Source organism: Bubalus kerabau, chromosome 13, assembly GCF_029407905.1.
Source record: "Bubalus kerabau isolate K-KA32 ecotype Philippines breed swamp buffalo chromosome 13, PCC_UOA_SB_1v2, whole genome shotgun sequence".
Classification (NCBI taxonomy): Eukaryota; Metazoa; Chordata; class Mammalia; order Artiodactyla; family Bovidae; genus Bubalus; species Bubalus kerabau.
Window position 1 is genome coordinate 55,145,755 of NC_073636.1, and position 142,036 is coordinate 55,287,790.

General features: G+C 54.4%; 2 protein-coding genes across 2 annotated transcripts; both read right to left on the reverse strand.

Moving 5' to 3' along the window:
* Nucleotides 1–6,564: 6,564 nt before the first annotated feature.
* Nucleotides 6,565–56,335, reverse strand: NTSR1 (neurotensin receptor 1). Its single transcript, XM_055543179.1, has 4 exons — nucleotides 55,622–56,335; nucleotides 11,722–11,923; nucleotides 7,818–7,908; nucleotides 6,565–6,814 (listed from the first exon to the last, which is right to left on the reverse strand). The coding sequence occupies exons 1-4, from the start codon at nucleotides 56,333–56,335 to the stop codon at nucleotides 6,565–6,567; spliced, it is 1,257 nt and encodes a 418-aa protein (XP_055399154.1).
* A 14,471-nt stretch (nucleotides 56,336–70,806) lies between these two features.
* On the reverse strand, nucleotides 70,807–93,691 carry SLCO4A1 (solute carrier organic anion transporter family member 4A1). The gene is given in 13 exon segments (XM_055543319.1): nucleotides 70,807–70,858; nucleotides 70,860–70,969; nucleotides 72,965–73,113; nucleotides 73,732–73,796; nucleotides 74,058–74,230; nucleotides 74,333–74,498; nucleotides 75,040–75,235; nucleotides 76,573–76,727; nucleotides 79,459–79,570; nucleotides 79,948–80,069; nucleotides 80,675–80,765; nucleotides 81,702–82,531; nucleotides 93,629–93,691. Coding segments are annotated over 12 exon segments (2,154 nt in total). The 5' UTR covers nucleotides 82,465–82,531; nucleotides 93,629–93,691.
* Nucleotides 93,692–142,036: the final 48,345 nt, after the last annotated feature.

Here is a 142,036-nt window from a genome sequence, read left to right on the forward strand (position 1 = left end):
GGACTCACAATCCCAGGGACCCCACGGTAGAAAGCGGGCCTTAAAATTCACCCCCTTATACACTGAGACTGGATTCCCATACCTGATGGTGTCTGGGGGACCCCAGGCCCCTCCCCCACCAGTCAACTAGGGCCAGTGAGGGGGCATCTCCTGGCCCTACTGGGACATTCAGCAGTGGCTAGTCCATGCCAGGCAGGCCCCAGAAATGCTGGGTAAGTGCTGCATCCCAGGCCCCCTCCTGGAGCCCTAATGCAGGGGGTTGGAGGACCAGAGAGACAGCTTGTTGGTGGTGTTGGGGCTGCACAGGTGGGGCATGGGCTGAGGACAAGCCGGCCCCCACCCTGAGCCCCTGACCAGAAGCTCCCTCCAGCCTGGGTGCACACAGTAGGTGCTTATTAAATGTGTTGAGTGATGGAAACAGGTGCAGACTGGCATCTGAGCCATGAGGACAATTGTCAGCTGTGGGGGGGTCTGTGTGGGTGGCACTGGGCCTCTTCGGCCCCAGAGTCACCTAGGGTCAGGGGTCTAGGTCATCAGGCAGGAGTCATGGTGCTGCCCCCCCGCCCTGCAGGAGCACCCCTTTCTAATGTAGACAGATGGCCAGGCTGCTCAGAGGAGTCTGGCTGCCGGGAGGAGGGATCAGTGATGAAGGGTAATGGGGACCGAGAAAAGTGACTGATGAGGATGGACAGTCTGCAGTGCTTGCCACCTTGCTGGCCCAGCTCTCTGCTGGCCTCCCATATCAGCCCTGCAGGACACCCCTGAAGGGCCGTCCCATCTCTGGGCTCCCAAGGGATCAGTTGAACTCTGTTGAGATATAGCATGTCCTCTGCTTGGGCTCTTGGGGACTTTTTACCTGCACAGGAGAGTTGCTTTTGGAAACATCTGAATGTCAGAAATTTATTTTAACTTCGTGTCTAAAAAACCTAGAGGTAACAACCTAGAGGGGTGGGATGGAGAGGGAGGTGAGAGGGATGTTCAAGTAGGAGGGGACATGGGTAAACCTATGATTGATTCATGTTGATGACTGGTAGAAACCAATGTAATACTGTAAAGCAATTATCCTTCAATTAAAAATAAATAAATTTAATAAAAAAGAAAAGAAAATTGATAACCAACAAGGACCTGCTATATAGTACAGGAAACCCTGCTCAATGTTATGTGGCAGCTTGAATGGGAGGGGAGTTTGGGGGAGAATGGATACGTGTGTATATATGGCAGAGTCCTTTTGCTATGCACCTGAAATATTGCAACACTGTTAACTAGCTATACTCCAATATAAAATAAAAAGTTTACAAAAATTTTTTAAAAAGATTAAATAGAAAAGAAAGAGAAAAAAAAAAAGAAAGAGGGAGTGCTGTGTGCACTGACATGGCTGCAGTCATGCGTATATGTATGTGCATGTGTATGTACGCATGTGCATAGACATGCACATGTGTGTATGAGCATGTGCATGCACATGTGTTTGCATGCATGCACACATGCACACGTGTATATGTGTATTTATGTGCAAGTGTGCACATGTAAGGATGTGTGCATGTATGTGTATATGTGTGTATGAGGGTGTGCATGAGTGTACACTTGCATACATATATGTATGCACATGTATATATGTGTGTGAGTGCGCACATGTGTGCAAGCATGTGCAACTATGTGTGCATGAGTACCTCCATGTGTGCACAGTATGTATGCACATGTCTATGTGTGTGTATATATGTGTGTATGAGAGTGTGTGCATGCATATATGTTGGCATGAGTGTATATATGCACATGTGTATATATGTGTGAGTATACACACATGTATGTGTGGTGTGTAGGTATGTGTGTATATGAGCACATGCATATGAGCATACATGCACATACAGCATGTATGGGCATGTGTGTACGTGTGTATGTATGTGTATATGTGAGGGCATGCATATGTTTGCATGTGTGTATGTGCGTGTATGTCTGTATATGTGTGTTATGTGAGGGTGTGTATATGCATATATTTGAATGTGTATATGTATATGCATGTGTGTGCATGTGTGTGCCTGTATGTATATATATATGTATATGTGAGGGTGTGTATGTGCTTATGTTCGCATGTGTGTATGTAAGTGCATGTGTGTGTGTCTTGTGAGTGGAGATGTGTGTTCTCTTCAAGCACCAGTGTGTTTGTGTGGTAGCACATGGTGGTGCCCTGGGTGGTGTTCTCACCCATCTGCCAGCCGCGGTCACCTCCAGGTGGGACAAAGCTGAGACTTCACCCTATACTTTGTATTTTTTTCATATTATTTCAATTTTTCATGAAAGAGGGAATCGCTTTTATAATGAAAGATAAAGGTTTTGCATCTTGAAAGTTAATGTGTACACAGCAAGCTAGATGGAGTGGGGAGGGCTCTGGGTGGGGATCAGGTTCAGACGCCCTCTACAGCCCTCCCTCCTACTCCATCCAGGGTCCACTTCTCTCCCCAGAGAGCTGAGCTCACATTTCTTGAGGAGTGAAGGGTGTTAGGGTGGGGGACATCTAGAGTTATGGCCCAGCTGGACCCCGTGCAGCTGCCCGCACACTCCCACCCCACCCCCATCCCCACCCCCACCTGGAGCATCCTTGGCTGTGGCGGGTAGTTCCCTTTAAGTTTCTTTGTAGCTTTGCTGGGGATCCCTGAGGGTGATGAGAGCAGAACGAGGGCCCCCATGTCTCTTTTCACTCCAAAGAGGGGAGGGGAGGTGGGACTGAGGGGCCCAGGTGGTCAGGAAGGCAGTGTCCAGGTGCTGGCCCCCACCCCCAGCCAGAGCCAGACCGCAGGCTGAGAACTGGCAACCTCAGCCGACGAATGAGGCCCGGGAGGTGGAGGCTGATGCTGGCTGGGCACATGTGCGAGCACATGCATGTGCATGGTGGGAGTGCACATGTGTGGTGGGGGGCCCTCCCAGGTGGAGTGCAGTCCCTTCTCAGCCCCTCACTCTGCCTCTCCTCCTTCCCTGACCAGCCCCCCGCCTTCCCCTTCTCCCATTCTCTCCTTCATCAATTCAGCCTGGACATGGTTTCCATGGTGTTCTGATAGAAATTGGAATTCAAATCATAATTGTGGGAAGCAGTGGGGGACATGTGGGAGGAGGGAGGGGATGGGAGGAGGGAGAAGGTGGGAGGAGGGAGAAGGTGGGAGGAGGAAGAGGATGGGGAGGAGTCAGGGGGGTGGAGAAGAGCTTCCCCTGTGCTCTGACAGCGACCGGATGCTTTTTTCTTTCTTCAAACGTATTTCAAAATGTATGGAATTCTCTCCTAGGCCCTCCTCCTGTTGCCTAGAGACAGCGATGGGGCCAGAGGTGCCTTCCTGTAGGAGAGTGGATTCCTCCCCCTTCCTTGTGCTGGAACAGGGACTGCAGCTCAGAAAACCTGCAGGAGGCAGGGAGGGCCTTGACCAGAGCTCTGGCCCTGTGGGACAGTGGCATTGAGGGTTTGGGACTGCTGCCGCTGACCCCAAATTTCTCTCCTCATGACTGGCCTGAAATTCCACTATTAGAGTTTTATTCCTTTGGCTATTCTTGTAAAACGTCAGCATACTTATTGGAGCTTGCCAGTGAGAGTGGGCATCCTGAGACTTCCCTGCTGATGGCGTGGATGGCTTATAAGCACAGAGGACTTGAAGCTCACACTCAGCCCCGTGTCCATTAGGATGGGGAGGCTTTGAGGAAGCCAGGCTCAGAGGGGCACTTGGCAAGTGAATGAATGAATGAAGGGGAGTGTGGGGAAGACTGCTGGCCAAGGAGACAGAAGGGAAAGACAGAGGCTGGCAATCTGGAACGATGCTTTCCATGTTGCCCCTCCCCTCCCCAGGTTGGGGTCCCCAGGGACTCTGCTGCTGCTATGAGATGAAGGCAGAGCAGGGGAAGAGGAGAGGGCAGGAGGGGATACCCTGCTGCAGGAGCCCTTCTGTTGGAGGATGGCTCTGGCTGTGTCAAAGGACAGGTGAGTGTCCCTCCCTGGCCCGGCCACCACCTGCTGGCCCCCAGGGAGGAGCCAGGCTGGTTAGAGGGGCCATGGAGACCAGGGTCAAACAGTCACAGGGCCCCGCATCCCCTTGGGTGGGCCTCACCTGTGCCCAGACCCCAGATCAGGACACTGGGTGGCAGGTGTCACTGCACAGCCAATGTGGACCCGGGTCCCCACATTCAGGCCCCATGGGACCTCATGCTCAGGAGAGGCCCCTCACAGGCTGCTGCTGAAAGCTCTGGGGGCAGGCGGGACCTGAGCTGGGGGTCCTGACCCCAGCCCCCCAGCTCTGGGAAACGGGACCAAAGCACATGTGTTTTTGGTAAAAGGGCCAGCAGAAGGCTGTCGCTGACACAGTCACTGTCTGATGAGTGAGTGAATGGCTGCTGGTAGGCCCATGGGGCCCCTCTCCCATGTAGGGGTGCATCACAGGCTCACAGGCTTCTTTACTTCTTTATTGAGGGGGTGTTCCAGTCCCTACGGGACATTAGGGTGGTTGGGCAGTGCACACCGTGGGGTTTCGCCATCACTGGTGACCAGGCTCATGGGCACTGGACCCTGAGACGGGACATAGACACCACTCAGAGCCGGCCTCTGGCATTCCACGGTGACCTGACCAGGAGCTGGGGTAGTTCAGGAGGGTGTCTGACAGGGCACAGACCCAGGTCCCCACTGATGTGAAGTGGGCAGACAGTAAGGTGGGTTTGGAGCTCAGTGGCAGGCCCTGGTCGTGTGCCCCCAGGAGGGTCTGGGAGGCGGGCATCTCATCTCATTCCATGTCCTCTCCGCCCCTACCTCAGGGAACCGTCCTTCCATCGTCCAAGCTTGGTCCTCCAGAGCCATCACACTCAGCTCTGGCTGAGTGGGTGAAGTCACCATGCCCACTACTCAGACAGGGAAACCGGGGCTTGGGGAATTGCAGTGTGTGCATGGTCCAGGGAGGCCAGAAGGGTCTGAGGGTCTGTCAGAAAGAGTTCAGGTCCTCCGCCAACCAGCACCTGGGACCAGACTCAGTCTTTGCTGAACTCCAATGCCCACTCGCTGAGCAGGGCAGGGGGCTCCCCTACCCCTGTCCAGAACCGACACCCGTGTGGGAGCTCTGGGCTGGCCTTGTCCTCTGTGCCGATGGCCACTGTATCACGGCAGGGCTGCCTGGCATGGGGACCAGCTGTGGACTGACTCTCCTGGCCTGGTTCTTGCTGAACAGCTTGGGGGAGGATTTGGGAGGGTCAAGTGACCCCCGATCCATAGCAGAGCCCAGATGTGACATGCCTGTGGACACTGTAGCGTCTGACTTGCCGTTTCTGTGGATGGAGGCTGAGACCAGACCAGGAGCAGCTCTCAGATCCTGAGTCAGTGCCACCCATGTGGTTGTCTGCCCATCTGACCATCGGTCTGACTGTCTCCCTTCTGGGCCAATGTGTTCCAGGCCCAGGGAAGACTTGTTTTAAAAGGTCTATGTTTCACTTCTGGTCTCTTGTCCACTCCTAGTCCGGCTGGTCCAGAGCAGCTCCCCCGGGGCTGCCTTCCTCTGGCTCAGGGCACCTTCCTGGGGCCGGGCTGTCCTGTCTGAGACTGGCTCCCAGAGACCAGGAGGCGCCTGCTGTCCTGGGCATCTGAGCTGGGGCCAGGCATGACGGACGAGTCTCGGTCTCTGCCTGGCTGCTGGCCAGCAGGCAGCCTGTACCCATGGCTCCTCCTCTTCACCTATGGCCCCAGGGCTGGCATTTCTTGGAGACCTGGTCGACCCTCCTCCACCTTGGGTGTCCACCCTGAAGCAGCTCGGAGCCAGGCTGCAGGACCTCAGCTGGACAGCAGAAATGAGAGTGCGTGGGGATGTCCCTGTCCTGGACTGGGCCACCAGGACCCCACGGACCTGGCCTTGTTTTTGCAGAGTCAGAATGGAGAACTGGGAGGCTGAGCTGCCCAAGGTGTCCCTGCAGGGCTTTGCTGCCTTGGCCAGGGGAGGACATGCGAGGATGGGGAGGCCCAGAGCTGGGCGATGGCAAGCTGACCCCAGACCTCTGGTGGCATCAAAGCTTCCTGTGACACCACCTTGGAGGGGGTGTCGAATGCCTGCTGCACAACGGGCTGACTTGGTCTTGAGCTGACCGGAGGTATGACAGAGGCCCTCGGCGGCACCAGGCCTGTGGTGGTCCTGCCTGCCGGGCTCTTCTCAGCACCAGCTCTTGGGGTCACTGCCCTCCAATGTCAACTGGGCTGCCCAGCGGCCTGCCTTGATCTGCCCCTTTCATTTTTTTCTCCCTAAACATCCATTAGTTTGAGAACAAAGAAGACTGCCTATCACCCAACACAAATTTCTCCTCATTAAAGGCCATTTTTAGATCTGGGAGGAGAGCAATTTCTCTTGCTTTCAAAGAGGAGAGGAGGGAGGTGGTGGGGAGAGAGGAGAAGCTGAAAAGAAATGGGGCCTCTGGGATATGGGTGCTGGGTCCTGGACCTTGGATGCCAGGGAGCAGGCCCTGGGATGACTCCCTCCAGCTCCCAGGTGCTGAGTGGATGGGGGTGGAGGCTGAGTGACCCCAAACTGGTCCCCTCCCAGCTCCCTCCCAGCCTGCCTGGTGCTAGTACAATGTCTCCCGGGTGACGTTGCTGGAGAAGGTGTGGTTGCTGGACACGCTGTTGGCCTTCCTCGAGAAGGCTGGCCCCCTCTTCCTGCGGCCCCCCAGGGGACAGAGACAGGCCAGGGTGGACAGGAAGATCTGGCGGAAGTTGGCAGAGACAAGGTTGTAGAGGATGGGGTTGATGGTGGAGCTGACGTAGAAGAGGGCGTTGGTCAGCATGTAGAAGTAGTGGTAGAAGTCATAGAGGAACCTGGGGAGAGAGAACACTCAGGTTGGTGGGCCCAGACACACAGGGCGGCCCTGGCCAATGTGGGGATATTTCATAATAACCTCCAGGACTCTGGTTTCTCTTGAGAGGTTGTTCTGTATACACTTCTGCCCAGCACCGGTCAGCTGAGCTGCTGAGCTGAGCTGTGGCCACCCTCCCAAGGCAGGGTGTGCAGCTTACCTTGGCCACAGTCTCCACTTTTCCCTGCTGCCCTGTGGGTGTGCCCTTCCTGTCCAAGATCCCAGTCACCCCAGGGCTGCCAGGCTCAGCTGGGGCCTGGCCTTAATGAAACAGCCAGGGTAGGAGTCCCTCCATACAGCTCAGACAGTTGTGCACCTCACCTCGACTTGCTTGCCTCCATGCACAGGGACCTCACGCCCTCACCTGGCAGCCCGGAATCTCAGAAACCCTGTGTTTGGGGCTATGCTCCACGCCCTGCACCTTCTCCTCATTCAGCCTAGCTGTGCCCTCCCCAGCGGCTCCCTGTCACTTGGAAGAGCCCATGACCCTTGACCTGGAGCCCTGCTGTGCAGAGGAGCTCACCCAGCAGGGTTCAGACTGCTGTCATGGGAAGGCCAGTGCCCGAACATCACAGCATGAGCATGATGTTCTTGGAGCCCCGGGTCCTCCTGGTGGATGATTCCTCCAGGCTGGGGGTGGGGGTGGTCCAGGGACCCTGACGGTTGCCATCTTTCCACCCACAGCCAGCAGGGCCAGCCCTTCCTTTCACTCTCCAGACTCCCCCAAACCTGCTGACCATCTTAGGACCTGCTTTCCTTTTCTGAAGCAGCTTCCAGGGGTGTCTGTCCCTCCACGGCCTTCTGTCCCCCCAACCCCATCACAGCCATGCCCGAGCGCCTGCTGGGGGACACTGACTCCCACCCCTACCCTGAGCAGCCCCTCTCAGTGCCCCAGCCCCACCTGTTTTGGGGAGCATGCCCCCGGCCTGAGCCTCACCCCCTCGGTCCCTGCCTCCTGTACTCACGGGGTCCACTGTTTGTCTGAAATGTAGCAGAACATGAGGCGTCGCACGTGGTAGGGCAGCCAGCAGACCACGAAGGCGATGACCACGGCACCTGAGACATGGAGACACTGGCCTCAGAGAGCTGGAGGGAGAGGCCCTGTGCCCACGGACTGGAAGACCCAATACTGTTGAGATGCCTGTGCTACAACAGATCTACAGGTTCAGTGCAACTTCTGTGTAAATCCTGATGACATTTTTTTGTAGAAGTAGAACTCATTGGGAATTTCAATGGATGCTGAATAGCCAAAACAGTCTTGAGAAAGAACAATGCTGGAGGACTCATCCTTCCTGACTGCAAACTCCCCCACCACCCACAAAGCTACAGTCATCCAAATGGAGTGGTAAGGGCATAAGGACAGACATGTAGACCCATGGGCCAGAATGGATGGTCCAGAAATAAGCCCTTCCAAAAACGCTCAAATGATTTTCTATTGGGTACCAAGATCAAGGGGGGAAGGACTCTTTTCAACAAACGCTCTGGGAAAACTGGATCCCCACATACAAAAAATGAAGCTGGACCCTAATCTCACACCATCCACAAAAATTAACTCACAGTGGATCAGAGATCTAAACATAAGAGATAAGAGTATAAAATTCCTAGAAGAAAAGATACAACAAAATTTTCACAACAATGGATTTGAAAATCATTTCTTGGTGATGGCACCAAAGACAACAAAGGAAAAAAATAATTTGGATAAAAATTTAAAAACTGTGTATTAAAGGATACAATTGACAAAGTGGAAAGACAACCTACAGATGGGAGAAAATGTTTGCTTCACATCTGATAAGGGATTAATATCCTGGATATATGGAAAACTCAACAACAAAACTCAAGCAACCCAATTCACAAGTGGACAGAGGACTTGAATAGACATTTATCCAAAGAAGAGATACAAATATGCAATAAGCACATGAAAAGATGCTCAACACCACTGATCACCCAGGAAAAGCAAATCAAAGCTACAATAAGATACTGCCTCATATTCCAATCGGAGAAGGCAATGGCACCCCACTCCAGTACTCTTGCCTAGAAAATCCCATGGATGGAGGAGCCTGGTGGGTTGCAGCCCATGGAGTCGCTAGACTCGGACATGACTGAGCAACTTCACTTTCACTTTTCACTTTCATGCATTGGAGAAGGAAATGGCAACCCACTCCAGTGTTCTTGCCTGGAGAATCCCAGGGACGGGAAGTCTGGTGGGCTGCCATCTATGGGGTTGCACAGAGTCAGACACAACTGAAGCGACTTAGCAGCAGCAGCAGCAGCATATTCCAATAGGATGACTATTATAAAAAATAGTAAAACCCCAGAAAATAGTAATTTGTGGGAGGATATGGAGAAACTAGAACTTTTTTGCAATGTTGGTGGGAATATAAAATGGTGCAGCCACTTGAGAAAATAGTATGGCTGTTTAAAAATCTTTTCTAATTCAAAAAATTAAACATGAGAAAGTACTGTGAAAGTGAAAGTCGCTCAGTTGTGTCCGACTCTTTGCAACCTGATGGACTATATGGTCCATGGAATTCTCCAGGCCAGAATACTGGAGTGGGAAGCTGTTCTCTCCTCCAAGGGGTCTTCCCAACCCAGGGATCCAACCCAGGTCTCCAGCATTGCAAGAGGATTCTTTACCAGCTGAGCCACAAGGGAAGCCCAAGAATAGTGGAGTGGGTAGCCTATCCCTTCTCCCGTGGATCTTCCCGACCCAGAAATGACCATGTGATTCAGCAATTCTACTCCAGGGCGTGTGTGTGTGTGTGTGTATGTATATACATGTATGGATGTGAGAATTGGACTGTGAAGAAGGCTGAGCGCCGAAGAATTGATGCTTTTGAACTGTGGTGTTGGAGAAGACTCTTGAGAGTCCCTTGGACTGCAAGGAGATCCAACCAGTCCATTCTGAAGGAGATCAGCCCTGGGATTTCTTTGGAAGGAATGATGCTAAAGCTGAAACTCCAGTACTTTGGCCACCTCATGCGAAGAGTTGACTCATTGGAAAAGACTGATGCTGGGAGGGATTGGGGGCAGGAGGAGAAGGGGATGACAGAGGATGAGATGGCTGAATGGCATCACCAACGTGATGGATGTGAGTTTGAGTGAACTCCGGGAGTTGGTGATGGGGGGGCCTGGTGTGCTGTGATTCATGGGGTCGCAAAGAGTCAGACACAACTGAGCGACTGAACTGAACTGAACTGATATATATATATAACTGAAAGCAGGAACTCAGATACCAGCATCTCATAGCTCTATTCACAGGAGCTGAAATCAATGGAGAATGGGTAAACATATGGTCCTTGCATACAGTGGGATATTATTCAGCCTTAAAAAGAAAGGAAATTCTGACACAGGCTACAAGGTGAATGAACCCTGAGGCTACTACATCACATGAATAAACCAGTCACAAAATCCACAAATACTGTATGATTCCACTTACATGAGCTCCCTAGAGGAGTCAAATTCATAGAGACTGAAAGTAGAAGGTGGTTGTCAGGGGCTGGGGGAGTGGTGAGAGCTTGTTACTAATGGGAAAAGTTGCAGTTTTACAAGGCGGAAAGGGATGGTGGTGATGGCCCCATAGTGATATGATTGTCTACACAGCTGCCAAACTGCACACTTAAAATGGTCAAAATGGTAAATTTTATGCTGGGCATATTTTACCAGAATGAAAAAGAGAGCAATAAAAAGCCAACTGCTTGGGAAAACTTGGGGCTGACTATGCTGTCTTGGGGAAGAGAGAAGCATGGTCCCTGAGATAATGTCATTGTCTTGGGGTTGTAGAAGGATCTGTGGAGGTCTTGGGTTTGGGGCCCACACCCTGGCTGCTGTCCTGATCCCACAGGCCCTGAGACCCACACTGGAGAGTCTCTGGAGACCGCAGGCCTGGGGTGGGGAGGCCCTGACAAGGGAGCTGCCTGCTGGAAGCAGCAGAAAACAGGGGTTGGAGACACCAGGAGTTCCAGAAAGCCTATCCACACACAGCAGATACAGATGCTGCAGCCTTGCCTGCTGGACACCGCCTGCTGGTCACTTGATACCAGGCTGCAGGGAGCCGAGCCAGGCCAAGGGCTAAACACGCCCAAAGTGACTCCCATCACTTACAGGATGCAGATGGAGGCAGAGATGATCGTATCTGGGAAATACTGGAGTAATAAATGAATAAAATGAATTTTACCTGTTTCTTTTTACTGTTTAAAAACATGGTTATTGGACCATTTAACATCTCATGTGGGGCTTGCAGGCATCATGTTCCTGTTGGGTAGAGCTGCTGGGACCTTTTCCTCTCAAGACCAGTGGCTGCAGATGGTGAGGGGCTGGCAGCTGGGGCAGGGAGGGAGATGGGAGGGGGGCTGCTGGGACCAATGGAAGTTGGGGGTGGGTGCTCTGGGGGGCTGAGTGAGCTGGGGCTGCCTCAAGATAGTGGGGAGGGGTAGGTAGTTTTGAGGACCCTACGTCATGATGCCTTCTGCAGGCCCAGACCAGGCCAGGGACAGAGGGATGGAGGCAGGACCCTCACAACTCACAGAAACAGAGGGTCCACTCCACCTGACCCTCCAGGATTTCAGGATGCCCTGTTAGAACCTGTGAGGGGGGACGGTACCTCTGGCCTTTCCAGCTGGCCTAGCATGCATGGGGACCCCAATTCTGCAGCCCTGGCTTTGTGAGCAAACTACCTGATTTAAAGCCACGCAGAGGCTTGCTAATCGGTGAATGGGTGGACGAGTAGTAAATGAAGAACAGCCCGATTCCTGGAGGAACTGGCACCCCAAGCCTTGGACTGGCACGCTCGGTTCCCCAGCTCTCTAGACCTCCCTGTTTGTGGTACCAAGCTCACCCCCACACCCACCCCAGGGCCCAGAAGTTACGTACGTAAGACCCGGACGCCGTGGCGCAGGGCCTGGACCCGGCCGGGCTCGATGGACATGCTGAAGGAGCTGTGCTGGTCCCCAACGGTGCACACCTGGCCCGGCTCAGCGGCCTGGCGGACCATCACGGTCAGTTTGTTGGCAATGACGGTGTTCAGGAAGGAGATGACCACCATGGGGAACACGAAGGACATGAAGGTGTTGATCTGCATGAGAGGGAGGAGGGTGGCTCTGAGACCTGGGTAGGGACGCGCCCTGGGGCCACCTGCCCCCTGGCCCTCAGAGAGACAGAGGAGGGTGTCCCTGAGCCCCAGGTGGGGATGTGCCCTGGTGCTCGCCCGTCCACCGGCCCAGGTTCAGGGGCTGGAGGTGGGAGTTGCTGGGTCTGCCCATCTCCAGGCCAGCTCTGCTGGCTGGCTTGAGGGTCTGTGGCCTCTCTGCCACCTCAAGGAACCCCCAGCACAGGGCCCAGCCTGGAGCATCCCGGCTGTGGTGAGGGTCTAGGCTCTGCATTTCCAGGTCTGGAAAAGGATGTGCCCCCACCTGACCTCTCTTCAGCACAGCCCACCCAGCGTCCCTCATCCTGCATGTGGACAGCTCACATTAGGACACACAGCAAGGACCCTGCCTACTGCCCCGTTGCCCACTGCCTCTCAGCTCATTGAAGAGCACTTCCTGTTGTCTCCTCTATCTTCCACCTCTCTTGGCCTCTGGGGAGACCGACTCTCCAGGTGCCAAGGGTCTTGATGAAATCACCGGCTCAGACCTGAACTTGAGCCAGAGCCTGGCCCTTTGGTGATACTAGGCTGACCCACCTTCGCAGGCACCTGCTCAGCCCGAGAGGCTCTGGCCTCTCTGAGAAAGTGCTGTTGTTCCCAATAGGGACACAAACCTCCAATGGATGTGTGTGACCCTGACCAGTGATGGGGACCGGGTCTCCCATGGTCCCAAATCACCTCCCAGTGGTGGTGGTGGTTTAGTCACCAAGTCATGTCCAACTCTTGTGATCCCATGGACTGCAGCCTGCCAGGCTCCTCTGTCCATGGGATTTTCCATGCAAGAATACTGGAAGGTGTTGCCATTTCTTTCTCCAGAGGATCTTCCCAACCCAGGGATCAAACTGGGGTCTCTTGTATTGCAGGCAGATTCTTTACCTTCTGAGCTATAAGGGAAGAGGGGAGTAACAACTTCTGGTGTAAAATTGCACTTGGCTCTGTCTTTTGAGTGCTCAGCCCCACCGAGCTTGGGGGAAAGGTCTGGAGACTTGGACAATGAGGGGCTGGTGAAGCCAAGGGGCAGCTCTGGCTGGGGACTAGGTAGGCGTGCAGGCCCAGGAGACAAATCAATTCCCAAGAGTCACCACAGCCAGGTATAATTTAACAAAACAAATGTATCCAACACAGATTTTAAATGTCAAAACATTTGAAATACCACACCTCACTGAGCACAGACAGTGAAACAGCCATATATGGGGGCTGCGAGCAGTGGACCAGGGCCCAGGCTGGTGGGTTGCAGGGTCTGGTCTGAGGCCCTGGCGGATCCCTGAGTTGGAAGAAGTCCAGGCACTGACCTTGAGGTTCCAGGGTGGGGCGAGGGCCCCAGCACTGAAGCCCCCCAGTAGAGGTTTGAGGATGAGGCTTGGCCAGCAGGGGCTTCCTCCTGGTGCAGGAAGAGGGGGTGCCTTCCCTAGGCTTCTCCTGCCCCTCCAGCCTGGACTGTGGGGTGTGCCAGGGGTCTGCTTCATTTTGCCAGGGTTCCCAGCATGGATGGGGGCTCAGGCTTCACCCAGTTCTGCACTCTACACCCCACTTCTGGGAACAGGGGAGCAGCCCACTCCCAGCTACAAGCAAAGAGGAGTGAGTCTGCTCAGCCCTGTGCAAGCCGTCCAGGAAACACCAGAAGTGCGGCCACAGGAGAGACAGAAGGGGGAGGAGGAGCAGCCGGGCCTTTCCTTCCAGACAGAGATGCCTGGGTGTGGAGGGCTCAGCTTTAGCCTCATCTGTACGTTTGTCCCAGTGACACACGAGACCATGTGGGGATAGAAAGGCAGACTCTAAAGTTCAACTGGAAAAAACAATGTAAGAATGGCCAGGACACTTCTGGAGGGAAGGATGGCAGGTCAGCAGGGAGGCCTTACTCATATGGGAGCTTACTAACAGAGACGGCACAAGATTTGTTTGCTGCAAATAACTCAGGGGAGCAAGAGAGGCCCAAAACGTTCCCAAGGAGGCAAACATGGTAGATGGTGGAGGTGGCGTCCAAGCAGCGGGGGAAGTTGGTGACAGGCTGCAGAGCTAGGGGTGGACGCTCAGGGCCTGCTGCATCCACTGTCCCTTCCTGGGACCTCCTTCTGCTGCCCAGGAACCGCCCACCCCTCCTGGATTCCTGAACAATGGGCACATTCCATAAGGCCCAGGTGGGTACTCTGGACAAATGCAGGGTGCATGCTCGCCTCTGCACCAGTCACGCTTGTCCTCTGAGAACAGCCCCAGACCTGATGTTCAGGAGAGACCTCACCTCAGGTTGAGGGTTGGGAGGCTGCTGAGTAGGAAACTGCTTTTTGTGGCCATTGATACTCTTTTCTCACCTCTGAGGGAAGGACCTGCCTAACAGTGAAACTCCCACAACAGGGGAAAGGAAAGCACCCTGGGGACACTGAGCTCCTGGATCCAGCTCTGCCTGCAGTCATCCTTCCTGGACTTTCAGTCCTTCTTGTGCAAAATAAATATTCCTTTATTGCCCTTAAGACAATCTGAATGAGTTCCTGGAATGGGTACTCTGACTCACAGAGATCTCTCTCTCTCTCCCTCACACACACACACACACACACACATACACACAAATCAAGATCAAGCAAAGATTAGAATACAGAAATAAAAGCCACAAGTCTGCTAGAAGAAATTATGAAATTTTTACTATCGTGATGTACTATTGGAATTAAAAAAAATAAAGTAGTTTAGGCGCTGCTGGAAAATTCTGCTATAAAAGTTAAGTGGTGGGAAAAAATTCTCTCAGTCCCAGGAGAAATTCCTGCCCCACTGTACCCTGCAATCACTCCTACAACTATGGCCCTGCCCTCTTGCCTCTCACTTCAGGCGATAGGGTGTGGAGAATAGGACCAGACCCCCGCCCCAGGGAGCCAGGAGGGCACAGTCTGCAGAGCTGGAGGGCCCGGGTCCTGGTGCAGGGCAGCTGCCCATCTCCACCTCAGAGCCCATCTTTTCTGAGATGGTAGCCAGGCACACTCTGCCACAGCCTCGAATGACCACGGGGCAAGCTCCAACTACACCGGGCAGCCTTCTTGGGGGTGGATGGTCTTCTGAGTGACATGTTGAGATGATTCCCTGCCCCCCTCCTCCTCTGGGGTCTGCACCCCTGAGCTGAAAACTCCTGAGTTGGGCAGGACCACCAGGAAGTTGCAGGACCCCCGACCTGTCCACTGGTTAGCTTTGACCTCAGATGGTCCCAGAGGGGCATGTTGGCTTCAGCATTCTCATCACTAACAGGGAGACAATGACAGTGCCAGGCTCAGGGCCAGAAGCAGAATTCACGCTGGGTTACCCAGGACTAGGGCTGCAGCCTGGGGCGAGAGGGGTTGGCATGGGTGCTCTGAGTCACTGCCTGAGGACTCCAGGCCTGGTCTCTGCCCTCCAGCATTTGCAATTTTGTGAGGGACAGAGAGTGAAATGGTTAAACAATAATAAGATAGTGGAACAGGACACAAGTCTGTCTGGGAGGGGAGGCTGTCCCCGACCCGCCCACAAACAGGTACAAGGTGCCAATGGGAAACACATGGCCTGGCCCGGCCCCTGGCCCTCCACAGCCCAGGGTCCTCACGCCAATGCAACTCCTCTGCCACCCCCTTCAAGGCTGTTGTCCTGTGCACTCTTTCTCTGAGAAGCCATAGCTGGTTTTGTGCCACCTGTCTCCCCCTGATTGATCCCATTGTGTTTAGTAAAGAGCTGGCCTCTGGACTCCCAAGCTTCACAGCTCAGCAAGCAGCCCGTGGTGAGTGGGAAGGTGCAAAACACTGCTCAGGGTGTTGGCAAAACCCAGCAGCTTGTGCAGCAGCTTCTGAAGCTGTGGGGGACAGGGGAGGTGGAGAGAAGGGACTTCCTGTCTGAACTTCCACTGTGGAGCCACTGGGATGGCCTCTTTGACTGGGCAGAGGTCACTCCCAGCAGGCGGCCAGCCCAGTCAGGCCCAGGGTTTAGGGACCACCTCCTTCTAACCTCAGGGAACAAACCCTCCTCACCCAGCAAACACTGAAAGTCCCCTCCCCTTGTGCATGCATCCTTGTTAAGTTGCTTTAGTTGCATCCTACTTGTGCGACCCTATGGACCGCAGTCCACCAGGCTCCTCTGTCCATGGGATTCTCCAGGCAAGAATACTGGGGTGGGTTGCTTTGCCTTCCTTCAGGAAAAAGTGAAAGTGAAGTCGCTCAGTCGTGTGTCGACTCTTCGCGACCCCAAGGACTGTAGCCTACCAGGCTCCTGCGCCCATGGGATTTTCCAGGCAAAGGTACTAGAATGGGTTGCCATTTCCTTCTCCAGGGGGTCTTCCTGACCCAGGGATCAAACCTGGGTCTCCCACATTGTAGGCAAATGCTTTACCATCTGAGCCAAACTCACGGGTCAAACCCATGTCTTCTGCATTGCAGGCAGATTCTTTACCACTAGCACCTCCCCTAGTGGGAAGCCCTCCCCTCCCCTTGGCCACTGCAAAAGGCAGAACAGTGATGTAAGTCACTCCAGGGCCCCTGTCTGTCACCATCACTCAGCACAGCCTTGCTCAGAAAGCGAGAACCCAGAACATCTTCAACACCCACTGCCTGGGCTTCTTGATGAGTTATGATGTATCCGCACCACAGGGCACTGTCAAGACAGAGAATGACCGACAGGGAGGGTCAACGTCATGGTTTAGTGAGGAGAGCAGGAACAGAGCAGCTGGCTTCTCTGAGGAGTAAGAGGCCAGCTCAACACCAGGCGGCTCCCTGGAGAGAAGCCTAACAGAGGCCAACCCAGGGAGAGGGCTGGGAGCTGGGGGCTCCGGGCACATCCTCTTGACCTTAAATGAAATTAATGAATTGAATGAATGTGCATCCTGTGACAGCTGCCCAGGTCCTGTAGCCATGGTGACACGCCAACCACACACCCCTCTTGCCTCCCTGGGGTGGAGTGTTGTAGGTGGAGGGGACCAGATCTCAGAACATCCACTCTCACATCAGGGGCAGGACACTGGGTCTGGGATGGCAGAAAGGTCCTTCCAGGTGACACAACCCAGAATCTCCTGGGGCCGACACCATCTGGGGTGACTTCCCTCTATCATCCCTCATCTCAGTGGCCCCCAGATACTCCAGACATTGCTGGGACCCCTCCAAGAGGGTGCACAGTCCACAGCAGACAAAAGTCTGGGAGAGAAGACAGACCAACATCGAGGCCCACTGCTCTGTTGTCAGGTCAGTGCTGACCACAGAGCAGAGCGTCTGAGCCTCCCCCAGAATTGCCTGTGCTGCTCAGGCACCAAATTAGTCATGTTAGTGCCTGAAAGGGCACCTTGGAGAGGGGGCTCCATAGATTGGGTGCACCTTGGGCTTAGCTTGACTGCTCGGCCACTGGTCTTGTTCCTCACAGTGCAGTCCCTCAGCGTTAGATGGTTCCAGTACCAGAATCTGGCTCAGTATAAAAGAGGACATTCTAAGTCCCTCTAACTTCCACTTTCTAGATGATACACATCATAACCCTTGACAGATGTATTCCACCAGCCAGACCCACGCTTAGCGCTGTGCACGGGTCACCTTGTGGAGTATGCATGGAGAAGCTACTGCTACTCTCATTTTACAGAAGACAAAGCCCAGACCCAATCTGACCTGCATCCCGGCGCTCACCTCCATCGTGGGGCTGGTCTGTGAGCAGAGAGTAAGTGAACAGAGCACCCACTGGTTGTGGGCAAGTGGAGGGACCTCATCCTCATCTGTAAAGCCTCGGGGGGGGGCATGCCCCACCCCAGATTCCCAGAGGGGACACTTTGGGTAATTGCAGAAATTTGAGCACACTTTCTAGTGCAAAGGCCATGACTCCTTTCAGGACTGAACCTCCATCCATCACTCTCTCTTTCTTTGGTCTCCCCTCTGCTCCACTCTGGTTCTCATGCTCATCTTCTGGCTTGGAATTTCTGGGAGAGGGTGGACCAGGGTCACCAGCGACTCAGAGTGAACAGAATACTCGAGCCCCAGAGAGCCTCGGGGATCAGAACCATGGACAGTGCCCACTGGCCGCTGGCCTGGAGGGGAGAGAGACTGGAGAGATTGGGATGGGGAGGGCCTGGGTCGGGGGAGTAGGGCCAGCTTGGGGCAGGGGCCATCAGGAACACTCCACACTGTCCTCACTGCTCCTAGACTCTTTGTGACCTCTGATGAGGGGCAGGTGAGCAGCCTGTAACCTCTACAGGAGCCTCACCAAGTGCCCCACTGCCTATGCAGGCAGCAGCTCTGTCTGTGCAAGTCTTTGTCCTCTTGAGTGCTGGAGCCACAGAGATATGCTACCTCCTCCCGCACCCCCCGCCCCTCCTGGGTAGTCACATCCTGTCTGCTCCGGCCGTGCTGCACTGCTGGCACCAGCCCGGCTCCAGGAGACCCTCAATTGGATTAGGGAAATGGCCTCTCACCACCCCTGCCCCTCCACCCCTGCTGGGTCAGCCGTGCTCCTCCTCAAGGAGAGAGGAGGGCACTCCTGCCCTCAGCAGCACACAGGCCAGGTGCTGGGGCCTGGACTTGGCTGTGAGCTGGTGGGGGCTCATTCATCACTCTGGGTGTGGAAGCTGGGGTGGCAAGTCACATTCCAGTGATTCCAGCCCCTCTCAAAACGGCTTCAAAACCATCTGTGGGCTGGAGGCCTGTTTGCCATGTTTTCAAACACCTCTTGGCTAAAAAGCCCATGAGAATATTCAGACCAGTGGGATGTCTGCTGATTAGCCACCAACAGGGCTGGAAAAGTCCTTGACCAGGACAGGCACAGGGCAGGGGATGGAGGCCTAACCCCGGGCCTGGCCCCCACCTCTGTGCATGTGGGCAGGAAGGCACCTTGGTGGTCACCCGGGTACCTACATGGAATCATGGTCTTATCCGGACCCATTCTTCACACCACAATGGCAACAAAGTCTGCCTTGCAGGGCAGCTCCCAGACAGTAAAAACTGACTGCTGTTACCCCACTATCCAAACAAGAGCTCCTGTGGTCATTGCCAAGCCTCCTGTTTGTGTTTTCCTGCTGTGTGGGACCACAACTGGACTCAGGACCACCAGTGGTGCCAACTCGACACCTGTTTTGGAGGTTCCGTGTGCACCTTGAAGGAACTTATGCATCAGAGAATGCTCTCGGCTCCAAGCCAGGAAAACCTGGGGGCCTGGTCTTAATTGAGAGACTCTAGGGCCAGTGGCAGAGAAGGCAATGGCACCCCACTCCAGTACTTTTGCCTGGAAAATCCCATGGATGGAGGAGCCTGGTGGGCTGCAGTCCATGGGGTCACTAGAGTCAGACACGACTGAGCGACTTCACTTTCACTTTTCACTTTCATGCATTGGAGAAGGAAATGGCAACTCATTCCAGTGTTCTTGCCTGGAGAATCCCAGGGATGGGGAGCCTGGTGGGCTGCCGTCTATGGGGTCGCGCAGAGTCGGACACGACTGAAGCGACTTAGCAGCAGCAGCAGCAGCAGGGCCAGTGGATGTGGGGAGTGGATTTCTGGGGAATTGAGCAAACTCCCTAGCTGTGCTGGAGAGTGAGTCCTGTAGGACTGGGCACCACTGTGCTGTTGGGACCGGGGTCCAAGCTGGTGTCAGTGTATTCCAGAAAGGGATTACCAGGAAGGAGTGGTGTCCCCGCTGCAGTATGACTGTCCCTCACCCTGTCCTCCACCTCCAGGGCTGGTGGGAGTGGCCCTACCTTGAGTTCACTGGCAGCTGATTCTCCAGCCCCACAATTTTTAGTGTTTTCTGGCCATGTAATTGTGTGGGCAGCTCAGCAAATATCCTGTTCCTTCCCAATTTCAAATTACCGTCCACTGACGTGTGGTCACTGCTCTCCCCGTGGATATCAGGCCCTGAACTCTGAGTCTCGGCTCCTCTCAATAGAATTAGAGCTCTGTCCTTGCTTAGGGCAATCTGATTATGGTGGACTTGCAGCCGAGTGGCCGGTGTCAGGGAGGGGGCCTGAGAGCGGCCATCCACATCCCCCTAGACTCCACTCAACCAGCGTTTGGCTCTAGTTTTCTCCCAAGCTGACCAACCCCTGGGCATGGGGGGCACCCTGTGCTCTGGGCTTGACCCTAGGAAATGACACAGGGGTTCCCTCAGCCAGGCCTCCTGGGGCTTCCACCTGGATGGCTGTGATGAGGAGGGAGGGTGCCTTAGAAGTGACGGTGGGGTCCTGCACTCCCACTGTACTCAGCCTCTACCAGTGCGGGTGGGCCTGGCTGCCCTGCACTCTAGGATCACTTCACTTCCATCAGTGAAGTGAGAGGGAACAACTTGGGGGGCTGGCCGGCATCCTGAAGTTCCTTCTCCCACACCCGTATCTGATGAAGACCACTCTTCCTCCACCCCCAAGAGACTCCTAGCTGCGTGACCACATGGGGTCCACTGCACTATCCTCCTCATGGCCGTGTGGGGCCCTCTGCAACAGGGAACAGGCTTGGCTTTTGCGTGTTGTGGGTGGCCCAGGCATACGTGGCTCTCCACCCTTTGCATGTGTGTGTGGGGGTCCTGAAGGGTGATTTCTATTTCGAGAAGCAGAGCGAAGAGCAGAGCCACCCAGGCTGGGGCTGGGCCAGGCAAACCAAGCACGTGCCCTTCTCAGACTGGACCTGCCTCCTGCCTATAAACACAGGGTGGCTGGTCCACCTGGAGGACCAGGGGATGGAGGCAGCCCAGGCCGGTCCCCAGCTGCAGAAGGACCCTGCGTGACCCAGGCCCTGGGTGCCTGGAGCACTATTGACAGTCTGATCCTGAGGGCCGGGGTCAGAGTGGGTGCTGATTGGTGCCCAGGGGAGCTTCACTCTCTTGAGAGGCAGGCCAGCAGCTCACAGGGACTGTGAGAGGCTTACTGATGCCCCACTCAAGGCTCATCAGCCCTTTCTTTCCTCGCAGGAACTCGAGGTGGCTGTGACTCAGACTATTACCTGGAGATGCGCCTGGGCAGCCGGCTCCCTCCCAGTCCAGGGGCCATGGATGGAGGAGCAGGGACAGGCTCTGTGTCTCTTCTGGAATGTTCCAGCACCCTCCTTTGTTTATCTGAAGTTCCCTTCCTCAACCTTTCACAGGCCCTTACCCCCCAAGTACTAACAAGAAGTCCTGTGAAGACAGGGGGATGCGGTGGGAATGTTGGACAGGGATCATTTGTGTCATTTGACTGGACTGTCTGACCCCAGAACTTGGGGACTGTTTTTTAAATTTCTTTGTAGACTCTGGTCCTAGGGACAGGTTGCCAGCAGCTGGCTGGCCAGGAGGGGACTGGTTTCATAAAGGTAACTGGATACCACCTGTGATGTCCCACCCTTCCAATCACACTACACAGAAAGGGGGGTGGGCAGAAGGGTGGAGCTCTTTTGCCTGTATTTCCTATGAACCAGCAAATATAACCTGTGGGTCTGACTTGAAAAACCAGCAGCATGTAATTAAAGCTTGACAGAGGAGAGCTGGCTGCTGAATGAGCTTAAGTGACTGTGAAATTAACCGCGAGAGGGGATGGCAAGAGGGGCCCATGCAGGTGAGCTCAGGTCGAGTTGAGTGCCAGTTGTCCTCCCTCAAGCCCCCAGACACCAGTCACACTTCGGTGGGCGTATTGTGCATGTGTGTCTGTATCTCTATGCATGTCTATGTGGGTATATGTGTGTGTGAGCTGCACGTGTGCACAGCTGTCTTCCATGTCTGGTCCTGTTCAGCCCTTTGGTGCAACCAAGCAGGACACTCTGAGCTCTTCATGAAAGGGTTAGTTGCTCAGTCATGTCTGACTCTTTGTGACCCTATGGACTGCAGCCTGCCAGACTCCTCTTTCCATGGGATTCTCCAGGCAACAATATTGGAGTGGGTTGCCATTTCTTCTTCCAGGGGATCTTTCCTATTCTGTGATTGAACCCTTATCTCCTGCATTGGCAGGTGGATTCTTTACTGCTGAGCCACCAGGGAAGCCTTCTTGAGGCAACCCCCTCACATCCTCTGCTTTAGCTCATCTCTCAAGCACCAGATAATAGTATCTGATGCACATTCCCAAGTTATGGCACAGATGCTGAAAGCAGATGAAGATGGCAACTACTTGAGGACCTTGCGCTCGTAGCCCCCAAGCCTCCTGGAGCTGGAGGACTGATAACCTGAACCCCAGTGGCCCCACTCCAGCACCTCTGCACAACCAATCAGAGAACTGTACAGGAGTTGATCACACACCCTGTGATGCCCACCCCTCCTCTCAGCCAGCCTTTAAAATGCTCCCCTGAAACCCATCAGAGAGTTCAGGCTTTTTCAGCACCAGCTGCCCTGGACTCTGGGTTTGATGCCAACAGTAAACCGTACACTTTCCTTGTCACTGGACTGGCTTTACTGTGCGTGGGTGAGAGGACTGATGTGGTTTGGTGATGTTGGCTCAGGAAGACCCAGGTGGTGACTCCAGTGACAGAAATGCCTCATGACTGAGGCCTTGGCCTCCCCACAAGTGGTCTCTGAGAAGACCATCAGGTTCCAGGTGTCCAGCTGCTGCACCCCAGATCCTGAGCAGACCCCACACCCCCCAATCCATGTCACCGCCAAGGGGACATGTTTCTAAACAAACTTCCCCTCAGCCAACATGGGCCTCAACAGTCACCACTCTCTGGTTTCTGTGGAGGGAGAACAATCTGGGTGATATTCAGCAGGTTCTGAAAATTAGACTCTGATCAAGAGGGCAGTTGAACATGGAGTCCAAATTTGGTGTTTAGACCAGATGCCTTTGAAGAAAGCTCTGAGCCAGAAATGGGGTTTGACTAGAGCCTCGGCTCCCTGGACACGTGTCCCCTGACCCCCAGGGAGTAGCCTCAGCCTCATGGGCCACAATGGAGTAAACAGCCCTCTCTTGCCTGTGCATTGATTTATTTTACATCGTTTACCCTCAGTTCAGCCTCACATTAATTAATGGGGGAACGGGACAGCAGCCTTGAAGGGGACGGCAGAGGCATTGTCTTGGCTTGGCATGAGGACCCTGGGCTGCAGGAGGTCAGGGGCTGGGCCAGGCCATGTGCTTCCCATTGGCACCTTACACCTGTTTGTGGGCAGGTTGGGGACAGCCTCCTCTCCCAGACAGACTTGTATCCTGTTCCACTTTCTTGTCATTGTTTAACCATTTCACTCTCTGTCCCTCACAAAATTACAAATAGTGGAGAGCAGAGACCAGGCCTGGAGTCCTTGGGCAGTGCCTCAGAGCACCCACCCCACCTCCCACCCCCAGCTTGCAGCCCTACACAGAGGGTAACTGCTTTGGACTGAACGTGTGTCCCCCCAGTCTAACCGCTGAATCCCAACCCCCAAGGTGATGTGTTGGGAGGTGATGAGGTCATAAGTGTGGAGCCCCATGATGAGCTTAGAGGCCCCAGGGAGACCCTGCCCACCCACCCATGTGAGGACAGCAAAAGGACATGACCCTTTTTTCCTTTTCACTTTCTTCTTCTGCTTTTTTTTTTCTTTTCTCTATTTTATGATTTTAATTTTCTTAAACCTATTATATATTTTTATACATTTATTCCTTTGTTTGCCTTTCCTACTATTCTTTTCCCCTTCTAGTTAAACTTCAATGTATATAAATCTTCTTCATCTACCTCTATTTAACTTTGCATATCTATTCTTTCTTTCTTTTCTTTCTTTCCTTTCCTCTCAACATATTTGTTAGTTTTGTTTTCATTGCTTTATTCCCCACTTGGCACCTTGCTTTAGTTTTGTTTTCCAGTTTGTGCTTTAGTTCAGTTCAGTCGCTCAGTCATGTCCGACTCTGCGACCCCATGAATCACAGCACGCCAGGCCTCCCTGTCCATCACCAACTCCCGGAGTTCACCCAGACTCACGTGCATTGAGTCAGTGATGCCATCCAGCCATCTCATCCTCTGTCATCCCCTTCTCCTCCTGCCCCCAATCCCTCCCAGCATCAGAGTCTTTTCCAATGAGTCAACTCTTCGCATGAGGTGGCCAAAGTACTGGAGTTTCAGCTTTAGCATCATTCCTTCCAAAGAAATCCCAGGGCTGATCTCCTTCAGAATGGACTGGTTGGATCTCCTTGCAGTCCAAGGGACTCTCAAGAGTCTTCCCCAACACCACAGTTCAAAAGCATCAATTCTTCGGCGCTCAGCCTTCTTCACAGTCCAACTCTCACATCTATACATGACCACAGGAAAAACCATAGCCTTGACTAGACAGACGTTTGTTGGCAAAGTAATGTCTCTGCTTTTGAATATGCTATCTAGGTTGGTCATAACTTTCCTTCCAAGGAGTAAGCGTCTTTTAATTTCATGGCTGCAGTCACCATCTGCAGTGATTTTGGAGCCCAAAAAGATAAAGTCTGACACTGTTTCCCCATCTATTTCCCATGAAGTGATGGGACCAGATGCCATGATCTTCGTTTTCTGAATGTTGAGCTTTAAGCCAACTTTTTCACTCTCCACTTTCACTTTCATCGAGAGGCTTTTTAGTTCCTCTTCACTTTCTGCCATAAGGGTGGTGTCATCTGCATATCTGAGGTTATTGATATTTCTTCCGGCAATCTTGATTCCAGCTTGTGCTTCCTCCAGCCCAGCGTTTCCCATGGTGTACTCTGCATGTAAGTTAAATAAGCAGGGTGACAATATACAGCCTTGAGGTACTCCTTTTTCTATTTGGAACCAGTCTGTTGTTCCATGTCCAGTTCTAACGGTTGCTTCCTGACTTGCATACAAATTTCTCAAGAGGCAGATCAGGTGGCCTGGTATTCCCATCTCTTTCAGAATTTTCCACATTTTCCTGTGATCCACACAGTCAAAGGCTTTGGCATAGTCAATAAAGCAGAAATAGATGTTTTTCTGGAACTCTCTTGCTTTTTCCATGATCCAGAGGATGTTGGTAATTTGATCTCTGGTTCCTCTGCCTTTTCTAAAACCAGCTTGAACATCAGGAAGTTCACGGTTCACATATTGCTGAAGCCTGGCTTGGAGAATTTTGAGCATTACTTTACTAGCGTGTGAGATGAGTGCAACTGTGTGGTAGTTTGAGCATTCTTTGGCATTGCCTTTCTTTGGGATTGGAATGAAAACTGACCTTTTCCAGTCCTGTGGCCACTGCTGAGTTTTCCAAATTTGCTGGCATATTGAGTGCAGCACTTTCACAGCATCATCTTTCAGGATTTGAAATAGCTCAACTGGAATTCCATCACCTCCATTAGCTTTGCTCGTAGTGATGCTTTCTAAGGCCCACCTGGACTTCACATTCCAGGATGTCTGGCTCTAGGTGAGTGATCACACCATCGTGATTATCTGGATCATGAAGATCTTTTTTGTACAGTTCTTCTGTGTATTCTTGCCACCTCTTCTTAATATCTTCTGCTTCTGTTAGGTCCATACCATTTCTATCCTTTATTGTGCTCATTTTTGCATGAAATGTTCCCTTGGTATCTCTAATTTTCTTGAAGAGATCTCTAGTCTTTCCCATTCTGTTGTTTTCCTCTATTTCTTTGCATTGATTGCTGAGGAAGGTTTTCTTATATCTTCTTGCTATTCTTTGGAACTCTGCATTCAGATGCTTATATCTTTCCTTTTCTCCTTTGCTTTTTGCTTCTCTTCTTTTCACAGCTATTTGTAAGGCCTCCCCAGACAGCCATTTTGCTTTTTTGCATTTCTTTTCCACAGGGATGGTCTTGATCCCTGTCTCTTGTACAGTGTCACGAACCTCATTCCATAGTTCATCAGGCACTCTATCTATCAGATCTAGGCCCTTAAATCTATTTCTCACTTCCACTGTATAATCATAAGAGATTTGATTTAGGTCATACCTGTATGGTCTAGTGGTTTTCCCTACTTTCTTTAATTTCAGTCTGAATTTGGCAATAAGGAGTTCATGATCTGAGCCACAGTTGGCTCCTGGTCTTGTTTTTGCTGACTGTACAGAGCTTCTCCATCTTTGGCTGAAAAAAATATAATCAATCTGATTTCAGTGTTGACCATCTGGTGATGTCCATGTGTAGTTAGTTTTGTTCTTAACTGGTAAATGTAATTTTTGATTTCTTTTGTTCACCGGGTCAATCTATTGTACTTTATTTTTATTGGACTGTTTTGACTTTGCTCATGGGTGTATATGTATATGTGTATATTCCATTATTTTAATTATTATTTGCCTGATTTTGTAACTGCAATTTGTCTGGGGTTCATCTTTGGTTTCCTGTTTTTGCATATCTGTTTTAATCTCACTTAATGCCATAACAAACCACTTGTGGAATCTTTGTTCCTGACCAGGGATCAAGCCCTGAGCCTTTGGAGGGGGAGCACTGACTCCAAGACCCTAGACTACCAGAGAACTAACCCTAAGGGGTATCAAGTAGTGAGAACTCACACAAAGGAAATCACTGTAATATAAGACCAGGCATCACCCAACCACCAATAGCACCCTGTGTAGGACGCCTCATCAAAACAACAAGCAAAACAAAAATCCAAACCAATCATCAGCAGATAGGATTACCACCTCACTCAGCCTTGCCCATTAGAGGAAAAACAAACAAACAAACAAACAAAAACTCAGCACAAATCTCACCCTATATGAAGCTTACACAAACCACTGGACCAAACTTAGAGGGGAGAAACCAAATGGAAGAAAGAATTCAACCTTGAAGTCTGGGAAAAGGAGACCTCAAACACAATAAGTTAAAAAAGAAAAATGAAAAGGCAGAGAAATACTACACAAATGAAGGAACAAACTAGAAAAACATAAGTCCAAATAAATGAAGAGGAAATAGACAAACTACTTGAAAAAGAATTCAGAATAATGATAGCAAAGATGATCAAAAACCTTGAAAGCAAAATGGAGAAATGCAAGAATCAATTAACAAAGACCTAGAAGAATTTAAAAATAAACATGCAGAGAAAACACAATTACTGAAATTAAAAATACTCTAGAAGGAATCAATAGCAGAATATCTGAAGCACAAGGATGAATCAATGAGCTGGAAGACAAAATGGTGGAAATAACTTCTGAAGAGCAGAATAAAGTAAAAAGAATAAAAAAAAACCAACACAATAGTTTCAGAGATCTCTGGGACAATATCAAATGCACCAACTTTCCAATAACAGGGGTCCCAGAAGAAGAAGAGAAAAAGAAATGGTATGAGAAAATTTTTGAAGAGATTATAGTTGAAAATTTCCCCAACATGGAAAAGGAAATAGTCAATCAAGTCCAAGAGGCACAAAGAGCCCCATACAGGATAAACCCAAGGAGAAACACACCAAGACACATACTAATCAAACTAACAAAGAATAAACATAATGAAAGAATATTAAAAGCGGCAAGGGAGAAGCAACAAGTAACATACAAGGGAAGTCCCATACGCTTAATAGCTGATCTTTCAGCAGAAACTCTGCAGGCCAGAAGGGAATGGCAGGATATACTTAAAGTACTGAAAGGGAAAAATCTACAACCAAGATTACTGTACCTAGCAAGGATTTCATTCAAAATTGATGGAGAAATCAAAAGCTTTTCAGACAAGCAAAAGTTAAGAGAATTCAATACCACCAAACCAGCTTTACAACAAATGTTAAATAGACTTATGTAGTCAAGAAATACAAGACAGGAAAAAAGATCTACAAAATCAACCCCAAACAATTAAGAAAATGCAATAGGAACATATATATCAATAATTACTTTAAATGTAAATGGATTAAATGCTCCAACCAAAAGACACAGACTAGCTGAATGGATACAAAAACAAGACCCATATATATGCTGTCTGCAAGAAACCCACTTGAGACCTTAAGACACGTATAGACTGAAAGTGAGAGGATGGCAAAATATATTCCATGCAAATGGGAAATAAAAGAAAGCTGGAGTAGCAATCCTCATATCAGATAAAATAGACCTTAAAATAAAGAAGATTACAAGAGATAAGGAAGGAGACTACATAATGATCAAGGGATCAATCCAAGAGGATGATATAACAATTGTAAATATCTATGCACCCAACATAGGAGCACCTCAGTACATAAGACAAACACTAACAGGTGTAAAAGGAGAAATTGATAGTAACACAATAATAGTAGGAGACTTTAACACCCCACTCACACCAATGAACAGATCATTAAAACAGAAAATTAACAAGGAAGCACAAGTCTTAAATGATACATTAGATCAGATACATTAGATGATACATTAGATGAGATGGATCTCATTGAAATCTTCAGGACATTCCATCCAAATGCAGAAGAATACACCTTCTTCTCAAGTGCACATGGAACATTCTCCAGGATAGACCGCATCTAGGGTCACAAATCAAATCTCAGTAAATTTAAGAAAACTGACATCGTATCAAGCATCTTCTCTGACCACAACGCTATGAAACTAGATATCAATTACAAGAATAAAAAAAAAAAACCTGTAAGAAACACAAACACATGGAGATTAAACAACATGTTTCTAAATAACCAACAGGTTACTGAAGAAATCAAAAGGGAAATCAAAAAATTTCTAGAAACAAATGACAATGAAAACATGACAACTGAAAACCTATGGGATACAGCAAAAGCATTTCTAAGAGGGAAGTTTATAGCAATACAATCCTACCTCAAGAAACAAGAAAAACATCAAATAGACAACCTAACTTTACACCTAAAACAACTGGAAAAAGAAGAACAACAAAAAACCCCAAAATTAGTAGAAGGAAAGAAATCATAAAGATCTGAGCAGAAATAAATGAAAAATAAATGAAAGAAACAACAGTAAAGATTAATAAAACTAAAAGCTGGTTCTTTGAGAAGATAAACAAATTGACAAACTTTTAGCCAGACTCATCAAGGAAAAGAGAGAAGAATCAAATCAACAAAATTAGAAATGAAAAGAGGTGACAATAGACAATGCAGAAATACAAAAGATTACAAGAGATTATTATGAACAACTATATGGCAATAAAATGGATAACCTGGAAGAAATGGACAGATTCTTAAAAAGATCAATCTTCCAAGACTGAACCAGGAAGAAATAGAAATTATGAACAACCCAATTACAAGCACTGAAATTGAAGCTGTGATAAAAAATCTCCCAAAAAACAAAAGCCCAGGACCAGATGGCTTCACAGGAGAATTCTATCAAACATTTAGAGAAGAGCTAATGCCTATCCTTCTAAAACTCTTTCAAAAAATTGCAGAGGAGAACACTTCAAAACTCATTCTACAAGGCCACCATTACCCTGATACCAAGAATAGACAAAGACAACACAAAAAAAGAAAACTACAGGCCAATATCACTGATGAACATAGATTGCAAAATCCTCAACAAAATGTTAGCAAACAGAATTCAGCACCACATCAAAAAGCTCATACACGGTGATCAAGTTGGGTTTATTCCAGGAATGCAAGGATTCTTCAGTATACACAAATCAATCAATGTGATATACCATATTAACAAATTGAAAGATAAAAAACCATATGATAATCTCAATAGATGCAGTAAAGCCTTTGACAAAATTCAGCACCCATTTATAATTAAGATTCTTCAAAAAATTGGCATAGAAGGAATCTACCTCAACATAGTAAAGGCCATCTATGATAAGCCAACAGCAAACATTATTCTCAATGGTGAGAAACTGAAAGCATTGCCCCTAAGATTAGATCAGTCCTGGGTGTTCATTGGTAGGACTGATGTTGAAGCTGAAACTCCAATAATTTGGCCACCTGATGCGAAGAGCTGACTCATTGGAAAAGACCCTGATGCTGGGAAAGATTGAGGGCAGGAGGAGAAGGGGATGACAGAGGATGAGATGGTTGGATGGCATCATCGACTTGATGGACATGGGTTTGGGTGGACTCCAGGAGTTGGTGATGGACAGGGAGGCCTGGTATGCTGCGGTTCATGGGGTCGCAGAGAGTCGGACACAACTGAGTGACTGAACTGAACTGAAGGGTGTACACTTTCACCACTATTATTCAACATAGTTCTGGAAGTCCTAGTTACAGCAATCAGAAAAGAAAACAAAATAAAAGGAATCCAGATCAGAAAAGAAGAAGTAAATCTCTTACTGTTGCAGATGACATGATACTGTACACAGCAAACCCTAAAGATGGCATCAGAAAATTTCTAGAGCTAATCAGTGAATTTAGAAAAGCTTCAGGATACAAAATCAACACAGAAATCACTTGCATTTCTATATTCTAACAATGAAAAATCAGAAAGAGAAATTAAGGAATCAATCCCATTCACCATTGCAACAAAAAAATTAAATATCTAGGAATAAACTTACCTAAGGAGACAAAAGAACTGTACACAGAAAATCATAAGACATTGATGAAAGAAATCAAAGATAACATAAACAGATGGAGAGATATTCCATGTTCCTGGGTAGGAAGAATCAATACTGTGAAAATGACTATACTACCAAATGTAATCTACAGATTCAATGTGATCCCTATCAAATAACTGATGGCATTTTTCACAGAACTAGAACAAAAAATTTCACAATTCATATGGAAACACAAAAGACCCCAAAAACCAAAGCAGTCTTGACAAAGAAGAATGGAGCTGGAGGAATCAACCTTCCTAACTTCAGATTATACTACAAAGCTACAGTCATCAAGAGAGTATGGTACTGGCACAAAAACAGAAATATAGGCCAATGGTGCAAAAACAGAAATAATCCCATGCACCTATGGGTACCTTATTTTTGACAGAGGACCCAAGAATATGCAATGGGGCAAAGACAGCCTCTTCAATAAATGGTGCTGGATAAGAAAGCTGTGGTACATATACACAATGGAGTATTATTCAGCCATTAAAAAGAATACATTTGAATCAGTTCTAATGAGGTGGATGAAACTGGAGCCTATTATACAGAGTGCAGTAAGCCAGAAAGAAAAACACCAATACAGTATACTAACACATATATATGGAATTTAGAAAGATGGTAACAATAACCCTGTGTACGAGACAGCAAAAGAGACACTGATGTATAGAACAGTCTTATGGACTCTGTGGGAGAGGGAGAGGGTGGGAAGATTTGGGAGAATGGCATTGAAACATGTAAAATATCATGTATGAAATGAGTAGCCAGTCCAGGTTCGATGCACGATACTGGATGCTTGGGGCTGGTGCACTGGGACGACCCAGAGGGATGGAATGGGGAGGGAGGAGGGAGGAGGGTTCAGGATGGGGAACACATGTATACCTGTGGCGGATTCATTTTGATATTTGGCAAAACTAATACAGTTATGTAAAGTTTAAAAAAAAATGGTGCTGGGAAAACTGGACAGCTACATGTAAAAGAATAAAATTAGAACACTTCCTAACACAAAGATAAACTCAAAATGGATTAAAGACCTGAATGTAAGGCCAGAAACTATAAAACTTTTAGAGGAAAACATAGGTAGAACACTCGATGATATAAATCAAAGCAAGATCTTCTATGACCCACCTCCTACAGTAATGGAAATAAAAACAAAAGTAAACAAGTGGGACCTGATTAAACTTAAAGGCTTTTGCACAGCAAAGGAAACTATAAGCAAGGTGAAAAGACAAACCTTGAAATGGGAGAAAATATTAACAAATGAAACAACTGACAAAGGATTAATTTCCAAAATATATAAGCGGCTCATACAACCCAATGCCAAGATAACAAACAACCCAATCAAAAAGTGGAAAAAGACTTAAACAGATATTTCTGTAAAGAAGACATACAGATGGCTAACAAACAATGAAAAGATGCTCAACATTGCTCATTATTAGAGACATGCAAATCAAAACCTAAATGAGATATCACCTCACACTGGTCAGAATGCTGCTGCTGCTGCTAAGTCGCTTCAGTCGTGGCCATCATCAAAAAGTCTACAAACAATAAATCCTGGAGAGAGTGTGGAGAAGAGGGAACACTCTTGCGCTGTTGGTGAGAATGTAAATTGATACAGCCACTATGGAAGATGGTATGGAGATTCCTTAAAAAAAAAAACTAGGTATAAAACCACCATATGATCCAGCAATCCCACTCCTAGGCATATACCCTGAGGAAACCAGGGTTGAAAAAGACACATGTACCCCGCTGTTCACTGAAGCACTATTTACAATAGCTAGAACATGGAAGCAACCTAGATGCCCATCAACAGATGAGTGGATAAAGTTGTGGTACATATACACAATGGAACATTACTCAGCCATATAAAGGAACATATTTGAGTCAGTTCTGATGAGGTGAATGAACCTAGAACCTATTATACAGAGTGAAGTGAGTCAGAAAGAGAAAGATAAATATCATATTCTAACGCACATATACAGAATCTAAAAAAATGGTTCTGAGGAATTTATTTACAAGGCAGCAATGGAGAAACAGACATAGAGAATAGAATGGACATGGGGAGAGGGAAGGAGAGATTTCTGTAAGGAAAGAGTAACATGGAAACTTATATTACCATATGTAAAATAGATAGCCAATGGGAACTGGATGTATGGCTCAGGAAACTCAAATATGAGTTCTGTATCAACCTAGAGGGGTGGGATGGGGAGGGAGATTGGAGGGAGCTTCAAAAGGGAGGCGATATATGTATACCTATGGCTGATTCATGTTGAGGTTTGACAGAAAGCAACAAAATTTTGTAAAGCAATTATCTTTCAATGAAAAAAAAAAAGGACATGGTCAAGATCAGTACCTGGAATCTGGTAGAAGCCTCCAGCCTTGTCCATCAGAGCAAATGGAGACAGCTTCCTGGGGTGACCGCCCCAGGGAGCGATGGACAGGGTGGCTGCCACCTGGGGAGGCTCCAGGGGCATGGCCACCATCCCATCCTCGAACTGTGGAGGAGGGTGGGGCCAACAGCCCACGGGGTGCTTCTCCCTGCAGTGGGCATCTCTTCCTGGGGCCTCTTTGTCTGCATGTTTTCTCCACCCATGCAAGGAACTAAATTCCCCCTCCCAGCACTGCACTTGTCACAAAGGCACAGTCCGTTCATTTGTTAGACTGGGGGTGTGTCAAGCCGCTGACACTGGGTTCTGATGCAGAAGCGAGATCCAGCTGAACCGTGGCATCCTGGCACAGAGCAGACAGGCTTCCAGAGGCCCCACCTCCTGCCTGCAATTATGGCAATTTGCATAACTGTGAATGGGGCTGGCCCCAGTTGGCAGGGCCTGTGTGGAGCACCAAGCAGAGACAGGCCTCCCCATAGCTCCCAGCAGGCCAGGTGGGCAGTGGCACGGCCCCAGAGGACAGAGAGGTCAAGAGTGAGCCATTCCCTGGGGCATGGTGTGTGTCACTGAGTTGCTTCTCCCCCCACCCCACCCCCAGCTGGCTGCCCAGGAATTGAGCACAGCGCTCCCAGCCACTCACACACCGAACAGATGAATACACGCTCCCCCCACCCCTCCCCTGCCCTGGCCACCGTAACGGTGTGGCCTATACATGGTAGAATCAATCTCTCACAGCTCTGGGGGCCAGAGGGGGAGACCAGGTGCCAGTGTAGATGGGCTTGGGGGAGGCTGCCTTCTGTGTTCTCCTGCAGCAGAAAGAGGATGGGGGTCCTCTGGCCTCTTATAAGGGCACTAATCCCATCATGAGGGGCTGTACCCTCAAGACCCCATCACCCCACAAAGGCCCTACCCCTTAACCCATGACTAGGGCCAGTGATTCAACATAGGAATCTGGGGGGACACTTTCAGTCCAGAACAGCTGGCAAAGGGAGGGATGAACCATCTCCACATGGGGTGGGTGGGGGCCCTAGTGGCAGTGGGTTGGGGAGGCTTGGGCAGACTCTGGAGAATGGCCCCAAGTACACACAAGATTCCCACATGCATGGACAGGCCACTTCCTCCCCGCTGGGGGCAGTGTCTGTGGCTGAACAGCCCAGTGGAACAGCCTGGCTTGTGCCAGCCATAAATGATTTACAATTTTCCAATGGCTATATTAACAAAGTAGAAATGGGTGGAAATAATTTCATTAATGGATTTTTTATTTAACTTAATTTATTCAAAATATTACCATTTCAACAAGCAACCAGAATAAAAAGCACTAGTGAGGTGCTGATGTTTGTGCTTCCTATGAGCTCTCTGGAGTCACGAGTGTGTAGTTTTCACCAAAAGTTCCTGGGATTCAGACTGGACACTGCATTGCAAAGGGCAGCTCGAGGTTCTTATGAGAAGCCCTGAAGAGCAGTTTTCAGAAACGTCTGCCCCACAGCCCGTGATGCCTGCACCCCCTCCCTGGGTCCCACCTCTGGCCCACAGGGGAGAGAAAAGTGCAGCCTTCAAACCCCAGGGTCACCCCTAAAATGGGATGTGTCAGAACCTGCACAAGGTCAAGTTAGTCATTCATTTAAAGGGAGTCATGAGAAAATTGTGCTAAAAGATAAAGCCACCCAGCAGGAACAGTGGGCAGGCAGCCCCTCAGGGGGACACTGGAGGAGCAGCAGGGACCCCGGGGTAGCCTGAGTCTGGGGCCATGGCTTCCAGAAACAGACCTTGGCCTTCTCCACACCCCAGGAAGTGTCCAGATGCACCAAGATTTCCAAGGAGGGGGGAGGAGCCACAAGGTGCACCCCAGGAAATCTCGCTTTCCTGCCCCATCACCTGCCCAGCCCCAGAAATGAACCGGAGTTATGCCAAGGAGCTACCGAGGACAAGGTGCTGGGAAGGGTGGGAACACCCAGGAGAAGAGGCAGAAGTGAGTGGCTCCCCTCCCCCACCATCCCCAGCCTCAGTCTCCTTCTCCATAAATGGGGACAGTGGGGACAGCACTCAGCTCTGAGGGTGGCCATGGGGGTGGAGGGGTCAGAGTCAGCTCTCAGAACTTGATTAGTGATGCGGGGAGTGGGGGCAACCGTGTCTGGGCTGTCACAGGGCCTGACACACGCCAGTCACAGCTTTGTCACAGTCCTAATCCCTGTGCGAGGTCTGCTTACCCCGCTCAGAATCTTTGTCATTACCTGAGACCCGAGTCAAGAGCCTCCATCAGAGGGTGGTGGACCCGCCCTCTCAAGGCCCGGACCATCTGCCACATGATTGGGTAAGAGGCCCTGAGCTGGTCAACAGCAGTCACACTTTCTAGAACTTGTCCTCCCCACTCAGAATACTGGGATGGACACAGACTGACTCTAGTGGGGAGCCCAGGGGGGACCCTGCCCAAGACACAGTTCATGGCCCACAGAGAGGAGTGTGGGTCAGGGGCAGCTCACGAGGGAACCTACCGCCTCCTTCTCCCCAGATTTGTGCTAACATTTATCCCCAGAGCTGAGACTTTGAAGGGTGGTCGCACAAGGTGCCTCCCAGCAGCCTCGCGAGGACAAGGACTCAGACGTGGACATGGAGACTGTTTCCCTGTTACAACTGCTAATCAAGATTCATTTTCCCTGACAGATCTTATCCTGAAAAGACATCCACATTCTGTTTATGACATGTAAATTACTTGGGATTTGCAAGTCGATTACCTGCATGAATATTCATGCTGGATACCCAGGCGGGTCGTGGCTCCCAGGCCACAGCCCGCTTGGGGCCCCAGGCCTCTCGCAGCAACATGACAAGTCTGACAGATGCCCGCACAGTCACCAGAGGTCACTGTCACCTAGACATCAGCAGGGTCTGCAGGCCTGGGGCTGCCTCACTGTGACCCCGACAAGCAGGGGAAGAGAAGCTGCACCACGGAATGGGGTGGGGGCACCCTTGCCCTGTTGATTGACCTACTTTCCTAAATTAAAGGTCTCCGCGTGGGGCTCTGACCAAGACACAGGGCTCCCTTGGCCTTGGCCCAGTGGTGGGAGTGGGACAAGGCTGTGGCCCTCCCCCCGGATGTGTGCACTCCTGGCTCCTCGTCCATCTCTGACACGGGATGGGGAGCTCTGGGGTTCTCTCCCCTGTAGCCACAGGCACCGACAGATGGCTGGGGCAGCTGGTCTGTGAGCTGGACAGTCAGAGGGAGCCTGGGGTCCACACTCGGGCCTTCTTTGGCAGCTGCAGGGCCTGGCCAGCCCAAGGCTGACCAGCCCAGTGATGGGCCCCGTGCACCCTCCTGCTTGTGAGGTAAAAACAGGTGCATTTGCCCAGCAGGTCAAAGGCCCAGTAATGTGGACACTGAACCAAAGCAAAGTAGGTTTGGGTTGGGCTCAAGGTAGACTTCCTGTTTTAAACTGTCTTAACTGCTAAAGCTGGTTCAAGAAAATTTGGAAATTTGCTTGAAGAGCAGGGGGCCAGCAAGTGGCCTTTATCTCCAAACCCTGACACGGGGGCTCCCTGCCAGGCACCACTCAGTGACTCACAGATGCCAGTTCCCTGCATCCTCACCATGGTCCAGATGGGGAGCCATCCAAGGCAAAGAGAGGTCCTGTCACCCCGTGAGCAAGTGTGGGTGGAGATCTGCGTGCAGGCCATCCTGGCCAGCCCCTGCTTGCCAGTAGCACCCAAAATGAAATACTTTAGTTATAAATCTAATTGCATGTGTACAGGATATACAGAAGAAAAATTACAAATCAGAGAACACCTAAATCAATGGAGAGAGTCCATGTTCATGGACAAGAAGACAACACTGTTACTGTTTCAATTCTCTTCATCTACAGATTCAACTCAACACCATCAAAACCTCAAGAAGTTATTTTGTATATATCAATGAACTTATTCTAAGGTTTAAGTGGAGAGGAGGTGAAAGACCAGAACAGTGGACATAACATTGAAGAACAAAGTTGGAGGACTGACCACTGGCTTCAGGACTTCCTATGATATCATAGGTTCAACCTGGCACAATAAAAACATAGGAGAAAACCTCCATAATACAAAAGAACTCTCTTGACTCAACAACAGGAATTTAAAAATTGGCAAAAGCTCTGAACAGGCACCTCATCAAAAAAAAAAAAAAAAAAAAACCCACAGATGACAAAATAAGCATAAGAAATCAAGGTGCTTAACAACCTGTCTTTGATGGTAGTGGTGGTGGTTTAGTTGTTAAGTCATGTCTGGCTCTTGAGACCCCATGGGCTGTAGCCCACCAGGCTCCTCTGTCCATGGGATTCTCCATGCAAGAATACTGGAGTGGGTTGCCATTTCCTTCTCTAGGGGATCTTCCTGACTCAGGGTTGGAACCCTCCTCTCCTGCATTGGTAGGAGGATTCTTTCCTCTGAGCCACCAGGGAATCCGTGCTAAGTCATTATGGAAAGGCAAACCAAGACAAGGAGATACAATGTGAATGGAGATAGATACAATGTGAATGGAGATAGATACAATGTGAACTAGAGATATAATGCCAAGAGAGATACAATGCAAATGGAGATACAATGTGAATGGCTAAAATAAAAATGAGGACAACCACATGCTGGAGAGGATACAGAGCCCCAGGAACTCTCATTCTGTGCTGGTGGGGATGCCACATGGTATTACAGCCACTTTGGAAGAGTTTGTAGTTTCTTATATAACTAAACACACTCTCACCATACAATCCAGCAATTGTGCTCCTTGGTATTTATCCAAAGGAGCGGAAAATGTATATCTACACAAAAGCCTGCACACTGAGGTTCATAGCAGCTGTATTCACATTGCCAAAACTTGGAAGCAACCAAGATAACCTTCAGCAGGTGAATAAATAAAAACCAGGGTGCATCCAGACCATGGAATATTATTCAGCGCTAAAAACAAAGGCACTATTGAGCCATGAAAAGACATGGAATAAACTTAAGGGCATCTTTAAGTGGAAGAAGCTGATTTGAAAAGCCTACGGACTATGATTCCAACTCTTTGTATGACATTCTGGAAAAGGCAGAATTTTCCAGAGATTTATATGGAGATGGTAAGAAATTCACACTGCCTCTGGGCAGAATTTAGACATTTAGAAACAGTGACCAGGCTCCTTGGTCCTCAGTCCCCGCTGGGGGACCTTGGGTGCCCCCACTCCTGTGGTCACCTTCCTCAGGACACATCCAGTTGCATTTAAAGTGGGCACAAACTTAGAGGCTGAGAAAACCGAGGCATGAGGGCTCAACGTCCTGGCCGAGGCCCGGGGTGAGGTCTGAGGCCTTCAGGTGCCCGCTGGGGCAGCTTGTGTCCAGGGGGCCAGGGCACCTTGGGTCCAGGGGGCCAGGACACAGAGGTCTGGATGAGTGGGGGCTTTGGGTGGGGAAGCTGGGGTGCCTGGTCGTCTGGGCCATCATCTCTGCCCATCCCCAAACTCATCACCCTGAGCTCCACCCTGGCTGCTGAGGTGGGTCACAGACCCACTGAATGGTGCTGCCAGTGGCCGTGCCTGGGTGGGGACCTTGGACACAGTCCCAAACTCCAGGGGCAGAACATGTGTCCTCCGCGGGGCTGGAGCTGATGGTGCCACAGAGGCCACCTTTGAGGTGATTCGCTGCAGGTCCTGGCCATGACACAGGCCCCATGTGACCAGAGTCACCCCTGACTCAGAGATGTCCACTATGTGGGCCACAGCCCAGCCCCCACCTCCCAGCGGGACCAGCTCCAAATAGCTCAGATTCCAGTGAGAGGGGCTGAGGCTGGACTTCTCCTGAGCCCCTTGCCTTCCATGCCTGTGTCTCTAGGGACCTAACGCTTCCTGACTGGGCTGTCCTGGGGCGGTGGGCAGAACAGAGAAACTGGCCTGGAGGAGTCCATGGACTGCAGCCTGGGAAAGGCCACGGAGAGCTCCCTGCTGGCCAAGAGCTCCCAGGCATGGAAGGATGATGACCAGATAGCATCTCTCTTACTGCAGTTAGGAGAGAGGAGACAGGCCCCCTCTCCAATTCCAGTCCCCAGTGCCCTCAGAATAAAATCTACCCAAAGTTCTTCTCTGCTGAGAGGCATCTGCATCCTGAGCCCTGGGCCCTGCTGTGGGGACCGTGGGTGTAGCTGCCAGTATCCGGCCCAAGCATCTGCTGGCCTGTCCAGGTGGGCCTGGGGGACATGCCTCTGTTCTGAATGAGGAACAGGTGTTTGTCTCACAAACACGACTGCCTTGCAATCTGCTTGGCAGAGAAAGTCTAGCCTTCCAGTCAGCACGCTCGCCCTTCATGGATGGTTCTCTTCTTCTTTCTCTTTGTGAGCAAGACACGCACACAGAAATAAACTTTCACTGTGCACACCTATCTTCTGCAGAGCTCTGGTTCAGCCCGAGTGGAAACGGGTCCAGGGACTGGCCAGCAATTAAAACCACCAATGCATTCAATTTTCACTGAAATAGAAACAGCTTTGCAGAGGGGAAGTTGAGAAATGAGCCCTCTGCCGTTTTTAGAACCAAACGTAAAAACCCGCAGGAGCAAAGCTGGGGTTGAATGGAAGCTTTCCGTACTCCTGCCTTGAGCATCCGTCTGTCTGTCCACCCCCAGAGGAAAGCTGGCAGTTTTCCAACCAAGCCAGATGTTGGGGAGTCAGGGATGCCTTATTGGACTCTGCCTTCGTTACTCAGGGAGGAGTGGAGCCCGAGGTCGGCACAGGAGCTGTGAGGTTACGGGGTGGAGAGCTTCATGGACGAGACAGCCCTGGAGCCCTGCTGAACAGTGGCGGGAGGTGAGGACATCACAGTCAAGGAGCCCGAGACTCTGTCCTACTGGGTCAAAACTCAGATGCTCAGAAAATCTGGGGGGAGCAATCACCCACTTCCCCAGACCTGAAAGCCTCTTGGTCCTTCCTCCAGGAAGCCCTCCCTCCAGGAAGCCCTCCCTGCTTCGGGAAGCTGACATTGCTTGAAAGTCAATGTCACTCTTCCTTGTCCTCATAGGGAGTCCTGGGAGGGCTGTAAAGAGCCCAAATGGTGCTGTTTGGGGCCTGAATGAGCCATAGAGTTTGGGCAATCCTAGAACTCTGATTGGCCTGGCACTGTCTGCTCTGACAGAGGGTGAGAAGTGTAGGGCACTTGGGGCAGGGTTGGGCCCCGAGTTGGTCGCAGCACTGGAGGGCCAAGGGTGTGGCACCCAGCTACTCTGTCCTGTGGCCCGCTTTACCTGCTCTCAAGCAGGAGTGAAGCCTGGCCAGTGTGAGTCAACATTTCCCCCCAGACTCCAGGAAGGACCCAGGGAAACTCAGAGGAAACAGGGCAGGTCCCTGGGCAGTGCCTCAGTTCCCTGCTGGCCCTCAGGAAGCTCCTGCTGACCAAGGTCTGCCCAGGCTATTTGCCTGGATTCCTAACATCCAGGAGCCATTTGAGCTTTCAACCAGATACGATGACTGGTCCAGGGTCCACCTCTTCCAGCCGAGGTGCACCCTCCAGCTGCCTTGGACACATGTCCTTGTAGAAATTCTGTCCAGCTGCCCCATCTGTGCAGCCTGCTGGAGTCACCTGGTTGCTAGCCAGGGGCTTGGAGCCGCTGCCCAGAGCTGCTTTGCTGAGTGCCGGCAGGCTTGTGGAAAGAAGCTGGCTGCAACCTGCTTGCTGGATGGGCCCTATCACAGGGAAGGAAACTGTGTTCCAGGTGGTGACAGCCGTGTTTATGTTCAGGGGCAGAGACAAGCTGTTTGTGCCTTGCCGCACTCCGGAACTTGAACCCACCTGTTCCCGGCAAACTCCGGGCTGGGGTCCCTGTGATCCCCTTGCCCTCCCAGCCTTGCTGCTTCATACTCATGGCGATTCAGGGACTGTGCCCACAGGCTCAGGTGCCATGCTGGGTGCGGTAGAGGGCAGAGGGAGCTGGAGAGAGAGAGAGAGAGAGAGAGAGAGAGAGAGAGCCCTAGATGACAAGTCTTTGGGGAGATGGGGGCATGTGTGCACAGAGGCCCTCCGGGTTGAAGGGGCCTGCATGGGCTCTTGTGGGGGCTCGACATGACCTGACCTGGCTTCAGAAGATAACTCTTCTGGTTGGAACGAGACAGTCTCTCTCTGGGACTCCAGGAACACCCAGCACCTGTGTGACCAACGAGCCTGGGTGACACTAAGCCCTCTCCTTCCTGATAGTCAGTGCTCACAAACACCAGCGCCCACCCCTTTATCCTCTTGATGGAGCCAGGGGATCGATCGGCTGCACCACAGCATCTGGTTTCCAAAGCAACCCTAGAGGCAACAGTGTGACACCCAAATGCTGTCAGAAGTGATGAGGGTCACAAGCATCATTCAGCACCCGTCTCTCCTGTGGTAGTAATGGATGAGCAGACCCCCTGGGTTGTGGGCACCCTCACTGTTTGTGGATATGGAGCCACTTGACCTCAGATCTGTGAATTGACTAATCCCATGATGTCTGTGGAGGGTTCCTGTCTTCCAGGGGCCACACTGCATGGGACAGTCAGGAGCTCCTGGGACCCACATGCGGGTAACTGGGGTGACCGACTCCATTTCCCAGAGGGGCAAAAAGTGTAGAGGAGAGGGTCACATGGGGCCCCTTCAGGCGTTCCTTCATTGAGAGCCTGCCCTCCTGGATTCCATGCTCTGACAGCGGCTATTTCTCCAGAGCAGGAGAAACAAAAACAAGTTTAATTTATTGGTAATAGCAGTGGAAGTCCCGAGGCAGCTGGGGCCTGAGCCACTGGCTCTTGGACACCGGAGCCTCCCTGGAGATCTATTTCTGTCCTGGCATGCTGGTGCTGGATTCTAAATAGTTCCTGCACCATGACCCCAGCTCATAGTTTCTGAGAGTGTGGGGGAAGTTGACCCAGGGGTGCCCCATCCCTTTTGAGATTTAGTGAAAAAGGTCAGGGAAGGACTCCATTAACACCCCTAGAAAGGGCTGGAATTGGCTCAAATGATTTAAATGTCAACCAGACACTCCTTGTCATTGGGGTGCCGGTGACCTCGTCCCTTGGGCCACTGTCTGGCAGCTCCTTTCAGTCTCTGTCTGGTCAAGCCCAGGGGCAAGACAGGGAGGGGAGCTCTTGGCTCTTCAGGGGACCACTAGGGCCCCAGGGAATGGAGCAGGGATTGAGGGCCTTGAGGCAGAGCCACTGGGAACCCCCCTGTGCCCAGGTCAGGGAGCCTAGTGGGTAGGGAGGGTGCCCAGACACTGGGTTGGAGGGTGCTGGGAAACTGTCCACAGTCTGGCCTCACTGCTGCACCCCCTTTCTGGCTCACCCTTGGGCCAGCACAGCCTCCTGATCAGGGACCCAGCATCCACACCTGCCCTTCCCGGCCACCCCGCACAGCAGAGCCATCTCGGCTGCTGAGTCCCAGGAGTAAACCCAGGCTTGTTCTGCACATGTGTCCCCTTGGGCTTCACATGGCCACGTGGAGACAGCATGGATTCTGACCCAGGTTCAGAGGCCCCACAGAGGTGTTAAAGTTTTCATGCTTGGAGCAGAAAGGATGGACCCTTGGAGCCACAGACCTCGCCGTAACCTCTTTGCCATGGCTGGCTCCCTACATTTGACCCCCTTGACTGTCACAGGCACCTGTCCTTCACTGTAGGCTCGTGCGTGGTCATCAAGTCAAACTGAGCTCAACTTTGGTTCATCACAGTGTCAGACGGGACCAAGCTGGGACAAGTCAGCACGCTCCAGCAGGCAGTGAGAGTTTTCAGCCAAGGAGCCACCTGATAAGGTGTGAACAGGTGGGGCTACCTGACAAGGTGTGAACAGGTGGGGCTACCTGACAAGGTGTGAACAGGTGGGGCTACCTGACGAGGTGTGAACAGGTGGAGCTACCTGACAAGGTGTGAACAGGTAAAACAACTGGCCAAGCCTGGTAGAGGATCCTGAGGCTCATCCTCAGAGGCCTATTCTTTACAGGCCTGCGGGGCGTAGGGAGAAAGCAGTGACAGAACCCATGTGTTCGTGGTCCCAACCTCACAGGTTCACCACGGGGGTCAAATGAGAATATCTATGAAAGAGGATTTGTGGCCTGCCTGACCTGTGTCCTCTTCCTCCCCCAGCCCCACCCCACCCAGGGCCATGTCCTTGCAGGGAGGTCAGAGAGCATCTCCTCTGCTGAGACACCATCCTGGCTGGTCTTGGGACTGTGCTGGGCACTTGCACTGGAGGCCTGGGAGGTCTGCATTCAGCCCTTCCTGCTCCAGCATTCACCCAGGGGCCCCTCACGGGCCTGAGCTGAGACGACCCGGGCAGGCAGCACACAGGGGCCAGCCCTCTGTCCAGGAGAGTTGGCCCTGATCCCACTTTCTGTCTCTGCCCTTGCAAGTGGGATCTAGTGGGGTTATTGGTGGCCCCCAGTCCTAACCCCTGGATCCTGTGAATGGGACCTTATTTGGAAAAAGGGTCTCCATGGATGCAGTTAAGGATCTCAAGATGAGATCACTCTGGATAGGGGTGGCCCTAAATCCAGTGACAAATGTCCTTAGAAAGAGCCAGAGAGGAGCGACGTGGACACAGGGGAGAAGTCATGAGAAGATGAAAGCAGAGATGGCAGAGAGGTGCCATGAGCCCAGGACGCCTGGACCACAGAAGCTGGAAGAAGCAGGAGGACTCTCCCTGGGAGCCCCTGAGGGAGCCTGTTCTGCCCACACTCTGCTTTGGGAGCCCAGCCTCCCAGTTCTGGGAGAATGGATTTCTGTGGTCTGTTGCTGCAAACCCAGGACCATCAGCTCACGAGACCGTGAGGTTCTCGCAGCTTCCGTGACAGGCAGATGCATAGAAAGTGTTTGGGGTTAGAGCTTTTTCAAAACGTGAAGATCCACCCTGTGTGGTTTTAACTGGAAGCTTTCTGAGCACCTTCTAGCTGCTCTCCAGCTCTGACATAAAAGTAGGTATTTTTAATACACAAGACAGCGTCTCTTAAACAAGCTGTCAGGAAAATGAATTGCAGGAAGTTTAGCGGGTGTTAACCCTGTCTAGGTGCCCTGCAATTATCCGCGTTGAGTCTGCAGGCGAGTGTGACAGGGTGGGGGCTCAGAGGCGCCTTACTGTTGCAGAGCAGCTCGCCTCGGCGGGGGTACACTGTCTGCTTGTCAGCTCACTGTGGCTGGCTGGTGTTTTTTCCCAATCTTCTGGGCCTCTGAGCACGCCAGGAGCCCACTGTCCTCTGGGCCCCTGTGAGACCTGAGCCCCACTGAGCCCTGGCCTGGGTGTGGCAGGTGCCCCGTCTGCCCCTCCTCCCCAAACCCCAGGCAGCCCTAGGCAGAGAAGACGTCTCCTGGGGGTGCTCAGGTCCACCTCGGCAGAGTGGGCAGTGGGGCTGGGCAGAATTTGGTACCCAGGCATTGCAGCAGCCTGTGGGGACAGAGGGGCCTTCAGGCCAGCCGTACTCCCTTCTGCCTCCAGCTAAAGCCATAAGGGCATCAGCAAGGGCCATGCCATGACTCAGCTGCCTGATCCCTTGCTCATGGGGCTCTCCATCCGGCCTCCTTCCCTGGATGCTGGTGCCTGAGCTCCTGACCTGCTGTCCGGGGAGACAGGCAGACCACTGGGAGATCACCAGGGGGTGCTCAACTTCAACTTGGCCCTACCTCCCCCAGGCCAACCCCTGGGGTGGGAAGAACAAAGGGATGATGTCACAGCGTTCCCCACATTGATGACAGTCCAGAGGGGGGCCCCCAGGACTGCCTGTCCAAGTAGGTCCTGGGGATAGAGAGATCTCTGCCCCCGCCTGACACACCTTCCTCTTAAGGGTCCCCAGGTGGGGCTGGCGGCAACGGGAGCAGCTGGTCTGTCCAGATCATCAGAGCCTGGGAGATGGGTCAGCACAGATGTAACTGCTTCTCCCTTGTCCCCGGCAATAAATAGTGACCCTGGACAGCGCTTCCGACCGTGCATATCCTGCTGGGCACAGAGCCCGAACTGGACTGAGTCACAAAAGAGCAAGTGTTCAATATGGGCTCCAAGCCAGTGTGTCCTGGATGACTGGACAGACAGGGCTCCCCAGTGACACGATCCAGATGCACTTTCACTCCCTCCCAACCCTTGGGAGCTGGAGGTTTGCAGTCCTGCCAAACAACTAGGAAACGATGCTCCGGGTGACAGTACCCCACGGCCTGCTGTGAGCTCTCACAACTTCATAATTTCTGAACAAGGCCGATTCCAAACAACCCCAGGACTCTCTGAACTTCAGGACATTGGAAGTGGCATGTTTCTTCAAACAGAGGAACTCTCTTTGAGTCACTCACTAAAGAATGCTCTTAACCTTTAGATGTGTCCTCAGAGAGTTATTGAAATTTACAATAAACCCACCTTTTAAGACAAAGAGCTAAAAATGTTTAAGTCCAAATAATGTTGCACTTTTTCATAAGCCTCAGTACAAAATTTACTCAAACACTGGGGCTGTCTTCCATTTTATGTTTCTAGGATAACAATGTTTCTTTTTATGTATTCTTTTGCTACATTGTTTTAACAATCCCTTTGAACCAAGTCTTTTATCATAAGCTGCCTGAGATATTTTTGAAAGTAGGCAATGTTTAAAATCCACAGATGATTTCTACTTGGGGCACTGGACAAGCTCGCCTGTCATAAACAACTACAAAATTGTACACAATTTGTCAGGCGATTGTTTTCAGACACAAGACAAACCACAGTGCACAACCATGGCTCCCGAGAGCAGGAAAGTCACAAGGTGGGGTCTGCTGTCACCCAGTGCTCTATTTGGGGACACTTTCCTCGTTGTGACATAAGGAGCTGGGGTCTGAGCAGAGCTTGGCTACTCCAGTTGATGAGGCAGAATTCAGAGCTTGGGGCTGCAGGAGTGGCTTTAATCTGCAGATTCGGGTGCTGGGAGGGGGACCTGCATGGTGGGGTCCTCAAAAGCCCGCGGGGGTCTCTCGTAGGTTCTGGGCTGGCTGGGCTGTGTGCACACACTGTGACCTTGATGGGCTTATGGGAGGGTGGCTGGTATCCTGGCTGAGCTGGAAGGGAGAGAAGTCTTCCTCACACACTAAGCATCCCACTGAGATGCCAGCAAGTCCACACCTTAGGAATAAGGACCATGCCCTAAAGTCTAGACCCACCCTAACCAAGCCAAAAATCAAACGGACAACATCCTCAAAAGAGACTGAGTCTAGTCGCAAGTCCTCCCAGTGTAGGAGGGTGTGGGCTTTCACTGATGAGGTGTAAACCAAGCCTACACATGAAGCAAAGGTTTAGACAAACCCAACAGCCATTTGTGATAAAACTCTCAGCAAACAAGCCATAGAAGGCAACTTTCTTCACCTGATTCTAAAAAAAATTTACTAAAAATTTAAACTAAAACTCTCATATTAGTCCCTTAGTTGTGTCTGACTCTTTGTAACTCCATGGACTGTATACAGCCCACCAGGCTTCTCTGTCCATGGAATTCTCCAGGAAAGAATACTGGAGTGGGTAGCCATTCCCTTCTCCAGGGGACCTTTCTGACCCAGAAATTGAACTCAGGTCTGCTGCATTGCAGGTGGATTCTTTACCATCTGAGCCACCAGGGAAGCCCTCAAACTTAATTATAAATACTAAAGACTTCCTCTCTAAGATCAGTAGCAAGGCAGGGAAACTTTCTCCTCCACCCCTATTAAATATCATACTAGAAGTTGTTGCTAGACCAATAAGGCAAGAAAAGGAAATTAAAGATTTGGAATGGATGAAATATAACTTCCTCTATTCTTAAACAACATCTCTGTTGACATAAAAAATCCCAGGGAATGTACAGAGGGATTTCTAGAATTAATAAGTATACTTATCATGGTTGTAAGATATAAGGCCAATAACTAAAAATCAATCACATTTATATATACTAGCTGCAAAAAATAGGAAATAGAAAAAAAATTTAAGTACATATATATATATAATTCCCCAAACATGAATAATTAGATATAAACATAACAAAATATGTGTAGGATCTCTATGCTGAAATCTACTACCATTGAAAAAAATCAAAGACCTAAATAAATACAGTGATGCACCTTGCATATGGATCGGAAGGCTCAGTATTAAGATGTCAAGTCTCCCCATGTAGATCTATTAGTATAGAGGAACACAATCCCAACTGAAACCTGCAGGCTTTTTTGTAGATACTGAAAGTCTGGCTCTAAAATTTATGTTAAAAAGCAGAGGAACTAGAGTAGCCAAAACGCTTTTGGAAAAGAACAAGGTTGGAGCACTTGCGCTACTTGAAAGACTTCCTATAAAGCTGTGGCGACAGGAATGTGGGACTGTGGGTGGAACAGGCACAAAGACTAAAGGGACACATGACAGTCTGGATATAGCCCCAAACACAAGGTCAGATGAGTTTTTATTAAGGTACAAGAAAACTTCAAAGGAGAAAAGATCATCCTTTCACAAATGGTATTGATCATTTGGGTAAGTATATGCAAAAATTACCTATATCTCACATTCTATAGAGAAATTAACTCAAAATGGATCATAAGCCTAAAAGTGTAAAACACAGAACTATATAGATTCCAGAAGATAAAAAAAAGAAAAACACTTTGTGACCTTGCATAAGCCACTAAAATTTTTGATAAGTTAGGTTTTATCAAAATTCCAACCTTTTGCTCTGTGACCTGCAACATTAGGAAAATACAAAGACAAGCCACAGAAGGGGAGAAAATATTTGCAAATCACATCTCACAAAAGACTTAGATGCAGAATATATATTTAAAACTCGCAAAGGTCAACGATAAGAAAACAAACAACCCAGGACTTCCCTGGTGGTCCAGTAGTTAAGAATCAACCTTCCAAGGTGGGGGGATGCAGATTCAATCCCTGGTTGGGAAACCAAGATCCCATATGCGGTGGAGCAACTAAGCCCTAGCATTGCATCAAAAGATTCCACGTGCCGTAACCAAGACCCAGTGCAACCAAATAAATAAATAAATATCTTAAAAAAGAAAACAACCCAATTTTAAAAATAGCCAGGGACTTCCCAGGTGATCGAGTGGCTAAGATTCTGTGCTCCCAATGCAGGGGGGGCAGGTTCAATCCCTGGTCAGGGAACTAGATCCCACATGCCACAACTAAAGATTCTGCATGCCACACCTAACAGTCAGCACAGCCTATATATATATATATATTTTTTTTTTTTTTAAATAGGCAAACTACAGGAACAGACACTTTTCCAAAGAAGATACACAGATGTCACGTAACTGCCGGAAAAGATGCTTAATATCATGAGTCATCAAGGAAATGCAAGTTAAAACCCCAGCAAGATACCACTACACACCTACAGAATGGATAAATGAAAAGCAGAAAAACAAACAAACCAGACACCGACAGTGCCAGGTGCCGGCCGGGATGCAGAGAACTGTCTTTCCACCACGTTGCTAGTGGATGGTCAACATGGCACATCCACTGTGGAAGGTCTGGCAGCTTCCTCCGAAGTTAAACACACTTCCTGTATGACCCAGAAATCTGACTCTCATGCTTAAATGAGAAAAATGAAAGCATGTGTTCACACATCGGCCTGCACATCAATATTTGCAGCAGGTTTATTCATAATTGCTCAAAACCAGAGACCACCCAAAAGTCCTTCCAACAGTGAGCGGTGAGCATGTGGCGGAGCATCTGTGCAGTAGAGTACTCCTCCACACACAAAAGGAACAAGCTACTGACACAGGCGATGGCATGAGTGAACCTCAGGCTCTAAGAAAGCCAGACTCACAGGCTCAATTTACCTGGCATCAGAGGGGAGGTTGAAGGCAGTGGGTTGCAGAGACTCTTTTGTGTGACAGAACTGGGCTCTATCTTTGGAGTCAGTGGTTACAGGCTTCTCTGTATTTGTCAGAAGTCATGGATGTAAACAAAGGCAAATGATTTTTACTGGGTGTAAACTTTAGTGTTAGTTGCTCAGTCCTGTCCAACTCTTTACAACCCCATGGACTGCAGCCCACCAGGCTCCTTGGTCCATGGAATTCTCCAGGCAAGAATACTGGAATTGGTTGCCATTCCCTTCTCCAGGGGATCTTCCCAACCCAGGGAATGAACCCAGGTCTCCTGCACTGCAGGTGGATTCTTTACCATCTGAGACACCAGGGAAGCCTGGATATAAACTTAAGCCTAAGAAAGAAGACAAATGGATCTGGTATCTGATTATTTTTCCACCTTCTCCAAAAGCGGCCTGCTCTGGGTCATCTTGATCATGCACGTGGACTTCCTAACCATCCTCCTGAGTCCCCACTGTGTCAAAGAGGCAGGGAGAACGGTTGTCTGAAGTGTAAGCCACATGGCCTCTTGCTCAGAGTCTCCGAGGGGCCCATTTTCCCAGGATAAAGGATGTCCTGTGTCCTCAAAGCTATGGTTTTTCCAGTAGTCATGTATGGATGTGAGAGTTGGACTGTGAAGAAAGCTGAGTGCCAAAGAACTGATGCTTTTGAACTGTGGTGTTGGAGAAGACACTTGAGAGTCCCTTGGACTGCAAGGAGATCCAACAAGTCCATCCTAAAGGGAATTAGTCCTGAATATTCATCGGAAGGATTGAGGCTGAAGTTGAAACTCCAGTACTTTGGCCACTTGATGTGAAGAACTGACTCATTTGAAAAAACCCTGATGTTGGGAAAGATTGAAGGCAGGAGGAGAAGGGGATGACAGAGGATGAGATGGTTGGATGGCATCACCAACTCAGTGGACATGAGTTTGGGTAAACTCTAGGAGTTGGTGATGGACAGGGAGGCCTGGCATGTTGCAGTCCATGGGGTCACAAAGAGTCAGACAGGACTGAGCAACTGAACTGAACTGAACTGTGTCCTCCATGATCACTCATCACTTGTTGCCCTGCCCTGGGCTCCCCTGCTCTGGCCATGTCACCCCAGCAGGTGCCGTGTACCTGCTGTTCCAGCTCTGCAACCTTCTTCCCCAGATGCTGTCATACCTGCCCTTACCTAAGATCACAGCCCTACTGCCTCTCCTGTTCACTTGCACTTATTTGTGTTGCCACTTCTCTGTCTTCTCTGCTGGGATGCACACCTTTTAGGGAGATTCCCCATAGGACCCTCTGTGTTTGGCATGTGGTGCTGGGTGAGGGGGTGTGGAAGGGGGTGAAGGGGGAGGTGTCATAACAGAAGACAGATGGGGATTCTTCAAGCACATGGTGCTGCAGATTCCCGGCTCAGGGGCCCTCAGGCAGTGAAGGCTTTTCGGGGGAGCTGGACAGATGCTCAGTCTGGTCCCTGACCCTACAGGTATGAGAACAACGCCAGGCTCAGGAGTTTCTGGGGTCTCCTGTAGGACCCTGATGTGTGCATACAGACCCCGAGTTGGGACTGGGTGTGACCGTGGGATCAGCTCCCAGCTCGGGGCAGGGGAGCCTTCTTGGGGGCAGGAGGCTCTTGTTTGCCCCTAAAGGTGCAAATCAGAGAACCTGTCTCTCCTTGAAGCCACCTCTGCTGCGTGGGGTGCCTCAGCCCCATTGCTCCTGGCCCACAGAGTAATTGTCACCTCCAGCTGGTAATTGAGGAAACCGAGCCACAGAAGGTCACATCTGTAGCCTGGCCCTGCAGTTGGTCAGTGGAGAAGTTGCCACTTAACCTTGGATCCTGGGCTGCCAAAGACAAGAAATCCCAAAAGACCCCCTCCCTAGCAGCTTGGGTGCACTGGCCCAGCTCCACCTGGCTCCCTGGCCCTCTCCCCCTCTGGCTCTAGCCATGGGGGATGGAGCCACCTCCACAGGTGCATGCACGTGACATCCCCAAAGGGGGCAGGGGTCATAGCACACGGGCACTCCATCTGGGCCCCTTGTGGGAGCAGAAAGACAGGGCAGGTGTGGGCCTGGCTTGGACGCCCCCATCCTCTCTGGGCCTCGGTTCTCTCTCAGTGCTCAAGGAGCCTGGATGCTTCCTTTGGGGGGCTGCCCTGTCACCAGGGACGGTGGTGGCCAGGTTCGATGCCAGGGTGCTGCCAGGTTAGAGCAGGGATCTTGGGGAGCAGGCAACCCCCACAGCTGTGAGCTTGGTACCATGGTCCCCCCCCAGAGGGCTGAGCATCTGCCTGGCTCCTGGGGTGATGGGGGTGTAGGACGAGCAGCTGCCTGGGGAATTTGAGTTCCCCAGAAATGACCCTCAGACCCTTTGGTACTTTCCTGCCCAAAGGCACCCCCCACCCCCCAAGAGGACCTGGCACCCAAACTGCCTTCACAGGGTGAGGCCATGGACTTGGCCTTTAACCTCTGAGGGACTCATGGAGACAGTGTCTATTCACGGAAATCATCCTTTATCTAAGCCCTGTGAGTTTGGATAATGCTCCATCACAGAGCTGGCAGCACCCACAAGACACAGAACATGCATTGCCCACTGCCAATACCCCTCCCCGCCCTGTGCCCGTCACTTTCCTTCCAGAAAGTCACATGACTGGAGTCATACAGTTGGAACCTTTTGAGGCTGGCTTCCTTCCTTGGCACGGTGCATTCACTCGTGACCACCGCATCTTCACCACATCTTAGAGATTAAGGCAGGCTGGAAATCCTGTCTGACAGGGGCCTGGAGCAGCCAAACCCTAGACACACAGTAGGGGCTGGGGGCAGGGGCAGCTGGTGTCCAGTAGGGACACATTCTCCCTCAGGGGGGAGTGGGGACAGTGGGGAAGTCCCCATCTGGAGATGGGTAGGGTGGTGGTCCTTTAAAGACGGAGAAAGTGGTAAATTTCACATTATGTGTGTTTCACTGGAACAGAAAAAAAGGAACAAAGGCTTGTGATTCCTCTCCCTCTTGAAACACAAGCCATCAGATAACCAGATGGAAACCTGGCTGCTTCTCTGGTGGTGGGATGGAGGCCTCCAACCACCTGAGCAGGTTGACACCCTCTTCCCCTCACAGGCCCTGCATCACCCAGCACAACTGTCCTGCTGGGGCCAATGGGTGAATGTACCGTGCTGGCACCAAAGCTCACGGCTAGAGTCCTGGTCCCCCTGAGCTGAGACTCTGGACACGAGGGATGGGCTGCGGTCCCCAAGCAGGACACCCAAGCTGAGTGGGTGTCTCTTGGGATGACTGCTCATGGGGGTCCCTGCCCCACTCACTGCCCCAGACTCTCCTTATACAGAACCATAGCACAGTCGCCAAACCAAGAAGTCCCACTGCATGCCAGGACATCACTAGTGAGCCCAGGAGTGCACCCCTACTGTCTCAGCAGCAGCATCCTTTCTGCACCTGGGTCTGATGGGAAACCCAGCCTGGTGCTCAGGGGCTACGTCTTCAATCCTCTTAATACAGGAGAGCTCCTTGGCCTGCCCTGAACTTCCATGACCCAGCACGTTGTGAGTGCTGGGCAGATGCTTCCGGGGGAGGAGCTGCATTCTGGGCAGTGAATCCAGCAGGAGGCACCAATTTTGGGGGCACGTCTTTGCCTGTTTCCCTAACATAGCATCACTCTCCTGGGGCCCTGTGACTCGCCAAACTTCAGCCACAAGTGTCAGCATCACCGAGGTGAGCTGGCTGCAGGTGGTGGAATGGGAAATCGATGGATGAAAGGGGAGCGAACAGGTGGATGGATGGGGGTGGGGGGAGAGGGCACAGCGCAGCTGGTGGCACAGGACAGAAACACGGAGAAAATGATCCATGGCCTGATTTTATTGGAACCAATTTTCTTCCACTTTGTGGAGACAGGTCTCGGCGGCCTCTGCATCCACAGATCACGTCAGACTTTAATGGCCTCGGTGCTCAGGAGGCTGCCCAGAGTCGATGTGCCCATGGACATGAGCCCCTCCCATACAAGCCACACCCAGGGCCGGCTGCCCCTTCTGAAGCTGGGCCCAGCCCATCATGAGGAGCAATGCTGCTGGCACTGAATGTGAAAGAGGCCAACTGCGAAGGCGGATTACAGGGGTACCCCATCACCACCCCCGTCGCCCTCAGCCTCGCAGCTGCTGTCAGGGCCACAGGTCCTGGAAAACGGTAACAATGAAGTGATGACCCAGAGCCCTCCCCATGCTGATGCAGGTCTGAAGGGTGATTGCGGGGGAGGCTGTTTTACTGTGGCCTTGAGGGCGGGGGGTGGATCTCTAACAAAGGTACATATGCCCTGTGACCCCTAATTCTCCCCCCGAGGGCACCGTGCATGCAGAGGGGCTGCTCTGAGCTGGGGCACCTCCTAGATACCCACCGTCCCTGCTCCTAGAGCAGCAGGACCCGGGAGGGGGACATCCACCTCCCCCCACCCCTCCCCAGCATTGGGAAGATCTACCCCACTCCCCAGCTTTGGGGAGACAGGATTTACTAGGGGATGGAAATGTGGCAGTGGGGAGGGAGATACCACTACCCTGTAGGATTGAATCCAGTCCCCTCTGGGGCCCTGGGGAGGTGCTGGACCATTCCAGGGCAACGGGGCAGGCTCCTCAGGCTCCATCTCCCAGGCTTTCCTGTTGACCAGGGGCCCAGGATCCAGGGCCTTTGCTGGCCCGGGAAGCCCTGTCCTCACCATGAGCTCCTCTCACCTCGTCCACTCCAACCACACACTCAGAAAACTCCAGCAATGACAGCTCCAAGTTGCTCAGAAATCTCATCACCGAAGCATCTCATTTCTAAACGTTACTTCTGATTGCAAGTGTCCAGGATGGAACCTCACGGGGTGGAGGGCTGACACGACTGGTGGGAGACACTCGGGCTGGGAGGGGGCCCCAGTTTTGGAAAGAGTGGTTGTTTTGATTGGCCCACCTTTCCACACTTCCCAACATAGCCCATGAGAGGGAGACACATGGATACAGGTGCCCAGCTCCTCTCTGCATAGATGTCACTGTTTAAAACAGTGGACATTGGCCCAGATATGTCAAGTGGCCCAGAAGCCCATGTGGGGAACATAAAATCCCCTGGAAACCTCTCCTGGGACAGTGGATGGCACAGAGGGACAAGAGGGGAGGGGGCAAGGCCAGGGCTGAGCTTCCCCACGAGGAATGTTCCTTCAGGCACATGGAGCAGCACACAGGAGCCCAAGGAGCCTCGCGGGAGTGGTCGGTGTCAGAAATAAGTGCGCCTCTAACAACTGGCCCATCAGTCTTTCTCGAGCACATGGCCGAGGCCATTAAAAAAAAATGGAAACTCCGCTCTCTGAGGTCTTGGAGCCAGCAAGTGCTGAGTAAACGCTCAGCAGTGCTACAGCTGCGGCCACAGACGCGGTCCTTCTGTAGAGCCAGCTCCACAGACACTTGCCTAGTGGACGAGTGACCAGGACACAGCCCAGGCCACATCAGCATGGCAGCCTCCCAGCAAAAGCATTCAGGGAGGGCCCTTTGGGAAGCCAAGCCAAGTTCCTGGGGCGTCTGACCATGTGGCACTAACAGAGGGTGAGGGTGCTTGAGGGGGGTTCTCTCTGCGGCTGTGTTTTCTTGATGGTCCGACCCTGGCTGCGCCTGGCCCAGCCCACAGGGGTTCAAGGGGGCGGGGGTCTCAGGGCAGCATCTCCTGGGTGGGCATGACTGACCTGCCCCACCTTCACAGCCAGGTGTCGTGGCTGCTGTCTCCCAACTCCCCAGCCCCAGCACAGCCCACAAGACCCCAGAGGAAGCTGGAAGGTAATTCCCACTCTGTCACCACACGCGCCCTGGTTGCTCCTGCCTGCAGCCTGTGATTCATCTTCCTGCTACACGTGGCTGCCGGGGGCCCCTCCGCACAGGAACACCTGGAGCCAGGGCTGGTGAGGAGTCTGGGGCTTAATTCTGCCCACCGGCTCCATCTTGGTAGTGGCCTGTGGAGGGCCAGTTGCAGCCCAGGATAGGCGTGCAGATGGCACTTTCCCCACCCCCAAGCATGCCAGCTTCTGGAGCCCGGCACCCCTGTCATACTCAGAGGCAGCAGCATGGGTTCTGCTGAGAAGCTATTGATGACTTGGGCGTGAAAGGATAGCCAGACAGGACAGCCAGTCTCTCTGGCTACTCCCACTCCAACCTGGCTCAGCCCAGACCCTCCTTTCCCATCCCACTCTGGGGTGGAGGGAGTCCCCGCCCTTTCATGGCTACCCACATCCTGAGGCCACCATGCCATTCCAGGTGGTATCTCTTCCCTGACTTGCTCTGGTGGACACCCTGATCCCAGGCCAGGGCCCTACCTGAGAAGCCTTCTCCCTGGGGCTGGAATCCCCCTGCCTGGCTGAGCCAATGTCCAGGGAGGTCTCCAACCTGGGTCCCCACATGCTTCACCCAGACCCTCCAAGGGCATTGGTCACCCGACTCCAGGCCCTCCAATCTGCCACCAGGCCCAATACCTTAGGATTTTCCAGCAGAAACAACATCACCACCACCACCAGGGACAGCACCTCTGACTGCTTCTACCCGCCAGGAGCCAGACAAGGGCTTCCCATACCTTCTCTCTTGAATCCTGTACCTTCTGAGACCAGGGCTGTGATTGCCCCATTTCACAGATGGGAAAACTGAGGCTAAACTAAGGAACCGGCCCAAGACAGCATCAGGCCAGAAGACCCTGGGGGAGCAGTCTGGGATAGGGGTTCTGTTGTAGAGGAGAGGGACCACACCTGTGGGAAGCACAAAGCCTTTCGAGAAGCTGATGGAAGGGACCCTCTCTGGAAAGAGGAGGACACCAGCACACACATTTGCCTTACACCTCAGGGGCTCTGGGGACAGCTGAGGCCCATCCACAGAGCCTCCGCTCGAGGGAGGTCGGTAATCTGGGCTTCTAGCCCCTTTGATGGAAGGAGGGGATGAAATAAGTAGGGCTGAGGCCTGGCAGCCCTGGAGTGAAAGGTGGGAAGAAGCCAGGGATCAGGCTGCTCTCGAGTCCCCTGCTCCTCCCCCATCCCTACTCCTTCCCAGCTTCATAGGAATAAAATTTCTTTGGGACATGAAATTTTCTCCAACTTCCTGTACCCAGAGGACACACAGACAGGAAACTACTTCTGGGATGAGGCACTGAGGCTTCCCTGAGGGTCCGCCTTGGACCCTTGCTCCCAGGGGAGATCCCGGTCTGGTGGCCTCTGACTCCTGCCCCTGCCCCCCAGAAGAGGCTGCTCACCTGGATGACGACCTTGACTGTGGCGGTGCCCACGATGGGTGTGCACACCAGGCCGCCCGGGTGCTGGCCGTCTGCGCTGCGGTTCTGCTGGCCCATGGTGAAGAGCATAGGCACGGCCAGGAGGCCAGAGGCCAGCCAGACAGCACTGATGAACTTCTTGGTGCGGCTGCGGGACATGAGGGTCTTGGCCTTGAAGGGGTGGCAGATGGCCAGGTAGCGTTCCACGCTCAGGCTGGCCACGTTGAGGGCGGTGGCGTAGGTGCAGGCGTCGCGAAGGAAGTAGTAGCCGCGGCACACGGCGTCACCGAAGGCCCAGGGGTGGTGCACCCAGATGAAGTTGTACAGCTCCACAGGCATGGCCAGCAGCAAGATTAGCAGGTCGGACAGTGCCAGGCTGCCCAGGTGGTAGTGCACCGTGCTCTGCAGGTTCTGCAGTGATTTCTTGCGCGCCAGCGTGAAGGCAGTCACGGAGTTGCCCACTGTGCCCACCACGAAGAGCGCCAGGTACACGATGGTCACCAGCACCTTGGAGTAAATGTCCGTGTTCACATCCAGGTCGCTGCTGGGCGCCGCTGGTACGGACTCCGACAGGTTGCCAGAGCCATTGCCCAAGCCCGGAGCCAGGAGCGCCCTCTCCAGCACCGACGGCGGCTGCGTGAACGGGTCGCCGGTCCTGCCGACCCAGGCACCGGGCGCCGAGCTGTTGAGACGCATGTCGGGCGCGCGGGGCGGGGTGCTGCTGTGCTTCCCGGGTCCGCGGCTGGAAGCCAGGGGGAGAGTGGGTGCGTCTTAGGCAGGGACAGAATAGAGGGAGCCCGAGGGGTGGGCGTGAGAGGCCGAGGGGGCGCGCCGTCGAGCCGGGGAGCGCCAACCCGGTCCGTGCCAGCCTGGCGCGCTCGGCGCTCGCACTCACCGGGGGTTGCAGCTTCCCTCCAGGCTCCGCGCTTTCCCAGCTTTCTCCGAATGCCCGATCCCACGGTTCCTCCGGTCCCTGGGCGGCAGAACCGGTTCTCACGGAGAGCGCCCGGCCGGCTGGGGCTTGGGCTGCGCGAGGAAAGCCTGTGGAGCCGAGCGGAGTGCACGCCCGGCTGCCCGGCGCGCTCTCTTCTCGCTCGCGCTCTCCGCGCACCTCGCTCCGCGCACCTCCCGCAGCGCCAGCGCCCTCCCGAGCTCTGCGCCTCCACTGAGCCGGCGGCGACGGGCGCGCCCAGCAGTGGGGGGCGCTGGAGGGGAGAGAAGGCGGCCCCAGCCACTGTCCCCGCCCCGCAACGGGGCAGGGCTGGCTGATCACCCCCGCGCACTCTCAGGGACCATCTGGGCTGGAAGGAGCGCCCCAGGGAACTGGGATTCCAGTGAGGTGCGCCAGGAATATTGGCTTTTTCCAGGCACCCTCCTCAGGCAGCTCGCCCCCCTTTCCCGGGTCTCCCCAGCTTCCTATGCCCCACTTCCCCAAGGGAACTGCCCCCGGGTCGCTTCCAGCCCGCTCAAACAGTGGGCTTCCTGCTGAGGTGGGGGGATGCCCTTTCTTCCCGGGATGCCAGAAGCTGGGCTCCCAGGGGGCTCTACTCTAGCACAAGTAACTGGGGGAGGGGATGACTGAGGCGATCAGAAAGCAGAGGATAAAGTACCACCTGCCTCTGTGCACCCTGGGGTGGCCGTGTGCCACTGTGGGTGCAGGTGGTAGGGTCCAGGCCTGTCATCACCACCTGAACATGGACCATCAGATGTCATCCTCAGGGTCCAGCCCGGCAGGATGTAGAGGGACCTGGCTGGGCTGGGAATAAGGAACAGATACCAGAGCGGGCTGAGGAAAAGGGAGCACTGAGGAAAGCGGGTAAGGCTGAGCAGCCCAGACTTCAGACCAGTGCGGGGAGAAACTAAGGCTCAGTGCTTAGTCTCCGGTTCCCAGCTGGCTCTGAGCTCCTCCGCTCCACTGAATCCTGATGTTCCCATCACGGAGTCTTAGCACATAAGATACGTGCTTAAAAATGTACCCTTGCAGGAAACACAAATGTCCCTTTGCTGGAGGCCAGCACAGTGAGCTCAGAGGCAACAGGAGTGGTTTCAACCTGCTGCTTAATATCTGGGTGAGTGTTTTAGCTTCCCCATGCCTCTGTTTAGTCATCTGTGAAATGGGTACACAGTTCAAATCGATGCTCCTGGGTCCCCATTGTTCTGGATGCTGTTGGTGCTGCAAACAGCAGGCGCTCAGTGGACACCTGTGGAGTGAATGCTTTTGTGCGGACTGTGTGAGGATTTCGGAGGATGTGAGGCTGAAATACCTGGGAAAACAAAAGTTGCTTTAACTTCTCCAAGTTAGCCCAGGTTTGCCCCCTGGAAGGCAAGCCCATAGGTTCAGTGAACAGGTCCTAGGGTTGGGAGTTGAGTGTCCTCGCCACAGAAAGCAGTGCCGTGTCAGCCTGTGTTGGCCCCCGGAGGTCATCCTGAACCCATGGGGACATGGGGTCTTGCCGTGGACAGTGGTATTGGGTCACCTCTCTTGAGATCCCCGCCCCTCCCCCCAGAGGAAGGCAGCAGCCAGTGGCCACTTTGCTGGCCAGTAGCTGTTGCTACTCAGGACGTTCCTGATGGAAATGCGCTCTCATTCTGCTGCTTAAGCTCACTGTTTGGTTTTCACATCCCTGACCTTTCTGCTAAGCTGGGCTTCTTTGCAAAGATTTCTTTTCGAGCCAGCCTAGAAGCTTAAAAAATCATAAAAGGCAACTTAGCACAAATATTATGACAAGGCGTTTGCTTGAAATCACAGAGGAAATGTCACCTGGGCCGCCTTGCTTAACCACATGGGTTGCAGGACCTTGTCCGGAGTCCCCCGAGGCTTAAAATCCTCTTTCTGTGAAGCGGGGAGCCTGTCCGGATGGCCCGGCAGCCGGAACCTTCTGAGTCCAAACTGTTTGCCTCTTTCGCTTATGATTTCCCTGGACATGCGCTTCCTGAACAGCTGGGACCCTTTAGGGAACGCTTTGGTGAGGTGCTCACGGAGGGCGGGGCTGGTCTGCTGCGTCCATCAGTGACTGGACCACACCCTTGACCGAGCCTAACTCCCTCTGAGCCTTGCTGGCCTCCCCCTGACACTCCACATGCTGTGTGTCCGCAACAAGCTTGCTTGTCCGAGTCTGCCAGGGCTGAGATGCTCTGGCAGGTGTCTGAGTTTCTTGGGGAAGCTGGTGTGTCGGCCAAGAGGGCAGCAGCACCTGGGTGTCTCCAGCTTCCTGGGGAGCCCAGCGTGTTGTAGGCAGGGTGGGGTCCTGGCTGTTGAGCTGGGCGGTCACCTGAGCTTCAGTGTGAAGGTCAAGTCTGAGACACTGGAAGGAAGATGCCTGGATGACCACTGCCATGGGCAGGTGTGTGGGGGTTCCTGGTTTGTTTGCTTTGCTAACTTCTCCCAAGCTCTGAAAGGTACCTGGGTGTAGTGGGTGCTCAGTGGACTTTTGATGAACTAGTGAAAGAGATTAGATGATGAACAGCAAGACTGGCAACACCCATGGTCTTTCCCCAACAGGCTTCCAAATGCAAGAGGATGTAACTATGGAACCCAAGACAGATCCCTTTGGGTTGCACCCCTGGGCCTGAAGCTATCAAGTGGGCAGGATTATCTAACCATCTTAGGAGAGAGGCAGCCAGGATGAGGGACAGAGGGTGTGACAAGGACTTTACTTTCCTGGCTACAAGAATTCAGTCCTTGGAGTCCTGGGGTCCCATCCTGTCTTTCCTCTGGCCCTCACATGGCCTTTGGGCAGCTCTTATTACAAGAAGCCTTCTTCCTAAAATAAAATAAAAATATAGGTTCACAGCAATACCTGTATCAGCTATCTATTTACCTATTGCTGCATAACAAAGGACCCCAAACTCAGTGAGTTGGTGGCAAAACAAACAGTTTATTGTTATTAAGGTTATTATTAGGTTTCCTATGAGGCTACAGGTGGGTGGGGAGTAGTATACATTTATCTAAAGACCCTAAGAATATGTAGTCTATGTAATTTGTAGTGTTTGGCTGTTGACTTCCCACCCACAGCCTGGAAAGTGCACACGTCAAAATGCAGAGCATTCCAAGGAGGATGTTAAAGACAGAGCAACACTTGTGTGAGAGCTAGTGAGTGGAGCGGGAGTGGCAGGTCTCCTTCCAGGCTGGGCACCAGCCTTGGCTCTCACATCCTTATCCCTCATGTTTCCAATTGTGACTTAACCCTTGGCCCCTGGCTGGCTTTCTGGAAATTCGAGCTGTGGTCACAAGGAAGAGCCAGACGATGGGGAGGGTGTGGCTGCCAGGAGTGTACCCTGCTGACCGTGGGCTCCAGGTCTATAAACCGACCAAGCCTCAGTGGACCCGGTGTCACCAGGTTACTGTGAGCACCGTGTTTCAGGTGCTCCACACGCCGAGTGGAGGTGACTGCTCCACAACTCCGGCTTTACCGCCAGTGGGCTAGATGACCAAGAGGAGGGGCTGAGCTCCGGCTTTACCGCCAGTGGGCTAGATGACGAAGAGGAGGGGCTGAGCTCCGGCTTTACCGCCAGTGGGCTAGATGACGAAGAGGAGGGGCTGAGCTCCTGGGCCCCTGAGAGTGCGGGCATGGCTTTCATTCCCGTCAGTGGCAGGGTCCCTGAGGAGGATGCATGAGGAAAGCTGAGTTCCCAGCTGCAGGTTGGGGGCTAGTCCCTCTGGGCTCCACCCTCTGAAGCAGGCAGGAAGATGGGTTCAGGCCGTGGGGACACCTCGGTTGCAACTGTCATTTCACCCCTGGCAGCAGCATGGCCCCTTCTCCTAACAATCGAAACCATCTCACTGTGCACTTTTCTAGCTTTATTGAGCAGAGCGCTTGTACACTCGATAGCCACTAACACTTGCAGCCGAGAAGGGCCTGGCAACTGTGGACTCCACCTGGGGCGTTGAAGACTTCAGCAAAAAGACGTGTCAGGAAAGATGATGTTTCGGAGGAAAAAAGGGCATGTCAGATCATCTAAGGAGAAAGAGAAAATCTGATCTCCAAAACAAGCTTCCATGCAGCCCAGGTTCCTAAAAATTACTCCTGTGAAGGCTTTGCTGTGGCATGCATTTCAGGCTGATCAACACAAAGGATGCTTTTTAGAATTTTCTTTGAAGTTGCAGCCTGACTTCTGGCAACCAGGTTTGAAACTGACAGAGTTATCCCCCGACCCTGAGTCCTCTGCCTTCCCCCTTCATCCTCCTCCGCCTCCACACTTGGGTCAGGCTACAAAGAGGGTCCCTGATCACCCCCTCCCACAAAGGCATTTTCTTTTTGAGACTTTCTCTTGGGTGAAAGACAACAGCGCATCCGATGCAGAAGGACAAACAGTTCCATCTGCTCAGCTTGCAGAGAAAAGCAGTGTTTTGTCAGCTCTCCCCCTGGGAAGCTGAGTTTATGCCTCTTATAAATTTACCAATTTCTGGTTAGCTTTCCCAGAGGTGCTTGTGAACACACTTGTGACTTAAGCTGAAAGAGAAAGGGTCACAGCTGCTGGGGCCCCACCCCACAGGCCCCTGCCCCCCACCCCGTGGGCCTTCCTTCTGTGAGGGTATCTCCCAGGGAGGGTGGTGCTTGCATAAACATGACTTCTGACAGTTCCAGGTCTTCTTCCAGAGACCCGAAACCTGCGCCTTTGTCTATACTCAGGAGTTCCAGTTGCCTAAAAGTACTTAAATAGAAAAACATGTCTCCCATTTCCTAATGACTTCATATGAGTTCTAAAATAAAACCCGAGTCTCCTTAGTCATTCTTGCCTCGGAGCGTCGAGGTGACTCCGGGCACTCTTGGGAAACAATCAGGTGCCAGGGAAGGCAGGTGACACACTTGCCCGGGTGGCCCCAGCTCTGGGGAAGGAGCCTTGGAGAGAATCCTGTGGAAGCAGTGGCAGCAGGCCTGGTGGCTTGTAGATTCCAGGGTGCAGTCCCCAGGGCACGTCTGAGACTCTAGTGACCCCAGTGGGGTCATCCCTCTCCCCTTTGCCCTGCAGGTAGGCGTGTCTTGGGAGTAAACTCTGGCCTGCAGGTGGGCAGGGTGGAGAGGGGCGCCTTCTCCCGTCAGGCCCAGGTCCTCCTCTGGCTGCCACTGCCTGCCTCTCACCTTCCTGGGACTCCCTTGCCCCACAAGAGCCCCCTGAGGTAATTTCTGAGGTGAGGTAGAGTCTGCAGCTCCCGGGGATGTGCTTTGAGGTCCTGGATGGGCCCCTGATTCCTACAGGATAAGCAGACCAGTGGGGGATGGAGTGGGCAAGGCTGGCCAGCGCTGAGCCCTGGGGGCTCAGAGGGACTTCCTCTGGACCTATTAATCATGGACAGTTGAGGAGCCCCGCTGTGGGCCCCAGGAGGGTCCAGGGGCTGCTGTAACCAAGAACCACAGCCTGGGGGGGCTGCAGTGAGCACAGGTGTACGTGAAGTCCCCCTTCTCCAGGGGCAGCAGTGATGGGCTGTTCACTCTCGTCCCTGCTCAGGGCTGTCCTTGTGGCTCTGGGAGGATGACCTGGTGAGGGTGAGGGCCAGGGCCAGCCTTCTCTGGGGCCCAGTCCTGGGAAAGCCCTTTCCTGGGGCAGGGCTGAAGGCTCTGCAGATACATGGTCTGTTCCCCTCAGAGTGTAATTCTGGGGCAGGCAGCATCACGTCCACACGTGGAGAGCCGCTTGTTTTCACTTCAGAAAGCTCTCTCAGCGCAGTTGTACCGCCCAGCAATCTGGTTTTTAAAAATATCATTGAGGGGAAAAAAAAAGAGCATTAGCACGTTTGAGGGAAATGTGTTCTCGTGTAAATGAGCAGTTAAAATATAATCAGATTATGCATGCAGAGCGAACGCGATCTGCTGAAATCGCAGCCTCTCTCGGGTCCATAAATACACGCGTGCTCGCCGTGCAGATACGCTGCCCGTGCTGCCGACATCAAAGCGGGGATCTGCTGTGGGCATTGTTCTAGGCGCTTCACACACACCATCGCCTTGAATCTACCTTCTCCCTCCCTGCCCCCTGCACACACACATACACACACACACACACACACACACAGAGCCATAGATCGAATATTAAATACACACCCATATATCACGGCTGCAACAGCTAAGAGAGCTGATACGTTATAATATTTTTCTTTTGAAAAAAGGCCGAGGCTGCTGGATGCCACCAAGTGGATAACCTTGCTGTGGACACCTGTCACGGCCCTTGAATCTCAGTCTGTTTTCTATTATCTTGGTTTCAAATGCCATGTTGGTGGAACAGGCTCATCCTCCACACGGGCAATCTGTTGCCTGTTTGTTACTCTCCACAACAGGCTGAATGGTGCTGCTCTGCTGGTGACAGCGGGCATGGACCCAGGAGGGGACATCTGTTGGCTTTGCTCGTCCAGACCCACAGCGCCACCCCCCAACCCCTGCGCCCCAGACTGGCCTTCCTGCTGGATCCCAGGGGTCTGTGTTCCTGAGAGCCCACCCTGCATGGCCTTGGGGAGGGGCTGGTCCTTTCCTCTCCATCCCTGCTAATCAGAGTGCGCATCCCCACTGCCCTGGGGACACAAGTTGTATGCCTAGAGTCCTTCGTGCTCGTTGGGAGAGGCAGGTCCCTGCCACTGGTTGCCAGGCTGGTTCCAGCAGAGCTGGGGATGGGAAGAGGCCTGGAGCCCTGATGGCATCATTCTAATGCTTGATCCTGCCATACCTGGAATGCGCCCACCCACCCCACTTTTTCTCAAGCTGGCTTGACTTGCGTTTCCATCCACCCCCTAACACTCAAGAATCGAAACCATGGGTGCTTGAGCAAAAATGGACGTGTTGAGCCTGCCATGGGCCCTTCAGACATGACTCAAGGATTCCGCATCCACTTGACGGCTGATTCTTTTATGTGTGAGGATGGAGAAATGGCCACAAAGCGTCGAGAGGAAGCCCAGGGCTCCATTTTTCTGAAATCAGTGGGAGGAGGATGACTGGGCCACGCATGAATTGCCGTCTTCTCTGGAAATTTCAAGGCTGGATAATGAAGACATCAGCTCCTGGGCTGCTCCTGTCTGATGGGAGCCGGTGGGGATAATCGCCTCCTTCCTGTGGCAGCTAATGATTAGCTTCATGCCAGCACATCACCGCCGCAGACTGATTTGCCTACACAGTCAGTTACTTATGAAAAACAAGTTTTCAAGAAAACATAATTCCAGGGCTCCAGTGCTACTTCTTTCAAAATAATCCAGAAACCCCACCCAGTGTCTTCTGAGTCTGAAAATTCTTGAGCAGCCCAAGTCCACTTCTTTCCCACCCAGGGGCAATGGGTACCTGGCTCTGTCATTCGGGTTTAGGGGGTGGGGGGTGTCAGCTCTATTGTGAGATATCCTTGAAAATAAAAGCCTTGGGGAATTACCCCGAAGCCAACATTTCACCCTATTCTTCACCTGCCGATGGATGGACAGATGGATGAGGGATTTTTGACTTTGTCAAATTTGTGTTAAAATAACAATAATTCAGTGGAGACCCTAGGTTGACAGTGGACAAAACTGGAGTGCCTCTGGGCCTGGAAGGTGGGAGCAGGGGATGGGGACTCTGTGCTCGCCCCGCTTCTGTGTGTTTGGCAGTTTCACAACAAAGTTAACAAAACCAAGTCTGGCTTAAATGAAAAGGTGTGTGTTGAGTCGCGATGCTCCACTTGCAAAGACTCTGAGCTGGAAATCAGTGGGTGTTTCCCTTTCAATGATGAGACTAAACCTCAGAATCAGTCCATTGAGGCACCTCGCTACCTCTCCTATTGCTCCCAGTGTGAAATGAGTGGTGAACCCGAAGTGTCTGTATTATAAATACAAAGCCAAGTGCACTGAAGCACACCGTCCCACGTGGCTGTCTGGCCTCTAGCTGTCTCCATGACCTCTGGAGCATCGTGAGGTTGAATCAGGCTGGGCCCAAATTACAACAGAAATGAAGGCATTTTTATTGAGAGGTGCCTGGTCCTGTTTGGGAGGCTTTTCTTGCAGGTCGCTCTCCCTCCATCTGCCTTTGCTCTGTGGCCTGTGTGTCCTGCCTCCCTCTCACCTCCCCCTGCACCATCCAAATCTGCCCTTGGTGAAGAAGTTGATGCTAATTCAGACTAAAGGGTACATGACTACTAAGGCTTCATGTACCCTCTTTTTCCTTTATATCTTATCACAGTAGATTTTTAAGAGAAGAAAACAGCAAAGATCTGACTGCAGAGTGATGGCAGCTAGCAGGGGCTATGTGTGGGGTCTGAGCTGCGGGGCTCAGGGCTTGGTTTTCAGTCCTCATTCTGCCCCCTTCCTGAGGCTGGTGGACTGGGCACCGTGTTCCCCACCTCTGTCCTTGGAGGTGGGAATTTTCTTCATTCTGAAGCTTCATAAAGTCCAGTCTCAGCCTGGTCATCAGACAGTCAGGGTTGTCCTTGGTAACCAGAAGGCGTGTCTGGGGCACTTCTCCACTGCAGGGGTGGAGTGCAAGGGTGGCGGAGGAAGGAGGCTCATTTGAGCTGGTGCTGGAGGTGACGCATCTCAGTGAAGAGCTGTTCAGATGTCCTCTGTCCCCCTGAGCCTGGGAGGCTCCTCCTGGGGCTGAATTCCTCTTGAGACACTCAGGCCTCCCCTGAAACAGCTCAGCGGGGAAGGCTGCCCTGGGAATGACCCCTGGGGAAGCCCACCGCCTGGAGGCATCACCCTCCACATGGCTCTGGTCTGATTCAGTTTTTGCGCTCTGGGCAGGTTTTGTCATCAGAGACCAAAGGTGGCCAGACAGAGAGGCCCAGCTGCTGCTCTGTGGATCACCCACAACTGCAGTTTGGGGGGCAAGGCAGAGAGCTGGGGAGAGGAGGGGGTTTCTGGGAATAGGAGACCTGGAGCAGCCTGCCCTGCAAGGAGCCTTCCTCCCCTATTAGACTGCCAGGACCCCCAGAGCCTAAGCTCTGCTGCTTCCATGGGCCAGAACAGGCTGATCCACGCAGTCCCTGTCAAACCTTCCTTTGAAGCGAGTGCACCTGGTGTTCCGGGAATGAGTGCCGCAGCTTCCTGCATGGTCATTGTTTATATTTGACTCTTCTGTCTCTGGGCATTGGAAACCAGTGCATTTCCTTCCCAAGAGGGCCAGCAGGCAGCTCATCCTCCAGAGAAAAACCAGGACGTTCACCACGGCCTCAGTGAAGCTCCTGCTGGAGGCAAGTGAGCCCATGCCAGCTCTGACAGCTTCCTGTGTTCACTTTCTCCTCCTTAAGACAAAACACTTCCTGCTCAGACATGCAGATAGAGAGTGGAAGGGCCAAGTACAAAGTGGACTCAGGAGCTGTTCCTGGGGATCCAGGCTGGAGAGGCATAGGACACAGCAGTCAGGTCCCCTTTTCTGTCCTGCCCCCACCTGCCTGCACACTCCCCTGTTCCCACCCTCCCTCAGTAGCTCCCCTCCCCCCAAAGGCCCTCACATCCCAGCTAAGACAGGATGGTGGTCACCCGACACCTGCCCTCGTGTCCATGGCCTGACCAGCGGCCAGCCCTGACCTGGACAGTGCTGCGGGACCCTGGGTGGCTTATGCACGCTGCCCTTGGCACTTTTCTGGGGAAGGTGGGAGGAAAATACCGCAAGGAATTGCCATTCTTGTCATGAAGACTCAGTCATTAGCTGCAAAGCAGACTCACGATGGGCCATTGTGATGAGAAAACGGCCCTGGGGCTAATTAGGCTCCTAATTAGGGACCTCCAGGTGCGGCAATGCCCGGGGACGGTGGCGGGGGGGGGGGGTGGTGAGGGCGGCTGGGATTAATTGTGGAAGACTTCATGCTGCTTTAGGGGAATGAAGGACTCCCAGCAGTGTGGACAACACTACATGCCAAGGGGATGTGCCTGTGAGATAGGGGATGAAGGGAGAGGCCAGGCGTGGACCCAGCAAACACTGCTGGCTTGAGTGTGGTGCCAGCCCTGCTCTTTAAATGCAGGTAGAAGAGCCTACTGAGATTCTAAACCAGCGCGTGTGAGGGTGGTGGACTCTGCCCTTAAAAGCAAGTTCCCCACAGGACTCTGGTGGAAGTATCGGGGACTGAAAGCCTGAAAAAGGCCCTTTGGATGGTGGACAGACATCTGGAAACACCTGAGTTCTCAGAAGAGGCAGAGAGGCCTGGCAGGTGTGTGTGATGCTTTACGTTCTGTGTCAACCAAACTGGCCACGGGGCACTCACGTGGAGTGACTGGGACTCACACCCATCAGCTCCCCTGGTTCTCAGGCTGTCAGACCCAGAATGAGCTTGACTGCCAGCTTCCTGGGCCTCCAGCCTGTGGTGGGTATAGGCTCCTTAGCCTCCCTGGCTGATAGCCAGCTTCTCAGAAGGCCTCCACCTTCGTGCATTTATACACCCACTTTGGTACTGTTTTGTGGGAGGACCTCAGTTTCCTTGCCTGAGCAGCAAGGATGAGAATTGCTTTAATTATTAAAAAAAACTCTGACTGCATTTACTATAATCTGGATCTCCAGTCTTCATGGGCCCCAGTGAAACGGGTACTGTGGTCTCATCCCTGTGTCAAAAGTGGGGAAACTGAGGCATGGAAAGGTGAAGTCAAATACTCTGGACATCAGAACTGAACCCACAGGTCTTCCCAGGCCTGTTAGACTCACACTGAGCTGTTGGCCCCTGCCTTTCGGGTATGCCGGGTGTGAGCTGTGCACATGTCCTGCGCAGCTATTACATTAAATAGAAAGTGTCTGATATTATTTCAGCCTTTGCTGATTCCATCACCATCATCACCACCCACTGCGGGCTCTGGCTGGCTCAGAGTGGGAGCTGCTGGCCCAGAGCCCCCACGAGAGCCGGGGAGATGTTGGTGGCTTCACCAGCTTCCTGCATGGCCAGAGCAGAGGCTGAACTCCTCAGCGAGTGGCACTTCCCTTGAGCCTGTGGACCAATCCAGCGTGACTTGGAATAAACGATCAAGTTATGAATTAAACACAGCAGAATGTAATTACCGTGGGATCCAGCTGAGAATAAAATGGATTATACATATAACAGTCATTAGACAGTTATCACATGTGCCTGGCTAATGTGCTGCCGATTAGAATAAATCTAAGTGCAAATTATCATTCAGAGCAATTGCTCTTCAGCTCATCTTTGTGCCCCCAGGAGCTGGCATAGCGGGGGAGAGACTTGCCACCTCCACCCTCAAATGGCCAGTCCTTCAGGGCCCACCGGCCCTCAGCCTCAGATCACAAGGGGCACTGAGGGTCCTAGAGTGACCAGGATGGTCCACTGGGTCCAGGGACATCCTGGGGGCTCTGCATAGAATGGATCCATCCTCATCTTGCCCTGTGAGGTGGGCCCCCCTATGGGCCCTACTTACAGTGGGATCACTGAGGTGGGGTCGCCACAAGTCTCCCAAGGTCAGATCTCCCTGCCAGAGCCAGACTCCAACTACAGGATCAGATTTGGAACTCATTTCCCAGGACTCACTTTAGATATGACCAAGTGTCTGTGTGGCTGCTCCTTCTGCCCTGAAAAGCCCCCTGGTTGCGGTGCCTATTCCTCTATGGTATTCACTCCTTCCTCCCAGCCTCAGGTCACTGGAAGAGGCGGGCTTCTGTCGTGGGCAGTGGTCTCGCCTTCAGAGAGGTCCCCATGCAAGCTGAATCATCGTCCCCAGAGGAGCTGTGTTCCGAGAGCCTGGCCCTGTGTCTGCCTTTACCCCCGTCCCCCAGGCCATATCTTCCCCCTAGTCCATCGCTGCTACCCAGCCTGCCAGACCTGACTTGTGATATGTAATTACTGTGGGCTCCAGTGCATTCCCAGAGCTCCCTGGGTGTGTTTGATGTTCTGATGCTTTATTCCAACTCCTAATCTAGGGGCTTTTCCGCCTTTCATCTCAAATTCCACTTGTTTGTGTCGCTTAAACACTGATGGGCACTGTGGACCAGGAGGGACTGTTTTGTGTACTCTGCAAGACATCCCAGTCTGTCCCCTGAGCTGTTCTCCTCAAATGGATGAATTACATGCATGTCATTTATATTTCACTAAAGCTACTTTTTCTGAAATGTGATTTTTAATAAGCATGCACTGGCTCAGTGAATGCATACACAAGACACCCCGTCTCCAGGAACAGAGACAGAAGGCATACAATCTAGAAGCATTGGCTCTGCCAGGCACCAGGGGTCCCGCTGCCCAAGGGAGTGTGCCCCAGGCCTGGCGTGGGGCAGGTGATCAGTTAATGCAACAGCCTTTGTTTCCTGCTTAAACCTGGGCCCTGCAAGTCCTCAGCAAACGGAGGATCAGGATTCCAAGAAGATGGGCATCCACCTCATGTCTCAGACACGTCTCCCAGGGGAGTGGAAGGGAGAGACCCCGTTTGGTTTCCACCTGAATTCTTGGGGGAGGGGCCACTGGCAGGGGACAGGACTGGGGTTCAGTAGAGCGAGGGGGCCAAGAGAGACTGGGTTCCGGGAAGCCTGTGGCCCAGGACGCATCTGTGCTGCCCTCTGGGGCCCATGGTTGCAACTGCACGTCCTCTGGGCTCCCAGCTGGGAAAAACGAGGCCGAGGGCTGGCTCATAGCTCAGGCCCAGAGCTGACGCCACTACCCTCAGATTTAACCAGTGATGCCGTCCACACTGATGGGTCCCCAGAAGAGGTAGAGGGGCCGACATGCCCTGTGTAACGAGACACCGGAGCACCAGCCACAGGCGCCGGGACTGGCAGAGCCGGGAAGCAGATGCCTCCTGTTCTGCCTCTTCCAAGAAGCATCCAGTGAGAATGGCGATCGCCACCTCCCACCTTCAGGAGATGAAGCAGACAGGGTCACAGCCCGTCCTGGTCACTGCTCTGTCACATTTGGACGTTCAGGGAAAGAGTAACCCTGGGCTGGGTCTGACAGGTGTGCATGCGTGTGTCCACACACACAAGTGCCGGCCACGGTATCCAGTCACCCTGACTGAATCACTGCTGCATGACAGTGATGGGAAGTGGGACCCTGGCTGAGGGCCAAGCCCCCTGCCCCCAACTTGGGCGCTGGGCCCTGAAGGGAGGGGACTCAGGTCACATGGGCAAGGGGTCACCACTTTGAGGGGTGGGAGGGACCTCAATCAAGTGACTGCTCGCCCCAGGGCAGCCCATAAGGACATGAACTCACAAAAGCCCACTTGGACAATTTGCAAAACTGCTGAACTTTGCAGATTTATGGTAATAAAACACACTGGGCAGGAATATATGCTTTAAATATTAAAATATATTTACACACATACAGTTTTAACAGACACGGACAGTAAACATTCCACACAAGTCCCAATGCCCTCTGGGTAGAATTCACAAGTGCTCAGCAAATGGTCAAGTAAAAACAAATTCTATAAATAAGTGCTTATGCAGAATATGGGTCCGTAGCTACATTCTTAGGTTGCTCCCGTCCCGCTGTAGCGCTGTGAGCCTGAGGACAGGAGGTGACAGCAGGTTTACAAGAACACATGAGTTAGAAGTTCCCCCAGGACACAGCCCCCGGGTCTCCTCTTTATCAGGAGAACCGTGGGACATCAAGGAAGGCTGCCTGAAAAATGCCATGGACCCATCCAGGAGCTCCAAAGCACCAGCATGTCCACAGTGTGGGGTCCCTGTCCCTTCCTCCGAGTGGCCTCAACCAGGCCAGCATCACTGTGAGTGCTGTAAGGAGCCCCGGGCATCTAAGACCATGATGGGAGCTCAGCGTCTCCACTGGAAGAAGAGGGGACACGGAAGCAGCTCCCTGGAGTCCACAGGTGGTTTTGCATTCTGTGCAATGACAGACACAGTCACATAGGAGGGCACAGGTGGCTTTACAAGCACAGCTGTTCATGTTTCCAAGGGACCCTGAGGCTCCCAGGGATGCCATCTGGCTAAGTCCGTGGGAAAGAGGAGAGTGAGGGACCAAAGAGAGACGGTGCTTCATCCAGTCGGGAAGCCAGCTGCTCCTTCCAAGCCAAGAGCCGGTCACCCTGCTCCATCTGGCAAGGTCCAGGGGGACTGGGTCAGGGGCTTCCACTTGGATGCATCTTGCATTCTTCCTCCTCAGTGCCCTTGAGGCTTCGACACTTGGTCATCAGCTCAGTCCCCCAGGACCCACCGGCAGATTTTTGCAGGTCTTCAATGCTAGGCCTCAATCGGGGAGGGGTCCCCGCTTCCAGGGAGCAATGAGACAGTGTTTCCAGGAAGTGGTACGTGGCAAGTCTGTGCCCTGGTTGGGCAGGTGGGCCGTCAGATGTCACTCTGGATCCGGAGAGCTGAGGGGGCTTCCTAAAGGTCTGAGGTTGTCAGAGGCCGAGGACTGGCTGGGCAGAGAAGCCTCCAGGCCATCAGAAGACCCTGGTGGGCTCTTGTACAGAAAGCAGGCAATGGCAAAGAAGATGGAGCCCAGGACCTGGAGAGAAAGGAGCCACTGGACCTTGGCTGAGCTGCCCACCCAGAGGTCCCAGGTACTCCCGCTTCTGAGCCCCGGTCTGGCCCTGGGTTCCTCACAGCACCCTGGAGAGCCAGGCCCTGCTCTGGCCAGAGGACCCATCTGTCCTGCACAGCCAGACCCAGCTTGGATACCAATATTTTTAGTGGGGGAATGAAAAATAAGATTTGACTTGAAAACAAGGGCACTGGGTGAAGAGGGGGGTGCTTGCTGTGGGCTGAACAGTGTACCCCAAAAGATATGTCCTGACTCCCAGAACCTGTGAGCAGGACTCAATCTGAAAATAGGATCTTTGTGGGCATAATTAAGTTAGGGGTGTTGCAGTCATTCTGAATGAGGTCCAGTGACTGGTGTCCACATAGAGAAGGGGGGCTGACACAGACACTCAGGGAGTAGCCAAGATGGAGGTAGAGACGGGGTGCTGCCCCCAGAAGCCTAGGAGACCCAAGGGTGGAGGAGCCACTGGCAGGGGGAAGAAAGGAGGGGGAGGCAGCCGACAGAGCCCTTCGGAAACCCCAGATGGAATGGATACTACAGACACCTTGATTTTGGACACTTGGCTTCCAGAACAGAAAGAATTAATTTCTGTCTAAGCCCCAGTGTGGGGTCTTTTGTCATAGCTGCCCCTGAACCTAAGAAAGAGGTGGTCAGCATCAGCGGCCACTCCACTGCCGCCACTGCCCAGATCACCCCATGATGATGCTGGAGTCACAGGCCACCTGGAAGATGAAATTGTGGGCAGGCATGCTGGCCTCAGTATGTGTGTGTGTGTTTAAGGTGTGAAAGCTGGGTTTTCACAGGGGCACTGCCTGGGTGGATGGACCTGAAACTGCAGTGACAAGAGGCTATTTCCTCTAGTGACCTTGTGACCCAACAGGAGCACCTGGCCGCTCCCCTCTCCCCTTCTAAAATTAGCACTGACTTTGGGAGCCGATCCCACCCCAGTGCTGAGGTTGTGGGGGTGCTATCTGGGCAGACAGTGGTCCAGGTACCAGCCGGCTGCTCTGGCTGAGGGATCACACAACACAGGGAAAAAGGAAAGCGAGGGCCAGCTCCCTGTATAGGCACGACTCTTTGAATTGACCTACTTGTCCAGGGCTGCACAAATCCCTTCTCACACTTGGCTATTGTTAAGCTAATCTTCGGGGAGATAAACCCAAAGGTGACTGAGAATCCTGTCTTTGAGGCTCTCCGTAAAGAGGCGGCCCTGCCAGTATGACATCCCGAGTCTACCCTCCACCTGAAGAAGAAAACCAAGATGTTCTTATAGACCGGCCCTAGGATTCTGCTTTATTTGGGAAGTCTTGCACCTTTTCCTCCAATGGGGGTAAATTCAAAGTGAAAATACTAAGCTTCTCCCTGCAGAGCTTGTGTGGAGAGATACAGCAGAAAGGTTCTTGTAAGAGTTGAAAGCAGAGGGTCAGACTGAGAACTGGGATGTAACTCAAGGCCCACCAGACAGGCAGAGGGAGAAACTCAGCTTGTGGACCCTCCCAGCCCACCAGCCCAGAGTGGGAAGGCCTGCCTGACTCTTGCTCAGGGGAGTGCTTTTTTATTTCTCCAAAGCCTCAGCTGACTAGAGCCCCAGGGCAAGCCACAGGGGTGGTGGGGGTGGTGGTGAGTGGGTGGGGGATGGTGAGGGCTCCAGAGGGCAGGGGGATAGGGGTGGGCTGGACATAAGCCCTGGACTTGCTGTCCCATCATTGCCTCCACTGGCATCAGGTCATCACGTCCCAACAGTGACCACTTGGAACAGGGAAGGATTCCCCTTCTGGGACCCAGAAGCAGGGGTGATACCCAGGGCACCCCTTCCAGTGGAGGATGAAGCTGTTGGAAGAACCCAGGGGCTGCCCAGACCCTCGAACTAGTGGGAGAAGACTCTTGGCTCTTTGGAATGGACTCTAGGGCTCCCACCCCTCCCCCACAGTGCCCCTGGGGGGATGCTGCCCTGCTCACCTTGTACCCCAGCCCTGCGATGAGCAGGTACCAGCTCATGGCCGAATTCTGGTACACAAAGCAGGAGCCCTGCTGGCCACACTGGTCTTGCCAGAGCAGACACGCCTTGTCGATCACCCAGCCGAAGGCAATGGGCCCCGGGATGCTGCCTGTGAGGAGAGGTGCACTCAGTGCCTGGACACATCTGGGGAGCAGGGGCGGGGGTGCAGTGCCAGTGACCCACACAGCATGGGCCCTCGGGGAGGTGCTCTCAGGGGGTGCATGGGAACTTAAGTGCTCCTTTCTCTGGGGACTTGCCTCTGCAACCAAGATGCCCCATGACCTTTGACTCTGGTGGAGTCTGTGTGTCACTGAGGAAAGGGCACACTCTGGGCTGTTTAGAAAAGACCCTGATGCTAGGAAAGATTGAGGGCAGGAGGAGGAAGAGGGGCATTGAGGGGCAATGGAGGAAGAGATGGTTGGATGGCATCACCCACTCAATGGACATGAGTTTGGGCAAACTCTGGGGGATAGTGAAGGACAGGGAAGCCTGGCATGCTGCAGTCTATGGGGTAGCAAAGAGTCAGATTTGCTAAGATTAAGTGACTGAACAACGGCAGCCTCAGGGCAAATAAATGGCCAGGGGTCCCTCTAGTGGACTCTTAAGGAATGGCATCCTTCCTTGGGGCGACATAGCCTCCTACTAGGAGGCTCTTGAGCCTGGTGCCTGCTCTTGTGCAGTGAACACACCACACAACCGTGCTTGGCTTCCTTACACAGCACAGTACCTAGAGTTCTAACCACGATCCACTGGATTCCCAGTGCAAAGGATCTCTGCTGATCACAGACGCACCTGCAATGAAAAACCAACACCAGTCAATGCCTGGGGAAGCTTAGTTGCCTGACACATAACACCCCCATGGCGGCTCTGGGTCCTGGCCGAGCCCCGGGCTGCTTCACCACCTCCCCAGGTGGCAAGCACCGCAAGAGGCAGTCAGCTCTTTCCTGCCAGAGCTCTTCAGGGCCCGGCACACACCCCTCAGGGATCTGCAGAGCTCCAGCTTAGCTGCAAAGGGAAGGTTCTGGACCAGAGCGAACCCCGCCCCGGGCTTACCGTAAAGTTGCTGTTAGTGCAGGAATGCTGCTGAGGAAGGTAAAGACAATTACAACGAATATGAAAACCAGAAGGAGGGGCTTTCTCTGACAAGTTGAAGTGCATTTCCCTGCAGTAGCATGGCCAAAACCAGAGGAAAAATTCTGAGGGACACAGCTACAGTCTCGGTACACCTGAGGAGCGCAACAACAGCGCTGATTACAGGAGGAAGCGGCGGGGCCCCAACCCCCGCCCCGCGACCGGGCACCGACCACAAGCTCAGCAGCCACTCTTACCTTCTGGCCGCCCGGGCCGGACACGGCCATCTCCAAGCAACCCGCGTAGCATGGTGAGTAGTACATGAGGCCATCGGAGCCGCACACGGGGCTGTAATGCTCCAGCTGGCAGCCACAGTGGATGTTGCAAGCGGCCATCAGCTCCACATGGCCTTCAGGCAGGAGGCTGCGGGCAGAAGAGAGTGACGGTGGAGGGGAGGCCAGGCTGGGGTCTGGTCCTCACCAGCCCACAGCTGAGGGGTTCTGAACTCTCTGAGTTTGCTCCACAGCTGGGGCTGCCGCTGTCCCATTTTACAGACAGAGGCTCAGGGACCAGCCACCAGGCCCCACTGAGGTCATCATCCTTGCTGTTATGCTTGCTTATTTGCTAAGTCACTTCAGTCATGTCCAACTCTTTGTAACCCCATGGACCATAGCTCACCAGGCTCCTTTGTCTGTGGGATTCTCCAGGCAAGAATACTAGAGAGGGTTGCCATTCCCTTCTCCAGGGGAATCTTCACGACCCAGGAATCAAACCCATGTCTCTTATGTCTCCTGCATTGGCAGGTAGATTCTTTACCACTAGCGCCACCTGGGAAGTCCCCTTGCTGTTATAACCACCCAGTGACTGCACCCCAAGTGCCAGACCCCACCTCCGGTCCAGTGACCCCTGGTCCCCCCAGCACATGCAGGGGTCTCCCCTCACCCCGGTGCTGCCTGGCCCTTACCTCCCATTGTAGCCAGCGGTCACACCCGCCATGGGCACCCCGGGGCAGTGCATGAGGAAGATGAGGGAGGCCAGCAGGCTGACCAGGGTGCAGAGCAGGCAGAACTTGATGATCCCCGAGCCTCGGAGCTTGAACTTGTTCACAAAGAATCCACCCAGGAATGTGCCTCCACCTCCTGCTGGCACTACCAGGTACCCTAAGGAGAGGAAAGGGCTCAGGGCCATCCTGGGGGCCTTGGGGGTGGGGCCAGCTGGGTCTCATCTCCGCTTTGCAGATGGGGAGATGGAGGGGCACAGTCATGGGGCCCCATTCTCGTGGCAGTGCTGGGCTCTGCGCCTCATGTGGGGACCCTGACCGGTGCTCTCAGGGACCCCGGGGCCTGGGGAGGCTGCCAGCCCAGCCACTCAGAGGCCCAGGGAGGCAGGGGAAGAACAGACAGGGAAGAGGACAGGTCACTGGCCCCCAGCCCCATCTGCTGGGGAGGCCACAGGACAAACACACTACTGGGCCCATGCAGTCCGAGTCTGACCACAAGTAGGTATTTGGAGAAGCTGGTGGCTGCTGCCATTTGGTATGAAGTAGGGCTTCCCTGGTGGCTCAGATGGTAAAGAATCTGCCGGCAATGTGGGAGACCTGAGTTCAATCCCTGGGAGCCTGGTGGATTGCAGTCCATAGGGTCACAGAGAGGTGGACACAACTGAGGTGACTGAGCACACGGCATGCATGGCTTCATTGGCATGTGGCTTTCAGGTCACCCAGAGATGGGGTGCAGACAGGATGGGGTGGAGGAGACCTCAAAGCCCCTGGGCTTAGTGAGCCCCTCTCCCCAGATTGAGACCAGCTCTGGGGACCCCAGGGACATGCTGTTCTAAGAACGGATTGTTGGCTGCTGTGGGGAAGGGGAGACAGCTGCTTGGGTGGGGATGAGGGCAGACAGACTCAGCCATGAGGCCAGCAAGGAGGGGTGTCTAGGGGCATTAGTCGGGGGGGTAGGGCCCCAATCTGACATCATCCACCTATGCAGGGAAGGGAGCCCTGTGGGTGGGGCCTGGCCAGGATGGACCCCACATACCTCATGCCCGGCATGCCCTCTGTGAAGCCGTGGTTGCCCCCAAACACAGGGCTATGCTATGAACAGGGCTGGGAGGAGGGAGACCCCCAGGACACTCATCGCCTGGCTCCCAGGGACGGCCAGGCCCAAGGGAGTCTAGTGGGATCTGCCACCCAAACACCTTCCACCACAACCAGGGACACAAAGGCCCAGGCTCCCTGGGGCCCATGGAGAGACCGGCCAGCCCCCAGTAATGACCTTCCTCCCCATCGGGGAGCAGGGCTTCGTGTGATCAGAGCTCTCTTGTAGGAGCCTGGATGTCTGCTCTGGGCCCCTGCCTGGGCAGGACCATGCACCCAGGATGTGTGGCCCATGTGGGTGGCACTGCCTGGGGTTTTCTAGAAGAGATTATCAAAGGCCCCTCTGAAAACTGATGAAAAAGCAGAGGACCCGTTCCCCTAAGACTCAAGGAGTGTTCTCACCAAACAAGGTGGCGGCTTCTGAGGCGCTGAGGCTGAACTGCGACTCGAGGAACTTGGGCCCAAACGTGGACATGCCAGCGATGAGCGTGGCCTCGGTGGCCCCGGCCAGGCAGAGCAGGATGAACGTGGGGTTCTTTAGGAGGAGCCACATGGAGCTGCGGGGAGGGGAATGGAGACCAGAGAGAAGAGACTGAGAATCAGAGTGGGCCAGAGTCAGAGCCCCTCCCACCTGAACACAAAGAGCCCTGGTTCTGAGGGAAGAGTGGGCGGGGTGCAGGAGAGCAGGGGACACCCCACATTTACTCCAGAGAAACCAAGCGTGGGGCAGGCGAGTGCTGGTGCCGGGGTCTGGAGCCCATGGCTTGCTGGGAAAGGCGGGGGTCACAGAGTCTGGCTCCAGTGTGGAGAGAGACTCCGAGGGATCGCAATGCTACCGAATCAGCCCCAGGGGCAGCTGGGAGGACCAGCAGAGGGGCCTGGGACAGGCGGCCTTCATCATCCAGGACTGGGTGGCCGCCAGGAGAGGGGCTCGGGGCCTGCGGGGGGCTGACTCAAGCACCACCAGGGGTGGTGGGAAGACCCATGGTTTGGAGCCAGACACAATTCCAAGGAGCCCCTGGTGGGCTTGACTGGTTCCCAACTCCTCTTGGTGGGCACTTGGGGGACAGTGGCTAATGGAGTGACACCAGGGGCTTGAGAAAGTGATGTGGGCTGTGGGCAGTTTCTCTTGGAGCCATGGGTCTTCTCAGGTGCCCACGAGGAGGCAAAGTCTGGTGACAAATGGCTGTGTTGACAGAGCCTGTCGCAGCAGCTGAGGACGGCCGCCTTGGCTCATATTCTCTGTCTGCAGCTGAGGCCTCATGAGCCTCCTGCCCACAGAGCCAGCCCCTCAGACATTGTGGCTCACCCTCCCAGAAGGGAAGTCCCACACCCTGAGACACTATGGGTCACACTCCTAGGAGGGAGACCCACCCGGAGAACCAGTCCCTCAGACAAGAGCGTGACCCTCCCAGGAGGAAAACCCTGCCAGGCCCAGCTGTCAGCGCACCTGTCAAAGCAGTGCTGACACCTGACACTGAAACACTCTTCATTTTGAGGGCACAGGCCAACAATAAATTGGATCCTGCCTGGTAGGAGCTTGCAGTGTGGTCACAACCCCCGGGGGAAGGGATCGACACTAATGAAGTCACCCCACCCCGGAGCTGCTCAGGTTAACCTCAGAGCGGCCTGTCTCCCTCCTGATGCAGACAGGGACCTGATTCCATTTTAGAACTGACTTCCAGACTAGAGGACTTATGACCAGGCTTCTTTCTGGTCAACTGTCCGAGTCCCACGTACATGGAGGAAATAAGATGCAGAGGAAATGCTGTCTTGGTGAGGCTGTGACTAGACTGTGTGTGTGTGAGTGTGCCTGTGTGCATGCATATGTGCCTATGTGTGCGTGTGTGTCTGTGTGTGTGTTTGTGTGTGTGGTGGCGGGGAAGCCCTGGGTGTGGCCAGTCCCTTCCCGGACCTGCCCAGACCTGCTCAGGCTATGGGGATGCTCAGCGAGGCTCAGGCCAGGTGACTCTTCCAAGAAATACGTGAACTTCCTCATTTCTTAATCCCTGTCTGTAGGTTACTCAACTGAAATTACTGTATTGAACTTTGGCTCAGAGAACTAGTCACGACCTTGACAGAGGGCCATGTTCCTGGATTCCTTTTATCAGCAGTAGCCAGTTCAGGGAGCCAAGCCTGAGCAGAAATCTCCTTATCTCTGCACTTTGTCCCTGGGGCTATGAGGACCAGGCTGTTAACACCTGTGGTGCTGGCACTGCTCAGAAGGAGTGGGTGGCCCTTCGCCCAGCTCCACTGTGGTGGTGGGAGACAGGACGAGTGTGTCCCCAGCCAATGCGGCCCTGGGCCGGCTCTGCCAGTCTCAGGGGCAACTCCTGAGTGGGTGGCTCTTCTGGGGGGTCTAACCAGGAAGCAAGCAGCCCAGGGCTTCCCTGACCCCATGTCATCCTCCCTGTGTTGAGGACAGACATCGGGGACTCTTTTCCACCACTGACAGTACCCACCCCCAAAGGGGACACTCATGGGCTCAGGAAGCTGTGGGGCGGGTGGGCGCTCAGTGAGGCTGAATTCAGGCAGGTGATTTGAGGGCCTCCTCCCCCTGCCTGGAAGAGCCCCTCACAGAATGCCCTGACGAGGAGTCCTGGCCCACCAGGAGCCCCCTCCCAACGTGGTCCCTCTGAGATCCCAGCAGCCTTGGCTCTGTTTGTCCCAACACGGTGACGTCGGCAAAGTGAGGCCGGGTCACACATGGCATAAACAGGACATCACTGCCCAAGAGGAGGTGGAGGCTGGATGGTTCCTTCCATGGAGCCCCAAGGGCACATGCAGGTGACGCCCAGTGAAACGATCAGAGGACAGGCGGAGGGGTGACTCCTGGGGGTGGGGTCAGTAGCTTCCCTGAGGACTGTGGACTCATTGTCTGCGGGGCAACTCACCCTAGCATCAGGGGTTCACTTAGTGACCATGAGGAGGTACCAGGCCCGGCCCCCAGAACTTGCCATGCAGGAGTATGAACGTGCTCCTGTGTGCGGGTCCCTGGGTCCACAGGCCTGGGCAGTGGGGGGCAGGCACTGTGGGGTGTCAGAACTGGCCCTCAGTGGCTCCATGCCAGGAGGTTCTGTCTGCTGCTTCTTAATCTCTTTGCCTAAGTTTTGGAGCCAAGACCCGAAGGTTTCTGGGTCACGGGATGTATAGGGGGTGTGGGCTTCCCACATGGCCCTGGAGGGGTCACAGGACTCTCCTAGCTGAGGGTGAAGACCTAGCATGTGGAAGACCCTAAAGGGTCTGCAGGACACACAGGCACAGATGAGAGGCCCCCAAGGTCCTTACAGAGGCAGGTCTCTGATGGTTTTCCCGAAGTCAGGGTTGCTGGTCACCTTGTGGCTACTGTCCTTCAGCTGGTATGTTTCAGATGCTCTCATGACCACATAGCGCTGGGAGCCTGAAAGGATGGGTGTTGGTGAGTGGCAGAGACCCAAGGCCCCAATGCCTCTCCTGGGTGTGGGACCAGCTGGTAGACAAGGCTCCTGGACAGACACTAGATGCACCATGGTGACAGACTGGCACGGAAGGCGGGTGGGAGAGAGTCTGCAGGGCTCAAGAGGGAACCAGAGGGAAGGAACTGAAAGGGGCGCACCTCTCCCACTGAAACAAGCCTCTCCCTTGGGTCCCTGAGCGGGTAGAGGTGGCAGGCGTGGAGGGAGCTCACGGGTCGGGCCGCCCTGAAGGAGGGCAGCATCGGCCAGTGGATGAAGGGAGGAGGAAGAGCAGGGGACAGGATGTCCTGTCTCCCACTCACCAGGGGCGGGAAGCACCCACCTGGCAGCTGCCGTGGGTAGCCAAGGATGGGGATCGCGACGAGGAAGGCAGCAGCCCCAGCGCCCAGGAAGCCGACCCACCAGGCACCCACCCACAGTGGGCTCTCAGTGGTCAGCTCTGTCCTGTGGCAAGAGACACTTGGGGTCAGTGTTGTGCTCACAGCACCCAGAGCACACACACCAGGCACCCTTCTGCTTGCTGGTCAGTGAGAGGCAGAGGTCAAAGGCTCTGCCCTGATGACCCCCCACACCAGGTCTGGGACCAGCTGTGGACGAGGGCATTAGGAAAGACGTGGCGTGGGGATGCACTGTGGTAACCGACTGGCAGATGCTGTGCGGCCTCCTCAGGTCCCTTCCTCTGGGGCCTGCCAGCCTGCCTCCCAACAAGGCCGTGAGGACTGGCGGCTGGCGGGGGGCCAGGCTGTCCCAGCAAGAGCAGGGCAAGGCACACCCTTCCTCCCAAAGCAGTGCAGAGGGGGTGCGGCTGGCGCCCTGGCCTCGGCCAAGAGCACAGGAGCAGTCGCAGCTGGTCTCTCTTGGCTCTGGGAGGCTGTCCATCTACATTGTCCCCTCCCCCAGACCACACTCTCCAAGTGGCCCCCAGACTCCCAGGTCCATCAGAGCAGGGCCAGCCTGGACCCCTGCCCAGGGCCACCCTGGTGGCCCTGCACCAACAGTGGCATTTTCCCTGTGGTCTAGACCACAGCCGTGGGGCCCAGGTCACTCACTGTTGGCTGATATCGGTGTAAATGTTCAGCAGGGCGCCGCCCACCAGGTAGCCAGCTGCGGGGCCGAGGATGGCCGCGGTGTAGAAGGTGGCTGGAAAGGAGCAGAGCCGTCAGGACCCCCCGCCCCATCTGCCTACCTGAGAGAAGCCCCCTGCATCGCTGCCCTCCACCCCAGCCCTGGGGGGGATCCCTCTTAACCCGGGTGTTCCTTGTACAGTCTCTACTGTGTCTGATATCAGCCAGCATCAACCTTTCAAGGTGATTTTAAAACATTCCTCTCAAAGCCTCGCAGATGGCCCCTGGACTCTTTCTCCCTCAAAAGATCCCGACACCCTCATTTTGCAAGATGAGGGCGGCACCCATGTGGGGCTGTGGGCTCACCTAGGTCCCAAATGCTCCCCCTACCCCAGACCTCAGAATGGCAACTGCTGCATGACGGTGGAATAGGAAGCAGGACAGTGAGCGAGACTGGCCAGGCCGGAGCGCAGGTGGGGGCTCTCCACTGACCCCGGCCCTGCCCCGGGAGAGTAGACCGTGCAGGATGCAGTCAGAGAAGTGGGCAGCATGAGACTGAGAGCTCAGAAATCTCATCCAAATAAACAAGAGGGTCTCGGGGGCAGCATGAGGCTCGAGGCCATCCCCCACGGGAGGCATGGCAGTGCTCAGCTCTGTAACCCGGCCACCGGCTGAGTCCAACTTGCAGGATCTTAGTTCCCCAACCAGGGATCAAACCTGGGCCTCCTGCAGTGAAGGTGCAGAGTACTAACCACTGGACCACCAGAGTCCACATGCTTTGGAACCCTCAAGATGTATGGGGGTCAGGCTGAGCTCGGCCGGCACCACCTCCATCACCTGAGGCATCAGGTGAAATTCAGTCCTGTGCTCACCTGCCACCTCGCCTAGGAGCCCCTGAGGCCAGATGTGACCACATGTGGCCAATGAGGAAATGCACATAAGGGGCTTGGATGGGGCTGGGCCACGAGCAGACGCCTGGTGGACCTCACCGCCAGCACGCCCGCCCACTCACCGATGTAGACCGGTGAGTAGCTGGACTTGACGTTCTCATCCAGGTAGGTAACGCCCAGTGTGTAGAGTGGTGTGGCACCCATGCCATGCAGGAACTGGCCCAGCATGAAGACTAGCCGGTAGCTGGACAGGCCGGAGGCGCCGTCCTTGCACGTTGAGCTGTGGTTGGCCCAGCAGGTCCCCACGACCTCGTCCACCTGCACCTCGTAGTGGCCAGCGGTGAAGTGCGGCAGCGCGAAGACCAGCGAGCCGGCGCCCATGACCAGCACGCCCCAGCCCAACCAGCGGGGCTTGTGGCCTTGGCCTCCGAAGTAGCTGACGAAGGTGAGGCAGAGGCAGGCGGCCACGTCGTAGGAGCTGGCGATGAGGCCGCTCTGGTAGCTGTGAAGGTCGTAGCGCCGTTCGATGGACGTGATGACGGTGTTGATGAAGCCGTTCACCGTCATGCCCTGCAGGAAGGAGGCCACGCACAGGAACAGCAGGAAGCCCTGTGGCGTGTTGAAGGCCTGCAGGCACGCGGGGGCGAAGGTCCGCCAGCCACAGTCCTCCCCAGGCTGTCCAGCTGCCACGTAGCACACCTCCTGGGCCGCCCGGGGCCCACGCTTCTCGGGCTGGCACAGCGGCTGGCTCAGGGGTGCACTGAGGGACACCCGCCTGCTGGGGGGTGTGCGGTCACACTGGCTGTCGGTGCCCGAGGGTGAGCCGGGGAAGACCAGCTGTGGCTTTGAGACGAGGGGCTTGTCTCCCGTCGAGTGCTGGGGCATCTCCGCTGAGGGTGTGGCAGTGACAGCAATGGGAACGGACACGCGAGATTCCAGCGGCTGGATCGATCTGCGGGAAGAATTGTTGGTTAGTGTTTCCAGCTCCAGGAGAACCCTCCCCCAGGCCTTGCACTCTGCCTGCCTGGTGTCCAGCCTGGTGGGGGTGGCCTCCCTGACCAGCCCCCTCCTGGGATCCAGACCCACACACTCAGGGCACCCCCGGCCTGAACAAGGCCACAGAGCAGAGGGCAGAGCCGAGATACAGCAGGACCTAGTTGGACGTTGTGTGAACACCTGAGTCTCCCCAACCTACACCTTCCCTATGGCCTTGGCTCACCAGCTTGAGCTGTGTGTTCCGCCTGGGACAGCTGACTGCCCCCTACTCTGAACTCACACCCAGCTGGCTTTGCACTCTCGCACAAAAGGGAAAACCATCAGAGTCCAGAGTGTGGAGAGTGTGGGAAGTGAGGAAGGGATAAGGGCAGGTGCCTCAGATCCCTGGGGTGGCACTGGACAGGAGGGTCAGCTGGCACTGGGCCTCACTTGTGGCCAGTCTCTCAAGATGCTGAAACCACCGTGGTCTGCGGCCCCACAGGCAGGTTAAGGGAGGTCATGCCAACCCTGCATCTTTCTGCAAACTCCCAGCCTGCCCTCTCTGGGCCTCACTCTGACCCCTGGCCCCTGACCAAAAGGAGTTCAGTCAGGACCATGAAATCACTCATTTTGAGGCTCCCAGGGGCTCCTGTCACCTCAACACCCCCAAACTTTGAGAGAGGGCGGTCCCTAGGCCAGGTCAACAGGCCCTCTGTCTGCCCCAAGGTTGCCTGGGAACCTAGGTGGCAATAAGCACCCTGCATCCTAAAAGGAAAGAAGCTGATTTTCCCGCCTCGCTTGCACCTACACCCCTGCCGCCATGAAAATGCCAGGGGAGGGGCCACTGCCCAGAGGCCTGAGGCTGCCCCAGACTCATCTCAGATCAGATCTGTGGACCAAGCCCTTCAGGCACCTGGTGATGGAGCCGCTTTGGGAGTGAGAATGGTGGTCCCCCAGAAAAGGAATGTCCCCCCCACCCCGAACGTGACCTTATCTGGAAAAAGCGTCTTTGCAGACGTGATCTTTGATTTGAGATGCGGCCATTCTGAAATCTGCCTGTAATTCAGGAGACACGGGTTTGATCCCTGGGTCAGGAAGATCTCCTGGAGGAGGGCATGGGCAACCGACTCCAGTATTCTTGCTTGGGAAATCCCATGGGCAGAGGAGCCTGGCAGGTTCCAGTCCCTGAGGTCACAAAGAGTCAGACACAACTGGGCATGCACCTACAACCTGGCTTGGGGATGGCGCCAAACCCTGTGACTGTGTCCTCAGGAGAGAAGCCATTGACAAGGAGGCAGAGGTGCAGTGATGCAGCCACAAGCCCAGGACGCCAGTGGGGGTGGGGGGACCAGGAGCTGGAAGAGGCGGGAAGGCCCCACCCCGGAGTCTCCAGAGGAAAGGCAACCCTTCCCACACCCAGACTCTGGCCTCCAGACCTGGAGGAACAAATTTCTGTCCTTGTAAGTCTCCTGTTGGTGGTCCTCTGTTATAGGACCCTCACGCAGCCCCCAAGGAGTCCTGGCTTCCAGGAGGCCACAGGCACTCAGGACAGGATGTATGTCCAGCGGTAAGGGCAGAGGGCTGTTCCCACTAACACTCTCTCGGGCCAGGGATGGGGTCAGGGAGGGACACCAGGCGTGCCTCAGGGAAGTTGCGCCTTGCCTGGGCCCTGCTGCTTGAGAGCAAAGAGGGCTTTTCAGCCAGTGACCACAAACAGATCCTTCAGCCCTTGGGATGGCAGTTTTGGGGTGTCCGTGGGCTGGTTTTTGGCCATGAGAGCTGCCTGGCTTACAGGATCTTAGTTTCCCAAGCAGGGATTGAACCTGGGCCCCCTGCAGTGTGGAATCTCAGAGGAAATGGGAATACTCCAGTATTCTTGCCTGGAGAATCCCACGGACAGAAGAGCCTAGCAGGCTACAGTCCATGAGGTCGGAGGAGTTGGACATGACTTAGCAACAAAACCACCACCACCACCAACCACTGGATCACAGGGGAATTCCCAGGACTGCCTGTTTTAAAACAAAAGAATGGCTTATTATGTGTTAATCTTGCAAACTGGGAAGCAGCCCAGGGTGAGGGAAGTGGCTGCGGTGGGACCACACCCCGGGCCAGGAGGCAGTTCTGCGTTGGGAGGGGACTGGGAGCACCGCCTCCCACGAGGCAGGTGCACTGAGGCTGGGGTGCCCCATCTTTCCCTACAGACCTCGGCCTCCTCCTCAGAGGCTCCGTGTTGGCTAATTTTAGCCTCACTCTGGACTTTCTCCAGCCTCCCTTGGGGCCAGGCCGTGGGCACGAAACAGCAACATCCCACTTTCTGGTGTCTGAGCTCCACACCCAGGCTGTGTCCCTGTCGTTGGTGCACACCTGGCCACAGCCCATCTTCCAGGAAAGGAAAGTGGACCCAGAGAGGTCAGCAACTTCCTTGAGGTCACACGGCCAGCCGGGGCCGGTTAGGATGAGACCACGTGCGAGAGTCACAGGTGTCCTTGACGACATTTCATTCAAAGAACCGTGACCAACTGTGTGTCATTGACTCATGCGGCCCACTGTTTATTTTGGAAACTGGCACTGCCAGGCAATCAGCATCTAGATCTTGAGGCCGAGCGTGGACAGAAAAAATTCCCCCTCAGTCGTCCCTGGGGCCATGACGACGCCCAGAGCTATATTTACAGAGCTACGCACCCTGGCATGCCAGGCTCGGTCATGAGAACTACAAGGAAGGTGCCTGCAGAAGGGGAAGGATCGTCAAGGCTCCTAGGGGACAGAAATCAATATATCTGCACCTGCAGACCAGCTCCTGACGCAGCTTTGCCACGGTTCACACAGGAGCCCGGGCCACTGTGGAAGAGTGTGGCTGGTGACAAGTGTGAGCCCTGGGACAGGACAGCTCTGCCTCCCCACCCCCCAGCCCTGTGGCTCTGACACTCTCCCAACACAGAAACTCAGAGAAAAACGGAACAGGCTAATCATTACCCAGAGGCCAGCGTATGTTGGTGCTGTGGGGCTCGTCCCTCCAGTGTTTTGTCTCAACGTGCGAACACAGGCAGGTGCACACACATGCACCAACACGTCTGTGTGTGCACCTGAGCACATACCACTGTCTGCACTTTTCATGCTCAAACACGTGAATGCACACACATAACCAACAGGGCCCTGGACCCCAACCTGGGCTAGGATAGACCCAGAGTGAGTTGCCCCAAGCAGGCCTAGGGGATTGGCTGCTCGGAGAGGCTGGTCCAGTGGTCCATGGGGATGGAGGGCAGTACTGAGCCAAGGAGTTATCATCGATGGGTGGGTATTCCCAGGAGGATCTGCAAAATTGCAGACTTGTTTACCCCTCCCCCAGCTTGTTTAACTCTCCCGCTGACCCCCTAGCAGGAGAAATGGAGGGGCCAGGACAGGATCGGGCCCCAGCAGGGTTTAGGAGGCAGCCAGGCTGCTCATCTTTCATGACTAGCAATGGTCACTAAGAAATAGTCCTTCCTGTTTGAAAACAGCCCATTTAATGAGACTGGAAAGCCAGTGTGGGTGGTGCAAACAGTTTCAGGCCAGCATGAAGTTTATCTGAGTCATGAACTTTGGTCTCTGACATAAACACAGAAAGTCAGTCTATCCTCAGGCACATCGCTTGCTCTTCAATTCGCAGATGGAAAATCCCATTTTAGACATATAACCAGGTGACCAGCAGTGGCCACCACCCGTATGACATGAGAAATAAATGGGATCACAGCATCACTCGGTACACAGCCCTGGTGCCTCCTGGCTAGGTCCGTCAGGAGTGGCTGTGATGGCCAGGACACCACAGCCCGAGTGCAGACCTCGACGCCAGCCCTCTCCATTGAGGCAGCCTCTGACGGCATCCACCCAAACTGTAACTAGGCCCGATTCTGCTCCATGTGTTGTGAGCCAGTTGGAGACGTCCACCCTCACCGGCGGTGTTTGGATCAGAAATTGGGTGGGTGGGCCTTGGTGTGACAGAGGCACTGGGGTGTCTGTGTGTGGAGGGGGCGCAGACAGAGATAGCCAGGATGTGGAGCCAGTGGCGCCTGGTGTCCCCTCCGTTGGCAGGCACATGGATCCCATGACATGGGGATCTCAGCCTTGAGGGGGTCCTGTGTACCCAGGTCCTCAGGAGAATATTCCTGAGTTTGTACCAAGATCTCGGGTGACGTGTGCTGGGTGTGTGTGGGTTAGGAGCCGGCTCCAGAAGTGAACACAGACTGTCATGCTGACGCCTGCCCTGTGCTTAACGGACACTTTGCTATGTGCGCAGCTCAAGGACTTGATCTCACCCACAGGTCTGCTGAGAATCGGGCCTGCAGGAGCTGCCGGCACTGGCATGAGGGCGTTTCAGGCACAGCAATGAGTCCAGGACGTAGACTCAGGTGTGAGTGAGGGGCAGTGGGCATGGCCAGCTGCTCTGTCTCGGGCTCCTGGTCATCAGCTCCCTGAGACAACACTGCTAGGGCCTGGGGTGCAGCCCAGGCCACTCAGGGTGATTTCCTTCCTGGACCTACTTCTGCAATGGTCAGAGGTGACCCCTGCCCCCCGACCCCTCGAGGCTCAGCTAGGAGAAGATGACTTCACAGCTGTCCTCCATATGGTTGGCCAGGCCAAGCCCCAAGACCACTGTCTTTTGTTTCTCTGTCTCAGGCCAAAAAGTGAGCGGGAGGGTGACCGGGTAGCAGAGTCCAGTGGCAGCACCACTTAGAGGCCAGCTGGGTCCCCCGAGGATTGGATAACGCTGCAGGGCTTGGGGAGGAAGTTGGGCCATGCCTCCAATTCCTCTCCTGGGCCCTGTGCATGTGGCCTAGGTTTCCATCTACTTGGAGATTGTTTTAACAGAAAAGCATATCTGCTTCCCACCTGCCGCTGAGGCCTGACCTGCGGCGTGGCATCTCTTCCGAGACTTGAACTTTCAGGCTTGGCTGATGGTTGAGGGGTCAAGTGACTGCAGCTGGATGGTGAAGGAAGACTTGAGCAGGAGATGGGAGGTGAGGGACACAAGGGGCACAATGGGTGGAGGCTGAACCACAGGAGGGCCAGGCCTGCTCTGTCCAGCACCTCAGGTCCAGGACAAAGGTACTCTCACCTGAGAGCCTGCAGCCATCTAACTCCAGACATCTCACGCTCCCCCTACTTCTGCTGAGCCTGCAGCTAAAGCTGGTGCCTTGTCCATGATCTCAGAGCCAAGAGCAGCGTGACGGCAGATTCTACCTGTCAGTCTGGTGGGTCCCAGGGCTCACCCCCAGACACTGGACAAACATTGCAGGTGTGGCTGTGAGGGCATTTCTGTAATCAGTGAGCATCTAAATCAGTGGATTAAGGACAGTGGGCCTTATCCGGGCAGTTGAAGGACTGAACAGAACAGAAAGGCTGACCCTTCCCCATTCTGCCCAGCAGAGCCGCCTTTGAACTGGGACGTGGGCATTTTCCTGCCTTCACTTCATCGTTCTTTCTGGGTCTCAAGACTGTGGCTTTCAGACGGAACCATGACTTCATCTCTGCCGGATCTTGGCTTGCAACTGCAGATCTTACAAAATCACGTGGGCTGAGCCCTTCTAATTAGTCTCTTTTTATAGCGATCTGTCTCCTATCAACTGGGCTTCTCCGGAGAACCCTGAATCACGCATCAGGTAATTCTGAGTCAACACCTGCTGTGCAAGGTCTGTGCTGGGCAGTGGGGGTGAGGATCCCCAGGACACCGTCCCGTTCACAAGTGTTCACAGTCCCCCACACTCCAGGCCACCACTTAAGAATCAGTAGTAAACTGTCCCAGCTGCAAATCCAAACAGCACAGGCTGCCGAGAGACTCACAGCTTGGAGTTGACAGAGGCCCGGGAGCCCGGCTGTGGGGAAGGGGCACCTGACAGGACACTGCCACCATCTTCATCCATGCCTGTCCCCTGGGCCCGGCACACTGAGCTATCTCCTGCACATGTGAAATCCCTACCATGGGTGCCCCCATGTTAGGGATGTAACTCTCACCCCTGAGTCAGGAGGGCTCCTCTCAGCCCTGTGCTGGACCACTGCCCCAGGACAAAGTCTCCAGAGTCCTCCAGCCATGTGACCCCAAAGTGGGGGGCAGCAGGGGACTGGTGGCCCTGGGGCACCTGCTAACCACCCAGGCAGGCCCACTCTGCTGCTCTACTGCCCTGGTCCTCGTGGAAAGATGTCTGAGGCTGGGAACAACTCTGATGAAGGTTTTGACCACCCTCCTGGCCCTAGACGCACAGAGAATCCCGTCCATGTGCAGGCAAGAGAGCGACTGTCCTCCTCGGCCACGTGGGGCACACAGCTCTCCCCAGGGAGCCTGCTCTTGCAGGGGAATCTTGTCCCATCCATGCCTGCTCCTTGTCCCACCCAGGCCTGCTCCTGGCCAGGCGGCAGCAGGTCGGAAGCAGGAGGAGGGGATGGGGTGGGGGGAGTCTCCCCTCTTGCCAGAGCCTCCCCTCTTGCCAGAGCCTCTCCCTGTTCCTTGGGGGGAGTCAGAGCCCGAAGGATTAGGCAAGAGGATTAGCAGGAGAACAATATGCTCCCTGGGGCCTCCGGTCAGCAGCTCCGCACCTGGGGCTTCTGCGAGAGAAGTGAGAGAGTGCACTCAGGTGCATGCATGTGCGAGTACTTGTGTGTTCACGCACGGCTATCTTAGTAGGATAAGGTTTCTTGCAACACCTGGACATCGGCTGCATCCCGAGGTGCCTGTGCCGAGGATGCCGGGTCCCCTCCTGCTCCTTCTCCCCCATCCTCCTGCATCTTCACAGTCGCCCGCAGCCCCATGTGGGTGGCTCACTGGCCCTGCCTATGGAAACTGAGATCTGGGGTCAGTAAAGGACTGACCTCGGTGGTTTTCAAATTCACCTGCTTGGCCCTGCCCACTTCTTCCTCAGGCCTGCCCCAGGCATTTATAAACTCCTCCCAGTTGAAGTCTATCTGCAAAGCCCAGCAGGTAGGAAGGATGCAGGATTACCCAGAGTAATACGTTAAGCCTCAGGTGGTGGTGCCTGGGCCCCTGAGACTCCTCAGCCTGGCTCCCCATGGGATAGACTGGCTGCAGCTGAAACAAATGCCCCAGGGAGACCTGAGGCTGGGGTGGGCAGGTGGGGTCCATCCACACAAGTGGGGTGCTTCCAGGCTCCATCCTCATGCCACTGAGAACTTGGCAGCCAGGGAAGAATCACAGGTTTCATTTCTCCTTCCTCCTCATGCTCCAGCCAGCAGACATCCCGACTTGACTGCTCCAAGGCCACCAGCCACAACCACACGGTGGTGACTGCCCTGCACCGACACAGCAGCCCCACGGAGCTCCTGTACCATGGCCCGCTTGGCTGTCTCCCAGCCTCCCCACCCTGCTCCTTCCATTCCCCATGACCCCGGGGGCTCTACAGGCAGCCGTCTCCCCTCGCCTCCTAAACTCCTGCTCTCTCCTCCTCTGACTGGGTGGGGAAGAGGAGGGGACTTTCATGTCTCAAAGCTATTTGTAGAGCAGACTCCCGGGCGGCGGGACCTGGGGCAGCCGCTACAGCATCGGCACACCCTAATTTGCAAACCTGGTGACCACACACAGGTGAGTGGGCAGGGAGCCAGCTGCTTTGCATGGAGGCTGACAATGAAGGACTGTCTGAAGGAGACCTGGGAGGGCCTATCCAGCAGGGAGTGTCCTGCTGTCTCAGCATGGACATTCCTGCTCCCATCCTGAGTCTACAGCCCGAGCCCGGGCTGTGGGAGGGTGGGGTGAACAGACCTGCAGAGGCTGTCATGGCTCTGGGGGTGCTGAGAGCAGGTTCCATCCACATGATGGGCCTGCCTTGGCACAGGCTGGACATTGCCACTCCCAGGTGGCCTCTTAGGCCTACGGGTTCAAGTACCAGCCCCATGCATCTGCCAAGAGGTTGGGCCCTGAGTAAGCCCAGGTGGGAAGGGAGCGCCATCCTCAGCCCAGCAATCCCAAGACCCCTGTCTTCTGGGTAGAGGGGGGATTCCTCAGGTATCCCCAAGGCTTGCTGGGTAAAAAAGCCACTGGGGGAAGGCGGCCCTGTGGTGAGGATGTTCATGTGGCGCCCGGACACATGGGAGGAGAGGACATGTTGGAAGCCCACAGTCCGTGAGCCTGTGACTCTGGACACTGACAAACAGATCCAGGCCAGCCTGGTACTTGGACCTGAGGCAGCCTCAGTGGCCACACGTGACTGAGAAGTTTTTGTAAGAGGCACGTGGTTTGTGAGTGCGTCCTCCGCCCCCAGAGACGTGGTCCAAGAGGCTAATTCTGGTGGGAAGGGCGCTGTGCCGTGGCCATCATGGACATCAGCGGGCTGAGGGCTGACCTGGGCCAGCCGAGGAAGGGTCCTCATGACCAGCCCACGGGAGACACATCCTGGGTCCAGCGCGTCCATAGCTGGGATGGCCCCCCTCCCCCACAGCAGGACCTGGCTCCACTGAATCTCTGTGAACCCAGGTCATCAGAGGCCCGAGCTGGCGGGCCTTGTCTTGGGGCAGGGTCCCAGCAGGCCTGTCCATGGTGAAGACAGGGGTCCTGCCCAGATGTGGGCACCCATGCTCACCATGACCATGCCAAGACCACACAGCAGCTGAATGCCCAGGAACAAAAGTGGATGAGCGTCCCGATGACTATCATATATACCCCTCCAGGTGCAGGGAGTGGGCTCTATGCTGCACCTGAGGGCAGAAGGCTTGGGGTGAGGGGGTAATATTTTCATGGTCTCTGTCCACACTCCAGTCAGAGGAAGCAATGGAGGAAGCGGGAATTGGGCCAGGGTGAGTCCTCTGGGCACCCCCACTGGGCCAGCTGTGCCATCAGGATGGTGGGCACCTGGGTCTGTGCCAGCACCTGCCTGTAGCCTGTGCGGAGGCTCAAATTGACCACAAGTAGCAGAAACTCACTCCAGAGCAAGAGTTCATGAAGCTGCGAATTTGTACGGCTCAGCAGTGCTGACCTAGGCTGGATTCACACTCATGGAGATGAGTAGATGGAGGGCATGGAGGAGACAGCACTGAGCCCTGGAGTTAACTTGGACTTCACAGCAAGCAGGGGAGACCTTAACTGTTTGGAAGCCAGACATAACCCAGAGCCCAAGCCCCAACCAGCCCAAGGTCCATCACAACCCAGCAAGGGTCAGGCTCTACATGCTGAGTCATTGGGAATTGGGCACTCAAACCAGACCGGAGGCCAGGACCAGACACCAGCCCCAAGACCTCCCTCACACGGCTGTCCTGCCTGACTTCCCACCTCCCCGCCGCCTCACCTTGGCAGTGGGGAGGGACTTGGTTGGGACACTGGCCCCAGAGGCCACGCCCAGGGAAGCAGAGTTAGATCATAGCCATTGGGTAGGTAGCAGCCCTGTGAAAAATTTCCAGGCAATGTCTGCCAACCTCGTCCAGCAGGACCGAGAGATGAGTCCTGATGCAGGATGGTCAGTGTGCAGGTGGGGGTCCCACCAGGACGCCTCTCCCTCCCTGCCCTCTGGCAGCACCTGGGAAAGCCTCCTCCCTGCCCCCATGGGCCTGGGCTGTCCAGCCAAATGCTCCTGTCCCCTAAGGTGCCGCCCACCTTTGGGGACCTTGCCCTGCATCAGGCCTAGCTTTCCTGGGTTTCCTTCTTCCCCAGGTACAGAGCTGTAGAATGTCCGGAATCACACAAACATGGACTCAAACCTCTCTACCACATTCTCCAGTGTGACTTTGGGCAAGTCATCTTGCAGCTCAGTGCCTTGGTTTACTCATCTGGGAAGTGGGAACAACAGTAGCTCCCATGGGAGTGGAGGGAGGTTTCCATGAGTTGATACTCAAAGCCTGCAGCACAAGGCCTGCTGTGCTAAGTGCTCAGTGACCCAAGAGCTCAGCCTGCTGTCGTTAGATTGCTGCTGGTATTAAAGCTCCTCCAACCTGGCTGAACCCAGTGTCTTCTCTCCCATGAAGTCCACACACTCCAGGCTGCACAAAGAAAACCAAACAGCACCACCATGATCACGGTTCACCCCACCTCCTCCTTGGAGCCGGTTTCTGATCAGACAGAACAAACCCAAGTTCCCAAAAGCACCATGAAAAGCGGTCACTAGGAACTTAGTTACTTCACTGTGGAAAACTCATGTGGTCCTGAGAGAAACAGACCCCACACCAAGTCTGACCCAGCAGAGGGAGCCCCCAGCCGGGCACGTGGGGGAAGGGGAGGGGGCCAGACCCCAATACCTGGCCGGGTTCTCCCCACCAGGTTCGGCAATGCCCAGGCTTGCTCCTCGGGCTTGGAATCCCAGCCTCTGCCTCGGTTTCCAGGCCTCTGGCCAAGCTGCCCACTGGGCTCAGAGCATGGGCTGTACACTTGTCCCTCCTCCCTCAGCTCCCGGACTCCTGTACCCAAGCCCCGGCTCTGTGCAGGGCTCGGGGGACCTCGCGTGGTGGGGCGGGGACAGCGGAGCGCCGGGCATCGCACAGGCTGGGACCAGTCCCTCGCACCCACCCCGCCCAGCCCGCGGAGCCGGCTCCGCCCGCGCTCCCCTCCCTGAGGTGTCTGGAGCGCGGTGGCGCGAACAAAGCGAGGCCACCCGCGAGAAACTTCGGTTTATGACGATTTCCTCCTTGACTCAGCAGTAGCTGCATCCGCCGCAGGTGGGGGCCCAGCCTCTCCGAGAGTCGCGTCTATACCGGCGCTATCCGCGTGGCCTGAGCTGCGTGCGCGCGGGGCCACATGCCCCGGCCACCACTCCCGGCCCTCCCTCCATCTCCGCCTGAGCCCCAACCACCACCCGTCCCCTTCCCTTCCGCTCGCCTCCGCTGAGGCGCCCTGCCCGGGGAACTGGCAGCGAGAAGGGGTCAGTTTTGCAGCCGGTCCCAAGGGGCAGGCGGGCGGCGGGGCGCACTGCCGGGGCCCAGTGTCCCGCGCTGCCTGGCATTCCAGCCGCGCCAGCGCCGGCGCCACCTCGATCCCCTAGCCCCAGCCCAGTGTCTGCGGGCACCTGCCGCGCCCCTAATGTCAGCAGGTCGCGGCCCGGCGCACCTAGGCGGCGCGCCCATGAAGGCGCCCTGAACCTTCGCGGCCCTCGCTGCCCAGCGCACTTACAGTCCAGAGGTCCGGGCCGCCGCGCTGCTCACCACGCTCTGGCGGCCGCTCGGCGCCCACTCCCTCTTCATTCATCCTCTCCGGGCCCGCCCGCCACGGAGGCCTCACCTACTCTGGCCAATGGCAGCGCCGAGTAGGCTGGGCCCTGCCCCTCGCTCCCCGGGGCCCGCCCACTGAGGTGACAGCTAGCCAAACGCGCCGCAGCGGCGGAGCGGGCGGGGCTGGAGATGCGAGGGGGAGGAGCCCGGGGCTGGAGCAGGGAGGAGGGGGCACGAGATCCCAGGAGGCAAGGAGCGCTGGCAGAGGGGCGGGGGCCTGGACGCCTTTCCAACACCCTCGTCGCCGCCGCACCGGAGCCCCGCGTGCCCTTGGAGCCGACTCTGGTCGGGCGCCTTCGCTGACTAATCCGTCCCAACTCCAGGAGACCCTCATCTCGGAGCCACAGGCCGGGAAACCGAAAGCCAAGCGGTGAAGTCTGCTGCCCAGGTCACGCGGCGACTCAGTTTCAAACTGACTCGGAACTGAACCGGGGCTGGTGGGACGAGACCGTGGGACAGGACGTAGGAGGGAGTGAGTTTCCCGCCCTACCGCTTCGGAAAGGCCTCCTGTGGTAGGTGGGGGCCGGGGCGGAGGCTCCGGTACCGCGGCCACTGCCGGCCTCGGTCTGGCCTTGGTCCAGGTTGGGACGTCTACCCGTGCGTGGCCCTTCGGGTGCGCCTGGCGCCCCTGAGAGTTTGGGATTGCGTGTTTGGGGATGTGCCGAGGACGTGGGCCAGGTCGTGCCGGTAAGGTGAGGTCGGCACCTCCCTTGGGGAATCCACTGTTTTTTGCATGTTGCCTTTTCAGTAAAAGGATCCTTTTTTTGACGTCAGTAGATGTCAGGCGTGGGCGGAGCACTACATCCTTTGCCCTCAGCATGAGAGAGTTTTCAGATCCTCCCACGTTCCTAACCTTGAACACAGTGCTTAATCTCTCAGAGCCTCAGTTTCATCATCAGTAAAGCGGGAGTGATGACTTGTTTAGTTGGCCAGTCATGTCCAACTCTTTTGGGACCCCATGGATTGGGATTTTCCCAGGCAAGAATACTGGAGTGGATTGCCATTTCCTCCTCCAAGGGATTTTCCCTACCCAGGGGTCCAACCCTCCTCTAAACCTCATCTCCTGCCTGCCTCTCCTCCATTGCAGGCAAATTTTTTTTTTTTTTTTTTTTTTACCACTGAGCCACTGTGGAAACCCTTTCAGTTACTACGTTGTTTTACCAAAGAGTGATGATGAAGCTTCCTTAAAGTGCTGTTGAAAACATTGAATGAAATAAAACAGGGCAAGAAATTGGCCCATGTAAGGACTCATAAGACTTGCCAGGAAGGGACATATTAGTAGCTGATCACAATAATATTCCACAATTTTTTCTTTTTATTTTCCTTTACATCTATTTTAAAAAGAAACTTATAAAACTGAACGATGCGTGTATCTGTGTTTGAATCCTGAGATAAGTTGGGTAACAGAGTAATGATCAAAATGTGACCCTAGGGTAGTAAGGCCCACAGAGCCACAAAGGAGGTATGAGAGGCTGGCCTCTTCCTGTGGGGGAGGTGGAAGGGGACAGTCGGAGCCAGAGGAAGAGGTGCTGGGGCTTATAGGGGAAGGTCCCAGTCACACAGTTATTTGTGAAATGCTCTTCCTTCAGAGCCCAGCTTTTGCCTACTCTCTAGTGGTCCTGGGAGTTCCTGGTGGTGTCCCCAGGGCTACTGGCTGCCTCCAAGCCTCCACTCCTGGAAGCCGGGGAAAGGTCCAGCTCCTCCTGGAACACTGGCCTCCATTCCTGGTGCTGCTCTTTAAGAGAAAAAACCACCAACTGTTGTTCCTGGGTGGCAAGGTTCCCTCCAAGAGGAAGTGGAACTGCTGCCCAGCTGGCTGTTTTACCTGGCAGAGCAGGCTGCGGGTGTAAACGGGTGCCCACTATACACAGATGTCCCCGTGAGGATGGAGAGTTGAGTTGCCCTGTAGACCTGGGTTCAACACTGCCCTGGAAAGCTAAATAGGGCTGCCTGCCTTTTGTATGTAGTGAGCTCCCCATCACAGGAGGTGTGTGAGCAGAACTAGCCCCTCTTCTGATGGGGATGCTATGAAAGCCTTTCAGATGTCAGAGGCAGGATCAGATTCAGTGTTTCCAAACTTCATTGTAGATTTTATTCCTTGAAACCATTATTTACACATTTTTTTTCTTTGAACAAGACATGTATTTTACTAAAAGAGTGAATTTATTTTTAAAAAGATAAATATGTGTCATTACCATAAAGAGGTTACCATAAAAAAATAGATAAAGAGAGAAAATGGTATTAGATCATGGCCAGGAGTCATGTACAGATGTGAGATTTGAACCATGAAGAAGGCTGAGTGATGAAGAATTGATGCTTTTGAACTGTGGTGCTGGAGAAGACTCCTGACAGTTCCTTGGACAGCAAGGAGATCAGACCAATTCCTTAGGAGTCAATCCTAAGGAAATCAACCCTGAATATTCATCGGAAGGACTGATACTGAAGTTCCAATACTTGGGCCACAGAGCCGACCATGATGCTAGGAAAGATTGAGAGCATAAGGAAAAGGGGATGACAGAGGATGAGATGGTTGGATGGCCTCACTGACTCAATGGACATGTGTTTGATTGAAATCAGGGAGATGGTGAAGGACAAGGTTAGCCTGAGCTCAGGCACCCCCAAAGGCCCTGGGAGCACCTGCTTGTCCTGGGACCCTGTGCCATGCAGCCTGCCACAGGGCAGCAGCAGCCTGGGGTGTCAAGGGGTCCAAGATCTAGCTCAGATCCTGGCCACCAGCACTGGGGGGTCAGGTGACCCTATCTTCCCCTGGAAGAATTAGGAGGGGCTGGAGGAGGCCCAAAAGGTCACCCACAGAGACCAGCAACTTTTGAGAATAAGGGTAGCCTGGTAGAGTGCCCTGGAACTTTCTGAACTTGGTAAGTTCTGTCCTGGTGGGGCTTTGTCTACAGAGGAAGTCATTAAAAGGGAAAGAAAGCACAAACCAGGTTCCACTGCTATCTGGGCAGCTCTAGGAACTGCATAGATTTTCACATTTTTATGGTCAATCATTGTCCTCTGGCATTGTGTTTGGAGCACCACCCCTCGACAAGGAACTGAAATTGGGGTGCTGGTGTGGACACCCCCCTCTCTCTGTGGACTTCAGCTGGCTTCAGCTGGACATCTCACTTCGGGGAAGTGTGTCTCCTCCTAAGATCGGAAGAAAAAGACAGAAATTTTCTCCGGGTCACGGATGGGTTCATGGCCAAACAGAAAGCCCCTCCTCCCCAGCCCAAGAGTCTTGGCATCGGGGGTTCTGGCCTGGAAGCGGGAACACTAGGCGTGGTGCCCAAAAATGAACTGGCACAGCTAGCACATTTTATTTGCGGAACACAAAATCCTACGTTAGTAGAGTGTTTTGTGGTCACTTCTGTTTGGGGGAGCTTTGCATATATATAATTTGAATCATTAAAAACTGTCTTTTGTTCTTCCTTTTTGATTCCTAAGTTGTTCATTTCCATCTAGTGACAACTGACACCATGTCTCAGAAATGATGAGAACATGTTGGAACAAAGTGGGCTGATTTAACTGTGTTGCATGAAAAACAGTTTTGCTAAAGGTTAAGAGCATTGGCTGTGTGACAGAGCAAGCCTGCATGAGCTGTTGTGATCTGTTAGATGTTGCGTCCAGGCGAGGGTTATTATTCAGTGTGGTTCAGGTGTGGGCCGACAGTGCGTACCTGGCTTACCCAAGAAGACGATCATGTGGTCAGGGGAAAAGAATCAACCCAGAGTTGTCCAAACATCCTGAAAGGCAGAGCTTCATGGGGATTAAGTTTCTCTGGTGAGGGGAGGGCACAGGTCTCTGGAAGGATCTTTGGTAGCAAGAGTCCATGGATGGTAAAAAGTGTTTTATCTCCTCAAAGTTGTTATTCCAGCTTAGGCAGGGAGAGCACCTTTGGAACAGAGCAGACAGCTTTGGAGTCTGTGTGGCCGCTTGCTGACCTCTCCCAGGGTCCTTTGTCAGCCTCCTGTCCCCCTCAACAGGGCTCAGCGCCTGCTGGGCATGCCCAGGCCCTCCAAGTGAGCTGCCATCATCATGGCAGGATCTCTGTGTTCCAGTCGCCCTGCTTTACTGACCTCTGATGTGAACTGAGATGTCGGCCTTGCTGGGCTGGGCCGCTGTCCAGCTCAGCGCAGATGCCTGCTGGCTGGTATGGACAAATTGAGAAGGGCTGACTCGGGGCCACAACACCCCTGCTCTTCCTCGCTCTTTGTGAGTCCCCAGCAAGGTGACTCTCCCAAGTCAGAGTTTCAGTTCCAACTCTGTCTTTTTTAGAGTATCTGTGGCCTTTGAAAGCAGCTGCCGGAGAATCTGATTTCCTTGCGCAGGTCCTGGGCATTCTCCCAAAATGCTGGCAGACAGGGAGGCTCTCCCTAGGCTTATGAATGCGCAGATAAATCACATGGAGGAACGCGCTTTGGCCCTTCTAGCAGTGGTGATGGGAACAGAGATCCCTGTTCACAAGCATTTTCTTGGGTCTGGCTTTTTCTGCTGGTGATAGGCGTCTGGGCTGGCAGATGCCATGGTGTCCGGTTCACTTTAGAAGCCACCAGCTGGATATAGCTCAGAGAACCTGGGTGAGAGATTAGGTTTTGGGTGGAAGAAGATGGAGTCTGGACTCCCTGCCCTCCCTCTGAGCCCTGACATCTGAGGAAACCCTGGGCACCCTCCGTTCTAGGGAAGACCAGCAGCAGAATGGGGAGAAGGCGCCTCCATGCCAGCAGCTCCAGGGCACAGGTGCTACTGGAAGCTCAGGAAGAGACATGCCGGGCCCCCGGCGCCAGCAGAGCCCAGTGTTGTCCAGACCCCAGGCCTCGGCTGCCTGGCATCTGCCTGTAAAAACCATTTGAATTTCATTGTGGACCCACGTGTGCGATCTTTCTGCATCCGCCTCCATAAAGAGGCAAATGTCTTGCCAGGCGGAGGACATGGGAGCCGCCCGGGCCTGCCCAGTGCCCGCCTGCCAGTCTGGGGGTGGATGAGGGGTCAGAAGGTCCACTTGGCAGAGACCTCTCATTCTCAAAAGCCCTTGCTTCAGGTGAGTCATTACGTCAGCTTCAACCACAGCTATGCCTGCACCGCAGGGTCCACTGACACGTGGAGAGAAACCCGCCAAGCCTCCCACCTGGCTTGCATGCCAGCCCACCCACCTGTAATACCCGGTGTTAATCTTTAATCCTGTAACTGCCTGGTGACGAGGAAGAGTATGTTGCACGGAGGAGGTTTTGTGTTAAAGACGTGAAATGCAAACATTCAGTTACTAACTGCTCTCGGCAGCCTCTCTTCTTCTTGCATCGGATTGAGAATCTCAGCAAACTGAGGGGCTGGGACCTCTCCGTGCTGTGAGACCCTGCCCTTGCATTTCCACCGCCAAACTTCTACCTCCTGGACGCAAATGTCCTGCCACTCATGACCACCAACAAAAAGGAGCGATGGCCCAGGGATGGAGGGACAGAGTTGGGCCACCAAGGGACTGGAGCCTCTGCTTTTTCAGTGGATCAGGGTGTGTCATCCTGCTCTCAGCCTCTGGATTCCCCTGTGCCTTTCCTTTCCTATCCTTCTCTTGTCCAGTGGCCTTGTCTTGTGTTCCCCCACGGTCCTGCCTGCTCTTGGCTCCCTGTCCTGCCTACCTGCTGCCTCACCCTCCCAGGGCTCTACCCATCGTGTCCACTGCTTATTCCACAAATGCCTCATGAGCTGTTCCTCAACCCCCATTCCTCTCCCCTTTTAATGTTCTTGAAATTTCCTTCTTTGTTGACTATGCAAATCTCTATCTCACCTCCTCCAGGAAGTCCTCCAGAACCACACCTCCTGTCTTCCCTCTTCTTTGCCCCTGGAAGCTGACGTATTTCTGGGTTCTGTTACGAGGCCCCCAGTGTCCTCTCTGCTCAGGATGGTCTTATCAGAGTCCCAGAACCATGACCAGAGTTGGCCACTTCCTGCCAACTGCTCACTGAGTCACCAGGACTGGCCAAGCCAGGGCAAATAGTGGCCTGAGCCCTTGACACATCTTCCTCCCCATCTAGGACCTTTCCAACCATCAGAGGATCAGCTGCAGCCAGATATCCTAGACTGCCCTGCTGCATCTGACTGACAGGTGCCGAGGCCTGACAGTCACCCCTCCCATCACCAGAAGATGAGAGACAAATTCCCCCCTGAGAAGCCCACCACCCGGGGCTCCAGCTCAGTGATGGAGCTGAGACAGTGCAGTAGCCAATGCCCTGCAGCCATTCTCAGGGTGCTGGGGGGTTGCTGGGTGGGAGACGCCCCCTCCGGGAGGACTGCCTCCAGGGTCCTGACAAGTCCGTGGGTTGTGGCCTTGAAGAGGATGTGACATGGCTCTGCAGCCACCAGAAAGGAGGGCCAACCATGGCTCTGGGACAGCAGAGGCAGATGAGTCTGCCAGTGGAGGTGGAGAGCCGGGCGGGGGCTGTGGATGCCACAGCAGGTCTGCCAGGCCCTGGTGGGGTCTGACTCCTTGGAGGCGCCGAGGTTTGTGAGGTGACAGAGCTGCTGCGCTGGAGGAGAGAAGGGCCTGACTGCCATCAGGGAGGAGACCCTTGGGCCTGTGAGTGTGACCCTCCTGGCAACCAGATGGGACTCTGGGGTTTGCCTGAGGTGTGTGGGGTCCCTGAGGAGCCTCGCTTGGGGGTAGAGTGACCAGCCTGGCCCTCTCCAACCTCCTGGGGCCTGGCTGAGGCCACTGAAAGGGCTACTGGGGGGTGTGGAATCAGGAGACAGTGCCCAGGGCATACAAGTGGGATGCCTCCTGGTCCTGAGCTTCCTTCCGGGGAGGTGTCTGCCGTCTGTGGGGCCCAGGAAGCCTGGCAGCCACCTGGACTCTGTTCGGCTTGTACCGACTTGCTCAGATCTGAACGGCCCATCCAGTGGACAGGCGGGTTCAAGTCAGTTCTCAGGGAGAGTGAACGACATCTAAAGCCCCTTAGTGGTGAGGTCTGTCCAACTCTCCGCAGCTGTGTGGCCCGTGGCCAGTGCCCTGCAGAGGAGCTGGCCCTCTCCCACCTAGGAGAACGTTTTCTCCTTCCAGGGTACAAATGCGATTTTCTGGCTCACTGAGAGGCCTGAATGTTCTATTAAACCCCAGGAACACGGAGCGCCTCAGGGGATTTGAAGAGCCTGGTCAATTTCTGGATCCCAGATGGCCTGATCCACAGCAGAAAGTGGGGTGACTAGCGGTTCTGGGGGCCCCGGGGGCCCTATGGGTCTCCTCGGGGCTCAGCAAGGCCTGCAGAGGCACCCCTGCCTCCCGCCTGTCTTCCCCCGCTGCAGCCTCCCCCTCCGCTCAGGCGGGGGCCAGGCCTGCTGGACCCCCCTCTGCAACCACACCTCTCAACCCCCCTAACCCTTCCAGCCGCTCCTGGCTGGGCTAATGAGGTCACCTCTGAACCTGAGCACCTCGGCGACTGTGGCTGGGTCACCCCATCCTCCTCCTGTGCAGACCCCTCCCCGACACTGCCCCTGCTGCCCTCAGCTCCGTCCAGCCCCCCAGCCCCCAACCACTCACCTAGTTCCGGTGAGGCCCCTCAGGCAGCATCTCTGGGGAATGCGTCCCCTGCCCTACAAGGCCTCATCACTGGGTGTCCTCTGTCGTACCTCTCTGCCTCAGGCCCTGGCGCTACCAGGGCTTCTTCCCTCTGTCCCCACGCTCCAACCCCGTTTCCCCACCAGGCTTCCTCCAGCTTCTCCCCACGAGCCCTGTGGTCCCGGGAGGCGTCCTCCTGGGCCTCTCCCGTTGTTCCCCAGACAGGGTCATGGCCCAGGACCCCCTCCTGGGGCCCTCACCTGCTCCCTCCCCGAGTCCTCATCTCACTCAGTGAATCTGCTCGAGAGAGCTGAGCCCCTCTGCCCACACCCACTTCTCAGAACCATTTCTTGAGTCACTCTCTCTTTCTGTTCCCTGTTCTGCACCTGGCCCGTCATCTCTGCCGCTGTCCCCATGGGTCCCTGGGCCAGGCCTGTGTGTCTTTGTGAGGTGCCAGCTCAGGGGCCGTGCCAGGCACCAGTGCACACGGGCCCCTGCGTTTATCAAGATTATCCACCGCCCCTTCTGCTCGCTGTCTACATCCTGTGCATTGTCCTGCCCTGTCCTTCCCAGCGTCCAACTGCCAGGGCTCCCAGGGACCCCAGACCCTGGGCCAGGATGTCCCATGTCCCTTCTGAGGCCCAACTCCTTTTGCTCCCTCCCCAGCCTCACTGACTTTCTGCCCCTGCCCCCCAGGCTTTATTCCCGCCTCGGCTCTCTGGGTCTCTGTGTCTATTGCTCCCTCTGCCTCCTCCATTTGTCACAGGAATTTTATTTATTGCAAGATTGACATTATAACAATATCAAAGGATGTTTAAGACATGTATTTATTGGCTGCGGTGGGTCTTTGTTGCTTTGCGCGGGCTTTCCTCTAGTTGCGGTGTGCGGGCCTCTCAGCGGTGGCTTCTCTTGTTGCAGAGCACCGGCTCTTAGGGCGCACAGGCTTCAGTAGTTGTGGCTCGCGGGCTTAGCTGCTGTGCCACGTGTGGGATCCTCCCAGACCAGGGACTGAACTGGCGTCCTCTGCTTTGCAACGTGGACTCTTAACCATTGAACCACAAGGGAAGCTCTGTTACAGGATATTTTTAAAGGAGAACCATTCGCTCTTGGCTTGAGCATGGTGGTATGTTCCTGCGTCCATGGTCTCTCCGGTCCTGGCTGGTGACGGCCACTTCCAGTGTCACATGGGGAGCGAGGTCCTCATCACCAGACAACGTCCATGCTGCCCAGATGCCGCAGAGTGAGGTACCTGGTGGCTGCACCCCTGCAGCCTGGCACCTGTTTTAGCAAAAGGTAGGGAAGGACACCCACTGTCAGCCCTGGGTGGTGGGGACAAGGGGTGCTGACTTCCTAGACACCCCCACCCTCATCTACTGGGAGTGCTGGGTCCTCAGAGGGGGCCCAGGCACCCCCAGCTCAGCACTCAGGAAACCACAGGGGAAAGGAGTCAGTGCAGGAGGGCTCCGCCTAGGCCCCGGACACCATGTTTTTGAGATGGGGGTGTCTCCCCAAGGCAGTGCCAGCTCCCTGGATGGCCCCAGCTCCTCCCATGCAGGCCTCAGTCACAGGCGAGGTCCAGCTGTGGGCACAGTCAGTCCACACACCACCCACTGAGGTAGGAGCTGGGCTCCTTCCAGCCCTTGGTCCTCACACCCACAGCCCCTCTCCCCCACCTCCCCATCCCTCCCTTGCTCTGGAAGGACCCTTTTTCTGGCTCCCCTGTGCTGGGCTGAGGGTGTCTAGGCTGCTCTGAGGATCCAGCCCTGAGTCAGCCCTCCTCCCCCACCACTAGGCCAAGCCATTCTCTGCCCCTGAAAGCCCCCCACCCCCACCACCAGCTGTGAACTTAGTTCAGACTGTTTCCTGCTCCTGTCCCTTGCGTGTTTGCAAGCAACTTGGGACCCGGGCTCCCATGTGGGTCGGGGCCACAGTGGGAGGCCCCAGGACAGCATTTCCAGGGAATTCATGTCAGCTTTTCTCAAGAGCACACCCGCCTCCTTCTCTACCCTCTGGGGGTTTTCAAAAAGTCCGAGGGCATGCATTGCTGGTGGGAATGTAAAATGGTGCAGCTGTGGAAAACAGGCTGGCAATTGTGCAAAAAAAATCCTCTTAAAACAGAATTACCATATGATCCTGCAATTCTCTTGGGGATATTATCCCCAAGAGAATTGAAAGCAGAGATTTGAGAAGATATTTGTACACTCACATTCACAGCAGCACTATTCACAACTGCCAAGAGATGGAAGCAACCGAAGTGTTCGTCAGTGGGTGAAGCATAGATGACTGTGCCTGTCCATGGGATGGAGCCGGTGTGCGGCAGCTGTGCAGGCCAGGGCCCCAGAGGGCAGGCTCCACAGTTGGCTGAGCGAGGTGGGGGCTGCCCAGTCTGATTAACTCAAATACGGATGACAAGTGACTCATAGCTGGTTGCCTCAAATCAGGGAAATGGAAAAAACCAAGTGTTCAATAAATATTTTCCTCATAACCTTCATTAATTATGTTTCTACATGGCCTGGGAGGTGTTAATTGCCTTCTGTCCAGGCTCTGCTCACAGTGACAGGAGCACTGTCTGGGGGTGTCCTTGCCTTCTGGGTCTCACTTCTAAGGAGACTCCCCCCGGCTCTGGCAAACTGTGGTGAGTGATGTGTGGTCAATGGTGGTGTTGGTGGTGCTCTGGGTTTCAGGAACAGTGAGGCCTGGATGCGAGAAATGGGCCCTCATTTGTGGAAATTAGGTGGCACGTATGTGGGGCCTGGTCCCCCTGGGCCCCCTCAGCTGGGAGGGGCCTGGGAGGGAGCTGCCAACAGAAGAGAGGGGCACAGAGGAGGAGGGGGCATCAAGAACCCCACGTGAAGGCCTCTGACCTCTCCCCACGTGTCCTTCTATCCAGAGAACCCTGTCCCTGGTCTGAGGCCTCAGTGGGCCCCGAGCTGACTTGAGCAAGGAGAGGAGGGCACCCAGAAAAGGCCAGGCTGTAGGGAGCAGGGCCGCTTACTGCTCACTGAATCATCTGCCATCCCATCCTCCCCTGGGCTCCTCATCCCACACCCTGGGCCCAGCTCTGAGCTGTACCCATGCCCCCCCAGCCCGGCCCCAGCTCCAACCCTGGCACATGAGCTGCCTCATTGTGCAAAGCCCTGGGGGTATGAAGTGTGGGCTGTGGGGACCCGGTCCAGGGGGCAGCAAGGTACTTCCAGTGAAGCTCCACCACCTCCTGCAGGTGAGGTTGCTCCCATGTCACGGAGACCCACCTGTCTGTCTTCTGACCCTGGGTGGCCTTTGGGCCAGCCTGTGGGCAGCCGGCCCCACTCCTGTCCTTGGCACTGCTCTCCCAAGCAGGAAATGGATCCCGGCAGCTGCGGTCCTACAGGGTAGGAAGGTGGCCTCGGGGAGGGCTTTTCCCTGTCCTACGTGTTCTGTCTTGTTCAGGGCAACATAATAACCGAAGGATGGAAAACAGTGGAAATTTCAGCCTGCGGACCCGTGGAGCAGAGTTCTTCCTAGGGTGACGGTCAAGGAGAGTGCTCGCTCTCGGGGCCCAGCTGCTGCCCCTGCACGAGCTCGCAGTGTCCACCCCAGACAGTGACCCCAGGCTGAGGGTCCCCCTCTTAAGGCACTTTCTCAGCTTCTCTTCTACCTCATAGGCAGTTGCCTGGATGTGGAAAAAAAGTGTTAATTGCACAGTTATGTCTGATTCTTTGCAACCCCACGGACTGTAGCCCACCAGACTCCTCTGTCCAGGGGATTCTCCAGGCAAGAATACTGGAGTGGGTTGCCATTCCCTTCTTCAGGGGATCTTCCCGACCCAGGGATCGAACCTGGGTCTCCTGTATTGCAGGCAGATTCTTTACCATCTGAGCCACCAGGGAGGGAGATGGTTTATTATGATAACTGAGCTTGTGAAATGGGGATTTGCATTTACATTTTCTTCGCTCTCACTTCTGGGGAGTAAAGTGAAAGGGGGGCCTCCCCACAATGGATTCTGGGAGCACACCCAGGGCTCTGCTGACCTGCGTGGACTTGATTGGCTTCGGCTTCTGTTCAGGCCAACCTGCAACTCCCGGTGGCCACAGAGACTGGGGGACTTGGGGACACAGTCTGTGTCATCCCCACTCGTCCCTTGCTGACACTTGAGAGTGGGGACAGTATGGCCCCTCTGAACACCGGAGGGTGTGACGCCCACTTCCTCTGTCTTGAGGGAAGCCTCGCTCCATCCTTTCATGCAAGTTCCGGCTTTATCTGGTCTTTCTGGTAAAACTGGCAAAGTGTGGTTTGAATGGACATTTCCCTTTTTGGATAGTGACTATTAGATAATAACAAAGAACTTCCCGTAGAGATATCCAAATACAGAACTGCAGAAGTTGCCTAGAAGTGGGGAGGGTCTGTTCCCAGCACTTCTGGGGCTGAGCTCAGGTCAAAAGTACATCAGTCAGCATGGTTATGCTGCCATGACCAGCAGGCCCAAGGTCTGGGAGCTCCATCCCAAGTGGCCTCGGAGGGGGCAGTGCAGGGGCCCAGGTGGTCAGGGAAGGAGGGGCAGGTGAACCTTGTACCTGCTGAGTCCTGAGGGTGCCCACCTGAACATCACTTTCCAGGAGGGCCTCCACCCCCATCTTATCCCATGCCCTGAGGGCAGAGCAGGATTCCCGGACACAGGCTCAGCCTGACACGTGACTTCCTTTCTGCTTGGGTCTGGTTCAGGGGTCATCTAGGGGGAGCTGGGCAGAGTTCAGGCACACAGAGGTGTCCACCCGCATGGCAAGTGGGAGAAGCCTTCACCGGCGTACCCTCCTGTCACTCCCAGATGCTCCCACCATGGGAGCAGGAGATGGGAACAGGAGTAGTGACCTCTTCAGCCCCTCTCCTGCCTTTGGCCCTGTCCTGGGTCTTTGCTCACCTGAACCACCTCCTCCAGACTGTTCTGTACCCATCAGGGCCCCTAATGTGTGGCCAGAGAGCACATGGTTTGAAAAGTAGGTGGTGGCCAGGCCTCCCAGCTTCCATAGACCTGGGGGTGCGCCGCGGTCCCCAGGCTGCCTCCGGCCCTGCCCCCAACCCCCTTGTTCTGCTGAGTCATGTCCTGGCTCCACTCTGGGCAGTTGTGACTTCTGGTCGGTCGGAAATGTTTCTGGTTGAGCTGCCAGTGGCTTCATGTCCTTCCTGCCCCCTGAGAGGAAAGTTTCAGTTCTGGAAAATAACCAGGCCAGAAAGGGAGGCAAGTTTCTGCCCTGGGGCAATTTGAGAAAGAAATTTCCTGACTGCCTGGCTCCTGGCAACCTCTGATAGCACCCTCTCCTGACCCTCTGGCAGTGGGACCACTGTGTCACAGACTGTCCTTGTGGACACGAGCCAGTGTGTCAGAGAAGTGGCTCAGCCCTCTGTGACAGGTGCAGGGCGAAGCTGTGAGTTTAGGCACATGGACTCTTTGCAGAAAGCACAAAGCCCCGCAACTGCCCGGACTGACTAAGAGTTGCACAAGGGCCGGGCCCTCCCCGACCTCCCAGGGTAAGCTCCTTTTCAAAGCACCTGGAAGTCAGGTAAACACCAAAAGTGGGTTCAGTTCAGTTCAGTTCAGTCGCTCAGTCGTATCCGACTCTTTGCGACCCCATGAATCGCAGCACGCCAGGCCTCCCTGTCCATCACCAACTCCTGGAGTTCACTCAGACTCACGTCCATTGAGTCAGTGATACCATCCAGCCATCTCATCCTCTGTCGTCCCCTTCTCCTCCTGCCCCCAATCCCTCCCACCATCAGAGTCTTTTCCAATGAGTCAACTCTTCGCATGAGGTGGCCAAAGTACTGGAGTTTCAGCTTTAGCATCATTCCTTCCAAAGAAATCTCAGGGCTGATCTCCTTCAGAATGGACTGGTTGGATCTCCTTGCAGTCCAAGGGACTCTCAAGAGTCTTCTCCAACACCACAATTCAAAAGCATCAATTCTTCGGTGCTCAGCTTTCTTCACAGTCCAACTCTCACATCCATACATGACCACTGGAAAAACCATAGCCTTGACTAGACAGACCTTTGTTGGCAAAGTAATGTCTCTGCTTTTGAATATGCTATCTAGGTTGGTCATAACTTTCCTTCCAAGGAGTAAGCGTCTTTTAATTTCATGGCTGCAGTCACCATCTGCAGTGATTTTGGAGCCCAGAAAAATAAAGTCTGACACTGTTTCCACTGTTTCCCCATCTATTTCCCATGAAGTGATGGGACCAGATGCCATGACCTTCGTTTTCTGAATGTTGAGCTTTAAGCCAACTTTTTCACTCTCCACTTTCACTTTCATCAAGAGGCGTTTTAGTTCCTCTTCACTTCCTGCCATAAGGGTGGTGTCATCTGCATATCTGAGGTTATTGATATTTCTCCTGGCAATCTTGATTCCAGCTTGTACTTCCTCCAGCCCAGCGTTTCCCATGGTGTACTCTGCATGTAAGTTAAATAAGCAGGGTGACAATATACAGCCTTGACGTACTCCTTTTTCTATTTGGAACCAGTCTGTTGTTCCATGTCCAGTTCTAACTGTTGCTTCCTGACCTGCATATAGGTTTCTCAAGAGGCAGGTCAGGTGGTCTGGTATTCCCATCTCTTTCAGAATTTTCCACAGTAGCAATTAAATCTTTAGAGCAGAAAAAACAAAAAACAAAAAACAAAAACAACCAGCTTGTGTAAGGCTGGAAGTCCCCCAGGGTGGGGTCAGGTACAGATCTCTCTGAGTGCTTCCCTGCACCGCCCTGCTGGCACAAGTGATGCTATTCAGGTTCATAGACATCACTGATCTGAACATTCATGCCACCCTCTTCCTCTTCTCTGGTCGAGGAGGAAACGTGGCTCCTTGTCTCAGCTCCGTCTGTCTCTGACTGGGACATCTGTCCCCATGAGTGGGTGTCACTCCAGTACACAGAGGTGAGCCCCATCATCCCACGGAAACTCCTAAATGCTCCAGGGGGGAAGCCCTGGGAAGTTTTACACAGCATAGTAGGTCCGTCCAGGGAACCAAGGACAGACCTGACCAGCCTGACCCTAACCCTAGGCACGTTACAACATTGCCCCATCTGGGCTTCTCCGTGGTCCATGCCCACCAGGCTGGCACGTGGGCTGCGCCATGGGCCTCAGTCTGTCCATATGTGCAGTGGGGCAGTAAGTGGGGCTGTAGGAGAGCTCAAGGGACAAGACTACAAGCTGCCCAGAAGGGTGTGGCCTTGGGGTCACTGTCCCATCATGCACTAATATTTAAGAAGCATGGATCAAACCTTCTAAAGCAGCCATGGCTTCTGGCAACCTCATGGTGCTGGCAGCACCCAGCACCTCTCAGGGAGGTGGCGAGTCTTGGCTACTGTGACATATCCCTGAGCTGACTGAGAGTAGCACATGGCCAGCACCTTGCAGCTCTGGGGCCAGAGTCCTGGCCTCCTTGCCTCTGGTGTCTGCAGGATGGAGCTCCTCCCCGAGGCTTTTTCCTGTTCTGGCTTTCAGATGCGCCACATCCCATGGTTCATGGCCCTTTCCCCACATTGCTCCCGCTCTGCTTCCATCGCATGTCTCCTCTGGCTCTGAGCCTCCAGCCTCTCTGCTCTCAACCCCAGAGACTACCAGGCTCATCTCCCATCTCACAGCTCATACCCCTTTGCCAAGCAAGGTTCACAGATTTAGGGTTAGGACGAAGGTATTGTTAGGGACCACTCTCCGCCCACAAACCAGCATCTCAGCTGCTACTCAGGCACCCTCCCTCCTCAGGTCCCCTTGCTGTCCTTTCTCCTCTTTGTGCCTGCTCCAAGGGCTTTCAATCCCTTGGCCTGGGATCTGAGCTGACATCTCTCTGCAGGGGTGGGGTTGGCCCCCCAGGTCACCCAACTAGTGCCTGGTAACTGAGACTTTTCTGCTATTGGTTCTATGCCGGCAGGGCATGCATCTGCTCCCGCCCCACCTTGCTTGTCCTTTAGAACACTGGTAACGTCATTCATCTCACGGCTGTTAACCCAGGTGGGCTACCTGAAGGTGGGGGCTGGAGACACTGCCTCTGATACCCAGTCCCAGCCACCTAGCACATTAAGCTGATTTTGTTACCTTTAAAAATTTAAACTGATACTTGTGCAGTTTTTGAAAGCTTGTAAGTATGTTTAAAACAACTCAGGTAAATGAGTGTCCTTTTTGACTATAGATCTTATGAAATTTAAGTATAAGCAATGATTTCTGGTAAAGATTTAGGTTCTGAACTTAGATGAACTGTAAGCATAAAACATCTGGGAACTTTGAAGACTCAGCAGAAAAAAAGGAAAGTAAAATACTTCATTAATAACCCCTGATGTTGATTATATGTTGAAATGATAATTTGGGGGCTATTTCAGGGTAAATCAAAGATTTATTAAAATTAATTTTAACTGTTTCATGTAAAATTACATATGAGGCTGTATTATATTTTTATTCAATCGTAATAATCTAGATGCACAAGTTTAACAAACAAAACCTGAAGGTTTAATGGGCCACCTAGTGGTGAGTGACGCTGGAGGCTGTGAGTCTCTGGGTGGCAGAAGAGTGTGTACTGTGTATGTCTGTGTGTGTGTATGTGTCTATATGTGTGTGTGTCTATGTGTGTCTGTGTCTATGCATGTCTCTGTGTGTGTCTATATGTCTCTGTGTGTCTTTGTGTGTATCTGTGTGTGTGTCTATGTGTGTCTGTGTGTGTATCTGTGTATGTATCTATGTGTGTGTGTGTGTCTGTGTGTGTATCTCTATGTGTCTGTGAGTGTCTATGCGTGTCTCTGTGTGTGTGTCTATGTGTAACTGTGTGTGTGTCTGTATCTATGTGTCTGTGTCTCTGTGTGTGTATCTATATGTGTCTGTGTGTGTTTATGGTTGTCTGTATATCTGTGTGTGTCTGTGTCTGTGTGTGTGTGTCTATGTCTATGTGTATGTCTCTGTGTGTCTCTGGGTGTGTGTGTCTGTGTCTCTGTGTATGTGTGTGTCTGTGTCTATGTGTGTGTGTGTCTCTGTGTGTATGTGTGTGTCTGTGTCTCCGTGTGTGTGTGTGTCTCTGTGTGTATGTGTGTGTCTGTGTCTATGTGTGTGTGTGTGTCTCTGTGTGTATGTGTGTGTCTGTGTCTCTGTGTGTGTGTGTCTGTGTCTCTGTGTGTGTGTGTCTTTGTGTGTATGTGTGTGTCTGTGTCTCTGTGTGTGTGTGTCTGTGTCTCTCTGTGTGTGTGTGTCTCTGTGTGTGTGTGTGTCTCTGTGTATGTGTGTGTGTGTGTCTCTGTGTATGTGTGTGTCTGTGTCTATGTGTGTGTGTGTGTCTCTGTGTGTATGTGTGTGTCTGTGTCTCTGTGTGTGTGTGTCTGTGTCTCTGTGTGTGTGTGTCTTTGTGTGTATGTGTGTGTCTGTGTCTCTGTGTGTGTGTGTGTGTCTGTGTCTCTGTGTGTGTCTGTGTATATGTGTGTGTCTGTGTCTCTGTGTGTATGTGTGTGTCTGTGTCTCTCTATGTGTGTGTCTCTGTGTGTGTGTGTGTGTGTGTGTGTGTGTGTGTCTACATGAGGTGGGTGTGGTGCTGCACACAGTGCTGACTACACAGCGATGTGAAGCCCATGGTCTCTGCCACAGAGGGGTCAGTCTGGGCCTCAGTCCCCAGCACAGTGGGCAGAGTGGATGTCCCCCTGACCCCTCCTTTGCAGAGGGGGCTCAGCTTACCAGCTAGGGCCCAGGGGAGAGGCTGGTCTCCACCCAGAAACAAGGCCCTGCCATGGGCTCCCAGAAGGGTGTTCCAACCAGGAGCTTCCTCTCCCTCTTGCCGTTGGCTGGACCATGCAGAGGCTCTTGGGGCCTGGGGGGTGTCCTGGACCCCACTCACCACCTGTCAGAGGAGATGGGTCCTGGAGGGCTTAGGCAGGAGGGCCAATCTGGGTGACAAATGATCCCCCTGCAAGGCAGCAGACTTCTCCTGGGGTGTTTCCAGCAGGGGGCATTTCCAGAGAGAGCGCTGCTTTGCTGGTTACTAACTGCTCACGGACAGTGGCCTCCTCACCCTTCCATCAAAGTCACCTCCTGGGGTACCGTGTCCCAGACTCATTCAGCCTCTACCCCACCCTGTGCTCAGGAAGTGGAGGTCATGTGGTGGATACCTGCCATCAGCAGCTGCAGTGGAGACATCTGACAAGTAGTGACTCTTTCTCTGGGAAGCTCTCCAGTCTTTGAGGGGCCGTGAGTTCTCCAGGCAGGCCAGGGGACAGTGGGCTGGAGGCCCACAGCAGGGCCAGCGGGGAGTCGACCTGAGCCTGGCCCACCAAACTCTTGGGCTCCTGGGTGGCTGTGGGGCCGGTGGTGAGAATGACCCAGGTAGGGGTAGGAGTCTGGTGGCCCTGGCGGTGAATGTGTATGTCAGGGGAGGTACATGGCAGCCTGATCCACTGGGCACCAGTAGAGAACATGCACACCCAGAGTTCTGTGTTCATGGTGTTCCGGTCAGGGCCAGAACTGAGAAAGCCAGCAAAGCCAGCCTGAGACGAGAAGCAGGGAGCCCAGTGGTGAGCAGGGTGGGGCCACGGAACCCTCCAGAGCTGGGGCCACAGTGATGGGACATTGGTCCTCCAGCCCTGGGTCTGCTGAGGTGGCTGTGGCTTTATCCCAGCGATGCTGTCCCGTGTCCCTTGAGGTCCTCCCGCCTTGTGAAAGCTGGGAGGTGGTGGCAGCCTTCTTCAGCCATTGTGGGTGAGCAACAGCACTAGAAGACAGATGTGAAGCAGGGCGGTCTGACACCCACTCTCCCGGCATCTCCCTTGGGCAGCAGGTGCAGTGAAAACCCTGTGGGCACGGAGGGTGGCTGCTTACTGGTCACACAGAGCTGGACGCCGCCCTGGTCTCCACCCCTCACCTGTGTTTCCTACCTGTTCTTCCTCTGTGTTTTGATAGAACCCTTGGGCAGCACCTCCCTAGGATGCATGTCTGAGAAGGTGATGACGCCCAGAAGGTGATAAGTCAGCCAGCTGCTTCAGGACCTTGGAGCCACCAGGAACACAGGCAGGCTGGCAGAGGTGCCCGGTCACCACCCTCTCCTGCCCTTTTGGGCCCCTAGAAAGCTGCGGCTGTGCAAGAAACCTGCCCTTGGAGGAAGGGCTCCACGCGGAAGGAACAGGTGGACACGAGGGACAGGAACTGGCTTCTCCATGCTCTGAGCTCAGAGCACATCAGCAGCCCTGGGCCCCTGGGCCCTGGGTCTGCCCAGCTACCCCAACTCCAGCAGCCACAGGACAGCGGGTATCTTTGCCAGTGTCTGCAGGCAGGAGGGGAGGGACATCTGGCCGGCTGCCGGTCCTGCTGAGTGAGAACCTTGGGTGCATGAGGGACTCAGCTTTCCCAGGAGGGAGGGGAGTGAATCAGCTTCATGGAGGAAGGTGACCTTGCTGATGACTTTAGGAGCACTGCCTCTGAGCCAGATTCTCGCTCTTGGCTGTGTGTCCAGGCAGGTGTGGTTCTTCCATGCCTGGTAGTCCCCGTCTTCGATACAGCAGAAAAGGAAGTTACAGGATCCCCTAGCAGGCTTGCTTCTCCCATCCCTGTGTATCCGGGCACCTGAGGCCTCAGGTGTCCCCTCGAATCCTCTTGGGAGGGGGTGTCCTTGACCGTGTCCTCTGGACTCAGCTGCCGAGTGAGCCGATCTGAGCCTTGCCTCAAATCATCAAGGCCTTGGCTCTTCCAGGCCTGGACTCGACGTTCCCCTAAACAGAAAGCAGAGGGTGCCACTGGCCCTGGGTTGTTTCTGCCTTTTGGTGATGCTGTTATGAAGAACTCTGTGAACATCTCCTCAAGATCCCGCTTTTATTCCTTCCGGTAAATACCCAGAGGCAGAGATGCTGGGTCAGACGACAGTTCTAGGCTCACTTTCTCGAGAGGCTGTGTCCTCTTTTCCAGCTTCCTGTCTTTTACTTCAGTGGAATCATTCAGTACGTGTGTGTGTGGCTGGCTTCTTTCATGTAGATTATATTTGCAAGATTCATCCTGGTTGTCTCATTCAGTGGTAGCCTCTTTCTTTGTGTTGTTGTGTTGTGTGCCATTGTACGAACATGCAACAGTTTATCCAATAAACAGCACATAGAGGGACTTCCCTGGTGATCCAGTGACTGGGACTTAGAGCTCCCAGGGCACGCCACCCAGGTTTGATCGCTGGTCGGGGACTAGATCCCACATGCCACAGCTAAGGTCCTGCATGCCACAACTAGGATCCAGAGCAGCCAAATATATAAATAAAAATATCTTTTTAAAATGGCACATAGACACTGGGCTGTCTCCAGCTTGGGGCTGTCATGAATGGTACTGCCTGGGGAGTCTGTGCAGAGCTGATGGGTTCAGGGTATGCGTGAGCCTTAACTGGATTTCTGTAAGTTTAGCCAAGCAAAATTCCAGTGGAAAGGAGTTGTGTCGTGCTTAAATACCTGATGTACCTTAACACACCTGACAATAGCCACACACACTTATCAGATACTTCCGAAGAGGAGTCTAACCCTGTGACAACCTCTCTGCAGGGCAGACAGGCTCATCCCCCCCACCCCGATGTTATAGGTCAAGATAAAGCCTTGAGGTTAAGCAGCTTTCCCGGGTGCCACTGCTGGTGAGCGGAGAGCTGGAATGCAGGTCCTGTTTCCCACAGTCTGCCTTTATTCACCTCTGAAAGGCAGGCACTGATTTTTCCTCTTCACCACTCACGTTACCTTTTAAAAATTATGCTTTAATTGCAAGGAAAATATTATGACAGTGGGCCTGCCCCGGCCGCCCTGCCGCTTCCTCTTCTGTTATTACAGTAATCGACTCACTGAATCGGTTGAGAGGAGGGGCCCGTCTTCCTCGTCTGTGTTTGCCGGTCTCGTTCAAGTGCGTGCCTCTTTGCATTATGATTCCAGATAATTCAATTGGAAGTGATTTATAGAACAAAATCGATGGGAACGGAAAGCTGATTAGTCAGCAGTGGAGCTAGGAAACCCATCGTCTTGTCATTTCTCCTGGTTGGTAGTGAGAAAGTTCCTGACAGTTGCTTGGTCACCTGAGAGCAGTGACCAGGGTCAACGTGCCCTTGACCATCTATTTATTTACTCATTCCTTTCCTGTAAGACAGTGCACACATGTTGCCACCCAGATTTCTCAGCCCCTTCACTCCACTTCACAGTGTACAATGGATACCATTCCATGCCCGTAAATATTCTTCTACAGCTTTCTTGGTGGCTACATCCTGTTCCACCATAATTTACCTAACTTACACGGACTGTTTCCAGCTTTGGGGATTATGTAGGATGACTATCCTTGCATGAAAATCTTCCAGCAGAAACTTATTTCCTACGGACATATTTCCATGAATTTTACTGGGATTTTGGTCTGTCTTTGCACTTTCTGAAAACGACACACCCATTTCTACTCCTCCTGGCAGAGCATCAGTTCAGTTCAGTTCAGTTCAGTCACTCAGTCATGTCCAACTCTTTGCGACCCATGAATTGCAGCACACCAGGCCTCCCTGTCCATCACCAACTCCCAGAGTTTATCCAAACTCATGTCCATCGAGTCGGTGATGCCATCCAGCCATCTCATCCTCTGTCCTCCCCTTCTCCTCCTGCCCACAATCCCTCCCAGCATCAGGGTCTTTTTCAATGAGTCAACTCTTTGCATGAGGTGGCCAAAGTACTGGAGTTTCAGCTTTAGCATCAGTCCTTCCAATGAACACCAAGGGCTGACCTCCTTTAGAATAGACTGGTTGGATCTCCTTGCAGTTCAAGGGACTCTCCAACACCACAGTTCAAAAGCATCAATTTTTGGGTGCTCAGTTTTCTTCACAGTCCAACTCTCACATCCATACATGACCACTGGAAAAACCATTGCCTTGACTAGACACACCTTTGTTGGCAAAGTAATATCTCTGCTTTTTAATATGCTATCTAGGTTGGTCATAACTTTCCTTCCAAGGAGTAAGAGTCTTTTAATTTCATGGCTGCAATCACCACCTGCAGTGATTTTGAAGCCCCCAAAAATTAAGTCTGACACTGTTTCCACTGTTTCCCCATCTATTTCCCATGAAGTGATGGGACCAGATGCCATGATCTTCGTTTTCTGAATGTTGAGCTTTAAGCCAACTTTTTCACTCTCCACTTTCGCTTTCATCAAGAGGCTTTTTAGTTCCTCTTCACTTTCTGCTATGAGGGTGGTGTCATCTGCATATCTGAGGTTATTGATATTTCTCCCAGCAATCTTCATTCCAGCTTGTGCTTCTCCCAGCCCAGCGTTTCCCATGGTGTACTCTGCATGTAAGTTAAATAAGCAGGGTGACAATATACAGCCTTGACGTACTCCTTTTCCTATTTGGAACCAGTCTGGCAGAGCATAAGAATGCCTTTTCTCTGTCCTTTAGCCAGAATTGGCTTGACAATGTAAATCATCATTTGCCAGTTTGGCAGAAGATGAATTGAATGTCATTGGCTCTTTCACTGTGTATCTTTGTTTCAGGCAAAGTCAGGCATTTGACATGAGTTTCTCGGTGTAGTTGGTGAAATGCCTGTTCAAGTCTTCTGCCCATTTTCTGTGGATGTGCCAGTGCTCCAATACTTCAGCTACATTTTCAGAACACTGTTGACTGTCCATCTGTAACATGGATTGAAACACTTATTCTTGGTTTGCCATTTGCTTTTAATTTTGGTTTATGGTATCTCTAACCATATAGGCATTTTAAATTTTCACAAGGTCAAATACATCAGTCTTTTCCTCAGTGGTGCTTGTTTCATCATCCCAGAATAATAAAATGATTCATCTGTGTGCCCACTATTTTATCTGTCTGGCAGACTGGGGTATGTGGTGACTCAAGGCTTCTAAACGATGCTTCAAGTACTTTACTTACATAATTAGCTGAGGGTCTTGCATTAGTGACCAGAAATTGCAGACAGAATATAATTATATGGTTTTTAAATGGGCTGAAGTTGATAGATCTTCATCAACCCCCATGAATACAAAGTTTTCCTGGTGGGTGGACTTGGAAAGGGTTGTCTTCCCTTAATTCATCATCTTTCATCTTCTGGGTGGTGACCCATGAGGTCAGGGTCAGTTTCAGAACCACTGCTGACCCCAGCAAGCGCAAACAAGGTCTCAGAGAGGGGAGCCTGTGAAAGCCATGGAAACATAGGAACAGGGTTCTGCAGATACCGCCTGTGTGGGTATGGTTGGGCTCCTTGGGAGATGTGAACACTTGAGTTGCTTCTGCTGTATCTGGAGGTGCGAGGCACGGGGCGCAGTTGGTGCTGGGTGGGTCTCAGATGGACCTGTCTGAGGTCACCCTTGTGCCCGACAGGCCTGCCTGGGAGAACGCCATTGTTTCTAATGCCGGGCGACATAGGGAAGAATCAACTTGTGGAATTTCATAAATCAAAACTATTTTCGTTCCAGGGATAGAAAATTGATCACGGTCTAAGCCATCACGTGTCAAGCAGATCCGGGAGGCCCGACTCCCTCAAGCTCTCTCTCTGCCAGAGAGCCCCGCGCGTCAGCAGTTTTCCCGGAAAGCAAGCGTTTTATGTTTAGCATCCTTGCAGCCGATGACTGTAATGTTGCCGCCTGGCCAGACAGGGGATGCGGAGGGCGGGCGCTCCACTCCTAAAAATCCTGGTCCTTGGATGACCCCTGGGGGGGAAAGCTGAGGCCTCTGGGCTGGAAGCCGCTCAGCCCTCCGGCCCCTCCAGCTGCCCTCACCTGTATTTCTTCCTTCATTTGGCATGGGCTTGTGCCACCACTGGACATATCTGGAGGAGTAGACTTTTAAAATGGCTTATGCTCCTAATATGGAGACGGGCGGGTTTCCCAGGTGGCTCAGTGGGTAAAGAACCCATCTGCAATGCAGGAGCCATAGGAGACGTGGGTTGGAGATGTGGGTTTGATCCTTGGGTTGGGAAGGTCCCCTGGAGGAGGGCATGGCTACCCACTCAAGCATTCTTGCCTGGAGAATCCCATGGACAGAGGAGCCTGGCGCGCTACAGTCCATGGGGTCGCCAAGGTCAGAGTGACTGAAGCAACTAAGCATGCACGCACGTTGCTAGTCACCTTGGATGCTATTTAAAGAGGAAACCACATAACCTAAGATTAGCCTGCCCACGGTGGACACACAGTGGCCCTCACACTCCTCTGTGTGTGGCCATCAAGCTGGAATGAGCTGGGGTTCCAGCTGGCCCACAGCTCGGAGAATCTGCCCGTGTAGATTGAGAGGTTCCCCAGACCAAAGCCTCCATCACCCACAGTGGGGGACACACCTGGGCCCGCAATAAGCGCACAGGGATTTTTGACATTTGAAGCTGTAACAAATATTCTTTATCTGCCTGTCATCCATCTGTCTGGGTTCTAAATTGTCAGAAAGTGAGAGCTGACAGCCAGCTTCCTTGGATGGGGCCTGGGGAGGGATGGTGAGCTTCGGGAGTACGAGTCTCTGGGACATGTCGCCAAAGTGTAAGGAGAAGGATGCTGTTGGAGGGTGGTGAGGTGTACACTGCCCGGCCCTGAGGGATGTTTGCCCACAGTCCCACATCTCTGCAACCCTGGAGGCAGCCAGGGCTGTGTTGGGGCCCGGCCAGCCAGTTGAGTAAAACAGCTAATGAATAACACCAGTTAAATCTGGGCCTCTCTCAGCTCTGAGAGTGCTCCGTTGGCCCCCAGCCCGGCGCTTCCCGGCGCAGGGTCAGTGCGTGGGTCCTCGGAGAGCAGGGGGCAGGAAGTGCCGGCATCATTGGCTGGGAGTGTGGTCCATTTAGCTGAGCTGCTATTTTTACCCTTTGTTCTCCAGCGAGGGGTTTTTCTTCATCAGACACCACCCCCGCCCCCCACCTGTCTGTCTCTCCAACCAGCAGCATCTTTCTCTCCTCTTGGAATCTCAGATACTGCCACCTACCTGGGCAAAAGTCAAGCAGCTTGGTCCTCACAGGAAGAGGAGGATGTCACCCACAAGCACTCTATTCCTTGTTAATGAAATTGTGCCCAACAGGCATGAGCGGCAATTTGAATGTTATAAAGCTGCTCAAATGGGTGTGAGGGAGAACTTTCGGAGGGCACTTCCCCTGCAATTCCCGAGGGTGAAAAATTTAAATGTTCCAGGCTGCCCAGTCCAACTGTGCATCAGGCCACAGAGTGATTCGGAGAAGCGTTTATGACAAATAGAGGCCACGTGATTCCCAATGGCCAGTCTCCAATGGCGGCCTGTTCACCTGGACAGCGGCCACCGATGCTGGGTCCCCAGCCTGGGGCTGGATCCTGACACTGCTGTGAGCCATCCCTCAATTGGCCCCTGGAGGACAGGTGGGCTGCAGGGCACCCTCCTCCCACCGTCCCTGGTGCGGACAGCTCTGGCAGAGAATGGCTGGCCGTCTCTGAGAAGCCAGCTCTCACAGGAGGGGCAGGGGCAGGTGGCACCATGCCCCAAAAGCGGTCCCAGATGGGAGCTTGATGGGAGTTGCTGGAAGGCTGGGGCTGAGGGCTGGGGCTGAGGGCTGGCCCGAGTGGCCCCACCTTCCCACTCAGGGCCCCTCCCGCCTGGCCATGCTGCTGCCACCGCAGGCACAGCTCCACAGCTCGAGGGGAGCGAGCACAGTGGGAGGGGGTATAGAGGCCTTGTCCTCAGACCCCAGCAGGGCTGAGACCCCCGCCTGTCTTCACCCCTCCCAGCCCAGCTGATGGCGCGGTCTCAGCACAGAGCGTCCCTGAACTAACTTGTTCAGGGGCTGCTTTAACCAAAGGCCATTAAGCTGTCATGGCCCACATGTCTCACGTCCCCCTTCCTGCCCGTGACCGCGGGGCTGGGTGTGTGTGTGATATGCCTGCTTCCCGTCTCCTCCTTCCTGCTGAGTCACTGCTGTTCGGCCAGACCGCCCCCGCTGCCAGCTCTGAGCTCATCCGCTCTGCCATCAATTATTCACCCCCTGGAGCTGGTGTGTGGGGTGGGAAATTTGGGTCTGACTAGGTCTCTGCCATCCCAAGCAGCCAGAGTGGCCCAGAGAATGGGAGGTAGGGGCCAGAATGGGCTCCAGCCCTCTGCTCCTAACTCCATGTGTGGCCTGGTGGCCCCCAGCTCAGACTGAGTCCAGCCCTGCCCTCCTTTCCCCATGGTGGAGATGGGAGGGTGGGCAGCTGGTGCTGGTGATAAAGATGTTGGTCAGATTTTGATGCAGGAAAGGAATATGTTGCTTCAAGCTGACTTAACCCAGCTTCTGGCCGCACTCTGCCTCCCCCACCAGGCACAGGGCAGCTCAGGCCTGGTCCTCACTGCTCCCTGAGTTGTACTGAGCACCGAGCCAGCCACACACTGCAGGGCTAAGTCCACTTTGTTGTTGCTATTGTTCAGTTGCTAGGTTGTGTCCGATTCTTTGAGACCCCATGGACAGCAGCACTCCAGGCTTTCCTGTCCCTCATTATATCCTGGAGTTTGCTCAAGCTCATGTCCATTGAGTCGGTGATGCCATCCAACCATCTCATCCTCTGTCACCCGCTTCTCCTCCTACCCTCCAATTTCCCAGCATCAGGGTCTTTTTCAATGAGTCGGCTCTTCGCATCAGGCAGCCCAGATATTGGAGTTTCAGTCTCAGCTGACATTCACTTACTTATGACATATTTATTACTCTTGCTTCATTTGATTTCTCAGTATCTGTTGAGGATTTCTGCATGTCCTGGACTGAGTGTACGTCCTCCTAAAATTCCCCCAAATGCATGTGTTAAAGCCTTGCCTCCAATGTGATGATGTTTGGAGCCAGGGCTGTGGGAGGCAATTAGGGTTACATTAGGTCATGAGGATTTGGCCCTCGTGGCAGGATTAGTGGCCCATAAGGTGAGTACTCTGTCTGCATGCACACCAAGAGCAGGCCCTGTGAGGACCCGACAGGAAGGGAGCTGTCCACCAGCCAGAGAGGGAGCCAAGAACCAAACTGTGCTGGCCCTGATCTCGGACTCCCAGCCTCCAGACCCCTGAGAAAGTGAATTTCTGTAGTTTAAACTACCCAGTATGTGGTATTTTGCTGCAGCGGTCTGAGCTGGCTAAGGCAGCCTTGATGTTCATCAGGCCTGGCCTCCCCTGAGGCTGTCCAGGCGAGGCCCAGCACACCCTCCAATACCCAGGCCTGACCAGCACCCAGGCTGACATAGACAGAGCCCCCAGCAGCTGTGGGCATGTTGACATGAGCAAAGCAACCCCCACAGCCAATCCTTCCTTCCCCAGGCCACAGGGGGCTCATGGAGAACGGTGTCCCCAGCTAGATGCAGCTGATCTGTGTCCCAGGCCAGCCACTTGTCCTGACATGTTTCCCCTCTTGGTGGTTGGAGGCTCATTGTCCTTGTTGCACGGAGGTGACTTCAGGGGCTCATCTCCATCAGATTCGGGCACTGGGAGCCATCAGGGCAGGGCTTTGTCCTACTGTGTGCTGGGACTCCACCTGTGGGGCCTCAGTACTTTTTCCTGAACAATGGGCCTGCAATATCTGCCCTCTGGTCATGGTAAATATGGCTCTGGGTCGACGTCCATGGGAGGCCCTTCCTCACCCTTGATGGAAGAGGATGCAGGAGGTGGGTAACGGCTTGCGTCTGTCCTGGCATAGCTAGCCCCCACGCTCCTAGAAGCTTGTGTGACCCGAGCCTCACACAAGGAAGCGGAGGAGGGGAACCACAGCAACGTGGGCACATGGCCGAAGTGACAGCACCACGCTGACCCTGGGGACCAGCTTGCTATCTGTCCATCTGGACTCAGGCAGGTGAGGCCCACAGTCTCTTGACTAGGGAGCTTTAAGCCAATAACTTACTGAAAACAGTGTAAGTGTTAGTTGCTCAGTTGTGTCCGACTCTTTGCAAACCCATGAACTGTAGCCCACCAGGCTCCTCTGTGCTTGGAATTCTCCAGGCAAGAATACTGGAGTGGGTAGCCATTTTCTTCTCCAGGGGATCTTCCCAACCCAGGTATCGAAACCAGGTCTCCTGCATTGCAGGTAGATTCTTTACTGTCTGAGCCACCAAGGACTTTGTGTTTATTGAGCACTTACTGTATGCTTGGCCAGACTGCACACACTGTATCCCCCCCCAACTTCTCTCTCACACTCCCCATCCCAGCCTCCCCTCTTTCCTTCCCTTCCTGGGGCTGCAGGACTCAGGCTTCCTCTCCCCGCTGTCCACACTCCCAGTGACCTCAGCCAGTTCCAAGGCTTCAAGGTCACCCAGATGTCGATGACCCCAAATTGACACCCACATTCCAGACCTTAGCCCTGACCTTGTGTTGACCCTGGATTCCTGCTCTTCAGTGGGAGGTCCAGCAGGAGTCCCGAGCCCCGTGTGGCCAGGCAGTGCCCTCCTGCAACCCTCTCCCTGGCGAGGCCAAGCATCAGCTCAGGCACAAATTGGGGGCCGGGTGGGGAGCCCTCCATACCTCTGCTTCCCCACCTTTCTCTCCACGGGTGTGGGGATGACCCGGAACCCACTGCCAACCCTCGTCCTGCCTGCCCTTCACTGGCTGCTCGGAGCAGCCTTGCCCACCTCCTGTCTCAGCCAGCCTGCTGAATTATTCACCTGGCACGGGGCTGTGTTCTCCTGGACCACATCCCATCCCTTTGGTGTTCTCTTAAGTCATCTCTGGCTCCAGCCTGGAGCCTCCATCCATGCTGTTAATGGACCTGCAGCGGAGGCGCCTCCCCCGTGGCTGGCACAGCCTGGCCCGCCCCTCCCTTTCCCGCAGCCCATCTCTGTGACCTGACCCCGCGCTGGCCCGAGCCCTCGCTCGGCTGCCTGCCTGGCACATTCACCATGCCAGGCCCAGCACTGCAAACATAGGCTCCAGCCAGTCACCAAGCCCCACTCTTCACCACCAACCAGGCAAGGACTTGGGACAAAAATGGGCTCCAAGTCTCCCAGGGCTGGGACTGCGCATTTTCACCTGTTGTCTCTGAAAGTTCTTCCCAGTGGCACAGGAAGGGTGGCGGCTTGGGTGTGCTTTGGGTTGTGCATGTGTGTACACACACGTATGAGTGTGTGTATGACATGTTCACACGTGTCATGTGTGCAACACTTTGTATTCAACACAACTTCCATTGCGCTCTGACCTCTGTGCACATGCGTGCACACTTGCACACATGCACACATGTGCAAAGGCCCTGGCCATGCAGGATTTGGAGTTTAGGGCCTGTGTGCCCAGGGACTGGTCAGCCTGAGCACCCCAGATTTGGTTTCAGGGCTTAGCACTGCCATTTCCTGCTGGTTTGACCAGAATCACCCCCCAATATCTGGGTCCCTGTAAGACTTTCACACCAGCTCTGCTGAGACAAGGGTCCCATGACCTGCAGGCCTGTGTCAGCCCTGTCTAATCCGGTAGGCAAGGAGATGTGCAGATGGATGGATGGATAAATGGATGGATAGGGAACACCCAAGACATGGAAGCAATGTAAGGGTCTATTAATGGATGAACGGATAAAGGAGATATGGTACAAGCACAAAGGAATATTACTCAGCCATAAAAAAGAATGAAACCCTGCCATTTGTGACAACACAGATGGACCTTGAAGGTATTGCACTAAGTGAAATACGTCAGACAGAGAAAGACAAATGCCATATGATTTCACTCACATGTGGAATCTAAAAATGCAAAATGAAACAAAAGCAAACTGATAGATACAGGGAGCAAACTGATAGATACAGGGAGCAGATTACCAGAAGGGAGGGCTTTCGGGGTGGGTTGCAGCTGGCCTTGTGGGGGTGACCACTCTGTAGTGTACACTGATGTTGAGCCCTAGCACCATGTACCTGAAACTTCTATAATATTAATAGTAAAAGGCCAGGCAGAATGGTAGGAAGTTGATTATTCATGTCTCAGATGAAAGAGGAAACCTTGTCCCGCACAAACCGCTGCCTGAGAAGCCATCACTCTTGACAATTGCAGCACTTTCTGCCCCAGCAGAAAGCCATGTAAAATTCTGCCTTTGTGTGGTGTACAAACCTGACCGCAGCCTGCTGCCAACCCAGGCGTCACTGTCCCAGAGAACACAGGCCTTGGTGTGGGGCCAGCATGGCCTGGCAGCTGCTCTCCTTGGTGCTGAAAGCAAGCTCACAAAGGGAGGTGGGGGGCTGTGGATGGTCCTGAGGTCACCTTGGACAGTTTTGGCATCTGCCACCCACAGAGACCATCTGTGGCCTGAGTGGACAGTGCACGGGGCAGGTGGAGAGCCTCCAGGAGAGAGGCCCCATCCCCAAGAGGCTGGTGGTAGGCACCCAGTGTCCCACACTCAGGTCCTTCACTTGGGGCAACATCAGGGTCTTCAGTAGAACTGAGCCCCAAGGCTCAAGGCAGTCACCCCTCATCAGCTTTCCCTCATGGCCTCTCCTCCTCCTGGTCTCTCTTCCCAGCTCCTTGAGGCTTTGCTGGCATCACCTCCATACAGACTATGTACCTACCCCAAACCTCTGTCCAGTGCCTGCTTCAGGGACCCAAACAAAGATGCCAGTGTTCCCCACTGTGGCAGCCTAACCAGGGGCTGGCTCTGGGCAGTGTGTCCACCAAGTGTTCCTTGAGAGGGGGTCCCACTTCTGCCCGCCAGTCTCCCAGTCCTGGGATGAAGTTTACTGGAAGCCGCTCTTCCTACAGTGGGTCCCAAGGACCGTCGGTCCCATAGTCGCTACATTAGCTGTGTGGTCAGAGCCTCAGCTCATGGTGTCCCAGAGATGGGCTGCAGGCTGGCAGGAGGGGCCATTTGACATTGGTGCCATGTGCTCCCGGGTGAACTCATTCAGGAAACCCTCCTCTCTACAGACACTTGTCCACCCCACTCCCGGAACCAGTGCTTCCAGGCAGCTTTCCACTCAGGGAGGCACTCATCAGACACACTCTTGGAGCGGCTTTCTTTAGCGAGTATAAGCAGCATGAAGCCACCAAATTAGGTTTCCACACTCGCCCTCAGGAACACATAGTTCACACATCTGTGGAATCCTAGAGCGGCAGTGATGCGTCATCCACTTGTGCTCCTGTAGCCTCAAGGCAGCACCCAGGCAGCCCAGGAAGTGTCGGCTGCAGGATGAGCCCTGGGGGGTGTTCAGTCCTGCTTGGGTGGCAGCCCCAGGGCGGGGTTCCTGAAGCGCTTCCAGCCTCGGGCGCCTCTCCCCGTGGGTCTGGGTCTAAGCGCTCTCCCTCCGCAGTGTGCCCCAATGCATTGCTTCTCAGTCATCACACTTTACAGATGAAACTGAGGCCCAGATGCAGCAACTTGCCCAGGTCACACAGGCCCTCGGTCCCTAGGCTCCAACCCATTCAGCTGTGGAAAGTCCAGCTGATCTGGGCTGAGGAGTGTGGCCAGCAGGAGGGACACATGGCTCTGGGCAGGGCCACCTGCTGCCACCTTGGGCTAGGAATATTCTGTATGTCTGCTGGCCACATGCACTGCTCCTAGACATGCCCACAGCCGACTCTGATGGGAGAACCAGCCGCCTTGTCTGTGTGGTGACCTGTCACCTACAGGGGATGTGTGTGAGTGGCCTGTGTGTTTGGGGCATGTGGTCTGTGTTTGTACAGCCATGTCACACCTGACTGTAGGGCAGGTGGACCTTGCATTGCAGGTTGGGTCTGAGGGGGTTCTGCTTACATGTTATGTGTTCAGCTCAGCCATGTGTGTCCAGGTGAGTGCGAGGCAAGTGGGGTGAATTCACTGTGACTGCAAGCCCTGGAGTTGGTGTGGCTGCAACCTGCAGAAGCATGTTGCTTGTACTCAGAACACGGGTGCACACCTATCCCTATTCCCAGAGGGCACTCAAGGCCCAGGTGGCCAGCAGGCCTGGGGACAACTGGGAGAAGTCACCTGCTCAGAACTCCTACCCAATATGTGGGTCTCATGATTCACATCCCTTCCCCGCAGGAAGTCCTCCCTGATAACTCACCCAAAGCAGGTAAGGAGTGACTGCCTTGACCCCTCCCACCCCATGCGCCCTGCCTCTACTGGTCTCTGTTGAGCACGGCACAGAACCTCCTCAGGTGTTTCCTGAGTGGGTTAGGATGAAGATGAGCACAGAGCTTGACAGTACCCAGGCCTGTAGGCTCTCTGGAGCCAGAAGCCATGAATCCTTCTGAGACTCTTGCCACTGCATCACAGGCCTCCTTTGGGAGAGCGGGTGGAAGATGTGACTTAATCCCAGAAATACCAGGCCTCCCCGCCTTCTGGCAGTGGGGTTGGGAAGACCCCCATCACACTGGGGAGGGAGGAAGTGACTTCACAGCTCCATCAGCTGGGCCTTGGTGCCCAATTCTTTGGTCAAACACCAGTTCAGGTGCTTAAATCAGCCAACTTCAAGGAAAATTGTGATGTGGGTGGTACCTGTCCTGACATCTCTCCTCAAGGCGTCCCCATCAGTGTGCGCACGGAGTGGGGGACTTCAGCGGGAGATGCTAGCGGGGGCGTCCAGCCTGGCAGTGGCCCCACTGGTCGGGGGGAGGGCACAGTTTACCGGTTTTGCTGTTTGTCCATTTCCCCCTCAGACCAGAGAGGCAGTGACAAGCACCTCTCGGCAGCAAGGGATTGTCTGCTGTCACCTAGCACACACATACCCAGGTTCCTGGACGAATATATTCCAAGCAGCCTCAGTCTATGGGTCTCAGTCACGGAAACTCACATGTAACAGTTAGGCTGGGCTGCAGACTCAGGGACAGGGTTGGGGTGCGGGGAGTGCTAAGTGCTTTCTTTCTAAACAGCTTGACAGGAGGAGCAAATAGAAGTGAAGTGAGAGACCTGCAGGCCCTTGTGAAGTCCTCCCAGAGGAGGGGGCAGTGGGGAGGGGGTGAGTCGAACTGGGAGTCCTCTGCCCTGCTGGGGGCTTTGCAAGAAAGGGTACTGTGCATGGGGAGGGGGGCGGCTGCTCAAACCTGGTTTCTTAGGACCTGGGGTCCTCACCGCCCTGCTCTCTGAATGTTGTGTTCCAAAGCTTTCTAATGCTCGTTTTTGAGTGAAAGCAGCCATTGCCACTGGTTTAACACCCAGACGGTGAGAAAAATGCCAGTTGCCCCTCTCGCCCCAGCCCCTTGCCCCTCCCCCAAGTTGTCCGCAGAGCAGTTTCTCCAAAGCCTTAGGAACAGCTTCTTGATCAAACTCGCTTTAAAGCAAACCCCTCTCGCAACAGGACCATGCAGCCTCTAGGGACTGCAGGTTCCTGGATGTGGGGTTTGGTGCTCGAAGACCCCCACAATCTATGCGGCTGCTACTGGGGCCTTGGTGTGGCTGCACCAAGACTCCAGATTCGTTCACCAGGCCCCCATTGCCGTGCAAGCCTGCAGGGCCTCCCCCGCCTGGAGCTCCTCCCTCAAGGCCAAGTTCAGGCAGGAACACAGAAAAGGGGGGCAGGCCTGGGAAGGGTGGCTGCCCCCGAGAGGCACCCACAGGCCTCTGGGTTCAGGGTCCACTAGGGGCCGGGCTTTCCTGCCTGTTTGCCTGGCTCTCCCCACCAGGAGCTGAGCAAAGTCTTCCCTTTGACCCTTGGGTGGTCATGAGGGTGCACGGCTGGCCCAGGACACTGACGCTGGGACATGTGGTCACTTGGCTGTGATCACCCAGCAGGCCCCATGCCAGGCTGCCGGGGTGCTGCCCCCAGCCAGGTCACACCGTCTCTGCACCTTTGCTTCTCCTGGAAGGCCTCCTGCCCCTGAACCCATGGGCACTAAAGACCCCAATGCCCCCTGCCAACCGCAAACCCCATCTGCTCAGTCCCCATTCCCTGCTTGGTTGCTGAGCCATGTGGGGAGATGCTGCCCAAGAGGGACCTTGCCAGCCGGGCCTGTGTCCCCAAGTTGTCAGCATGACTTGAGGCTCAGGGAAGCCCTAGGGTAGCACAGCCAGCCCTGGGGGGACGGACACTGCCTGGCAGCCTTCCCTGGCCCCCTGCTGGAGGCAAACCCCACTTTCTGGCAGGGATGAGAGCTAGCCTCCAAGAGGAACTCACAGTTCACTAGAAGCCCCATCCTACGACCTCCCATCATCCCCTGTCCTTGATGACCGCCCCTCCCACAGGGAGTACTGGGAAGTGAGCCCCGCTGGGATCTCCCCGCGATGCCGAGGGTCTGCTCTGCTCAGGAGAGGCCTCTTCCGGGGTAAGTTGCCAAAAGGGCACAAAAGCAAGATCCACGGCCTTTGTTCACTGTGACAGCCCCGCTCCGAGTCACACGCCCCAAGGAGCCAGCCCTCAAAAAGCCGAGGACAGGAGCCCGTGTGGGTAGGTGTGGAGCAGCCGAGGGTCCCAGTGTATCTGGGAGACCCCACAGGCCCCCATAAGGGACAGGCTTGCTATGCTCGGGGGCCCTCCAGATAATCATCCTGGAACCATCATTATTACATGGGGGAGAGAGACAGAGAGAAAGAGAGTGAAAAAAGCAGCAGAGAGAAAGCAGGGGAGGGGCTGCAGGACTGTGCCGGGGAAGGGGGCTGCCTACAAGGCTCAGGGTGCCACCTCTCCAACTGTTGGATGGGAGGAGGGGCACCTAGTGGCTTTGCTCTGTGGTTCTGGAAACTTCTGCCTGTATTTGAAGCCCAGTTCAGGTGTTCCATGGGCTGTGACCTTGGATGAGGCCCTTAACTTGCCAGAATGTCCTTTCCAATCTTTAAAATGGGGCTAATAACAGTGATCTGGGTGAAAGTGCCCCCATGAAGAGGGACTGGGAACCCAGAGGCAGGAGGGCTCCTGGCACCAGCCTCCATGGGGTTCGCCAAACACCAGCTGCCAAACATCATTCCCTCCCGGCCCTGCAAAAGGGACAAGGGGCAGAGCACTGACTTGTTTTTATTTTATTTTTAAAACAGGCCTCCCCCAGCAGGAGGTCCCTCCTCAAGGCCAAGTGGAGCTTCAGGGGTGAAGAGACCCACCTGGGCCTGCTGACATGAGGAGAACAGCTGAGACTGGAGCCAGGTTGGCCCGGAGCCCACACACTTGACCCCCATGGGCCCACCCCGGCAGCACAGAGCTCCAGCCAACAGTTGGGAATACCTGAGCAACTGGTAAAGACCCCCACCTGCCACTGCAGGAGACCTAAGAGATGCAGGTTCCATCCCTGGGTGGGGAAGATCCCCTGGAGGAGGGCATGGCAACCCACTCCAGTATTCTTGCATGGAGAATCCCATGGACAGAGGAGCCTGGCAGGCTATAGTCCATGGGGTCACAAAAGAGTCAGACATGAATGAGGCGACTTAGCACATACACACAAGCAACTGATCAGCTGAGGGACAGACCTGACTATGCCCTTGGCCTCCCTCCTGGACACACCTGGAGAGGGACCCGTGTCACCATGCCATTTGGTGCCACTTTTTCTGCACTTCCCTCTGGCAGGGTGGGGTATAGTCAGGCAATGTGCCCACTGCTCTCCGCTGCCCTTTGGCTAGGCTCTGGTCCCCCGAAGCTGTATGGTCCTCATCCCAGGGTGGACATCATGGGAAGGGCGTGAGTAAGCAGCACAGACTAGCCACAGAAGTGGTTATTAGCATGTCGTTATTAATTATTGATAGATCAATACAATTAATACAGTGCCTCATGAATAATTCATGTGTCGGCACTAGGTCTTTTGAGGGTATAGTAGAAGCTTGGCAGGCCTGTTTTCAGGCCAGGGATTCCCCAAATATAGTGAGTCTCTGTGTTAACACCCTCATTCCGAGTTGCGCCTGGAACCATTAGCGAGCAAGCATTTTAATTAAGTTGCTGAGACTCAGATTAATGGCTCTCGTCTTCCAGCTTAAGGGTTCTTCCTCTGGCATCAGTACCTGGGGCTCAGAGACACACAGAGGGGAGGGCACAGGGTGGGGCTGGGCGCCTGCAAGCCCAGCTCCCCAGGGTGCACCCACGGGCATCCCCACATGTCTCCTGCCCACCAGCCTAGGGCTCGCCTTGGGGCAGGCGGTGAGCTTGGCAGGGAGCTGTCCACAGGCAAGTCCTGAAAATGCTCTCCACTGGTTTCTCTACTGTTTAAGGAAGCGCTATACCCAAATCCCCGTGCCTGATCCACTGGCCTGCCTGGGCAGGTTTTCCTCACATGAAGAAGGCAAATTACTACCCAAGGTCCCTCCATGAACCACTGGCCAGTCCTGGAACTTCCTGTCCCCCAGCCTTCCTCTGTGCTCTGTCCAGTCCCCCGATAGCCTCTTCCCAAGTAGGGAACTTCTGGTCGGTCAGGAGGACCTTCTGTTTGCGGGTGACAATGCACATGATGTGCAGGTGCTATTTTTATTGTTGTGTTATTATTACAATAGGAATGACTGAAAACTGTGCCAAATCCAGAGCTGACATGTCCTTCATTGAGAGTGGCCAGAAGTTCAGTGCCGTGGATGGGGGAGGGACCATGGGGATGGATGAGGGTTGGGGGAGGGTCTTAGTGGGGGTACTCTGCTGACATAGAAGGAGAACAGGAGGGAGGCTCATGGGGAGACTAGGGCACCTTCCCGGAGTGAGAGACTCTGGATATTCCTGGAAGCATGTCCTGTATCCCAGGATCTCCCCAGCTCTCTCTGCCCCCAGACACCACACATCAGGGCAAGGATGCCGATGGTGGTGTTCCCCTGGTGGGCTGTGAATCCCAGGCATGCCATCTTTAGTTCCTCACCCTCGCCATGAAGAGGAAAGCAGGGCAGCCCCAGCTTAGATGAGAGCAGGCTTGGGGATCTCCCATAAGGTCCCAGAACAGGACTTCATGGCGGCCTCTGCACATGGGCCTGGCAGCTTCAGGGCAGCACACGGCCTTCCCTGAGAATGGCTGGTGGGCTCACAGGGCCGTCCTCCAGTGAAGCGGCTGACTCTGCCTTAGGTTCACGTAAGAGGCCTCTCCTCGCCTCCCGGTGGCCTTGGCCCCTGCCCCTGCTCTGCTGACCCCCATCTTCCCTCCCAGTTTCTCTTCTCTGAGGAGACAATGGCCACATGGACAGGGGTCCTACTTGCAACTGCCAGAGTGGGCAAGGTGGGCAGGGGGTGGCAGCCCCACCCATACAAGCTCACTCTGACTCTCGGACTCCAATCTGTCTGAGTCATGATGGAGTTAGGAGGATGGGGAAACCTGCTCCTTGCAGCAACTTCCCTCATTCTTGGCTCCAGGAATTAACTCTCTGAGGCAATGCTGAGCTCCGCTGCCTGAGCAGACCTGCTAACAGAGAAGCATCTCTGACAAACCTGAGCAGGGACCCAAAGTCCTTCAGTTTCAAGAAAACAATCGGGTGTTCCTGGCCCTGGTTTTTCTCAGCAGAAGCCAGTCACCCACCAGTCCTGCCACCTCTGCCAACGACTTCAGCTCACCTTTGTGTCTCTGGTGTATCTGGGAATGTGGGGGCACAGGAAGGTCTGGGCTGGACCTGGGGTCCCCGCCGGGCCCCCTTCCCCTCTGTGCTGGCCAGAGCCCCTCTCCCCTCCCTGATGGACTGCAGTGTCCACCCCATCCTCAGCGGGTCTTCAAGCAGAGCTGTGACCCCCCAGCCTTGCTCCTCTTCCCCTGCTGAGCAAACCAGCTGGAAGAATGTGGCCTCCTGTCCATCCCCAAAACCCCTCTGCCAAGCTCAGGAGGAAGGGGGCCAGAAGGGGATACGCCAGGTGGAAAGAGTTACCTTGGAAATGGAACCACTATAAAACCTTCAAAGTCAGGGACAACCCCAGAGGACTGCAGAAAGTTCAGTGCCCCCAAAGCTGCTCTCTAGGATTTTCCAAGTTCTGGGGGACACAGAACCCCTCCTCTTCAGCCCAGCCCCTGAGGCCCTCCGGAGAGACACCAGAGGGGTTTGGCAGGGACTGTCCCAGGGAGTTACTGCAGCTGACACTGCCTGGGTCAGGCCCCAACACCCACAGGAGGGCAGGACAGGAGAAGCAGAAGGCCCACCCAGGGAGAAGCAGGTCATGGAAGCTGCATTTGGTTCATTTGGGAAGAGTGAATGTGTGGCTATTGATCTGATATTTTTATGCAGGACTGGGGCACTTAGCCAAAGCGAGGGATGAGCAGATTCATACACATCATCATTGGCGTCTCTGGAGCGATGATGGGCTTACATTTAAAGCTGTGACTATGGCACCCCACTCCAGTCCTCTTGCCTGGAAAATCCCATGGATGGAGGAGCCTGGTAGGCTGCAGTCCATGCGGTCGCTAAGAGTCGGACACGATGAGCGACTTCACTTTCACTTTTCACTTTTCACTTTCATGCATTGGAGAAGGAAATGGCAACCCACTCCAGTATTCTTGCCTGGATAATCCCAGGGATGGGGGAGCCTGGTGGGCTGCCGTCTATGGGGTCGCACAGAGTCGGACACGACTGAAGCGACTTAGCAGCAGCAGCAGCACATGCAAGTAGTCCTGTCAGTGATTGTGTCCCTGGTTGGTGCTAGAAGATGCCAAAAAAAGGCCTCCATAGGGTCTAGCCCTGCTCCCCTGAGAAAGCCGTTTCTGGCAGGAGAGCTGAGAACTATGGTTCAGCTTCGCCTGGGGTCTGTTGGGTGTCATTTGCTTTTCACTCCGATCTTAACTGGGAGCACATGACCTGGCCATCTCCCAGTAGACGGACTTCACCCACAAGCTGGGAACCCCCCTCCCACCCTGGGTGCCTGTCAGGGCCCCACGCTCCCACCCACCTCCTGGAAAGGGCCCGTGTATCCTGATGTTTGACCACCCTCGGAGGCACATGCCTTGGGGACCAGTCTATGTCCTCCTGTGAGCCTCTCACTGTGGACACAACAGTCCTGGAAAACACTAAGCATCTACTGAAACCAGCCCTTCAACGGCCCGGATGATACCCATCCGGGTTTCAGTTATATTAAGCCTACAAAACATGTGCTTCTTGTTGTTGACATCTGCATTGTAACATTTCTACTTTTACTTATTTTTAGAAATAAAGTCAAAGCCCAGAAAAGAACTTGACAGCCCCCCACCACTATACATAGAAGGCTGAGCCCCCCACCACTGCATGTAGACCGCTGAGCTGTGGAAGTGATCAGCGGCCATCAGCCAGCCCTCCCGCACCCACAGCCCTCAGAGCAGTGAGGGTAGCTCCAGGTGCAGGGAGTCTGGCTCCATCTGCCCATGTCCTTCTCCCATGGTGCTAACACCTCCCTGGTTTTTCTCCGGAGAGCCTGGGCGATTCTGGTGGGGAGCCTCCTACCACCCCCAAGCCACCAAGGCCTGGCTCACGAGTAGCCACCAGGGTGTCTGTTGGTTCCCTGTTCCTCCCACCCGCTCTGCCCCCCTCCTTTCTCCCTTGGGTGTGACCAGACCAGAGACGTGACAGGAAGTCACACACAGGGCCTCTGCTGACACTTGGCCCAACTGTCGTGTTTATTTGAGAGTCTGACAGTGAGAGGGCTTCCCCAAAACTGGCAGGTAGAGGGAGGTGACAAAGAAGGTTGAGCCCCCACCTCTGTCACTCAAACCTGGAAGCAGGCTCCTTCTGCAGAGGCTGTTAAAAAGACAGGGAGGGGCTTTCCAGCTGGTGGACCCTCAGCAAAGCCCCCCGACCCCACCCGTCCTCATAGGAAAGATCAGCCACTTTTCCCACCATCATCCCCTCTCATCCTCCACCATCTAGGGTCAGTTACTGGGACACATCCACGTCATCAAGGAGAGAGAGAAAGACAAATCTCTTTCAAACAAGAATTTCCTTTTCTTTACTATAATGTGAGGGGCATTTCAGGGCTATCTTGTAAGAAAGAAATGTCCAGGACAAAAGTGAGGACTGGGCTTCCGTCCAAAAGTTATAGGCCCTCAGCTACTGAGACCCAAATGTCTACCCAACACAGAAGTCCATCCGCTGGAGCCGAGGGATACTATGTGAGAGAAACAGAGTCAGGAGGTGGGGGGGGGGCAGTGTCCCCTCTATAAATTCAAGATTCAGGATGAAAGAGAAGTCCACTCATCCCAGCTAAGCCTTTGTAGGGGGCAGCGATGATGCTGGGTCCAGGCTCCGATGTGTCACTTTCCTTCTTCAAGAGCCTCCAAAGCTCCTGGATCACAGGTTCTCCCGGAACCCGGAAGGTGAGGTGCTGGGTCCACCCATCCCCAACTTCTGGGCAGGGCTCTGGAGGCACCTCCACCCTCACCTGGAGGACCATCCTGGCCAGGCACATGGAACGGGAGCCCAGCCAGCAAACTGGCCCCTGGTCTGGGCTCAGCATCTGCACAGAAGCCCCCCTCCTGAGGGTGGGTGCTCCTTTCCTGGGCTCTGGCAGCTCTGACCCCCACGGGAGACAGACATGAAGTGGATCCAATCCACTGAAAGCTAGCAGATCAGCTTCTGGGGCAACAGCCAGCTTTGTGGGGGAGGCGGGGTTGGCAGGCTGCAAGCCCAGAGTTTTCCCTTCCTGAGGTTGAGGGGCGGGCACCCGAGTCCTCAGTGGGTGCAGGACTCCACACCAAACTGATAGCTGCTTCAGCAGGAAGGAGACAGGACACTGGGAGTGGGGCTCCTCAGTGTGGGGGAGGTTTCTGGGATGGGCTCTGTCAGGAGCTGACTGATCAAGCAGCCAGCTATACCAGGACCCAGGGTAGCCCAGGACACGTGGGAGCAGGGACTCAGTGGGCCTGCCCCCAATCACCACCCTCAGCACCCCTAAGGAAACCAAGCAGCCCTTGATGACCTCCTGGACCGAGGCTGCTCTGAAGGGGAAAGCAGAGCAAGGCTGAGTGGGCATGACATGGGTGCCAGACCCCACGTGGCACCGGCTCCTGGACACACACGCTCGGTGATGCTATGGTGTAAAAGCAGACATTTATTTTCACAGTAAATTGGAAAGGACAGTGGGGGTGGGGCAGCCAAGGTCTGCTGCCTCGTTGCTCGCCAGGGGAGGGTGTCTCCGAGGAACCCACCTTGAGGAGGGGCATCTGGGTCCCCTGGCCGAGCTGGCCTGAGTGGCCTCCATGTGGCCGTGTGTCCTCCCGCAGGGCCGAGGCGCCATCAATGCGCAGCTACAGCTGGTTGAAGGGGACCAAATCCATCGAACAGTTGATTTGGTTCCATTTTACCAGCTTTAGCAAAGCATTCGGTCCCGGGTCCGCGGGAAACAGCAGCGTCGACGATGAAGGCGGCTTCTGGGTGACGTCTGGATGAGATGGGACCACAGGGTGTCCAGGCTCTGCGCCCCCACCCTTCCCTGAGACCACATGGGCCGAGGGGCCCCCGAGCTCTGTTGGGCTGGGGTGGATAGGCATGGGGGAGTGAGGGTGGGGGACTGAGGGTCAGTCACATGACCAGACACAGACACACACGCCAGACACACACACAGTCAGACACAGACTTGCCCAGATATAGACACATACATATACACACTCACAAACTCATCTTTACACACCATTCACACACATTCACACTCAGAAACACACTTAAGTTCACAAACTCAAGGACACGCAAACACACACATACCACACACACACCACATACACACACATACCACACATACACCACATACACACACACACCACACACACACCACACACACACACACACACACACACACACACACAGTGCTTGCCCGCCCACTGGGTCGACAGGAGGAGGCGGGGTAGAGATGGGGGTGGAGGGAGGCGGAAGGTCCTGCTGCTGCAGCTGACGCCCACCCCTCCAGCGTCTGCCCCCCACTCCCCCCACCGGCACTCACTGATTCTTCAGCCATCCTACCTCATGTCCAAGGCCCTTGGTGCCACCACTACCTAGGCCCTGGGGCCCAGCAACCATCGGGACCTGCCCTCATGGGTGTACATCCTGGGGGCCGGCCAGAAGGGATATTGGCCCCCATCACAGCCTTAGCTGCAGCCAAGGCAGGACAGGCCCCAGATCCCACCTTGGGCCCCAGCTGACCATGAGCCCAGTTGACCTGGCTGCAGGTGGCCAGGGCCCGAGATTTCCAGGGAAGCCAGACCTGTGTGCCTGTAGAGGGAGAAGCAAGACGGAGACCCACATGAGGACCTTCTCTGGGGCCCAGGCTCCCAAACTGGGGACCGGCAGCCTGTCAGGTGTGTGAGGGTGGGCCCCCTGGTCAGCGTGAGGTCAGCACGGCCAGCCTGGGCCGAATTTGCCTGATCACCCTCAGTGATTCAAAGGGAGCAGATTCCTTTTTAGAAAATTAGTTTTCCTGCCAGCACTTCATCCATCAGGGGCAATGGCAGGGTGGGGGTACGGGGGGCGCAACATCCTGTGTGTGGCCCTGCCTCTGAGCACAGACCAGCCTGGCTGGGAGATGTGACCACACATGCCTGCTGCCCCCACTCTACCCGCTGCTCTTCTCTGGGACCCTTTCTGCCCCTGTCTCCTGACGCCATGGCCACAGATACTCGGGCAGTGGAGATGGGCCGCAGGGCACCACACCCTCCCTCCAGGGCCACTCCAGGACCCCCAAGACCCCAGCCCCCGCCACGCAAGCTGCTGCCTTCCCTTATCCCTGTCTCGGTGCCCCCTGAGAGCTGAGCCTGGCCGGGACTCCTCTGTGGATGGCTCTGGCCTTTCACCTCAAGACCACCTCCCCAAAGTCCAGGGGGAGCCCAGGGGTGGGTGCCAGGCCCTCCTAGACTCACACCCATGACTAGATTATCGGCCTTTATCAGAGCGCAGCCCTGGAGGCAGCGGGGCTGACAGGACTCAGCTCTGCAAACCCCTTTCTTGGTTAAACTCCAGGAGCACAAGGTACAGGGGCAGATATGAGACTCCCCAGAGCAGTAGCCCCACCCCGGTGAAGACACCATGCAGAGGAAGCAACCCAGCTGCGTTTATCACCCCGTCGATATTCCTAATGAAGCCGGAGATTTAACAAGCAACAGAACTGTCCTGTGGGCTCCATGCCCCAGCTGGCACGAGGGGACCAACAAAGAGAGCCAGGCACCCCATTACTGATGCCCAGTCCATCGTCAAGCAAGAACCCAGATCTCAGCACCAGGTGGGTGACCCCCCAAGGCATGATCTGCACTGGCACCTCCCTGCAGCCCACCTCTTCTCATTTCTCTCCACGCATCCCTGAGGCTGGAATTTCCCCAAATGACAGGCCTTTGCTTCTGCATCAAACTCTCTATTCCTGACACACCCCTTGTACATTTCAGTCCCCCTTCAGCCTGGCCGGCTCCCTGCTCAAGGCCATTTGGAAGCCGGAGCAGAAGAGAGCACCCAGGGCAGGGGCTTGGTCCAGACCCCAGCTCTTTCCTACAGGAATCTGGCAGACTCTCTTTCACCAAGGAGCACAGCAAGCATTTCACCCATGGGCACCACAGCAAGGGTGTTGGCTGCAGAACCTTGCCTGACCCTGGACAATGGCTGATGGCCCTATGGCTGGGTTGGTTAAGTGAGCTTGCCCTGAGCTGCTCAGAAGCCCGCAGGTTGTGAGCACCCAGGACGCCACTGCCTGCAACCCTATGGGGTCCCAGAGAGCAGGGCATGGGGACTTGAGTGGTGTCGCCTGCTCCCAGACACTGCCCACCCATCTCTCCTCCCCAAGGGCCACTCTCCTGGGGGCCGTGGATGTCCAGCCTCTTACTCCTCTTGCACCCCACATGCCCTTGTTCAGGGAATGTTCCAGCAAACCTTTGCTGAATAAGTGATTACCACACTTGATTGTGCATCTGAAGGGCACACAGGGCGGGGCACACAGGGCGGGGCCCACAGCAGGGTCCACTGTGAGAAGCCCCTGCAGCCCAAGTGCCCAGCTGGCTGTTTCAGCTCACTTTGACAGACATTCCTGCACCTCTTCACTGCATCCTGGGGTCCCACCTACCAGCGGGGGTCCCACCTTCCTTGGAATACTTTTTCTTTCCTATCTAGAAAAGTCCAAATACTAATGGACTACAAGCCCCAAGCTCTTATTAAACACATCCATGGCTCAGAGACCAGATACCCCACAAGTCCCCCCTCTACCTCAGAGGTCCCCACTCCTCTTCTCAGGCCCTGCACTCGCCTCCCCCAAATGACCTCAGGCAGACCACAGCCCCCTCCCCATGCAGCCGCCCTGCTGCTCCAGGGCCTCTGACCCCAAGGTTAGAAGGAAGCACAAGGGGGCTAAGCCCCGAGGCCTCCCAAGGAAGCAGGTGGGGCTGCTGCCAAGTCCTTTGGTGACTTGCAGTCACGTCACAGACTCTGCATTTATGTGAGCAATGCCTCTGGCCCAGGGCATGGCCTGGCCTGGGGATAGCCTGGGTTCTGGTGAATTTGCCATTTGCCGGAGAAGCGAGGCTGCATCCGCCCTCTGCCTCTCTTTTTACCAGCGTGTGAAGGAACAAGGCTGCAGCTAATACAGTTTGTGCATTTTATGAACCAAACAATTAAATAGGTTTTAAAACATCTGCTGATGGAATCACCCCACGTGGGGAAGTACACTCAGCATTTTTAAGCAGCAACTGATACGAGATGCGGGGAACCGCTGCCGAAAACACCAGTAGCCCCATTAAAATCAATAGAAAATTAGATGCTATGAAAAATGTGATCTGTGTCCAATTAGCTCTAATTGGAGCAAACAGCGATGTGGACAAAGGCCAGCACTCCGTGTGTGCACTGAGACTCGCGCCTGCAGCAGGCTCTGGGCCACACTGGTCAGCCTTGCCCAGCGGGGCAGTGACACGCTGACACCAGGGCCAGAAGGCTGTGGGGCTGCTGCTGCTGCTCCTGAACACCCTCAGGCCTAGAGCTGTGGTGACCACCTTATCCAGGAAGCCCCCCTGCACTGGATAAGGCCCCAGACCGAGAAAGCAGGCTCAGCACAGTCTTACCAAGTGAATTCCACCTTGGCGCCCAGCACCCCCAGCAGTCCCCAGGTCTGACCTTTGGTGGAGCACAGAGCGACCCTGGGCTCTGGACCATACACATCAAGCTGGAGCTCCCGGGGCTTCCTTGGCCCCCCTGAGCCTCCATTTCCCTACATGGGGGTGCCGGATCCTAGTCCCTGTCACTTCATGCCTCGTCGCCGCTGTCATAGCTCCAGGGGTGCCCCAGCCACTTGCCCCTCAAGGGCAACGAGGCACCACTTCACCCATGCTGCCCCACAATCTCTGACCCAGGACCTCAGCAAACAGCGTCCACTGTGGGCAGAGAACACCCCCAGGGACGTCACAGTGGACACTCTGGCCAATGTCCTTAGTTAAGATGTGGCACCAAATTCTGCTCATGGATGACCAACCGACCAGACCCACCTGAGATCAAAGATGCTGCCCTCAGAGCCCACTTCATGGGGTTGAAGTTGCACCCTCTTTGGGTCATCACAGAGACGGGAACCCCAAGACCAAGCCCCCTCCCCTCCAGCTCCATCCTCACACCCTCAAGCAGGGGCCAGCTCCTCCCTGCCAACTTCCCTCCCCTCCTGACCTGGGAGGTGCCACCCACTTGTATCTGGATCCGTTTTGTGTTTTTCAGTATGGAGTTTTAAAAATTTAAACATCAATAACCTAATATTTCCTCAGTGCCAGCACTACCTATTAACATTAGGATTCACCACTAAATTAATTTTTAATTTCAGATTTTGGTTAATTATTAAAATCAATAGCAAAGAATGATGATCCTGGGAGTTCGAGTGGCCTGGCCAAAGGAGCCTTCCCGGGGTTCTGTTCAGGCTGCTGTGACTGTGCAGGGGAATCTCAAGGGAGACCCACGATTCAGAGGCAAAAGGGAACCACATCCCCAAAACAGCCCTGTTCCTCATTATCGCCAGCACTGACCCAGCCGGATGCCGACCAAGACCCATTCAACCCAGCTCCATAACTTTTCTGTCTATTCCAAAAAAAATGTATTATTTCTCAACACTGATAAAAGTTTAATACAGAGTTTCCCGGGTTTTTAATAAACTTGTCAAAAAGAGCAGAGCAAATTGATGGCCCCTCCTAGAGATAAATTTCGCCTCAAACAGACCCAAAGAGCAGGGGGACGGGGCAACGGGAGGCAGGGACGGAAGGGGACGCACGAGGGTTTTGCTGTTCTTTGCAAAAACGCTAAGACAGATTTTTGTGTCTTGTTATCTCAGAGATGGACCAGAGTAAAAGCTGGTGTGATTTCAGGAGAGAGAGCTGCTAGCCTGAAACCAGATGGGTGAGCACTGAGGTCTGGGAAGGGGTGGCAGCTTTGGAGCGAATTAATGGCTGATGTGTCCAGAGATAAGAAAAGGCCAGTGGGCACCACGGGGCCTCCTGGGATCCACGCAGCCCCTCCACCCGTATAGCCAGATCCGGCACCGCAGGGCTCAGAGCACGGGACTAGCCTCGTCACCCCCAGATGGACTAATGGGAGGGCCACTGCGGCCACCCACAGGCCAGGGACACCGCCCACACCAAAGCCTGTGTGTTTCGTCCTCCCTCCAGCTTGGCCAGGCCTTCAGGATTGGGAGACACAAAAGTGCACTCCAAGCCACAGGACTGGCACCTACACTTTGAGGGGGACTCAACAGGCCCTGTTCCTTCACCCAAGGTCATCGCTCCACCGGCCTTGGTAGGGGGGTTGAAATTCCAATGTTAGAGATTTCACTTCTTGGTTAGAATAGAGGGAGGCAAGGTCCCTGGGGACAGTGACAGGCTGCTGGCTGCGAGGCCTCTGGGGCATGTTGCCATGTCCAGCACAGGAGGGAATGGCCGCAGACGAAGAGGAAAGACCACAGGGTGCGGGGCCTCGGGGGACCCCAGCACCAGTGGGGCCTCGGGGGACCCCAGCACGAGTCCCCCAGCCTCCCACCTCCCCTCACCCCGGACACAAAGCTCCAGCCCCGGCTGAGCTCCTGGCCCTCTTCAGCCCTTGGATGTGGCTGACAGAGCTCTCCAGGTGCCGCTGGATTTGACGCCCACCAAGGGGGCCGGCAGGGAGCAGGGAACACAACGCGGGCGGGGGCAGAGCTCAGAGCCTCACTGCCTGTCCTGTCGCCGCCACTGCGGCTGCGGTCCCGGGCACTCCAGTGGCGGGCGGGGCGCAAGGGAGCCACCCCGGGTTCATCCAAGTTCAGCCTGTCCAATAGGACAGCTGAGAATGTGGACTAACTATTTATACCGGCCACGGTGGACGGGCGGCTGGGGGGACACACAGCCTGGTCGCCATATGTGGGCATGACCCATGGCGCGCAGGCCTGCCAGGGGGACGGGCCCAGAGCTGCGTGTCTGTCCTGGGTGTCCTTCAGCCTCCCAAGTCCCCACGGGCACCCGTGACAAGTTCTGGGGACAGCTGCCCTCTCACCGCCCTGCTGTTAAAAATACCTGGGTCACTCCACCTCCGTCCCACATGTCCTCCTGCACTGGATCACGCTCATACCTGCCTCTGGCCCCGGCCATCCTTACTGGCTCCCTCCCCACGCTAGAGGCTTGACCCTCTGGGAGTCCCCAGACTCTCAACCACCAGGTCCTTTGGTGTCACCCTGGAGGGGAAGAAGCCAGTGACCCTCCTGCAACTTTTGTACAGTGGCCTTTTCGCCTTTGTTCTCTGCCTGGGCTAGATACGGGGGCCTGGGGTGCCTCTGAGCCCAGTCTCTCTGGCCCCCACCGGCACCTGGTTGGACCACCCACTTAGCCCTGGAAGCAGAGCAGGCCTGAGACTTAGTGGGACTCCCAAAGACCCAGGTGGGTCAGCCCAGGGAGCTGGTGCCTTTGCCAGACCCGCTGCCTGCGTCTCTCCACCTAAGGAGCAGCGGCGGCTGCAGCGGTGGCCCTCTCGTCCCTGCCCTTGAGATGCGCGGCCCTGCACGCAGCCCGCAGCCGCGCCTCCGCACTGCAGCGCCCTGGGAGCCGCTCTGCAGCGGCTGCACTGCTCCCCCACCCCCAACAGCCCTCACTGCCGGCGGGCTGGGCCTCCCTGGTCAGAGAGACTTGGTACTTGGGCACTAAAGGGGGAGCCAGGAACACAGCCCGGAGCAACTCCAGCTGTGAATGCCTGGGACCTGGCCTTGTGGGGCCAGCTGAGAGAGGCTGGAGCTGGACATGGGCCGGAGCGAGCAGCACCGTTTCTGAGGCTGTGTGGGGACCCCTTCCCTTTCCGAGAGTCATATCTGCCTCTTCTCATCCCCAAGCCAGCTGCTGACAGACCGAGGACCATAGGCAAGGCTGAGGCCCCTCAGAAAGCCCTGGGGGCTCCAAGCCTGGAGACCCTAAGGAGCAGTGGGCATCAGAGGCAGGGAACAGAGCTGCAGTGAGGCGAGAGGCCCTCTGCAGTCGGACGTGCAGCCAGCTGAGCTGGGCTGAGTCAGCACCGCTCAGACAGGACCACGGTTACCCTTTATGCTAAGGTAGCAGCAATTAATGCAACGGGCTGGCCCCGCCTCTAGCCACACCTACTGACCCGCTGGCCCCGCCTCCCCTGCCGCCATAGGGCTCCAGGGCCATCTTCCCCACCTGGCCCTCATCCCCAGATTACTCGGATTCCCTCATTTCTTATTTGGGACATTTAAGTGCGAGGGTTGCAATTCAAGCAGTGTTCACTTTCATGGACCCGGGGCTGTGGCAGCTCAGGTGTTTGTCCTGCAGGTCAGTCTCATCACCTCACAAGCAATTTGCTCTTCAGTCGACATTTATCACGTGGGACTGTCAGTTTTAAGAGAGATCTCTGATACCTGCTCGCAGAGGCTTTCCCCATGGCCACCCCAGCCCCTCTTTGAAAGCCTTGTGCAATCTAGTTTCTTGCTCTTGATGAACCCTCAAACAGAGCCACACAGCCCCTCTTTGGAAACTGTGCCTCAAGGTATGTGGCACCTGGCTCCAGAAAGGAAAGACAACTTGCCCTCCATGCACAGCACACCTGAGCACACTTGAGCACACCCATGCAGAACCTGACCCTGATTCAGAGCTGCTCTCTGTCCCGTGTGGAAGCTTCAGTTGGAGCATGGCTAGAATTCGTGAGCC

Coding starts and splice junctions, on each gene's coding strand:
- NTSR1 (XM_055543179.1), bottom strand. CDS start 56,335: ATGCGTCTCAACAGCTCGGCGCCCGGTGCCTGGGTCGGCAGGACCGGC. Junction 11,924..55,621: donor CAGTCAAGGTCGTCATCCAG/GTGAGCAGCCTC, acceptor CCTCTCATGCAG/ATCAACACCTTCATGTCCTT. Junction 7,909..11,721: donor CCACGGCGTCCGGGTCTTAC/GTACGTAACTTC, acceptor TCCATGTCTCAG/GTGCCGTGGTCATCGCCTTC.